Genomic DNA, 138,368 nt, shown 5'->3' with positions numbered 1-138,368 from the left:
AATAGATGTCACAGCTAAACTCTGTAGTAGAGAAGAACTTTTTATAAACACATGAACTATGTTCTTTATACATGTATTCAAAGATGAATTGTTTTTGGTGTTGATTAATGGGGTAGGAGGTTGTTAGATTAAAGTCATTGGAAAATCATACTATTTAAATTACACAAGTTTTATAGTAAGTTGGTCTCAGCTAAGAGTTTCATATGCTAACACATGATCAAGGTGTGTAGAAGCATTATAAAATCAATAGTTAGCTTTATAATTAGAAAAGAACATAAATGCAGTTGTTAAACATGATGATTTTTGTTCTCTTTTGTAGCACAATTCTTCCTTATGGCTGGACCTATTTATGTTTATATCAAAGAGTTGAAAATCCCATTTTTAGTTATTTTCCATTTTATTTTTATTTTGAGACAGGGTCTCACTGTGTGACCCAGGCTGGAGTGCAGTGACACAATCACAGCTCACTGCAGCCTTGACCTCCCAGGCTCAAGTGATCCTCCTGCTTCAGCCTCCCAAGTAGCTGGGACTACAGGCACACACACCATGCTTACATAATTTTTATTTATTTATTTTTTGGTAGAAACAGGGTCCCACTATGTTGCCCAGGCTGGACTCAAACTCCTGAGCTCAAGTGATCCTCCCACCCCACCCTCCCAAAATGATGGGATTACAGGTGTGAGCCCCTGTGTCCAGCCGTTTTGTTTTTGTTTTTGTTTTTGAGACGGAGTCTTGCTCTGTCACCAGGCTGGAGTGCAGTGGCATGATCTCAGCTCACTGCAACCTCCGCCTCCCCGGTTCACACAATTCTCCTGCCTCAGCCTCCCTAGTAGCTGGGATTACAGGTGGGCACCACCATGCCGAGCTGATTTTTGTATTTTTAGTAGAGATGGGGTTTCACCACGTTGGCCAGCCTGATCTTGATCCCTTGACCTTGTGATCTGCCTGCCTCAGCCTCCCAAAGTGCTGGCATTACAGGCGTGAGCCACTGCACCTGGCCCAGCCAATTTTTTTTTTTTGAGAAATAACTTTGTCTATATCTTATTCCAGAAATCTTTGGCTAGTTTTGATAAGTTTTTGAGGTTTTAAATTTAAACTAAAATATGTTACAATAGTGTCATCATTAAGAGGTATAGTCATTCAACCTACCAATTTGTTGGAGTAGAAAAAATTCTACTGGAAAGTCTCCCACTTGTTTATATAAGGGCAGGAGAATTTGCTGGCTTCTCTATATCACTGAGTTTTGTACTTTTGTAGATTATTCGATCTTATAATGTGACCACAGGAAATCAAGTGAGTTTTTCACAGCAATTCATTTTTCTGAGTTATATCTCGAGGACTGAGTAAAGATCCTATTGACCCTTGTTCATACACAAAGTCATGAATTTAGAGACCCTGGTATTTCAGGCTGTTGGGTGACTGCAGCTGTAAATAAATACTTATTAGATCCCAACTTCCTTGTAGCTAGTAGGAGATACATTTTGACCTCTGAGACACTCTACTGAGAGCGTTAATGATTAATATTAAGTATGGCCAGTAGTTGGGAAGGCTATTATAAGCACTACAGTTTTCAGAGGACTTTCAACTTTTTTCTTTTTTTTTGTATTCTACCATGACCAAGCTATTGCAATCACGTATGATAGACATAGAACCTGCAGTCTCTGGAGTGGCATCTTGTTCAGACAGGGAGAAGGAGGGTGGAAGTATGGATGAAGGAAGTTTTGCCCTGAGTTATTTGTTGAAGCGAGGAGATGGGTACAAGGAGGTTGATGTATAGTAAACTTACATCATTGTATTCTGCACAGTTAATCAGTCATATTTAGGTTTTTGTTTGTACTTATTTGGTAATTCTCAGCTGTGTTTTGATGAGTTGGATGGATTTATTTATTGTCTCATAGTGGCTATAGAATGATTGGATGAAGAATATAAATATAAATTGTTTTAGAAAATAAAACAAACTTAAAATTGGAGCAAGTACCCAGCAGATCTGAAATACAAACCAGAGGAAATAAATAATGCCGTTAAAATTACAAGTTCAGTGGATGGATCCAGGAACAGATTAAGCCAGGATTATTGAACAAAATGTAGCTCTGAGGAAAATTTCCAGAATGCAGCTAAGTGACGAAGGAGGAAGTCAAGAGTCATGAAGGCTATAATTAGAAGGTCTAAATATGTCTAATCAGAGTTCCAGAAGAAGACACAAGAGAATAAGAAAACATTCAACAAAATAAAAAGTGAGAATTTTATAGAATTCTTTAAAAAAAACCCAAGTTCTCAGATTAAGGAGACCTAATGAATTCCAGGCAAAAGGAATAAAAATAAATCACTACACACATTGAGGCAGAAAACCAGATAACTACAAGCAGATAGAGAATAAATCACCAACAAAGGAATGGTGGTTAGACTGATGACTGACTCCTCAAAAGCGACAGTGGACACTGGAAATGGAATAGAATCTTCAATGTGCTGGGAGGAAATAACTGCCATTCCGGAATTTTCTGACTCGGTAACATTATATTTGAAGAAGGGTAAAATAAAGCCATTTTCAAGATTAAAAAACTGAATTTGCCATCAACTTCTAAGTTTTCACTAAGAGCAATCTGAAAGAATGTGTTTTAAGCAGAAGGAAGATGATTCCAGATGAAAGTTCTGAGATGCATAAAAGAATGAAAATAATGAACAAATAAAGTGCTAAGCATGCGACCAAATGTGAATGTAAAGACAAGTATTGGCTATAAAATAATATATCTATTGAGAAGAAAAAACAATATGGAATTAAAGTGGATGAGGGCTGGAAGGGGATGAATGGAGTTAAATTGTTCTAAATTGCGGGACTGTTTAGGAAAACAGCAAACATACAGATTGACTTTAGATATTGACAGGTTAAGAATACATATTATATTTTCCACACAGGGACACATGGCGGAGAACAACACACACTGGCACCTGTGGTTGGGGGGAAAGCATCAGGAAGAATAGCTAATGGACGCTAGGCTTAATACCTGGGTGTTGGGATGATCTGTGCAGTAAACCACCGTGGCACATGTTTACCTATGTAACAAAACTGCACATCCTGCACATTTACCCCTGAACTTAAAATAAAAGTTGAAGAAAAAAAGAATGCATATTATGTTTTCTAATTTTATGGTTTTGCCTTTCACATGAGGGCTCTTACATTGATCTGGAAATAAGCCAGTGAATTAGCACAAAAAGCTCAGAAACAGATCTGTTGCCTATAGAAACTAATTTTGTACTGCTTGGGCATTTCAAATCAATGAGGAAAGAAATGGAGTATCCCATATTTAACAAATGGAAGTTGTATTTCTGTCTAAGGCAAAATTTACCTAAAATATATGAAAATGAATTCCAGATTCATTAAAGATGAAAATGTGAAAAGTTAAAAACTATACAACATTTAGAAGAAAACACAGAATAATATCTCTAGGAATTAGAGTAAAGGAGTATTTTTAAACAAGACACAAAAAGTGAAAACTGTGAAGTACAAAATTGATACTTATTTAGCAATTTTTATTCATTAAAATATACCATAATTATAATGAAAAAAGCCTCAAACAGGGAGCAGATATTTAGAAGTCATGTAACTGACAAGAAATTAGTTTCCAGAATATGGAAAATTCCTACAAATCAATAAGACAAAGAAAAGCATCCCAGTGAGAAAGTGGGCAAAATATGAATAGATTTGCAGAGAAGAGGAAAGCTGAATGGCCCATTCCACATCTGCCAATCGGAAAAAGTTAAAAAGTTGGACGATAGCAAGTGTGGCCGAGGGGAATTCCAATCCATTAATGTTAGCTGTATAAGTAGGTACAATCACTTTGTAAAATAGTTTGAGATTATCTTAGAAGGCTGAACATTCATATAGCCATCACTCAGCAAACAATTCCTAGGTGTACACTTCAGAGAAACTCTTGTAAATATTGAACGATAGACATGTACAAGAATATTCACAGAAGCATTGTTCATATTAACAACACACACACGTACTAACATACACACACACAACAGAAAACTGGAAACAACTCAAATGTTAATAGTAGAATGAATAAATGCGTTGATACATGTTCGTACAGTGGGATGCTATGCAACAGCTAAAAATGGATAAATTAGCTGGGCGCTGTGGCTCATGCCTGTAATCCCAGCACTTTGGGAGCCTGAGTTGGGTAGATCACTTGAGGCGAGGAGTTCGAGACCAGCCTGGCCAATATGGTGAAACCCCGTCTTTACTAAAAATACAAAAATTAGCTGGGTATAATGGTGGGCGCCTGTGATCCCAGCTATTCGGGAAGCTGAGGCAGGAGAATCGCTTGAACCCAGGAGGTGGAGTTTGCGGTGAGCCGAGATCATGCTACTGCACTCCAGCCTGGGCAAAAGAGCCAGACTCTGCCTAAAAAAAAAAAAAAAAAGATAAATTACATTATTGACATGGATAAATATTAAAAAACATAATGCTGAAAAAAGACAACAGAGTCCATCCAGATTTTATTGATATATAGTATAAAAACAGGCAAAATGAAATAATGTATGCTTAAGAGATATACATATAGATAATGCAGATTGCAAATGATGGTCACAGATTCCTCCTGTCTCTGATGCACACTCCTTTGCAAGTCCTTTCAGAGTTTGAGGGGCATCTAGACCATTTCCAATTTTTGAAGCTCCTGGTATATGAAACAATTGAAAAAAATTTAAAGTGTTTATATTTCCTTTACATTACCATTTGCAACACAAAATCTCATAATACAATAAACCTGTACCAATCACAAGATTTATTTAAAAAATACTAACTTATTTTAGTGTACTATAGGCTACATGGTCCAGTGTGGAGGCATAGTTTTAACGGATGAGGTGGATATCTTAATCGTGATCCTCCTGCATCAGCTTCCCAAAATGTTGTGAGTACAAGTGTGAGCCACTGTGCCTAGCCAAGATGGATATAATCTTTTCATCCCAGAGGTGACGTCTGAAACCAGATAGGGCTACATTTGGATTTAACATCCTAAATCTCTGACTGGGAAGCCACAGGCTCAACGGTCCTCTTCACCCCTGCAATTGGCTCCGTATCCGTGTTATTTTGCCAATGTCCAGTGTTATGCCAAGGACAAGTGAGTACTTATTTTACACAAGCTTGACTAAGAGAGAGCCCAACTGAATTCCTCCCAAAACAGAAGAATAATTTGTCACCAAGACTAATTCTAGTTCCTACCTCTAGAATCATAGTAAAGAAGTTACTGACAATTTAAAAATAATATTAGCACCTGTTTCTAGCCATCATTAGTTCATGAACGTTGAGGTCCAGTCTCAAACACCTACCTAAAAATGCAAATCTGATTATTTCACTTCTGTGAAAAGCTGACAACAGTATGTAGTCAAGTCCAATATACAGCTCTCAAAGATCTAGCTCCTGCCTACCTTTTTAGACCCCCTGGTCACCCCTCCATGCCTCAGATGGCACACTCCAGTAACACACACCACTGATTCCTCCACTCCATGCTTTTGTATACTCCGTCCCCTTCTCTTCTTCTGCATGTCATCTCTTCCAGGAAGCCATCCCTGTGCTCTCAAATTCCTTCCCTCCAGGATGACCAACTGTCCTGGTTTGCCCAGGACACAGAGCTTTCTGCAATGTGAGACTTTCAGAGTTAAAACTGGGACAGTCAGTCCCAGGACAGTTGGTCACCCCGTTCATCTCTCCTGTGCACGTCTCTCTTTCTTGGGTATAGTGTGTGCATGGGCTTTGGCCCTGATTCCTTTGTGGAATGAGTGGGTGTGGGACATGGGGAATAGGATGAGATGAGAATGACTGGATGGTGATAGTGGTACCCCATGGCAAGGGGGACACTGGGACAGGACTGGGAGATGGTTTGGGAGATGGTTTACTTAACATAATGACCTCCAGTTCCATCCATGTTGTTGCAAATGACAGAATCTCATTGCAAAGGGAAACATGGTGTGTTTGTGGAAATGCCAAGTTTGTAGCACTTGTGTCAGATTTAGGTGGAGGAGACCTGGATGAAGAGGAAGACTGTTGAGTATTCGGATTTGGAGACCAGGCTGGGGGTGCATAATAAGGTATTGATAAGGTACGTAGGAAAGGTTTTCTCTAGTATTGTTGATTTTTTTTTTTTTTTTTTTTTGAGACAGAATCCTGCGCTGTTGCCCAGGCCGGAGTGCAATGGCATGATCTTGGCCCACTGCAACCTCCGCCTCCTGGATTCAAGTGATTCTTCTGCCTCAGCTTCCCAAGTAGCTGGGATTACAGGCACCTGCCACCATGCCCGTCTAAGTTTTGTATTTTTTTTTGAGATGGAGTTTTGCTCTTGTTGCCCAGGCTGGAGTGCAATGGTGCAATCTCGGCTCACTGCAACCTCTGCCTCCCAGGTTCAAGCGATTCTCCTACCTCAGCCTCCTGAGTAGCTGGGATTACAGGTATGTGCCACCATACCTGGCTAATTTTTTGTATATTTAGTAGAGACAGGGTTTCTCCATGGTGGTCAGGCTGGTCTCAAACTCCTGACCTCAGGTGATCTGCCCACCTCCGCCTCCCAAAGTGCTGGGATTACAGGTGTGAGCCACCACACCTGGCCTAATTTTTGTATTTTTTAGTAGAGATGGGGTTTCACCATGTTGGTCAGTCTCGAACTCCTGACCTCAGGTGATCCACCTACCTCGGCCTCCCAAAGTGCTGGTATTACAAGTGTGAGCCACCATGCCCGGTGCCAGTCTTGATGATTCTTATGTTTATCCCTCATATATAAATTACCACCATGATTCTAGTTCACTCAGTCTTCCAAAACTCCAGAGTCAAATCTGCACAGACAGACCACAGGAAACAGCATCTCCTGGGAGAGGCTGCCATCTTGCATAGCCCTTGCTGCTGCCTGGAGGCTTCTTCTCTCTAAACTGCTGCATTATCACATCATTGAGCATTTCATTCATTGTGATAACTGAAGACTGTAGAATTTATGGTGCTTGTGAAAGCTCTAGAAAATATTGCCTAGCTATAGGCTATAATATTGTTAGCTAACTAAATGGTAATAACCAATTAGCATTGAACTTTTTTAGACTATGTTTTAAGGGAGAAATCATCAGTGATTTAATTTTCTGATATGCTTTTATGTTACTTGGACAACCCAAACTTACTATTTTTGAAAACAAGTAAGCAAGTGACAAATCACTCACCATGTGTTTTTATTTTTCATGAGGCTTGTTTCTAAATACAAAGAACCATATAGGCTATCATATCTGAAACAGCCCTTGAAAGTCATGTAGGCCATCCTCATTTTACAAATGAAAAGCTGAGGCATATGCAGATTAATGACTTGCCTATAGCAACGGTACAAATATAGAAAGTTGAGATTAAGCTACATAATATTTGCTCTGCAAATTGATTTTTAGTGCTTTTGCATGACCCAGGAAAACTGTCTTGGCAACAACACCCTGATGTATAAACAAAACTCTCATCAACGAAATTACTGCTTAAAAGGTGAATATAAGGTCTATACTCAATACATTTTTGTTTCTACCTGGGGCTAGAGACCTCCTCTTTCAATGTGGTCCTTCCCGTGCTACTAATCACACAAAATTGAAACAGGTGCTCTAAGATACGGCAGCGATCATTGGCTCCAGAATGCTCCTAGAGCAAGGCACGATGTATATGGATGCATCAGACTAGATGAAGAGATGTATTATTAATTCGTTTTTCAGAATGCAAACGGCAGATGTGTTCACATTTCTGCTCGGTGGGGTATTTCATTACTTTTTAATGTGCACACACTTAAGTAAAAAGGGAAAAACAAACCATACAAAGCATCAGACTGGTTAAAAGAGAAGCTTCATATTGAAAATTTGTTGCAGAGTACAGGATTTAGCTTGAAATGGAGGGATGGAAAGAGAGAGGGAAAGAACGCTTTTCCCAACACCTAATTTTGCAAGGAAGAGTTGTATTAATAAACAGGTTTTAGGAAAACTGCCTGTAAAGATTAACATCTTCTGGGCTGGGCGTGGTGGCTCACACCTGTAATCCCAGCACTTCGGGAGGCTGAGGTGAGCGGATTGCTTGAGCCCAGGAGTTCAAAACCAGCCTGGGCAACATGGTGAAACCCCATCTTTACAAAAAATACAGAATTTAGCCAGGCATGGTAGTGCGTGCCTGTGATCCCATTTACTCGCGAGGCTGAGGTGAGAGGATCCCTTGAGCCTTGCAAATTGAGGCTGCAGTGAGTGGTGATCACGTCACTGCACTCCAGCCTGGGCAACAAGCAAGACACTGTCTCCAAACAAACAAACAAACAAACACAAACAAACAAACAAACGAACATCAACGTCTTCTGAGTCAGGCAGTTGGCAAAAGATGAAATGAAGTTTTGACAACTGGTTTTTAAAAACAGAAATGTATTTGGGCAAATTAAACTATGATTTGCTGAGTGCCTCCTGGGTGGTCAGACACTGCTCTGGAGGAGCTTGTGGTCTGGCAGAGGAAATGCTACCAAGGGCATGTATGAAAGGAGGAAGCAAAAGTCCCTAGAAAGTGCTGTGAAAAATCAGGAGGAGGTGAGGCTGAAAGCTGAAGAAGCCAGGAAGGCTTTCTAGAGGGGTGGCTTTCAGAGCAAGATGTGCAACCTCTCCCTAGGATCTAGAGTCCTAGAGCAGGTGGGGAAGAGCAGGGCACTTATTCACCCCCAGACCTTTCCTGGAGGTGTGATCTGGGCTTGGATGGGAAGCACCGGCATGTGAAAGGCCCTGAGGCAGGGAAATGAGCAGAGGTGGGCTGGAAAGGAACCAGTGAGTAGAGAAGGGAGGAAAGGAGGCTATAAAGGTCACATGCATTCCATCTCTTCGTGTCTTAACTCTGAAAGAGTCAGAGAACTCCAAATAAAGACTGCTCACATTTTAACGTGGGTGGTAAGGAAGATGAGGGGCTGTGGGATGTGGGAGCAGAACAGTGAGAAAACATCTGAAAGCCACCCCACTAGGAAGCCTTCCCCGGTTTCTTCGGCTTTCAGCCTCACTTCCTCCTGATTTTTCACAGCACTTCCCAGGGATTCTTGCTTGCTCCTTTCCTATGGGCCCTTGTTAGTATTTCTTCTGCCGGACCCCAGGGAACTCTGAAGATAAATAATTGCAGGCTGGGTGCAGTGGTTCACGCCTGTAAGCCGAGGTGGGAGGATTGCTTAAATCCAGTTCAAGACCAGCCCTGTAAACATAGTGAGACTCCTTCTCTACAAAACATTAAAAAAAAAAAAAAAAATAGCAGGGTGTGGTGGCACGCACTTGTAGTTCCAGCTACTTTGGAGGCTGAAGTGGGAGGATTGCTTGAGCCCAGAAGGTCGAGGCTGCAGTGAGTGGTGACTGTGTCACTGAACTCCAGTCTGGGGAACAGAGCAAGAACCTGTCTCTAAAAAATCAACAAAAATAATTGCATGAGTCAGGTCAATCTGCAGGCTTAGGGGGCCAGGTGATATGTTCATTGCGTAGTTGGAAAATAGCATGTGATAAGGTAATCAGTCCGGGGATAGTCCAGTTTGGGGTGTCAGAGGGTCGGGAGGAACAGCTCCACTGTGAGGAGCCCCATTTAACCTGATTTAGAAAAGGGAAGGCAGAGAAGCATCAGCGTTGAAACAGGGTTCCCTAGTGACCACAACCGTTGTAGACAGTACACCTTTTTGTGGTTTAGGGTTTTATTCCTGTAAGATGTTTCCTAGCCTTATAAATCCGGGGCTTTACACCTTTCTGGGGACTTACTAGGTGTCAATGGAGATGTGGTTTATTAATTGTATTCTTTTTTAAGAATAAGTTGCTCCTATTTGGCTTTCACAATGCAGCTAATATTTTTGATGCCTCAGGTTCTACGAAGGCCTCATTGTTTGGCGTTTTCTACTTTTTTCAGCAATGAAAAGGTGGAAAAGCCTGGAGCAATTTCTTATGCGTTTGACACATATGTTGAGGGATATTAAATAATTGCTGCCCAGAGTAAAACATAACAGGTTTTTATGGCCAACCCTTATGTTGACAGAGTGTACAGGCTGATAGCTATGTATACTTTTTCAAAATAAATGCATCTCTGTGAAATGAGCTATCATCTGAAAGCATGGAGTAATTAAGGAGCAATATATTTGTTCCAAGGAACTGACATTAATGTTGACACACGATGTTTCTAGGCAATTTGATCTATACCAATAATTCACTTTCTTCCCTACAGCAGGACTCATTTTGTTCCTAAGTCATTGGAGGCTGTATTAGAGATTTATCTGGTGGCTTTTTAAAAGCACATTATTTACTACAGTGTGTGTTGGGCCACCATTTATGTTTATTGATTGTAATAAGTATGGCATTCAACCAGAATTTGGATTCAGGTTTTTAATATCTAATTTAGATTCTTTCCCTTGATTACACTGACATAGGGCCTTAGCATTGTTAAAACTGAAAAACTATAGCAAATTTGACCCTAGATACAATGATCAATCAATCGAAGAGCAAAAATGGAAACCAGTTATTCTGGCTGGTCACAATCTCGTATTAAAATGACTGATCTGGGCCTGGCACAGTGGCTCATGCCTGTAATCCCAGCACTTTGGGAGGCTGAGGTGGGTGAATCACCTGAGGTCAGGAGTTCAAGACCAGCCTGGCCAACATGGCGAAACCCGGTCTTTGCTAAAAATACAAAAATTATCTCGGTGTGATGGCGGGCATCTGTAACCCCAGCTACTCAGGAGGCTGAGGCAGGAGAATCGCTTGAACTTGGGAGGCAGAGGTTGCAGTGAGCCAAGATTGCGCCAGTGCACTCCAGCCTGGGCAAGAAGAGCGAAATTCTGTCTCAAAAAAAAAAAAGAAAAAAGACTGAGCTTTGTTATAATGATTATGATCATTTTGTCTTTGCCTTTTTGTTTCTTAGTATCCCAGAAATTATCCAACCAACATTTTTGATGTGGAAATGTGAATGAAATCTCTTTTGGTAGAACTACAAGAAAGATTTTAAAGGTCGTATTTTTTCAGTTTTATCAACATGGACTTAGTAAGTAGCATAACGTCATCAGACTGATCTGGTTCAACTTTTATGTTACAGAGTTGTGAGTTGTTGTGAGTTGTTTTTCAGTTCCATGGACCCCCCCAGGTTGAAGGTCACATAACCTGAGCATGCCCAGATGAACCAAGTGTGCAGGAACCTAAGTGCTTGGACTAAGGAGTGGGGACTGAATTAAGAAGCGGACACCCCATGGCAGGGTCCAGTCAGATCATGCCTCCCAGCATCACCTCATTGCAGGATCAGATCATCCTCATTACCCTATGGTTATAAAACCCGACCTAGCCTCAAGCTCAGGGAGACAGATTTGAGCATTTCCTTCAGTTTCCTTGTCAGTCTACTCACAATAAACCTTTCTCACTGCCAAAACCCAGTGCTTTGGTGCTTCACTTAACTTTGCCTGAGGGCAAACGGACCTAGTTTGGTTTGGTGACAGTAGTTTGTGTGTTATTTTAAAGCTTTGGTGTTTTAAAATTGTACTGAGATATTAATATACAGAGGTAATAATCCCCAAAGTAAAACTATCATCATAAAACCTTTTTGGGATGGAATAGCTCTTTTTTTTTGAGACAGAATCTCGCTTTTGTTGCCCAGGCTGGAGTGCAGCGGTGTGATCTCGGCTCACTACAGCCTCCACCTCCCAAGTTCAAGTGATTCTTTTGCCTCAGCCTCCCGAGTAGCTGGAATCACAGGTGCGCACCACCATGCCCTGTTAAATTTTGTATTTTTAGTAGAGATGGGGTTTCACTATATTGGCCAGGCTGGTCTTGAACTAACCTCAAGTGATCCACCTGCCTTGGCCTCCCAAAGTGCTGAATTGCAGGTGTGAGCCACTGCACCCAGCCTGGAACAGCTCTTTTAATGAGAAAAGAATAAAGTCAATTAGAAAAAAAAAAAAAAAAAAAGGCTTCAAACCTGAGCCTGATTCAAACATTTTAAATCTGTCTTTTAAAGACCATTCCAAAACTTATGCTTTTATCGTAAAACAATTCACTGGTAATTTATTTTGGATTATTCTTCTGTATTTCTCCTTGTAAGTGTATTTGCCCAGTGTGTTACTCTGACATGCCCCGTGTTAGTAGCTGAACCATTATTAACTATTGATCTATACCAATAATTCGTTTTGTTCCCTACTGCAGGGCTCATTTTGTTACTACATCATGTGAGGCTTTCTTAGAGATGTACCCAGTGGCTTTTTAAAAGCACACATTTTACTACCATGTGCGTCTGGTTATGATTTATGTGTGTGTATGTATGTGTGGGTATATATTACATATATGCAGTGTATGTATATATACACATATATATGTATACATGTGTTCACAACATTCTGATGTAAAGGATATGTCAGATTTCTATGTTCCTTGATTTAGAGAAAAAAGGTTGATGACTTATTTTTTCCATTTTCTAATTTATTGGGAAATATGATATATATACATTTAACAACAGACCAAAGGAAAAAATGAAAGAATGCCTCCATCCTGGTGTGCATATTCATGTGCTATTCAAAACCACCCCACTTCGCTTTTTCCTCTTTTTTCCACTGATGATTCTGAGCACTCTGCTAATGTTATAGATACCCAGGATTGAAAACACAGACTTTAGAGATCTGGACTTGAATCCTATCTCTGCCACTTGCTTGGGCATGGTTCTTAACCTCTCTGAGCCTCACTTTCCTCATATGGAAAGTGGAAGACCATAATAATGGCCAGCATGGTGGTGGTGTGAGGATTAAATGAAATGCCATATCTGAAGTGCAGGTACAGCACCTGGCATGTAGGAAGCACCCAGTGAGGTGTAGCTTCTTAGTGGCAGCCGTGATCATAGTAGAAGTACTGTAATTGTAAACTTGGTGGTGGTGGCAAGGAAAAGGCCACTAACATTTACCCTTCAGTATGCACTGAGCTAGTAGCATTGTGTCATGGATGCTCACTGAGCCCGTGCAGCTAGTACGAGGTAAGCTGAAGGACAACCCGGAGGAAAATATAATTGAGAAAACACGTGACTACTTTCAAACATTTACAGTGACCCAGAAGTATAAGTGGGAGGAGCCATGAATGATTTACATAGAGGATCCACATCTCAGATATTTATGGATTACTTAAGATAATAGACTGTGTACTGGGCATTGAGGACAGAAAGATGAATAAGACAAGGTCCTGTCTTCCAGTCTTTCCCACTCCTCTGTGTGTGTGTGTGTGTGTGTGTGTGTGTGTGTGTGTCTGTATTGGGGTGGTGAGAGCCAGAGAAGAAAACTTGATGGATAAGACTATAAGAGATGAACTCACCTCCCTGGGTGATGTCCAGGGCTGGTTCCGTGCTTTCGCCCCAAGGAGTTCATAATGAAATGGAGAGGATGGATAACTCAAGCTCCACCTGACCTCCTAGAAGAGTGCTGTCCAGTACTGAGCCACATAGGTAATTTTAAATTTTCTACTAGCCAAATTAAAAAAGTAGAAACAGGTGAAGTTAATTTTAATAGTATCCTTTGTTTAACCCAATGTATCTAAAACATAGACTCAATATACAATTCTTAATGGGATATTTATTTTATTTTTTGAATTACATCTTTGAAAAGTGGTGTGCATTTTACACTCAGAGTATATCTCTATTTAGACAAGCCACATTTCAAGGACTCAATAGGTACCCTTAAAGGACAGGGTAGTTCTAGAGCTCTGCTACTCAAAGTGTGGTCCTTGGCCTCACAGTTTCACAGTGTAGATATGCCCTCTGTCCCTTCCACTCCTCCTAAATCGGAATTTGCATTGTAACAAGATCCATGGTGAGCCCTCAGAGTTTGAGAGGGGCTGTCTGATGACTTGAAAATCTCATTTGAGGAAACTACACACCCTCCCTTCTAGTCATATTTGTGCAGTACATTTCCTCATCATAGATTAGGTAAACCATCTTATCATAGACGGACCAAAGGTAGAGTTCAGTTTACCCCTTGTTGGAACCAGTGGGATCTAGTTGGGTTTTTCTTAGTCGGAAGGTTGAGCTATTTGGCAGAAAATGAAGGAGAGACAGGACAAAGATGAGATACGAGTGTTTATTCAACCACAGAACAAATGACATCACCATTGTCATTGGAGCTCTTCTTTTCTGACATATGTTTTGAAAGGGAGAAAGGAGTGAAGAAGGGAAGAGAGTGAGAGCTTCCAAATTCATGGGGTTTTCGTTATGTCAGAGTTCTTCCCCTAGGGTTAGCCTCATGAGCACGTGAGCTTGGAAGGGCCTGGCACTTGGATTAATGCTCTGCTGTTGCAGTGTTGAAATTCTTGACAACTGGGTCCGGCATACCTGCTTTATACCGAGCCCTGAAAATTATGTAGCTTGTCCTGCCTCCCCTAAATGTCCACTTACTATCCACCTGCAGGTGTAAGAGAGTCACACTGGATTAGGTAGGTTTTGGGAGGCATTTTCTCTTTATGTGTGTGTATGTATGTGTGGGTATATATTATATATGTGGTGGGTGTATATATACACATATGTATGTATACATGTGTTCACAACATTACGATATAAAGGATATGTCCTGGGCCAGGTATGGTGGCTCACGTCTGTAATCCCAGCACTTTCGGAGGCTGAGGCGGGCGGATCACGAGGTCAGGAGTTCAAGATCAGCCTGACCAACATGGTGAAACCCCATCTGTACTAAAAATACAAAAATTAGCCAAATGTGGTAGCACGTGCCTGTATTCCCAACTACTTGGAAGGCTGAGGTAGGAGAATTGCTTGAGGTGGAGGTTGCTGTGAGCCAAGATCAAGCCACTGCACTCCAGCCTGGGCAACAGGGAAAGACTCCATCTCAAAAAAAAAAAAAAAGGGATATGTCCTGGATCAGCTGGATCAGGTAGGTTTGGGAGGTGTTTTCTCTTTCACTTCCCCATCACCACAATCTCTTTATAGCTTAAGAAATAAAAAAGAGATAACACAGGCCTTTGGGAGAATTGAGATCAATAATGCATTAGATAATGGTGTTCTGAGGCAGGATTTCAATGAAAGGCTAAGTGCTGTAACTATGTAACAAAACACCAGCACAGGACAAAGAGTAGGTTTCTCAATCAACAAGGATAAACAGCCCCACCCTCCCAACCTTGTCTCCAGGTTTACAATTATCTGCAGTGTTTGAATAGAGCTCAGAGATCTCTGGGCAGTGACAATGAGTCAGCTGGGCCCTTCATGTTGGAAGTTTTATATGGGTGAAAGTTAAAAATGTTAACTGTTTCTATGTTGTGAAAATGTTAAACAAAGAATAAAAGTATATTCTCAAGTTGACTCATGAGGAAAAAAGAAAGTATATTAGTAGTTTCAGAGCTCAGACCTGAATCAAATGCCTGAATCAAATCAAAAACTACTCAAAGCTTTGAGACCTAAGAAAGTCACTTTCTTTTAATACTAATGGACTTGGTATAATTTGTAATGCCTGCAGCTCAGAGTTTAGGCGGAGAGTCAGCCACATTGGCTTCACCTGGGGGCTGATTAGAACCACAGATCTCAGGCCACCCCCACCCCCTACACCCATCGCCACCATTGACCTGCTGAATAAGGATCTGTATTTTATCAAGATCTACAGGTGATCTGTGTGCCTATTAGAGTTTAAGAAGTGCTGTAATGTTGCACTCAGCAGCTACTTATCTTGGCGGTGGTGGGAAGGGAGGAGGGAAATCTAACCCCTTCACAGGTGCATCAACTTAGTGCCTAAGACTTCTTGAAGCATTATGGGAAAGCGAGGGCTCTCAAAGTGTGGGCTTCAGACTGGCAGCATCAGCAGCACCCAGGAGCTTGTGGCAGTGCAAATTCCCAGACTCTGATTATCTGGCTCAGAAACTCTGGGAGTGGGACCCCACAATCTGTGGCTCCATCTTAGCAAGTCTTTCCAGTGCTTCGGATGCATGGTAAAGTTGGAGAACCACGGCTGTAAAGTATCAGTAGTCGAGGAGCGGGAAGATATTTCCACTGGTTGTACATTTTAGTTTAGAATGCTTGATCTTGTCAAGCGGAGCCCCACATTGAATCACATGTTTCACAAGGCAGTAATTCTAACTTTGAAAGAAGTCACGATGCTCTGACTAATTTGAAATTTATTTTTATTTCTGAGGGAGATTTGGACATGGAAAGGGATGGCAAGAAGTGAAATGGTTGAAAAAATAAAGAGTATGACATGATCTGGCAATTATTAACCTGGGGAAGTGAAGAATGAAAGAAGAAGCAATCGAGCCACATGTTATCTCTGTAAATGGTGAAGTGACTCACCCTAGGGCTCACCAGGAACAGGAAGATGTCGTTTCTCTCTTGCCTCCAAGTGGCAAGCAGGGACTATGTGTCCTTCATAGCTGCTTGAGAATCAATTACAATAGGTAGGATGCTGTGATAGACAATAGGGTTCAGAAATCAAAACACAGTCCATGATGCCAAGGAGGCGGCAGCCTAGCTGGAGACGGTGACTAATCGGGAATTATATATAATGTTCGCGAAAAGATTTGTGGATATACAGGAAGGATCCCCAAGTAAAGCTGGGTGAGAGGGAGTCATTGAAGTTTTCCTGAAGGTGCAGAGTTTGAGGGAGAGTCCAAGCTGGAAAAGCACAGGGACATGGAGGTGGTCCACGCATCCCGAAAGTGCAGCGATGAGCAACTGGTGGATAAGTCACAGCCCATAAATCTCAGAATTCATCCATTCACTCCACAAATATTTACTCAGTACCTGCTGAGGGCCCGGCACTGTTCTAGGCCATGAGGATACTTCCGTGAGCAAGACAAACACAAATTCCTGCTGACAAGGCTTCATTCTAGCAAAGGGATATAAACCCCATACAGATAATATATATGTAAATTATAAGACAATGTGATGTAATCACACTGGAAAGGTAGAGAAATGGCAACCGGAGGTGTGAGATGGTGTAAGAATCCTGTGATGCCATCTTCTACAATGGGAATTTAGGTCTTTAATGTCTTTCTTTCTTTCTTTTTATTTTTTTGAGACAGAGTCTCGCTCTGTCACCCAGGCTGGAGTGCAGTGGCGTGATCTCGGCTCACTGCAAGCTCCGCCTCCTGGGTTCACGCCATTCTCCTGCCTCAGCCTCCCGAGTAGCTGGGACTACAGGTGCCCATCACCTCGCCCGGCTAATTTTTTTGTATATTTAGTAGAGACGGGGCTTCACCGTGTTAGCCAGGATGGTCTCGAACTCCTGACCTCGTGATCCGCCCACCTCAGCCTCCCAAAGTGCTGGGATTACAGGCGTGAGCCACCGTGCCCGGCGGTCTTTAATGTCTTAAGTTGATAAAACAAGAAATAGCAGTGTAAGCATATTCCTTAGAGATATGCAGGTTAATACCAGAAACAATAGCTAAAAGATTTCAGAAAGAAACATTCAGGAGTGGGGACACCAGGGGCTATTTTTTACTATGAACGTTGTATAGTATTTGATGTATTCATTCATTCACTCACGCATTCATTCATGAATTCACAAGTCTGTGTGAATATCAGTGTGCGCAAGGTTTTGTTGCAGATGCTGGGAATACAGTAGTTAAAAAAACACAAACGTTTCTGCCCTGGCGGAACTTAGATTCAGGAGTGGGAGCTAGAGGTGAAGAGAGTAGGTCAGAGGAGAAAAAGGAAGGGTGGGGAGGGCTGGGGAAGTTGCCCTTGTGAGTAGAGAGATGAGAATGGGCCTCCCTGTGAGAGTGGTATTTGAATGACAGCAGGAAGAAAAGAGCCATATGGCAGCTCAGGTGCAAAGGTCTATAGCAGTTTAGGTGTGAGTGTGGGTGGAGCAGTGGGGATGTGGGGGTGCTCAGGGATGGAAGGGAGGGTGGTGGAAAGGACCTCAACAATTCGGAGGTGAATGGTGAGGGATGTGGACGCCATCATCCAGCAAGGACCCTGCCTTTTACTCTGTGATATGAGAAGCCACTGAACTTTGGCCATGGAGTAATTCCTTATATCTTTAAAAAGAGGCACAAAGACCACACCTCATAAATACTGACATCATATTAACAGAATAGATAATACACCACTTTTTCAAATGTATCTTTTTTTCTTTTAATCGCTGAGAGGGAAAAGTAGTATCAGTGGCAGCACACACACACACACACACACACACACACACACACACACGGAAGAAATGGAAATAAAAGCTAAAGAACAAACTAGTAATGATTCGGAGTGAGAACCCTAACACCTCCCGAATGGGGGCAAGAAGCTCAGGACTTTGGTAGCCCAGGCAGAGTCTGAGTAACTGGCGTTGCCTCTCTTCATGCATCTACCCGATCCACCTATGCTTCTACCCACCCCTCTGATCCCTAGGAATTCTGAGAGCCTGGTATCACCCAGGTACAAGATGAAGAAGTCTATTGTCCCCTAGAGGGTAAATGGCAAGAGGTGCAGTTTAGGAGGATTCCCAGTCTGGGAGGAGAAGCTAGCTGAGAGCTTGCCACAGTTGTAAGCAGGAACGCCTGGCTGAAGTGGGAATGAGGCAGAGGCTGGAAGACACAGCAGAGTGCTGTGCAACAGATGCCGCCTGGCAGACGTGGTGCTCTCATCACAAGAGACTGTTATTTGGTACTGAAGTAGCCTTCACATTCCATAGAAAAATGTCTTTCTATTTTTTATATTATTCTTTAAGTTCTGGGGTACAGGTGCAGAACATGCATGTTTGTTACATAGGTATAGATGCGCCATGGTGGTGTGCTGCATGCATCAGCCTGTCATCTACATTAGATATTTGTCCTAATGCTGTCCTCCCACAGCCCTCCACCCCCCGACAGTCCCCAGTATGTGATGTGCCTCCCACCCCTCCGTGTCCGTGTGTTCTCACTGTTCAACCCCAACTTATGAGAGAGAACACACGGTGTCTGGTTTTCTGTCCTTGTGTTAGTTTGCTGAGAATGATGCTTTCCAGCATCATCTATGTCCCTGCAAAGGACATGAAGTCATCCTTTTTTATGACGGCATAGTATTCCATTGTGTATCTGTGCCACATTTTCTTTATCTGGTCTATCATTGACGGGCAATTGGGTTGGTTCCAAGTCTTTGTTATTGTGAACAGTGCTGCAATAAACATATGTCTGCATGTGTCTTTATAGCAGAATGATTTATAATCCTTTGAGTATATACCTAGTAATGGGATTGCTGAGTCAAATGGTATTTCTGGTTGTAGATCTTTGAGGAATCGCCACACTGTCTTCCACAATGGTTGAACTAATTTACACTCCCACCAACAGTATAAAAGCGTTCCTAAGAAAAATGCCTTTCAATCCTTTACCTTATTCCATGATCACCAATTTTCTGATACCTAATTCAGTGTGCAGGCACATTGATTCCAAGACAGGTGCATAGTATAATGGCAAAACAACAGCAAGACAACTTCCATTGTAAATGAACGGGGGCCTCTTGTTCCTTGGGTTTAGCTGGCTCCATTCCCTTAGCTCCTGACCAATCTTGGTAAAATAAAATTTCTGAACCTTGAAGCTTGAGGACTGGACCTTTACCAACAAATGTGTGTTGAAGAGTGAGCATGGGAGGTGCAGTGAGTGTAGGGGCTCACCTGGAAATACTCCGCTCCTCCTAAGCATTGCTCCAGCGTGGCACCCACAGCCACAGAAGGAAGCACAGCACAGGAGATCCAGCAGGGTGTCCCATGAAATGCTGCATTTGAAGCATGGGCCAAAATATCTAGACCTCAATGAAGAGCTATAAAGGGGTGTTAGGGGATACAGCGTCTAACATAGAAAGCATGCTGTCTATGGTTATTAAGTGAATGCATGGATGAACAGGAGGAGTCCAAATTATCTGTTTTAAAGAGGAAGACATTTCTTTGTGTTTTTAATCCTTCTTGTTTTTATGGTGTCTACTACCAATTAAAACGTATTGTGCCATGTTCCTTAATTAAAATAAGAAATTTGATTTCATGTTTCTGTCGGTAAATGATCATACAAGAATCATTCATGTCAGCTTTGTTCTGGGAATGAACACAGGATATGGGGTCAAGATACGTGGGGTAACTCTGTTACCAAGACCTTTAAGGAAATAGTATTATTGAATAGAAAATGGAACATTTGGGCTCTGAAGTCTTATTTCATGACATTTAAAGTGTTTATTTAGCTCTGGCGTCCTCTGCTGGAAGATTGACTTTCTTATTTGCTCCTGTAATGGATGGATATGCTGTGTGGCTGTAGAGTTCCCTCCCTCCCTCCCTCCTTTCCTTCCTTCCTTCCTTCCTTCCTTCCTTCCTTCCTTCCTTCCTTCCTTCCTTCCTTCCTCCTTCCCTCCCTCCCTGCCTTTCTCTTTCTCTCTCTCTCTCTCTCTCTTTCTTTCTTCTTCCTTCCCCCCTCCCTCTCTGTCTCTCTTCCCTTTTCTTTTTTCTTTCCTTTCCTTTCCTCTGTTTTCCTTCCTTCCCTCTTTCATTCCTTTCTTTCCATCCCTAGTTTTCTTTTCTTTTCTTTTTTTTTTTTTTGAGGCAGAGTCTCACTCTGTCCCCCAGGCTGGGGTGCAGTGGTGCAATCTCGGCTCACTGCAAGCTCCACCTCCCGGGTTCACGCCATTCTCCTGCCTCAGCCTCCCGAGTAGCTGCGACTACAGGCGCCCGCCACCAGACCCGGCTAATTTTTTGTATTTTTAGTAGAGATGGGGTTTCACCGTGTTAGCCAGGATGGTCTCGATCTCCTGACATCATGATCTGCCCGCCTTAGCCTTCCAAAGTGCTGGGATTACAGGTGTGAGCCACCGTGCCCGGCCTCCATCCCCAGTTTTATATTGAATTATAATTAGATTCAAAAGAAACCTTTCAGCCAGTGGTCCTCATCCTTAAACTGCATATTGGAATCTCCTGGGAGACGTAATGTTGTAGGCTAAGGATATAATTCAGGCTATTACTGAATTATAAAAGCGTGCTGTGTTCATATCCTGGAGGATGGAATTGGGTCACAGTGTTTTCAAGTCTGAAAAATCAGATGCCATAGTTCTTTGTGTTTTTAACTTAGAGTCCATTGCCTTAAGTCCTCACAGGCATTTTAAGAAATAGATCAAAGTATTTGATGAGCTCAGGGTATGGGAACCCATACTTTCTCCTCGCTTTCTCCTTCAAATTAGTCTACTTAGAATTCGCTTTCAAATTTCTGCCTAATTTTAAAAAGACAATTGTGGGACTGAGTTGCCGTCCTACCCTTTTTCTTTAATTGTTATTTGACTTCAGACTCTTCCTATAACTCACGTGTGTGTGGGTGACATTCCTCTGAAAAATGGGCCAACAGAAGGGCTTATTATTTGGGCCACTGTGGTCATGAAACCCAGGTTCACATTGATTTTATTGCAAAACTTAGATACATGCACCAGTCCACACATTAATTTGCTTAGTATTCTTACCTTTTAAAATGTTTTTGCTTCTCAGACCCTTGCAATTTCAAGTCAGAAGTCCCTGACCTCTTAATGCTTGTTTTTTGTTTTTTTTTTTTTGACACAGTCTGCATCTATCCCAGCCTCAGTCCTCAACTTCCACTGCTCTGTGTAGCATAATCCCCATGCAGTCCCACAGTTACAGTCAACAGGGCCTTTCCTCCATCTATTAGCAAACATTCTAGTTCTTAGAGCCTCAGAGAGTGAGGCAATGACAGGATCATGATTTTAACATTTCCCCTTTCCTGAAGCTTCTTTATTGGGACACTGGTGTTAAAAAGGAAAAAAAAACCGCTTAATTAAAAATTTTTGTGTATCATGTGGAGCAGGGTTACCTAAATGAGAAAAAGATACTTGAAATCCCAGCCTCTATTTTCATCAGTCAGAGGAATTCAGAGGAGGCTCAGGAAAATTGTGAGAACAGAGGGCTGTGTCCTGAGTCCCTAGCCTACAATCCCTGTGTCTATCAGTCAAGGAGGGCAGCCTCATCACAGCTGCAGGCTCTCCTGCATATTGTCTCTCTTTGTCAATTGTCGACCGACTAATTCTATTCAGGTTGCCTTTTGTAGGGGTCAGCAGAGTAGGATCCTGGCAATTTCACATGATTAAAACTATTTTGAACAAGACCCTTGGCTAGGATCTGTTTCAAACGATGAAGAAAATTCTTTTTTCATTGTTACAGGAATTGTGTTTAATGAGATGTAGAAGGCTGTAGTGTAAAACTTTTTTTTAAATGGGGTTAGGAGGTTTAAGGGAGATAATTGAAAACCTGGTTATCTCTTGTTTTAGTAGTGGTTCTTTGCTGCTGTACATGTAACACAAACTACTTGAATTTCAAGATGCTACCATCCCTTGGGCACGAATTATGAATGTTTGATATTCCTTGATTCCATCACAGGACTTGTATGGATATTGATCTTTGTCCAACCCGAGCCTTGGATCAGGAAAAAGGATGAGTTCGGGTTTATGTTGCCCTATAGCCAGCAGGGGGTGCTCGTGCCCTTCCTATTCCAAAAGGCCGCAGCAACCTCTCCCAGGCTCCGGGTGAAACGGGTTTGTGAGTCACCATTACCATCCTTCTTTCTCTGTTCAAATTGGCATTTTACCAAGAACAGCATTACTTCTTAGTGAGCAACAGCTGACCAATTATCTTGAAAAATATTTGGGAAGCTATACAATTTTAAAAGTGAAAAGCAAAATATATCTTCTATTTTTAACTTGTTCCCTAAACATGAATTACCTGGGGGGAAAAGTAGATGCTTTTCAATCTTTTAAATGATTGCACCTATTCTAAACCATCCAGGTGTTGTTGAAATGACCCACAGTCATCTTTAATAGCATGCGAAGGGGCCAAGGCCCTCTCAACTTTAGATTTAATAGCCTGCCCCCTTCAATTGTCAGAGATACTGACAGAGATAGGCCTGACTGTTCTGCTGTAATTTCAACTCATTTTCTCCTGCTCTAATATCTATAGTACGGGATGGACTTTTTTTTTTTTCTGTAGAGGCCAGGTCTTAATATTTAGGCTGTGTGGGCTGGAGAGACTGTTGCAACTACTCAACTCTGCTGTCCTTGTGCAAGAGCAGCTGTAGACAATATGCAAACAAACGTTCATGACTGTGTCCTAATAAACTTTATTTGTAATTTTGCCATGCCCTATCTTATTGATAGCCCTCCAAGACAGTCAGTATCTTCCATATATCTGTTATTTTATGTTGTTTATAAACTCAAACTTTTCTCCGATTAAGAGGAAAATAATCGAATCTGAAAGTCCCTCAGGTTCAACTCCTTTCCCAATGCCTGGTCCCCCTTATAACACTCTTGACAAGCATCTTTGCCCACTGCTCGGAACTCTCATGCTTTGTGTCTTCCCTGCAACACAAGCAGTGGCCCTGAAGAGCAGACAGCGTGATACAAATGCACAGAAGTTTTTAAGGAGATAGCACAACAATTTAGAAACTAAGGCTGCTGGAATGGTGAGCTTTTAATCTTTTCATTCATCGCAGGGTTTAATCCATATTTGAAAAGAAAGATGCCACAGTATAAAACTGACAGGCACTGACTGGCCTGAAATATCTCAGGAAAATCTGGTTTCAGATTTTTCTAGGAGTTGATCCAAGAACATTTTTCTTTCTGCCTTTTGATCTGTTGAAAGATCCACAAGATACTTGGATGCCTTGAAGACATAAATGCCAGTACGGAAATAAACTCTGACGAGTTGTCTTGTAAAGGGAGCCAGCTCTTAGAGAAGGGATCATTGTAAGGGTAGGAACTGAAACTTTTTTGTCTACTACCTGACATTCCTACTACCTGACATTCTCAAACCCTTCTTTCCTTTGTACTTTTTCTGTGAACAGATGGTTTCATCCAGCTTGGAGTGGGTTTAGGGGAGACTGAGAAAACAAGACGGCTGCCTGCAGTTTTAGTCTCTCTTTACCCATCTTAAACTTTTTCTTCCCCTCTCCATTTTTGAGAGCGAGAGGTTACATGCTCCTTTTCCTCCTGTAGAAGAAACATTTAGCTGGGGCTGACACAATGGCGAGGACATGAGAAATGACCACAGGAGAAGCCCTGGAGGCAGAAGACTAGGTCTTTGCCCCTTTTACAGTGAGATAGTTTTATATAAATATCAGAGGTTACTGGAGGCACCCAAACAAAATTGAGGACAGGAAGCAAATATCTGAGAGGCTCCCAAACCTCGATGTACTGTGGGACCCAAACGAGCACATGAATCCCTTCTAGATATCCTTTGAATCCTTTAAGAGTAGCACAGGCGGGGCGCGACGTTTCACGGCTGTAATCCCAACACTTTGGGAGGCCGAGGCGGGCGGATCACGGGGTCAAGAGATCGAGACCATCCTGGCCTACGTGGTGAAACCCCGTCTCTACTAAAGATACAAAAATTAGCTGGGCATGGTGTCATGTGCCTGTAGTCCCAGCTACTCAGGAGGCTGAGGCAGGAGAATTGCTTGAGCCTGGGAGGCAGAAGTTGCAGCGAGCCGAGATCGTGCCACTGCACTCCAGCCTGGCGACAGAGTGAAACTCTGTCTCAAACAAATAAATAAATAATAAAGAGTAGCAGATACCACTTATAAAGTTTTATTATAAAGAATTATTGGAGTTGGCTATGAATTCTCCTCCTTACTCACGTCTGGTGGGGCAAAACGGGGAGGATCAGATACTATGAAGATAAAGATACTGGAAATAGATCAAAGCCTTGAATTCCCAGCCCCAGACTCTACCCACCAAGATCCCTACCTGCAGGGGTCTGGGTTCCTCTTGCCCAGCCTGCTCAATCTCTGACCCCCTAGGATGGGTCTCTGGCTTGCTCAGAGGTGCAGGCTCCCAGCTCCCCTTTGCCAGTTGCCTGAAGACTCAGGGGTTCCTCTCTGAAGGATGTAGTTTTAACCTTTGTTTGCTGTAAAAACATATAGCAGGCAAGTGCTTGTCACAAGGGGACTTATTTCTTCCTTCTGCTTCATGTGATGGGGAGGGTCCGGCTGTGGATATCTGCTGTGCTAAGACAGCCACAGTGTGGTCTAAGACAGAGCCTGGTCTTGGCCACTCTGATATCTGGCTGACTGAGAGACAGTGTGGATGGGTGGAAGAGAGCAGTCTTCCGTGCTGTCATCTCCTCCCTAGGGCCCTATTGACCTTTGGTGGATCCACACTTGAGGTGTGGACAGAGGAGAGAGACAGAATGCCTTGTCTCCTGTAGAAAGGCCTCTTCTGGAAACTTCCAAGCACCTAACATTGTAGGAGGAGAATAGGAGACTGAGAGAGAAATATAAAAAGCCATGTTCCCACAGTAAGATCTCCTACCACTGGCTCAGCCTCCTGTCCATTTGGGAATGATTAGAGATGCTACCTCCTTCCTCAGGGCTGCCAACTACAAGTGCGCAGCCTCCCCCAACTCTTAGCACTGTAGCCAGCTGTAGTTATAAATAAACGTTGGGGTGACTTATCCTTGTGTGATGTGTGTAAGTTAGCCCTTTCTTTGATTAACTACAAATACGTCAATTAGATATTCCCTGGTTTCCCCAAACACTGGTAGTAATGAATTTTCTTGGAATGCCCTTCTTTGGTCTGCTGGCTGATTATTATTTTCAGATGACACTAATGACAGCCCAGGTGTGATGTCTACAAAGCCCCACATTAAGGCGCTTGCGTAGCAAACCTGCCATTCAGGTAATGACGGCCGCCCTCTGGAAAAACAAGCTGAGACCATACCGGGGAAGGCCTTGGATACTTGAGAAGGGTGTGAGGCCAGTCACAGGAGTTGACTCGGTGGAACGGGGCATAAGAGTTACGGGTGGCTTTATGAAGCTTTTGTTGAGTGTGTGAGGGTGGAAAGAACTTTACTGAAGAGACATGTTTTCTTTCTGTTTCCCAGTTCAAATCAATTTCCTTGTCATGATACAAGCAAGGGTAATAATTATTAGGATTATTTACCATGATTGTGGGTGACAGGAATTGCAGTTGGGCAAAGGGACTCTTTTGTATATTGTAATTTCCTTCCCTGAAGTTCTAGCTTCCTTATTTTGTCTTCCTAATAGTGACTCACACCGCAGTATGCAGGAAGCAGGTATTTAATGACCACTTCTTCACTGGTTCTTTATTCCAACTCCATTCATTCCAATACAAATTTCTTGAAAACAAAGAATAATGACATCCATAACACAAATGAAAGCAGCCCGTCTAAGCTGATTTAATTTAGTATGGAATAGGACACAATTTCACAGTTAGAGTTATTGTTGTTTATATTCTTTTTGTTTTTTTTTTTTTTTTCTTCAGAGGGAGTCTCTCTCTGTCGTCCAGGCTGGAGTGCAGTGGCGCAATCTTGGCTCACTGCAAGCTCCGCCTCCCGGGTTCACGCCATTCTCCTGCCTCAGCCTCCCGAGTAGCTGGGACTACAGGCACCCGCCACCATGCCTGGCTAATTTTTTGTATTTTTAGTAGAGACGGGGTTTCACCGGGTTAGCCAGGATGGTCTCGATCTCCTGACCTCGTGATCCACCCGCCTCGGCCTCCCAAAGTGCTGGGATTATAGGCGTGAGCCACTGCGTCTGGCTGTTGTTTTTATTCTTAAAACTTCAGCCATCGTTTGGTTCACTGAAGAAAGAAATGGCCCTTGAAGAGAATTTAGAAAGATTTTTATAAGTGAATACTCACTTATACATAAATATAGACGTATATTTTTTAGTGCTAGTTAGCTAACACAACAGACAGTCCTGGACAAGTGTTTTCCATCCTCTCCTGTGAATCTGATCTGTGAACCTCTCATAGCTTTTACTATGCATGGAGTCCAGGAAAAATTTGGGACAGAGTGATCGATCTTAATTTCTAGACTTCATTCTGTCTTCTGTTCTTGGTGAGAACCTAAGAAACATCTTCCTTCCAGGCCTGACTTAGTGCTCTTGCAGGTTTAGCTTGCTTGGAGCAAGACTGTGCTAATGGGATTCTAACGATGCCACCTTTCCTGCTGTGTTGTTTATCCTGTTCAGTTGATAGAGGACCTGTTGAGACTGGTTTATAGACACGACACTCACTGTGGGGAAAGCATCGAATTGCTAATTGATCAAAATCACCCATAATCTTGCGACTCGTGGATCAGCAGCCTCAGCATCCTCTGGGAGCTTGTTAGATGTCCAAAATCTTGGGCCTCAACCCAGAACAATTAGATCAGAATCTGCATTTTAACAAGATCCCCATATGATAAGTATGCACATTAAGATTTCGGAAGTACTGACATATAAGGCTTGGGACTGGGTGGTGACCTGAAACTACCGCTTCCTAGGGTGCTGGGGATGATACATGAACATTTTCACAATATTTTTTTTGTGATGAATCTCTGGATAAAATATTCTCAGCTGATGACTGTTGATGGTATTGGGTGTATCTGTGGCCTATCCATTATTACTACCCTGTCTTTGTCTTTCTTGTCCTATCATATTCTGTGAGTGTGTGGGGAAAGAAAATTTTGATAGAAAACAGGAGTGAGTGTGGAGTCTAACTGGACAGGTTGGGGTCTGAGGTCCTCCAGGTTTGGAACTTGCTAAACTCTCAGGGAAGCAATCATCGTCCCTGATGCTGATTCTTTTTAGGCTAAAACAAGTTAAGAACACACCTCTGTGTGAAAGCAGTGGATGCTTTGAGGTTTGATTAATGAGAAGGTAGCTTTTGGTCATAAAAACCTGTCCTCTGGTCCTGAGTGTCTATTTCTGACTCATGGATCTTGTTCTAGTACCAGGTAAATGATGTCAAACTACCAATTGCCTCTGAAAAATATGAGTTCTGATTTTCAAATAGAAAATCCAGATTTCTCATCCCTGGGCTCTTACCTTAGATAAAAGCCATCAGCAAGGGCTCATCAAAATGTGTTGCCCATATTCAGATTTTACATAACTCTCTAGCAAGCACTTTTGACTTGTGTGGCACAAAAAGTAATATACCGGGTACAAATTCTGTTTCCACCATTTTACAGCTATATGACCACAGGCAAGTTAATGCAGTCCATTTGAGCCTCAGTTTCCCCAATCATAAAATAAAGATAATGATATGCCACAGGGTTTTGATAAATGTTAAATGAGATCGTGAATGTAAAGCTCAGTCAAGGATAGTTGTTATTTAAAAAACTTCTGGTATGTGTGTGTATGTCAATGCATACATGCTATGCTGCTTATGCATACCATGGAATTAGCAAAAATTGACTTGTAGTTTCTATTAGATGACTCATAATTTTATTAGATGAATTCCCATTTAAATTTCAAAGGGAAGTTTGGGTGAGTAGGACAACCCATGTACTGAAATAGTTACACACACACACACAAAGTTCAAGGTAAAACTTCTGAGTATGATTAGATCATCAGATCGTTAGGTGAGAAGCGCTGTCTTTTCCTTTTTGCATGATCTCACCTCCAGTATATTTTAGAAACTCTCTAACCCTCTTCAGAGAGATGGTGACACATAGATGTTGTAATAGAATAGATGAGATGGGAATGAGTCACACATGGGAATGAAAGTAGGCCTGTAGTCATTCGGAAAACCAATGTTGTCACCATAGGGAAATAACCAACAAAATACTTCAGGTGATATGTAAACACCAAAAATCTGAAAAGTATTTATTGATTAAAAGCTGTAGAAAAGTATAGCATTTAGAGTATAGCATTGTGAAGAATCATGGCTAGAATAAATGAATTATACTCTTAATGACTTTTAAATATTATGACTAGAAGCTACGTAATGATTATGATCACCTTAATTTGTAAATGACTTATAGTTTCTTGGTGAAGGAGAACATTGCTTAACTATGTTGAAAAGAGATCTCCTTTCAGTGAAACTGTTGGTTTTTGTGATATTGTAGGCATAAATATTTGTAGAGAAATTGTTAATGTCCCTGGAATGAGGAACTAAAAGAGAGATTCAAAAGGAATTGAAACTCAACGATAAGAAAAAGAATTTCCTTGGGCATCCCAGCATGCTTAAGTGAGGAGCAGGGGATGCCCTGACTCCAGGCTGGAGCTACCCTGCTTGGTCCCACTTGGGAAGGAGCAGAGAGTAGAGCTGTGAACATCATGTGCAATGGCTTTACTCTCTACCATCTCTGAAGAGGGTAGACCTTGGCTCTTCTCTTGAAAGTTTTGATGCTTCATCTATTGTTATTAGACCAGGACTTTCATTAGAGGTCCACGTCAGTGTTAAAATGACTAGTATGCTGGTCAAAAGTTTGGTGGGATGTAAATGAACTAGTTCGCCTTAAATCAGCTATTGTCACTGAGCAAACAGAGTCTTCTGCTTAAAATACTCTGTTTCACTTGCCTATTGCGGCATGAAAAATGACCCCAAAACTTACTGGCTTAAAACAACCACCATTGTATTTGTTCACAATTATTTTGTGGGCCAGAATTTTGGATTCAGAATAGCAGGGATGGCCTGTCTCTGCTCTGTGATGCCTGGGGGCAGTGGCATTGTCTTGAATGGCTGGAAACTGGCTGGAATGGCTTGACTCAGTCATATGCCTGGAGCCCCAGTTAAGGCTGTTGCCTGGAGCCTCAGTTACGGCTGTTGCCTGGATTCGTCAGCTTTCCTTGGTGTGGGCTCTCCAAGAGGCCAGCTTAGACTTCCTCACAGTATGGTGTCTCAGGGTAATTGAACTTCTCACATGGTAGCTGGCTGCCTATAGGGCATTCCAAGAGAATAACCCCCAATGTGAAAGCATTTAGTAAGCCTCTGCTTGTGTCAAGCTTGTTGATGTTCCATTGGCCAAATCAAGTCTCATGACCAAGCCCAGCGTCAATGTGGGAGGCACTAGAGAAAGGCGTGACTGCTGGAGGCATGGATGCATTGGGGCCACCAATATGTACAGCATACCCAGAAAATAAAACCATTATTTAAATGAGAAATTTAAATACACATTTATAAATTTACCATTATAAATAATGATATTATTTACTATCTGTTTTCTGTTGTGCAAGACCAAATAGGTATATGTGAAACTATGGTACAAATTGCTTCATGTCCATGAAAGGTATGCTTAGAAATATGTTATTTTATCCCAAAGAAATGGCATGCTATATTATTTCACACAAAGTAAACTATTCAAAATCTCTAAGCTAGGCCGAGTGTGGTGGCTCATGCCTGTAATCCCAGCACTTTGGGAGGCCAAGGCGGGTGGGTCACTTGAGCCCAGGAGTTCAAGACCAGCCTAGGCAACATGGCGAAACCCTGTCTCTATAAAAAATACAAAAATTAGCCAGGCATGATGGTGTGTGTCTGTAGTCATAGCTACTTGGGAGGGTGAGGTGGGAAGATGGCTTGAGCCTGCAAGGTTGAGGCTGCAGTGAGCTGAGATCATGCCCCTGCCCTCCAGCCTGGGTGACAGAATGAGGGAGGCCCTGTTTAGAAAAAAAAAAAAAAAAGGAAAAGGAGAAGAAGAAGTCTCTTCTTAGCACTAAATATCTAAATGTAGTCTGTGTTAAGTAACCCACTTACAGCTATTTGTAAAGAAAAATCCGATCTTTCGTACATACCTCTGGCTTACTTTTTTCTTATAATTATGGACATTTTTTCATATTGGTTCCAGCTTAGAGACTGCATAAGTTATTTTGGCTTTTCAGTAGTTCACACATTTATAATTGTTATTTTTAATTTGCTATGAATTAAAAAATATGGTATGCTTTCTTCAATTCTGATGTTTTTATATGTTGAAGATGCTGGAATGGATAGGAATGAGACCTGAGTCCCAGGAGGGCTTGGATAACTTTTCTAGTCTTTTGCTTCCTTATCTCTCACATAAGAAGCTTCAATCAGTTGATTTCTATGTTTACTTTTAATGCTGATATTTTTGATTTCAAATTACATGTAATGACCTAATTAACTATTTAGAGAAATATAAAATGTGCATTTGGGAAATACTAAAATAATCTGATATTTCTTTAAGGAAAAAAATTGCTTCTTTATTCCTTAAATTAATTTTCTAGTCACTTGGCTTAGAGATGTTTTCTTGATGGGTCTCTTATTTGCATACATTACTATTTTACTTTGCTTTGACAAAAATCTAAGAGGTAAAAGAAATGAGGAGTCTAAAATAACACGCAAATTTCCATAACAGAAACTTACTACAGGAACCTAACACTTTGGAAAAATATTTGATTAAGTAAAGGAAGAATTTTGCTAGACTTAGGTGGAAGTATGCTTGCAGAATTTTGTAAAATATTTTTCTGATTTTCTTGTCTTTTTTTTCCAGACAGATCTTGCTCTGTTGCTCAGCTGAAGTATGGTGTTGTGATCAAAACTCACTGCAGCCTGGAACTCCTGGGCTCAAGGCATCCTTCTGCCTTGGCTCCCGAGTAGCTGGGACCACAGGTGCAAGCCTCTGCACTGGTGAATTTTTAAACTTTTTATATAGACGAAGTCTCATTATGTTGCCTAGGCTAGTCTCAAACTCCTGGCCTCAGGTGAACCTCCTGCCTCAGCCTCCCAAAGTGCTGGGACCGCAGGTGCATGCCACTGTGCCTGGCCACTAAAATACTTTTCTAAGTGAAGTATTTGTCTCAATTCTAAGTTTTAATTCAGCTGTATTTCCTGGAAGCAGTTCTCTACAATTCTGTAAAATGAAACTCTAATCACGAGTGCTTGGGGATTACGTCCTTTTTTTTTCATTAGTTGTCTTTAATTCCTGTTGGGGGTATTGAAAAATTAGTAATATGGGAAACATACGAACAGATTAAAAAAGCACTCATTTGAAGGTACCAGTGTAAGTTCACAAACTTGGCTGTACATTATAATTATTTGGGACTCTTTAAAACAAATTGATGGCTGGGTCCCAACCTCCGCAAGTACTTTTTTTTTTGAAATACAGAGTCTGGCTCTGTTGCTCAAGCTGGAGTGCAGTGGCACGATCTTGCAATCTCGGCTCACTGCAACCTCTGCCTCCTGGGTTTAAGTGAGTTTCATGCCTCAGCCTCCTAAGTAGCTGGGATTACAGATGCCCACCATCACACCGGGTAATTTTTGTATTTTTGGTGGAGATGGGGTTTCCTATTGGCCAGGCTGGTCTCATGCTCCTGATCTTAAGTGATCCGCCCACTTCAGCCTCCCAAAGTGTTGGGATTACAGGCGTGAGCCACCACGCCCGGCCAAAAGTCTTGATTTAATTATTCTAGAGTGTGGCCTGGCATTAGAATTTTCTCACCCCCTCCAGGTGATCCTGATGTGAGCCAAGTTTGAGAACCCCTGCACTAAAGAAACGTCCTTGGGTCTCCTTCTGTTCCCCACCTTTTGCTGCCAGAATTCGAGTCCTTACTCCTTGCTAGACTTTATGACCTCTTCCCTCCACATACTGTTGCTACATTCCTTTAATAATGAATTTTTATGTTTAGTTCCCGATTTACACATCATCAGCAGGGTAGGTGTGTAAAAATAATAGTGAAGACATGAGTCTATAAAGGTGTGCATTTGATTGGATTAACAATATTAGATGGATCTATCTATCCACTCCACCATTTTATGACACTGTGGGCAAATATGTTAACATAAATCCTAAATTCCAAAGTAATGTATCATACTTCTCCGGATTAGCCATCGGTTTGTTTAGTTGGATTTTGGGTTATAGAATGATAATTGCTGTTTATTCAAAGTGTTTCTGGAATGAAAACAATAGAACTTATTGCCACCTCCTTTATGTGGGTTGGGTGTATGTTGGTCAAATTCAAATACAAACAAAATCTTCTTTGGTTGGTAATTCACCTGAATGCATAGGCATTAATTGGTTTGTAATGGGCATTTTGAAACATTTTTACGCTGATTTAAGTGTGGGGGAAGATTATTCTGTGTTACCTAGAGCCAAAAATCATGCAATTGTCTCTTTATTCAGGCAAATGGTTTCATTTCTCTCTTCTCTCCTCTCCTTAGTGAAACAGAGGCAATTTATTGATAGGGTGATCAGCCACCCCAGTTTGCCTGGGACTAATGAGTTTCTGGGCACACTGGGATGAATTGGTCACCTTAATTGATACAGCGAAAATTAATAAGACTTTAAAGATATTTTAGGTCCTTGCATGAAAAATTATTCATATGTTATGATTTACATTACCAAATCATATATAAACTATGATTGTAAATGGAAGGTTTGTGATTGTTTTCTGGATTTGGTATTACAACTTTCTTTTCAGCTTGTCATATTATTTTTAGATATTCCTCAAAAGATTTTTCTAGCAGTATTAAAAAATTCGCCTTGAGAAAAATATGCGTATTTTATGCACATTTTCTAGATTTCAGGAAAGAGATAATGTCCAAAACAGCAGAATTAGTTGGTGCTAAAATAGAGAAAAAAAATCATTTTTAGATCTGCTTGGAGACTACAATATCTAGTAACATAAAGAAGTTCTCTTAGTAAAATGAAATAGAAAAAGAGAACCTAATGAAGTCTAATATGAATCCATTCTTGACCCAAATAACAACAAAAGTCACCATATACGGCCAGGTGCGGTGGCTGACGCCTGTAATCCCAGCACTTTGGGAGGCCGAGGTGGGTGGATCACCTGAAGTCAGGAGTGCGAGACCAGCCTGACCAACATGGTGAAACCCGGTCTCTACTAAAAAATACAAAAATTAGATGGGCACAGTGGTGGGCGCCTGTAATCCCACCTACTTGGGAGGCTGAGGCAGTAGAATCGCTTCAGCCCGAAAGGCGGAGGTTGCAGTGAACTGAGATGGCGCCATTGCACTCCAGCTTGGGCGACAGAGCAAGACTCCGTCTCAAAAAAAAAGTCACCACATACAAATGCTGCACAAAGAAAACTTAGTGAAGATGTTTGTGTACTGGTTATTTTTGAGTCTCTTTGAAATAGTAAAGATAAATTATTAATTTTACATCAGAGAGTTAATGTATTTTAGTTAAACCAATAGTACACTTTTGCTAGGGTGTGGTTATTCTGTTTTTAGTTTTTTTCTTTTTTTTTTTTTGGCATTAAAGATCAGAAACACCAATTGTTGCCTTAAAGAGAAGATGAATCCAATTTTAACAGATGCTCAGTTCAGGAAATATCAAAAGCTACCCTTTACAAAAAGAGTATTAAACATAGAGACAAAAAATATGCAGGGCATTGCCGATGTATCAGATGACAATGGGACTAAATCACACCCATTTTTGGTTTAACAGCTGTTAAATGAGTCAAGAGACCCGGATCTAGATCCAGCTGCACCGATCCAGTGAGTGTCTGGGTAAATGCCTTCACTGCTCTGGGCCTCTGTTGATTTGTCTGTAAAATGGGAGATTTTGACTATCCTGTGTCTACAGTCTCTTAAATTGTTAATATCCTATAATTCCATGTGCAGTATTCTGACGATGTCTTAGTGGATATGTGGATTTTCCCCTTCCTTTTCTCCAGCAGTGCTCCTCTGCAGCAACCTCAGAACAGTGGCCCACACTCCTAGAATTTGAGAAAATGCCATCTTCTTCGGAGGACAGAGGTTCGTAGTCTCAGTGGTTTATTCACCTGCTACAGCTCAGCATGTGATGTGGTTTTGCTGTGTCCCCACCCAATTGTCATCTTGAATTGCAGCTCCCGTAATTCCTATGTGTTGTGGGAGGGACCTGGTGGGAGGTAATTGAATCATGGGGGTGGGTCTTTCCCGTGTGCTGGTCTCCTGATAGTGAATAAGTCTCACAAGATCTGATGGTTTTTTTTTTTTTTTTTTTTTTTTTGAGACGGAGTCTCACTCTTGTCACCCAGGCTGGAGTGCAGTGGTGCGATCTTGGCTCACTGCAACCTAAGCCTCTTGGGTTCAAGCAATTCTCCTGTCTCAGCCTCCCAAGTAGCTGGCATTACAAGCACCCACCACCATGCCCAGCTAATTTTTCTATTTTAGTAGAGACGGGGTTTCACCATATTGGCCAGGCTGGTCTCGAACTCCTGACCTCAGGTGATCCACCCACCTCGGCCGCCCAAAGTGCTGGGATTACAGGCATGAGCCACTGTGCCTGGCCGAGATCTGATGGTTTTATAAAGGGGAGTTCCCCTGCACAAGCACTCTTGCCTGCTGCCATGTAAGACGTGTCTTGCTTCCCCTTTGCCCTCCATCATGATTGTGAGGCCTCCCCAGCCATGTCCACATGTGAGTCAATTAAACCTCATTCCTTTATAAATTACCCAGTCTCGGGTATGTCTTTATACCTGAGCATGAGAACAGACTAATATGGCATGATACTCTGGATCCTAATATTTGCAATTTGAATTTTGGATGAGTTACTTCCCCTTTTAGAGCCTTAGTATCTGTCTGTAATGAGAATTTTTTTCCCTTAATCTCCTTTTCTAGCTTAGAGTAGCCTAAAAGAGAGTTACTCTTTTAGGCCTTTCAGCTTTTTTCCTTTTTAAAAGTGAGATAGCATACTTTTTGGTCATCTCACACTCCCAGTGAGGCTTTCTGGGCCTCCCTTTCTCTGTTTCCTCCCTTCCCTTCCTACTGGCAGAAGTGTGGATTGTGGAGAGCCTCATGACCCATGACTCATGCCTAGGTTGCCTGGCTACAGGGTGACAATTCTGCCCAGTGTCTGGCTGCCGCGAACATGTCTGATGTCTGGAGATTTCTCTGGATCTTCCATGGACGATGTTCTGAGAACCCCTTGTTAGGATGAAACCCTGAGGTGCTGTCTTGCCTTATGATATTAAAAAAAGACACGATGCAGCTAGTGCGGAGTTTTATTGGCTACAAAATAGATGCACAATGATGAGAATCTGAAGGCTGCAGTAGGAAAGTAGAGCTTTACCCTCATAAACTCGCACTTTGATTAGAAAAGTGCAATATATTAAGAGCATTATGAGAAGTCTGGTGAGACTGTTACAGAAAAAAAAAATAAAAGTTTCTGAGTCTGATAATTCCAAGGGTATCTTTTAGAACTCACTCACTGGTGTCTGTGCAAGGACTTTCCTTGGGGGAAAATAGATTTTACAACAGGCGGAAACTTTCATTGGTCTCATGCGTGCTTTTGGATTTCATTCACTTGACAAAGAACTAATCTTCCGTTGATGGTCTCCTGGGTTATGGCCTTGATCTTTGGAGTTGCAGACGCTGAGAAAAAGAGCATGGAAGATGTCACTGCCATGCTTCTTCCACCATCTGAACTGTACTCATTTTCATTTCTCTGCTGTCAGCCCCTGAAGGCTCTCAGTGCCTTCTAAATGATCACTAAGCAATGAGGCGGGCTCTGCTGCTGGGAAAAGGGATTTCCCAAAGGAGGGATTTTCTCCCACTCTCCAGGAAATGAGGATCTCTGAACAGTGTCACCTTCTGGAGGTGAAGACCTTCATCAAGGTGTGCCTCATATGGAACCTAGTCTCTGACCACAAGCACTTGAGGAGTTCTTTCTCTGCCTGTGGGCTTTGTAGCACTGCACAGATTCCTTGAGCTTACAGAGCACTTAGTGCTATTCAGGGTACCTCATTTTAAAGTCTAGAAAGCATGCCACATGAGGAATGGGTGAGAAGCCAAGGATGCTTACCATGGCTGTTTTCAAATATATAACTTATTTGAATAAGTGCCTGTTGAAACATCAATAAAGCAATTCTAGACCATAGGGAAGAATTGAAATCATTAATAAATTTACAAGGGAGAATTTTGTTAAACTAAAATGTCTCCATTGGGACCATCCCATCAAGTATGGGTTCCCCATCCTAAGACATGTGTGAAGAGAGTCTCAAAGACGCTTGTCTTATTTTGTAGATGGGTAGCAGTTAGACCAGCTGTTCTGTGATGATTACTCCAACTGACTCTTTGAATCTCCAATGCCTTAGAATAGGTTTATCACAAACTAATCAGAAAGTGCCACTTGTCCCAGACTACAGTCTCCTGGAACTTTTCTGTGAGATATTAAAGGTAATCTGAGAAAGCATGTTTCCAGGTCAAAGATGTTTGGGAATACTGGGCTAAACAAAGTTAAACTTTTGTTGTTTATTCCTCTTTCTTGTTCCTTTTCTCCTTCAAAGCAGTACCTGTTCCATCTTTAATACACTGAACTGCAACAGGACTGTCCAAGAAGAGGATCATGGCACACAGTATTTCTAACCTTATCTGGCCATAGAACACAGTGTTCATAATACACTATTCAAATCTCATGGAACACGAGTGTTCAACAGAATCATCTGAGAAATGAAATCATGAAATCATTGCCTCTTAGTTTTCTAGGGGTTTAGTAAACTGACTCCATTACTTAATAGAGACATAATACTATTAATTATCATTTTAATTTTCTTTACTGCTTGCTTTTACATATATTGAGGACAATAATGAGAGCTTACATCGTTTTGTATTAGCTAATTTGTTAATTGAAGATTCCTGACCCAGGACATTTTGAACCCAGGACATTTGGGAGTACATTAAGGATTATGACTACTACAAAATGGATAACCATGCTAATTCCTTAAAAACAGAGATTCAAACAATGAATGAAATTTTTTACCTTTCATGCTCGACTTTGATTCTTCCCGTGTCCTATAAAAGTGATAAAGGTTAAAGCTCACTTTAGTATTAGCAACAATCATAACAACTTCTCAGGATGAACTAACTTCCTTCCCTTGCTTGTAAATCCTCAGCTCTTTAATGAGGATAATTGTCTGAGCTTAGTAGTCTCAAGGTCATGGGTTCATGGGAGAACCAGTCTGGATGCAGAAGGCATTGGGTACCACCTCCTGCTAACCCTGGAGTCAGGGGAAGTCCACCAACCATCCCCTCCTTTCAGCTGCAAGCTTGGTTTTCTCTAGGATCCCTGCCAGGGTATGGGTCTCAAGCCTGAGACCCCTGAGCCTCTCAGGCTGTTCAAAGTTTGGTCTGGTGATGTTTTATTTATGTATTTTTATAAAACTTCTATCCCTTCCTTTCGGATCATAGAATATATATGCCCTTTATATGGCCAGCTGTTATTTCCTGGGGTGGCCAGAAATATCAGATTGAAAGTCTAGACATCTCTATCTCATATGCATCTTTTTTTTTTTTCTTTTGCTGGTGGACTAACACATTCCCCCTGCCTTCTTTTTTTTGGAGCCAAAATTGTGTGCATTCCTACTGGCAAACACAGTGGCCAAATCCTTTTGAATTGTTTCCTTCTGGAGACTTTAACTCTTCTGACTGCAAATCTTAGTGTCCTGTGAGTATTAGTTGATTAATCATACTTGCTGCTTAGTGAAATACAACCAGCTATAGGTATCTTCTGGAGTAGCTCAACACAACTTTTCTTTTGCTAGAGTGACTCTTGCTAACAGAACCCAAAGATGCACACATATACCCACAGGAGCTGGATGTCCCTCGCATGCTCCTCTCGTGCCAGCCTTTGCCTTACCCTTCACTCTCTCCCTCCAGGAGCCGTCGGTATGTGGTGATTTCCTTCTCCAGGTGGGTTTTGATGCCCAGCAGCACTTGGTATTCGTTGTTCTGCCGCTCCAGTTCATGGCGTAGCTGCATCAGTTCCTCCTCATAGTTGGAGATGATCTCTTGCATGTCCTGGAGCTTGCAGGAGTACCGAGACTGGGTCTCGGATAACATGTTTTCCAAAGCAGATTTCTGAAAGAGGAAATGATCTTTTGTTAATTAACTGATGGCTTGATTGAGTCAATAACAGGTGATTGTTGAGTACTTAGCAGATGTCGACCAGTTGTCTAAGTGTCTTGGTAGCTGCTGAGGACACCAAGATGAGAAGTAGGCTGACTTACAGGTTTGGGACTTGGGCAGTCAGGAGTTGAGCAGTGTTAGGACTTTTGAAGTCCATTGCCTTGCTCTGAACTGTTGTTTAACTCCTTTCATTTTATCTTTGACCTGATTGAAAACTCCCAAAGAGCGACAGCAACTGGGACTGCTGTCTCTTTGTATCTTCGGAGAAGGGTCTCAATTAGGGATGCCAGATAAAATAGAGAACATCTAGTTAAATTTGAATTTCAGATGAGTAATGAGTAATTTTTTAGTGTAACTATGTCCAAAATATTGCTCCAGTATTGCATGGGACATGCAAAAAAAAATGGGTTTTTATTTGAAATTCCAACTAAACTGAGTGTTCTATATTTTAATTTGGTAAATCTGGCAACCCTAGTCTCAAGCAATGCTTTTTGATTATGACGATGGTAAAAAAAAAAAATGTCATTTTTTGAGGAAATTCTAACAGCTGCCAAATAAAGTTTCTGGGCTAGAATATGGAGGATTGAGTTCAAGTCCCAGTTCTGTTTGCATGTAACACCTGCTTTTCTGAAGCGCATAATTTTAACCTTAAAGAGAATCTCATAACTGTGCTGGATACTCTCCCTTTATCATGGCTGCTAATTTTCAGGGGGCCATTCATGCTGCCTGGCGGTTAAAGCACATTTCCCTGGTCAGCCAGTCTCCTACTCTCCCAGGAGGTTATTTTGTTCCCTCTCCTCTGTCCTTGCCATCCTTCCTCGGAGTCCATGTCCTCGCTTCCTAATTTTGTTGATGAAATGAAAGCAATCGGGAGAGACTGCCCACTGCTCCCTACATTGCTTCCAGGCACATGCTTGAATCTGCATCCGGGTGCTGGCTTCCCTCTGTTCTTTTGTGTGAGGTGTCTGTGCTCCAGTCATCTCGGCAGTTGCCCGCCTTCTTGCATTATCAATATTCTCTCTGGATTATTCCCACCAGCTTTCAAATAGAATAATTTCTCCTACCTTAAAATGTATCTTTCTTAAACCCACATCTACCTTCAGCTATCATCCAATTTCTCTGCTCTCCTTCAGCTACAGCAAAGCTCCTCAAAGAGTTGTCTATGCCTGCTGTTCCTCTTGAGCCCCCTCCAAGGTAGCCTACAAAGCCCTACACTGTCTGGTTCTGTTGGGACTCTGCGGCCTCACCCTGTCTTCCTCCCTCTTCCCCTCCCTTCCCCTCCTCTTCTCTCCTTTCTTCTTCCCTTCATTCACTCACTGTAGCCACATGGACTTCCCTGCTGCTCCTCCAACTCATCAGACACACTTGTGCCTTGTCGCTTTTGCACTTGCTGTTCCCTCCTCTTGGAACACATCCCATCACCACATCAAGCACCTCCTTACCTCTTTGCTCACTGCCACTCTAACAGGAAAACCTTTCCTGACCACCTTGTTTAAGATAGCAGCTCTTCACCCTGGTGCATCTGTCCTCCTCCTCTGCTTCATCTCTGTAGCAATTTTCTCCATCTAACATATATTTTGATGATTTGCACATTTATTATCTGTCACTCCTACTAGAATATAAACTCCTTCATTAAAAAATCCTCAGTGCTAAGGATTGGTGTCAGATAGTAGAATGCATGAAAATGGGTATACGTGCCTCGCCTGTTTCACAGGGCCATTGTGAAATACTGTATGTTAAAATGTTTTGAAAGTTGCACTATAATTATTTTTGTACTCATGATCTCTACAGTGCACATTTGCAGTGTCTGTTCACCATCACGGATGCATAAAACACAGCAGTCATTTACCCAAGTGCACCTGCAACATAAATGAACAAATCATTGCCTCTCAAGACTGAGGGTAGAATCACACTTGGCAATTATATGGATGAATGATTAGAAGACTCAATAGGGTATACTGGGAATCAAATGATAGACCTTCATAAATTTTGAATGCTTATGACACATGCTAAGCATTTTTCTAAACTGTGAAGATGATAGAAATGACTTGGACGCAAGAACTTAGAGTTTTCTGGGTGATAAGACACATACATAAATGAATAGGGCAGTGCTTTGGAGTTAGCCAGGCCTGGATCTGCCACCTACCATGTTGGCACTGGAATTTCTCTACATTGGGGTTTGAGGGGGGAGCCTGGTTGTAAGTGGAGAGGGCACTGATAGAAATTATGGGGGTCTAGAATCCCCCTTCCTCCAAATAAATCATATGGTTTCATCACCAGTTACTTACTAGCTGTGTGACCTTGGCCAATTTATTTTACTGTTGGAGTTTTGGTTTCCTCATCTCTAAAATGGGGACACTAAGACCTATCTGGAAAGGTTACTGTAAGGATTAATGACATTTAATATCATGAACTACTTAGCACAATGCCTGGCACCATCGGGACACTCAATACATGGTAGCCCTTTATTATGGTTCTCATCATAAACAATTTGGATGGAAAGTGGAAAGTGAGAGTTGTCCCAAGGGAGTTGAGGGTCAGGGCCTGGGAGAGAGGTCTCAGAAGGCTTCATGAAGGAGGTGGTATGGGACTCACGGTTTTCCTAGCCTTGACTCACCGTGCTGTACTGTGCCTGCAGGTCAATCTCCAGGGCCTGGAATGTGCGCTTCAGTTCGTGGATGTCACCTTGTCTGCTCTGCACAGTGGCTGGACTGGCTGCCTCCTGGGACATGGCTGCAGACTGTGGAACCAAGCAAGGCAAAGGCGTCAGCATTGGGACCTCATGGAAATGCAACCTTTGGGAAGTTTGTGCATCTTTCTTTTACCTGTTCTTTATACCAAGTGTCCAAGTCTCGATGCTTCTTCTTTATTATAAGCTCATATTCTTGTCTCATATCCTCCAGGACCTTAATCAGATCTTCCCTGGGACCTGTATCCACCTTCACATTGACACTGAAGTCACTTGGCACATGGTGCTTCTCCATTTCCTATTTAATAACAGAGAAAGGAAATGAACCAGCTTTGACAATCAGAAGGCTGGATTGCTATGTTGATTGGCAGTGGTAAATAGATCTTTTAAACATTCCGATTATGTGGTTGCTCCACTGTCACTGGTTTGGTTTCTTTAATATTACTTACTTGTTGGTGATAAAACATTGTATACTTTTTTCTCTAATAATTTTATAAAATAAAGAATATCTTTGAGACCAACCTGACCAGCATGGAGAAACCCTGTCTCTACTAAAAATACAAAAAGTTAGCTGGGTGTGGTGGTACACACCTGTAATCCCAGCTACTTGGGAGGCTGAGGCAGGAGAATCGCTTGAACCTGGGAGGTGGAGGCTGCAGTGAGCCGAGATTGCGCCATTGCACTCCAGCCTGGGTGACAGAGCGAGACTCTGTCTCCAAAAAAAAAAAAAAAAAAGAATATCATAAGGCAGGTAATCGAATAGCCTCCATGATTACTGACTTGATCCATGGTTGAAAATATTTCAGAAAGAATTACGCTTCCATAGTGTGCAAAGTCCTGTTCAGCAGATGTGGATTGGTGAAGTGACAACATAGTTAAGCAGCTGAACCTTCCAGGCTATAGGCCAAAGCTTTTGGGAAGCAGTTCAAGAGGCAAACAGCAGAAAGAAGGTGTAGAGGCTTTCAAAATCTCATCAATGCCTTGTGACCCTGTAGGGCTGACGCCCATAGGATTTCATGAAAACCAAGCAGCCACAGGAAAGGTTTAATTAACAATCATTGTCTAACCAGCTATTCAGAAACTGGGCTCTTTGATGTTGAGAAGCAATTTTGTTTTCCTAAAATGGGAACTGTTTTTCTATCATTTTATCAGAGTCTCGAGGACTTGTGATGAATGGTAACTCTAAAAGTCAGTTAAATGCTTCTGGAAATTAGGATTCTTTATTTTTGCCCCACATCACACTTATCTTGGTTGGTAGCAGACTCTCTTCATTATATTGTCCCCTAACTTGCTGAACACTGGGCCAGTGATGGAAGTCCAGTCTCACGCAAACATTAACAAGCACATCTAGGTAAACATTGTGTATTAACAAAACTGTTGACCAATTCATCATTAATTATGATTGCATTTTGGTTGTTGTATTTGACATGTGACTAGCTAACCTTGAAATTAGAAACATTAGATATTTATATGTTTTTCTAAAGACTATTTAGGGTGAAGGACAAGGGGATTGGCATCCAGGTGGTGGTTTCTTCTGTAGCTGTCGAATCAGCCTGAGATGTGCAGGCTAAGAGCTGTGCTTATTAGCAGGTGTTCCTGGGGAGTTGTACCTGTTCATGGCGCTTCTTCATGAGAATGAGCTCTTTCCTCATTCCTTCCACCTCCTGTTCTAGGTCTGTTGTGACAATGGTTAGGTTGTCTAAGGTCCTTCGGAGGCCCTCGACTTCAATTTCCAAGTCTTTCTTAAAGGAGTGTTCATTTTCATACCTTTGGTGAGAAGGAAGAGAAGAGTGCACTCATTGTTGGAAGGCCATGGTTTTTGAAAGGATTCATTTTCATTTAGAGGTGAATCTTTTACTTTTTAGGTTTAAAGAGAGCAAATGAATACATATAGGACGTGTTTTTTATGCCAGTTTCATGCTACACTTTTCCATGATGGTGACTCAATGTCAACTTTTAAATTGAGTAGGGAGAATAGGATAATAAACAGTCATATACCCATCACCTATATTTAGCAACCATGAATGTTTTGCCATATTTGCTTCATCTATTTCATTGCTGAAGTATTTTAAAGCAGATTATAGACGTGATGACATTTTAAGACTAAATACTTCAGGATGCATCTTTTAAGAAAAATATATTTTAAAATAAACAGGCCGGGCACGGTGGCTCACACCTGTAATCCCAGTACTTTGGGAGCCTGAGGCGGGCGGATCACGAGGCCAAGAGATTGAGACCATCCTGGCCAACATGGTGAAACCCTGTCGCTACTAAAAATGCAAAAATTAGCTGGGCATGGTGGTGTGCACATATAGTCCCAGCTACTTGGGAGGCTGAGGCAGGAGAATCGCTTGAACCTGGAAGGCAGAGGTTGCAGTGAGCCAAGATCACGCCACTACACTCCAGCCTGGCAACAGAGCGAGACTCCGTCTCAAAAATAAATGAATAAATAAATAAATAAATAAATAAATATAACACTACACCTGAACATTAATAACAACCCTTTAATATCATCTAATTCTTGATTCATATTCAAACTTCCCCATACTATAATGTGCTTTATATCTGATTTGTTTAAACTAAGGTTCATTCAAGTAACACACAGTGCATTTGCCGTTGCTATGCGTTTTCATTATAAGATTTTAGATGCGGGTAATGGCAAGATGAGTTTTCCTGTTTTTTTTTTTGAGATGGAGTCTCACTCTGTTGCCAGGCTGGAGTGTTAGTGGCGTGATCTTGGCTCACTGCAACCTCCACCTCCTGGGTTCAAGTGATTCTCCTGCCTCAGCCTCCCAAGTAGCTGGGACTACAGGCGTGTGCCACCATGTCCAGCTAATTTTTGTATTTTTAGTAGAGATGGGGTTTCACCATGTTGGCCAGGATGGTCTCGATCTCTTGACCTCGTGATCCGCCCGCCTTGGCCTCCCAAAGTGCTGGGATTACGGGTGTGAGCCACCGTGCCCCGCCGAGTTTTCCTTTTGTAAAGCAAACAAACAAAAACCCGAACAACACTGTGAAGAAGGAACTTACTTGAGGTTGAAGTCATCCACTGCCATCCTGGCATTGTCAATGAGAAGAATAATCTGAGCATTGGTCATCTTACCATCCACTATCTGTAAAACATGCACAAAAGGTTATCTCACTTGGACACACCCACACATGACCGCTGCATGTCTGTCCTCTAGCTTCCTGAATATTTGACTTGTTAGTACAGACAACTTCTTGTTCTGGCAGCGGAACAATGAATAATCGAATCAGTAAATGTTTAGTGAGCACATACTAGGTGCAAAGCAGAATGATTTTAAAATAAGAATATGATCTGCAGTCAGTGTTACTGCCTTTTTTCTTTTTGTGTTGAGTTTTGACAGGCTTGGATTGATGCAACTGCTGAAAGAATGATATAGGAAGGGAAGGACAGTAATTGTTCAAAATGCCCTCTAACTTTTTAGGTTATGGACATGTCATAGCATTTTGCTTAATTAAGCTCATCCACAGCTGAAGATGTTAAAAGGACTTTAGGTTGTGATCCTTTTCTTATTGTATTAGGTTGGTGAAAAAGTGATTTTTGCCATTACTTTTAATTAGTTCAGCCCTCCAAAAATACAAAAATTATTATTTCAGGTGAACATAATTCTTACTTGTGATAGCAATCATGTTTCTAATCAGTGTTACTGAGCAACGCTAACACTAATATTCAATGTATTTTGTAATAGTCATCACAGAACACATTTTTTTTTTGCCTGCAGTGACTGTAGCCATACACGTAACTTGTAGGTGTGTTTATGTCATTGCAACTTATTCTGTGATGAGAATGTGCTCATTGTAGCTATTAAAATATTAACTGAAATAATTCCTTACCATCTAAGGAAAATGCTTAAGAAGCTTCAGTAGTGGTAAAGCCTCCAGTTAAAGACTTTCACCAGATGTTCGTATAATTTTTCTTTTTACTTTAAAAAGAAAAATAGTATTGAAAGCACTTACTCGAGCAAGTGTGTATACATTTATGATTTGTAAACACTTGTAGGTATGTTATAGTCAGAGAAATAGCACACATTTGATGTATGTCATTGTCTTTAGGGTAGAAGATGTCTCGTTGTCAAAAGTGTAATAATGCTTTTACACCAAGTGTTGTGCTGGACTAGAAACTTGGAGCTTTTCTTTGGTTCTGGCTCTGTTCTTGACCATCCATGTGGATGCATCAGGCTGCATCACTCTACTCTCCAGGCCTCAGTTTCATCCGTTGTCAAATAAGGAGTCTGTACTAGAGACAGAGGACCTTAGAGGTCTTAGCTCTAAGTTTCTGTAATTTAGTTGGAGTCAGAGAATCCTGGGTAATTCCCATTATATTTACATAGCTCATTCCTTTATTTAGAAAGCATTTTCTTAGGACAAAGCTATACTTCAGTACAAAGGCACCTTTTAAAAGTCTGGTCCTATTTAAAGCTCCACTGATCCCATGGAATTTGGTATCATGAATGCACAATAGCAGGATTTAGAGATGGCATGAATGCTGGGTCTGGAACTCAAAGAGCAGGGCCTGGGATCCTGCTCCGCAGTTACTGGCTGGGTGAGATTGGCTGAGTGAGCTTGGCTGAGTCTCAGTTTATTCATCCATAAAATAGCAATAATAATAGTTACTTCATCAAAGAGTTATGAGAATTAGAAGAGAGTATGTCAAATAATGTCAAATAGCATATTATCGGCATATTATAGACAGTGAAAAATTGGTCGAAACTGAATTAGTTCAGAAAAAAGTAAATAATACACTTTTCTTTTTAAAAATCTAGCACTTTTATAGAGTCAATGACTACACTGTGAACATCCCCAGGTTCTATATGCTGAGATGCCTGCTCAGACTTTTGCTGTTCATGGTGGGACATAGCCAGGCTGGCTGCTCCTGCCTCATTCTTTTTCCCCTTGTGGGATTCCAAATGGTACTATGGCCTCTTCCGTTGCTATAAAAAAGGACACTTTTAGGTATTTCCTTGTCTCCTCTCCACAGTGCTGCTTAGGGGCATTCTTACCAATACTTCTCCCTCCAGACCCCTTATTCTTTGCATTATGTAAGCTCCTGCAAAATGAAAAGTAGCTCTATCCCAAAGAGCCTGGGGACCATTGTGGGGTAACCCTTACTTACTTGTGCACTGAGGTTTTCTATTTGACACACACTATGAGGTGTTAATCTACATCCAGAGAATCAGAAAATCAAAAATACTGTCTATGGGCTTATTTAGCTTTTCTGGGTTAAATTGGTAATTTATCCATTGCAAAGTCCGCCTCAAGTGTCTGATTCCCCCAGCTATCATTCTTATAGCACACAAATGTGAATTCTGAAATGTGCTTGATATAGAGCACGTTTAAAACTATTTCCCATTATTCAGGCTTACTTAGTACAGAATTATGATATAACCATCATTTCTGACACAATCTTCATGGTAATAAGTGGATGAAGATGGGTTGAGAAACGATATATGAGGCATAGGTTTTTTAACTGAGTGTTGTAATTAATCACCCAGATTCTCCTGAAGGCCCTCAGTTCATTCTTTTAAAAGCAAGTTGGCATATTCTTGCAGCACTGTTGCTTCAGGATGTTTGATCTACTAGGGAGAGGAAAACAGAATGTTTGACTGTAAACCAAAATGCCAAATATAGTCCGATTGAGAATCATTCAAGGTGTTTTATTTATGATACTCCTATGACTGTGTCCAATTCTGGATTTCAAAAGGATTGAATTAATTTTTAAGCTCAACTTGTTATCAACCTTTTGAGTGATATTTAATATACCTAAAGTGAGGGTACGGGAGAGCTGTATCCACTCAGAACATTTCACCAAGGTCCAGGAAGGATAAGCCCCAGGTAACTGTGGGACCTCCTTGCACCTCTGTTTTCTCATCTTCAAATGAGGGAGGTTGGGGTAGATAGACAACCTCAACTTTAAAGAGTTGCTTTCTTCAAGTGTAGAGAAAACACAATGTTAGAGGTAAAAATCCAGAAAACAGTGAAATTCAAAGCCAAAGAAGTTTCCTATTCAATCTCAGAACCCAGAATTCCAGGTCATCTGAAGGGTGGGCAGGTTGCTCCCCACACCCCCCATTGCACCTACTCACTTTTCTCAATTCTGTTCCAAAGGATTTAGACAATGATTAGGTCTCAGTCTCCTTATCTGTAAGTTGAGAATACAAATACCTGCTCCACACAGTTGTGAGGATTAAATGAGACAATGTGTATGAAGTATGTGATGTGTGGTTAATGATGCAAGTATAATGCATTATCTTTATTCATACTAAGTGTCACTTTTGTATGAGGTGGGCTAGGCAGCACTACACTGTAGTGAAATTTATGAGGCTACTGGAAACAGACCTGAGTTAGAATCCCACCTCTGCTTCTTGCTGATGGCTTTGGATGGCTATTTCACTTTTTTCCAAGCTTCCATTTCCTTACAGGGTTCTTGCAGAATCAAATAAAATAATATGGAACATTTCCATCATTGCAGAAGACTCTTGGATAGTGTTGACATGTGTATTAAATATCCAGCAGGATGCCTAGGTACATAATAAGTGCTCAGTAAACATTTCCCTCCCTTTCCTCGCTTTCTTTTTTTTAAATCTCTTCCGCTAGCTCATAAATTATTTGACTGGTTCTAACCTTGTATTTCTTTTGGGAGTCATGGTCTCCCTTTGCTCTCCATTTGCAAAAATCTTCAATTCCTCCTTTCTACAACCAAAGCAACTTTATTAAACAGAAAAACATGATGAGGACTGTTGAGTCACCTTGTTTTTTTTTTTTTCATAAAGACAACCATGCACTATATAGTTAAGGTAATTCCAGTCAGTTATTAGGTTGATTATTCAATAATTAGGGTTCATTACAAGGACAGATTTATATTATCTTGACTGGTCCTTCCTACATTCAAGCAAGGATGACTGAGCGTTGTGAAATAATATATATAAATACTGGAAACTTGTGATACCCTTTCTAGGGGAGGTTAAATCATGGTCTTACAGGGAATTTTCTGGGACTGCTTTATATAAGAGGGGAGTTAGATAGCTTTAAAAAATAACCTCTGAGATGATTGGATTCCTTCTACTTCTAGCTAATGTTATGAGACATCCCAGAAGGTATGTGCTTAGCTTTTTTGAGGTTTGGTTAAAGAGTTCGTTTTTTTTTTGAAGAAGGTCTTTATAGCCATCTCAACTCTCAGATTCTAAAAATTATGCTCATTTTATTATTATTGGTTCTAGCAATATGCCATTGTCAGAACTGTGAGCAACTTTACTGCAAGCAACCCACAAACGGAAATATCTAGGGATGTCATGATGACCTATATGCTGGTGTGGTGACAACTTTTAGGCGTAATCTTCAAAATAGTATAACAGCCTTTTGTCGATGGATAACCACATTGTTCAAAAAAGTTTGAGGTGGAGCAGAACTGAGGTAATGAGAAAGTAAACACTCTCTTATGCCTGGTGCACCGAGCATGCAGCATGAATACCAGCCCTTATCATTTCTATGACATCGTTGGGTCATAAGTGACACTAAACAGCAGCTGGTTGCCTCACATTTTAAAGATGTTTTTGGTCTGTGAGAAATCAGTAGTCTCATTTTTGAAACAGTCTGTAGCACTTCTATCATTTTTGCTGCCTTCTTTTTCTACATTATCCATGGACAGAAGACTAATTATACAAAACAGACGTTTCCCACTCCAAATTTAAGGTATGATAAGAAAACATCCCCCAAAACCTTTGTGCACAATTACTTCAAGCGCTGATGCCATTTTCCTGGAAATTGTCTTCTGGACTGATTTTTCCTCCCGAGGGTCCCCTGGCAAAGCAGCCCCATCTGGATCTCCAGGGTCACCCAGCATCTTACCTGCTCCTGCAGGTGTGTGATGTTTTCCTCATACTGGGAATAATCTTTCTTACTGCCAGGATCTCTCTGCTGGTGCCATTTCAGGATGCGGCTTTCCAGCTTCATGTTGGCCTCCTCCAGGGCGCGAACCTTCTCCAGGTAGGAGGCCAGGCGGTCGTTGAGATTCTGCATGGTGGCCTTCCCATTTCCGCCTAGGAGGGGGCTGCTTCTTCCAGAACCCCAAGACCCTCCAGCGGGTGGGCAGCTCCGCGTGGTGAAGGACAGGGAGATGCGGGCTCCCCCCGCACCGCCATGGATGGTGGGAGCCCTGGGGAAGCTCCTGGGCCGGCCCCAGCCACCTCCGGCGCCATGGAAGGAGGCCGAGGGGGTCTGGTTGAAGCTGTGTCCGGAGTTCATGGTCCCATCTGTGTTTGGGACGGGGCTGAGCTCTGCTCCACTCCCTGGCACCGCAGAACTGAGCCGCCCCAGACTGCCCTGGATGGTTTTATGGCCTTTGCTGTGGGAGTTCCCTTCTCTGACAATTGTACCAACAAGATCGTATCATTGTGCAACTTGTGTTTCCTCTTGGTCAATCCCAAAGTGCCCCTGGGCCTTCGCACACTGTTGTTGTTTAGAGCCACATCAATATGACAGTTTGCTTCCTCCCTTCCCCTGGTAACCCGGAGGTGTGGCCCACGACATCAGGCGGGTATTAGGCTCAGGTATCTTTCTAATCTTGCCGTGAAGTTTTTCCATTGTTCATTTACCTGGAAAGGGTTAGGTTAAAGTCCACCCAAAAGAAAGCATATTCGATGTAGTATTGATTTCCTTAAAAAAAACCAAAAACCAAAAACAAAACAAAACAACAACAGCAACAAAAAACCAGACATTAAACAACAGAGATACACACACCTTTTTCCACCCCCAATAAGCCCCACCTCTAAAGGGAGGATGAGCGAGCCTGGAGAAGGGAAAGCCAGCTCAGAACAGGATCTCGGGTCCCAGAATAAAGCTTGCTGTGCTGAGGCAGCCGAGAAGGTGGTGAATATCTGATGCCTTTGTGGCAGTCACTGTTTGAAGGAAAGTACTTTCAAAGGACTCGCTCTTAAGAACAAACCCTCAATTATAGATATAATTAATTAATGAATGACCGAATCTTCCACTTCCAGGGTGCCTTTCATCCCAGCACACCTCAAAACCAAACAACCCTGGCCTGCGCTCAGGATTTCCCTTGGCCCTGGGGGAGGAATGTAGCCGTTGTTAGCAGCCCCGGACCCCGGCTGAGCCTGCCACGGCTGGGCTCTGTGTGTCTGTGACCTGCAGAGGGACGATGGAAAACAGGAAACCTGCCATGGGCTGTCAAATGTGGTTGATGAATCTTATATTTCATCTGCCAAGGTAAAGGTTAGTAATGAATAAAGAAGCAGTCTGGGGGCGGGAGCCACGTGCTAGTTACTGGCAGTTGGATTTAAAGGGGACTGACTTACAAATAAAATATCAGCGCAGGAAGGGCTTCTGGCCTTTCTGGTTCCAAGCCACTAATTGGACAGATGAGGAAAGCTGAGGCCTATGGTGGTGGGGAGGTTAGTGGCAGAGCCAGGGCTAGATTCTTTCTCCACATAGCACTGTTATCTTGGGTTGAATCTTGACAGATCCTGTACCACACTTCTCTTTCACAATAATAGGACTTGCCAATTGGTGTGGCTCTTTTATATTCTTTATTGAATCCTCACAACTCTTTATGTATCCAGGCAAGGGTTGTTGTCTTCATTTTGCAGACAAAGAATCAGGGTCTCATAGGGATGAATGATCCAGAGCTGATTTGCATGTACAGTGTAATTGAGCACATGAATTCATAGGTGACACTGCCTGAGTCTGTGCTGTCCTCCCTGCCTGGAAAGTCATCCACCCCTACCTCCTCTATAGTTCAAGGGCTACCTCCTTCAACAATCATTTTCTGAATTCTCCTGCATGAGTTGGGTGACCCTCTAGGATGAAACTGCCTCTTCTGGATGCCGAGGTCCTCCAGAGGGGCAGACACCTTGGCATCCCACCTCATGGTGGAAGCTGGGAGCCCCTAGCCAGGCGCAGCCACGTCCTGTGCCTGGGATGAAGTCCACTCCGTTCTTTCACCCCATTATACTGCATTTGCCACACCCCTCTGAGACCGCAGGCTTCTTGAAAGCAGAGTTTATGTCTTCCATTTTTGAGCACCAAAGTCTGGTTTCTTGGTGGTATTTTGCAAATGTGTGTTGACTCAATCATAAACTTTTTAGAGTCAGGATTTTAACACAGGTCTCCTGATGCCATCAACTTCTGCTCCTTTTAGGACTGTGAGTTATAGAACTAGAAAGTAGGAAAACGCCTCTCCTGGGTATAGATTAACCATCCACGAAGGCCAATCTTTTCCAATTACTAATAAAGACACCCAAAAGCACACCAGCTCTGCTCCTCCCAGTCTTACAACAAAACCTTATCAGGGAAGAGTCTCTGAATATTTTTTATTTCACTGTGCACGAGCTGGAAAAATGAGCCTCCAAGCCTCAGGGAAGCTTGGAGAGTGCTTAGAAAGAGTGCCAACAGTCACTTACATCTCAGATATGAGAAAAAGACAAAAGAGACAAGTGATAAAAATAGAGCAAATGAGGGAACTAGAGAGACTTGTTTGGCGAGTGGTGGCAACCAGTGTTGTGTGGATGTGGACGGTTCCTGGTCATCAAAGTTATGGTCAGCTCTGGTTCCTGTTCGCCTGGACCCAGACTTACCAAGGAAGAAAACATTTACCTTTAGCATGTGCAAGGGCTGGGCTGCACTGCCTTTCTCTAAATCCTCTCACCAGAATCTACAATGGAATTAATGCTTCTCTAATCATTTCAGGCATGTCTGAGTGGCAGTGACTTATCAACCCCATAGATTTGGCCACTGTCTCATTTTATGTCCATGTGTGGGAGTTTTGATTTATAGGACTTATCCCTGAGCAAAAGATTTCTTGTATCATAGCAGGACCAGGGCCAGGAAAAACTGGTGGTGAGATCTGAGAGCACTGGGGAGAAATGGTCTCTTCCAGTACTGTTATGTGATGGTTTCCCATAACTTCTTTTTTTTTTTTCTCAAGATGGAGTTTTGCTCTGTCACCCAGGCTGGAGTGCAATGGCGCAATCTTGACTCACTGCAACCTCCACCTCCTGGGTTCAAGCTATTCTCCTCCCTCAGCCTCCCGAGTAGCTAGGATTACAGGTGCGCACCACCATGCCTGGCTAATTTTTTGTATTTTTAGTAGAGACGGGGTTTCACCATGTTGGCCAGGCTGGTCTTGAACTCCTGACCTCATGATCTGCCTGCCTTGGCCTCCCAAAGTGCTGGGATTACAGGCATGAGCCACCCTGCCCAGCCAGTTTTCCATAACTTCTTTTTTTTTTTTTGAGACAGAGTCTCGCCCTGTTGCCCAGGTTGGAGTGCAGTGATGCGATCGTGGCTCACTGCAACCTCCACCTCTCGGGTTCAAGTGATTCTTCTGCCTCAGCCTCCCGAGTAGTCGGGACCACAGGTGCGTGCCACCACGCCCGGCTAATCTTTGTAGTTTTTAGTAGAGATGGGGTTTTACCATGTTGGCCAGGCTGATCTTGAACTTCTGACTTCATGATCCACCCACCTCGGCCTCCCAAAGTGCTGGGATTATAGGCGTGAGCCACGGCACCCGGCCCCGGTTTTCCTTAACTTCCAATGTGTAGAGTTCCATTGGATTTTAAAAGAAATGATGCTTTTTTAAAAGCATCATTTTAAAAGCATTAAAAGAAATGATACATGCTTATTATACAAAATCAAGTGATACATGATAGTACAGGAAAAAATATTTAAAAATTCTACCACACACACACAACATTTGGTGACATTTGGTGAACATCCTTTCAGATACTATGTGTATGCATTGGAAGACAAAAGAATGGCTAGAATAATTGGAAAAATGGGCTCCTGTGACTTATTCCATTTTAGAAAAACTTAAGTCAATTAACACATTTTAATTGGCAAATAAGGAACTAAAATGAATTCACTTTAGTGACATAGTTTTTCTAGAATTTAAAAACGTTCATCACATTCTTTTAAATTTTACATTTTTAAGAAGGGTAAAATGGCCTGTAAATGCCAGTATTTTTGGAATCGCAGGACTGGAAAGAAAAGCAACGCTGAGCCACTTGTTGCAGATTTTTGCTTTTAGGGAGGACAACGGCAGAGTGCTGAGCTTGTTTTTGAAGTATTCTTAAAGAACGCGAGGGATGAAGCCTCCAACTGCTTCCTCAGTAAATGGCCGACATTTACTGATCCTTTTGGTTCACAAGCATTTCACTTGCAATATGGTTTCATGATTTCTTTTGGTATTTCTGTAGAGTGCAAATTGTTCAGAATCAAAATCATTCTGCTTTGCATGATTTTCTGGCTGAAACATTTGTAGTTTTCACATTTGATTCATCTTTCTGATTAACTCAGTTGTCGTCTTGAAAGGGAGTGGGTACTTTGTAAGAGAGCTCAGCTGTTGAGTGAATGCATGGGGTTGCATGTGGGTGTGTTGGGGTCAGAAGGGAGCCCTGTCAGAAGGTAGCTGTCATGAACTGGGTACACCGTCTGTTTGTGTGCCTTTTCAAGACAACCATTCCATTAATGAAGCATTTTATAGGCACCCGTTCTTTATAGTAGAGAAAGATGGCCAAAATGACTCGAATACATTTTTACTACACATGACATTTCAGGACAGATGAGTAGTAGGTCTTCAGGCAAAATTGCTATGCTATTATCCTATGAGTTGGAAGGTTACATAAGAAGATTAGACATTTATAGAAATAAAACATGCCCATTAAAAAGTGGGCAAAGGACATGAACAGACACTACATACAGATACTATTTGTAAGCGACTCTTAAGTTGGCTGTTGTTTTCTTCCTCGTTTGAAATACTGTATTGAAGACTTCGTAACTCACATCATCTCTCTGTTGGCCCCTTTTTCCTGGACAAATAGAAATATGAGAAAACGGTCTGAGGATCATGCTGTAACAAAGTGTTTTATATCAGCTTTACTTGACCACTCATGCTTATGCCCTTGTAGCATCTTATCCATTGGGAAAATGTTCCCAGCTGAAAACAATCAATCCAGTGCTTCAATTGCAGCTGCAATTTTAAACATGGAATGCAATAGATAGACTTTAAGAAGTTAGTAAAATCTCTAAAACTATATGCAAAAATTTCTCTGCGTGCTTATATGCTTACTTTTCTGAGGAATAGAAGCTTTTATTAACTGTTGTATTTAAAAATTTCAATTAGGCCGGGCTTGGTGGCTCATGCCTGTAATCCCAGCACTTTAGGGAGGCCAAAGCGGGTGGATTGATCACCTAAGGGTATGAGTTCAAGACCAGCTTGGCCAACATGGTGAAACCCCGTCTCTACTAAAAATACAAAAAATTTGCTGGACATGGTGGCTTGCACCTGTAATCCCAGCTACTCTGGAGGCTGAGGCAGGAGAATTGCTTGAGCCCAGGAGGCAGAGGCTGGAGTGAGCTGAGATCACACCATTGCACTCCAGCCTGGGTGACAAGAGTGAATCTCCATCTCAAAAGAAATTTTTTAAAATTAATTATTATTTGTTGAGACAGGGTCTCACTTTGTTGCCTGAGCTGTGGGCAGTGGTGCAATCATGGTTCACTACAGCCTCAACCTCCTGGCTCAAGTGATCTTCCTGCCTCCACCTCCCCAGTAACTGGGACTTACAGGCGTGCATCACCACACCAGGCAAATTCTTTTTTTAAATGTTTTGTAGAGACGAGGCCTTGCTACGTTGCTCAGGCTAGTCTCAAACTCCTGGGCTCATGCAATTCTCCTATCTTAGCATCTCGAAGTGGTAAGATAAAAGGCATGAGCCACTTCACCTGCCCTCATTAACTTTTCAAAGGAGTATATAAGTTTAAAAAGTCAGGATCCAGTGATGTAAAACTTTAGTTTCCTTCCCTGTTGCCATTGAGCTCCTCCTTCTCCCTTTCTCCTCCCCCTCCTTCTCCTTCTTCTCCTTCTACCTCTTCCTCCTCCACCTCCTCCTCTTCTTCTTCTCCTTCTCCTCCTTCTCCTCTTCCTCCTCTTCTTCCTCCTCCTCCCCCCTCGTCGTCATCTTCTTCTTCCTTTTCTTCTTCTCCTTCCTCCTCTTCTCCTTCTCCCTCCTCCTCCTTCTTCTTCTTCCTTTTCTTCTTCTCCTTCCTCCTCTTCTCCTTCTCCCTCCTCCTCCTTCTTCCTTCTTCCTTCTCTTCTTCTTCTTCTTCTTCTTCTTCTTCTTCTTCTTCTTCTTCTTCTTCTTCTTCTTCTTCTTCTTCTTCTTCTTCTTCTTCTTCTTTCTTCCTTTTTTACTTTGCCATAGAGACAATACTTTAGGTTCACTAAAATTTTTGCAGTTGTGGGGTATTGATTCAAGCACCTGCTCATTTAAGTGGTTGGCTATATTTAAAATGTTTTTATTGCTTTTTATCTCATACCCCCAAACTGTGCATTTCATCTCCAATTTCATTATTGGTTGAATTCCACAGCCACAAATCATACGACTTAAAATCTTCTAACTTAGTTATTAATTTTATTGAAGATTTCCTTTAGGGGTACTCTGGTTTTATAAATAGACTAATATGACACAATTCCTACTTAAAAACTATTTTAAATTTTAATTTTAATAGTTTTTGGGAAACAGGTGGTTTTCAATTACATTAATGAATTTTTTTGTTTGCAGATGATGTGATCTATTTTTTTAAATTATTATATTTTAGGTTCTGGGGTACGTATGCAGGTTTGTTACATAGGTAAACATGTGCCATGGTGGTTTGCTGCACCTATCAACCCATCACTTAGGTATTAAGCCCAGCATGCAATAGGTCTTTTCCCTACTGCTCTCCCCACCCGCCCTCCCCTGAAAGGCCTCTGTGTGTGTTGTTCCCCTCTCTGTGTCCAGATGTTCTCATGGTTCTGCTCCCACTTATAAGTGATAACATGCGGTGTTTGGTTTTCTGTTCCTGTGTTAGTTTGCTGAAGATAATGGCTTCCAGCTTCATCCATGTCCCTGCAAAGGACATGATGTTGTTCCTTTTTATGGCTGTATGGTATTCCATGATGTGTATGTACCACATTTTCTTTATCCAGTGTATTATTGATGGGCATTTGGGTTGATTCCATGTCTTTGCTATTGTGAGTAGTAGCTGCAATGAACATACATGTGCATATATCTTTATAATAGAATGATTTAATATTTTTTTGGCATGCCACCAGGCCTGTTGGGGTGATATCCAATAGCGGGATTGCTGGGTCAAATGGTCTTTCCAGTTCTAAATCTTTGAGGAATTGCCACACTGTCTACCACAATGGTTGAACTAATTTACATTCCCACCAACAATGTAAAAGCATTCCCATTTCTCCACAACCTCACCAGTATCTGTTGTTTCTTGACTTTTTAATAATCACCATTCTGACTGGTGTGAGATGGTATCTTGTGGTTTTGATTTGCATTTACCTAATTATCAGTGATGTTGAGCCTTTTTTCATATGATAGGTTCTTTAGTGGTGATTTCTGAGATTTTGGTGCACGCATCACCGGAGCAGTGTACACTGTACCCAATGTGCAGTCTTTTATCCCTCACTCCCTCCCACTCCTACCTTTAAGGATCCTTTAGCCTCTAGATCCAACAGTTTAGTTTTATTTTGTTTGGCCTTTCAGTATTCTGTCAAATGACACAACCTATTATGTGAGGGTCTGCTCTGGGGTGCTTAGGAGCAGTTACTGATCTTTACCCATTTATACCTGGAATTCAGAGTTGCCAGTGCTCAGGAGACAAAGCAATTTAGGACCATCACCAGTAGAGAAAACCTGGTTGTCAAGGTCTTTTCACATAGCTGCAATGAAGTCATCATCATCTGAGTGACATACTTATCATTCAGTACCTTGGTATAAGCCTGAGAAGAATGGGTTGGCCTAGCCCATCATACTGGTAGTTGACTCTCATTTATCATTATCACCTTCAGAGAAGGAGGGCACCTCCTCCCTCCTTCCAGCTTCCTTCCTTTTCCAGCTGACACCAAACCTTTCTGAGGAGGCAAGTGATGTTTCAGCTAGATAACTTCTTTCAAAGGACTGCCAGAACACTCTGACTTAAGCCTGGTTTTAGAAAGATCCTTAAATCCTTTTGCACTGCCTCTGTGCAAAAGGCCTGTTGCAGTGATTTCATTCCCTTAACACAACAGCAGGAAAAACAGATCCCCACAAATGGGTGGGAAGTGCTGTTGCAAAGCTGAAACGACTTCACTCTTCTTTTTCTCCTTATGATTATCTTAATCTGATGGACATGATAGGTAATCAAATAAATCCTTTACACAAAGACCGTTGTTGTTAGTGATCCTGGAATTAACCTGCGTGTTAGCTTTAGTCCTCGCTGGGCATTACTTTCTTTTGCCTTAGGAGGAGATGTTTTGAGTTAACTGTGGTGTTGGTAGCTGAAACATCATCTCATGCAATTTGCTGAAGTCTTGTCCTTATAGGTTTTACCTTTAGCCCAGTGTGGTTCATGTTGAGGCAGGGCAAGAGTATGCAAGGCTGTTGGAAGGTCCTTGCTCCCAGCATTCTTCCCCACTTGATAGTTGTTGCTGCCTGAAACTCAACCATGTATTTGTTTGGTTCACTCAAATATTGCTTCTTCTTCTTCGTTTTTCTTTCTTTCTTTTTTTTCTTTTTCTTGAGACAGAGTCTTGATCTGTTGCCCAGGCTGGAGTGCACTGGCACCATCTCAGCTCACTGCAGTCTCCACCCCCCAGGTTCAAGCCTCCTGAGCAGCTGGGATGACAGGCGCCCACCACCATGCCCTGCTATTTTTTGTATTTTTAGTAGAGATGGGGTTTCACCATGTTGGCCAGGCTGGTCTCAAACTCCTGACCTCGAATGATCTGCTTGGCTCAGCCTCCCAAATTGTTGAGATTACAGGCGTGAGCCACTGCATCCGGCCAATGTTGCTTCTTATTCAGAAACAAACCATAATACATTGTTCACACAAAAAACCCATTGTTTGCCTTTTCATTCATTGAACAAGTATTTAGTGAATGCCTACCCTGTGTGGAGCAGAGAGGGTGAGGAGGAGGGCAGGGTGAGAGGACGCTGGTGACGCACAGGACACAGGGTCGTTCTGGGCTTTCTCAGCTCTGCTGAGTATTTTGATCTTCAACACAAGAGATGTGGAAAATGAAGATTTTAAGCAGGGGAGTTCTGCACTGTGATCTTCAGAAAGATCACCCTAGCTGTCTCATGGAGAATGAATGAGGGTGAGAGTGAAGTGGTGGGGATGGCCAGGAAGGGACTGCCCCTGTCCAGAAGAGAGACAATGGAAGTTTGCTTGTTAATTTTGATTGACTTAGTAAGATATTCAGGGATATTAGAGTAAGAGCACAGCATTAACTACTTTTCTGCCGTGAGAAAGAAGACATAATAATAGTCAATAATAAATTGACTATTATTATGTCAATAAATTGACCCTGTGGTGTGTATATGCTGCGTTTGTTATTTGAGAGGATTGCATAATAGACACGGTGTCTATTATGGTACCTTAAACTGTATATGTGTGATATGTGTCCTATTCAGTGTGCTTTTAGACAGGGAGTAATCATATGTTTTGCCAAAATATTTTTTTGTTCAAGGCTCTCAACTTGCTTTATGGACAAGTAACTACCATGATGGACTTTTTCTTATGGATGTAAGAACTAAGGCAGTGAAAGGAGGAAGACTTGCCTAAGGTTGTGCAGCGAGTTAATGGCAAAGGGGCCCTAGAGCCCAGTCCCTACATGGCCGCTGGTTTGTATTTCACCCATGTGCTTACAGAGACTTTACCCATGTGTACAGTGTCTTCTCACATTTACTTCTAGGTTTCTCCCTTCTATATGCGTGAATGCTGTTCTCATTACCTATTTTACTGCTTGTAGATTACTAATCACGACTCGATTTTTTGTTTGCGATACAGGTTTTTCTTTCCCCTTCCCTCCTTTCTTTTGGTTTGGAGTATTTGCTTTTCAAAGCTCTGTTATTCTAACTAAAACTTTTTTTTTTTAAATTTTTGAAGATCTTCTTGATGGTGACATTTTCTGCATCTTTGTCGCAGTTTGGACTAGTGGGAAGGATTTTGGGCTAGGGGGTTAAAGTCCACGCTCTGCTGTTAACCCACCCACCTAGCAACATTAACCTCTCTGGTCTCAAAGTTCTTACCATGAAAATGAGACTGCCAATAATTTTCCTTGTAGTTTAGAGGGTTATTGTGGGGAGCAAGTGAGTTAATGTACATACATAAGCTTTGTAATCTACATGTAATATATATACATTAGCTATGTAATAGGTGTGTACTTTACATACATGAGCCACATAATTGGCATGTAACAAACATACTTGAACTATGTAATTTGCAAGCAATGTGCACACATGATACATGGAATCTGTATGTAATATACATACAGAAGCTATGTAATAGGTCTGTAGTGTACACATACAAGCTTTGTAATCTGTAGACTGCTGTGCAGAGATGAGGGCAGAAGAGGAGAATGATTAAAAAACACCCGTATTCCACCCTGAAGTCAGGATCCCACAAGTCTGGACAGAGGGGAGACCGATGAAGTTGTCAGGAAGTCACAAGGGCTAGATGAAAAAGTCTAGCCTAAAAGCTATAGTTCTGTCCCCAGGTGAACTTAAGGAGAAACAGGAACTTCAGGAGTTTACATTTTATAAACTTAGTCCATGTAAAGGTCAGTCTAGATTTATGCTGATGAATACCCTGGTTACCAGCTGTCAGTTCACATCCCAATTCTGCCATTGCTACTGAGTTCTTCAGTCTTTAATTTCCACAGCTGTGAACTGAGATTAATACTCAGCCCTGATTGATGGGGTTATTGTGGAAACGAAAGGAGATAATCTATGCATTATACATTAAAAAGTACTCAGTGGTACTATTATGAAAATGTGTCTGTGTGTGTTTGTGTGTGTATGTGTGAGTGTGTTAGAATACTCTATTTTAGCTAGGTGAAATAAGCCTATATCTATGTTCTGGTTTTGGATACTTTTGCTGAGAAGTCATATATATTTTTATAGAGTGTTCTAAACTTACAGAATTTATTTTAATATGCTTTGTGGCTTTTAAAATCTCACTTTTCTATATAAATTATATCCTAAACGTAATCCCCAATTTTTTGTTTTGCTATATTTTATTCTTACTATTATCATGTTATCTGTTTAAAGTTATCTATATTTTAGGGCGGGCACTCTTTCCACCCTAGCAGTGAACTATGAGTTCACTGCTCCACTCTACCTTAAGCCCCAATTATTATAACTTGATGTGAACAATGTAACATATGGAATGTTCACATCGTGTTATAATAACTGGGGTTTAAGGTAGAGTGGAGCAGTGAACTCATAGTTCTTCCCTAGGAAGGCTTGAGTTTCCAAATACAGGTAAAAGCCATTTCCAAATGCCTTTGGTTAGGTCCCACTCTGGTCTTTTCCTTCTAGCTCTGTCAATTAGGGAATAAATTATTGCAAAGTGTATATTGGTTTAAAAAAAGAAAAGGAGGAAGAGGCAGTTTTTCATCACGGTTAAAAGTGCAGGATTTGGAGTCCCATGGTCCTGGGTGTGAATCCTGGCTGTGGCACTAACTGTGTGACTGGCTATGAACCTCTCGTGCCTCACTTTCTTCATCTGCAAAATGGGTAGTTGTATAGCAAATGCACATAGAGAACACTTAACACTTTGGCACATTGGAAGCACTCAGTAAATGTTAATTGTTATTATTGTTGCTCTAAAGAGATGACCCCACAAGGTTATGGAGTATGTTTACATCTTCAAACTATTAGTTAAGATATAGCCTTAAACATATGCTCTCCTTACGTCAGAATATTCCCTGAGGGTTGAAGTACAGCCGGGAAGCTTGATTGGTTCGTGAATTTAAACACTCGTGACTTTATTGCTTACTCCAGTTTTGGTTTTGGAGTTTTAGAGAGATAATACATGGGCTGTCTCTTTTCCCCTCCCTCTCTCTGTTTCCTTTGGTGTGGGAGGAAGAATAATGGTCCCCGAAGGAGGCCCAGGTCCTAATACCCAGAGCCTGTGAATAGCTGATGTTACTTGGCAAAAAGGTAATTAAAGTCACAAATAGAATTAAGGTTGCTAATCAGCTGGCCTTAAAATAGGGAGAGTATCCTGAATTATTCAGGTGGGCCCAAGACAATCATAATGTCTTTAAAAGTGGAAGAGGGGCTGGGCATGGTGGCTCACGCCTGTAATCCCAGCACTTTAGGAGGCCGAGGTGGGTGGATCACGAGGTCAAGTGTTCCAGACCAGCCTGACCAACATGGTGAAACCCTGTCTCTACTAAATGAACGAACAAACAAACAAACAAACAAACAAAAAACCCCACAAAAATTAGCTGGGCATGGTGGCACATGCCTGCATGCCTGCATGCCTGCACACCTGTAATCCCAGCTACTCCGGAGGCTGAGGCAGGAGAATGGCTTGAACCTGGGAGGCGGAGGTTGCAGTGAGCCAAGATTGCGTCACTGCACTCCAGCCTGGGCGACAGAGCGAGACTCCGTCTCAAAAAAAAAAAAAGGTGGAAGAGGGAAGTAGAAGATTCAGTCAGTGTTGGCGAAGGAGATGTGATGAAGGCAGAGTTAAGGGTGACGAGATGGCTGATGGTGAAGATGGAAGTGGTGGACAAGCCCAGGAATGTGGGCAGCCTCTGAAAGCTGGAAAAGTTTGGCAATAAAACAAATCCCCCCCAGGACCTCCAACACTTTGATTTTAGTACACTGAGTCCCAAGTCAGATTTCTGAAATAGAGAACAGTAAGATAGTAAATTCGTGTTTTGTGTTATTTTGAGCCATGAAATGCATGTTACTTTGTTACAGTGGCAGTAGAACATCGTAGTGTGTGTGTGTTTGTGGGGGAAACATCCAGTAGGAAATCTGGTGATAGATTTTTGCTGAAGATTTGCCAGGTCTGTCCTGCAGACCCTGGCCGAGCGTCGGATGAAGGGAGTACTGACAACACAGGCATGCAGTGTAAGAGCAGCTAGGGGTCTGCCGGCACTTAGGGCCAAAGAAGAGAGCAGCTGCGAACAGCTGAAGCTGCTTGCTTTTATTCAGTACAGACACAATGCCGAAAGCCTGGAGCAAACACAATCTGCGGGTAATTAACATTATTGTTCCCCTTTTCAGGGAGCAGTCATGTGCACAGATTATCAAAGGTCGGTTTCTGGACAACCTAAGTAAACAAGCCTGTTTACGATAAATTCCCCTACACCTCCTTGTACCTACTCCTTGCCCTCTGCCTCAGGATCAGAGAATAGCTGCCTTCAGCTTATTCTCCCCTGAAGCTATGCAGAGCCTTCTGAACTTTCAGAAGGTTTGCATCCTTTCCCTATAGTTTCTCCCACCACTCTGACCAATCTCCTACAAAGATTAAATCAAGGTGAATAGAATATGTTTTCCATGTGATTTATAAAACATATTTTCCATACACATACTTAGTCTAGATCTTTAATTATTAGCATAACAGCAAAGATGGTTATAGTTACTATATTTCATAAACCCTAAAAAGGCAAATTATAGGTGGATTTTTAAATTTTCAAATTAATATATATGATATACCTCAGAAAATTATAGAATTTAAATCACATTTAATTAAACATTTTACAAATAATTTTTACGGAGAAGCATAAAATTACATAAAAGGAAGGCCGTTCCTGAAGATCCACGGCACGTGGGAACCATCATTAGGGCAAATGTGAATATGTGTCTTTTATTTACAACCAAAGCCTATTTCCCTCCTGATCTCACCCTTTGTCCACAGCTCGTCTTTCATCCTTAATTATTATTTACTACATAGTCTTCGTGTCATTACTACAAAGAGACGGTGCTGTAACTGGGACGCTGGACACGGTCCCTGCAATCTTAGTCCCACTGTACATTCTGTTCCATGTAAGTGAGCTCCAAATGATCTCTTGGTTCTTCTTACTCTGCAGCCACAAAAACATATCCATTTTGCTCCTTTCTCTTTCTTATTTTGTCTATTTCTCCCAGTGCCTCTCCTGAATACACCAATATAGCATCTTCTGTTTTTTTCTGAACCCAACACGTTTGATTTCATTTCTGATTACCATCCCCCTAATTATAATTTGTAGCCTTTCTTAAAAGGGACCCTGTGGGGGTGGGGGTGGGGCAGCGGGCGTGGTTGCTCACACCTGTAATCCCAGCACTTTGGGAGGCCAAGGCAGGTGGATCACCTGAGGTCAGGAGTTCGAGACCAGCCTGACCAACGTAGAGAAACTCTGTCTCTACTAAAAAAAAAAAAAAAAAAAAAAAAATACAACAATTGTCTGGGCATGGTGGCGCATGCCTGTAATCCTAGCTACTTGGGAGGCCAAGGCAGGAGAATCACTTGAACCCAGGAGGTGGAGGTTGCGGTGAGCCGAGATCATGCCATTGCACTCCAGCCTGGGCAACACGAGCAAAACTCTGTCTCAAAAAAAAAAAAAAAAAAAAAAAAAATGGAATCTTGGGGGTGGACATTGGATATTTCATCCTATCAGCCTTGTGTCCTGTTACTCTTGGGATGGGTCAAAACCAGGAAGTCCCCTGCAGCTTTGGCAGCCCACAATTGCTGATGAAGCCACAAATTGTTGGAAACATGAATATCCGGCATTCATTGTTTTGAGCCTATGCTCGCCATGAATATGAACTAAGTTAGAAATGAGACCTACACTTTCCCGATGCTTCTCCATTCAAGACCTCTTGGCTTTATATCTAGTAGAGCAGGGCTATACTGTGCCAATCTTCTAGCAATAAACTTCACACAAATCCAACAGCCTAATTGTTGTGGTTAGAATGAGAAGAGATGAAGATGCTGTTGAGTTAGGTCATCTGGTCTCCAAAGCAGAACTTCACAAGGTGATACTTTCTTGTGAAGTCACAGTGGTCTATGTCTGTTCTTAGGCTGGTGGGTTATTAGTGCACCAGAACCAAAGGGATTCTCAGGAGCTGACTCAGAGTAACCTGACTTTTAAGTGCCAGATGAAAGAGACAGAACGCAAACTTATTAATTTAACATTGAAAGATGATCCATTTTGCAACCACAGAGTTCCCAACTGCAAATCAATGCACCTTCTTTGTTGTACCTAAGAATTAGAGAAACCAAATTGTAATATGAAGGCTTTTGTCAAAAATGGAACTAGAAGAGGGATATGGGGTCTTGAGGAATGAGGTTGAAAAACTGCCTCAAGTCCACACGTGCTTAGATGGTGTTCATGAGTTCAGCGTTGCCCCTTCCTGGATTGGGCTGGACACTGTTGAGTTGTGTTTTTAGGGCTCACTTTCTCTTTTTAAAATATTTTCTTAACCACTTGAACCACCAGGGATATGGCTCACCTTCTTTAGACCTCCAAGACAAGCATTATTTCTTTAATTCTTTATAGCTTTCATTAGGCTACATGTATGACATTTTCAAACTTGAGTAATTATTTAATTGATTGGGCATTTGGAATAGAGGATTTGAGTTTGTTCAGATTTTGACTTTAACATTTACTAGCTGTGACACTGAGCAAATTACTTAACTTCTGTAAGCCTTAGTTCACTTGTTAGTAATGTGGTAATAACCATAGTATGGTAGGGCCATTGTGAGAATTGAGTGAGATAATTCATGTAAAGCATGTAGCACAATGTCTAGAGGCATAATATTTAATCAGTTTTTAATTGAATGAAAGAAGCATTGCTCTTTCTACTTTTTGGCCCTAGGAGACACTGTGGCTTCTGTGCATCTGTGATTACTTTTATTATGTGTTGGCGGTGGAGAAGCCTTCCAGCTGTTTTCTCCATTGACACCATAACCTGACTCCAGGAAACATCAGGGCCACAAGAGACAAGGGTAACAGATATTGTACTAGGAGAAGGGCCATCAGTCCTCTCTGAATTGCCCTGTCATTTCAGTTGTCGACAAAAGTGATCCTGTTACAGGGATGACTTCAAACTGTTCTCCCTTCTCCTCCAGGGCTATCTTCTTCCTACTGGCCGCAAAGATTGTGAAGGTTGATACATGATGGAGAGGTCCTTTACAACTGAGCTCCCTAACATTCTGGAAAACAGAAGAGTTGGACCTTTATGTGGTTTTTACTTTGGGTCAGGTGTGACTCAGCTTTCTTTTAAAAAGAAAGGTTCTATCCTTAATACAGCACTTTCATTAGTTATCAGAATGGCTTTGCATGACTATGCCATTGTCATTTGGCTCAAGTGAAATAATTCATTAGCTCTCATGTGATTGTTTTGCCAACTGAAATAAGCTTCACGAAGCAGTATAATGCAATCCTACTGACAAGGTTACTGGGTGCCAGGCATGCTCTAGGAGCTTTGCATGCATTAATTAATGATGTCATCTCAGCCCTATGAAGTAGATGCTATTAATAGCCCCATTTTAAAGATGAGGAAATAGAGAGATTAAGTAACTTGCCCAAGATCTCATGGTATGTGGCAGGGCTGGGAATCAGAGACCCAGCTGGTCTAGATTCAAGTATGTGTTATTAATCAGTACATGATTCTGCTTTTTAAACATAGGTGGCCAAAGTTCTTTTCTAGGTTTTTCTAATACCTTTAAAAGGGTGCTTGTTCTGAGATTTCATCCTAGTCTCCTTTCCCCGCTGAACTTAACAGAGTCCTCTTACATGGGTAGTAATTTTATTTACCTTCCACTGTGAGACTTCTCCCTGCAACCAGAGTCTATGCTGGGAGTGGGGATGGGGGTGTTTCTTAGAAAGTGGCAGTGAAGGAAGAGAACACAGTTATTTTTTTCCGGTCAATGGAAAATGAGCTGACAGTCATTTATCCTCCACAGAAGTGCAGAGAGAAGACCTTTTTACTCTTACATACAGTTGATGGGTAGTTCTTTATGACCAGCTACCCAGGTTTAGAGATGTTCAGCCCAAAGCATGGTCTCTCTCTAGGTCTTCTGGGTCAGTAGAGTTAGGCAGTTTCTTTAAGGGCCACAGATACCAAATGGGTGGATACAACCCTTTCCGGAAACTCTTGAGCACTAGCGTGCCCAGTGGCCCTCCATAACGAGCTGTAATATCGGAAATTTTTGCTTCTGGATTAGCAGAAAGGCCTTTTTGATTCTTTTTTGTTTCTGTTTTTTTTTTTTTTTTTGGAGAAGGAAAAAGAGAAGGGAGTCCCAAACTTGCTCTCCTCCTGAAAAAAGTAAGAGATCTTACTGTCTGAGATGTTTTCTCCAGGTACGACTAGTATGTCTGCCTTGACTATTGGGTTGTTCCAGAGAGAGAGAAAGAAAGGTGGGGCGGGGGGGGGGGGGGAGAGAGAGAAAGAGAGAGAGAGAGGATCAAGAAAACATATTCAGAAATTTTGCTATTGCGATGCCTTCTTAAGATGTTTAGAAACATTGATATACATATTTTTCCCATGTGCATGTAAGTGGTAGCCTGTGGCTTAAAAGCATCACCTAGGAAAGCTCTCCAAATATGATGTTTAACCTGAAAGGATAATTACAGCAAACCTTTCAATGTTGCCAAACAGGGTTGTTCCCATTTGAACTGGGTGCGTGGGTTGTTCCCATGAAACTTGTGAATCATTCATGAACACACTGATCAGATATTTCTAGCCAGCCCAATACCCAGAGGATTCATTTCCTATAAAAGACATTTGATCACAGTGTTGAAACAATGTATTCAAGGTTTGCTTGCCCTGAGACTAACCCAAGTCTGTGTCACGGATGCTGATTGCCTCAGCCTAGAAATTCTTCCTAACATAATAATGACCTATTCTCTTCTCTTTGGGGACACTTTCCTTTTCTCTTGAATTTTAATGTTTCCCCCCTTCTCTCATTTAAAGTGGATGTTTGCTTTTAAAATGTGTTTTTATTATAAAAACTTTAATTTTAAATCAAAATGGACAGAAATAGGATAAACTTACTCAGGTAAGGGATCCGTTTCTGTCTAGAGTAAGATACTTTTCTTCATTGTTTGAAAAATGGAAATTATGGGAATTAATAACAACATAGAGCCATTATCTTCTAAAGACATGAAGATCTCACTGATACCATCCAATTGCCTTTAAAAGACACTGGCAAAGTGGGGTGGGGGCGGGTTGGAAGACATTTTTTTGGTGTCAATTCTTATTTACAGAGGTAGAAAGCTAGACATGATAAGTAATGTCAGAGCTTGTAAGAGAAACTAAGGACGTAAGCTTTGAAGAGTCCATGGTGACTGCCCAGAGTCTAAGCACAGAGAAGCCAAATGGTACTTCTGAGAGTTAGAGCCTGAGGTCACTGTCTTGGGGTCCAGTGTTCTTCACATTAGGCCTCAGTCCACACCTGTTCATTAGAGATGTGCCTGGGAACAAGGAGAGCGAGGAGCAGAAGACGGGGAACAAGGAGAGTGAGGAGCAGAAGAAAGAGCACTGGTCCTCTTGTTGACCCGCGTACCATGGACCAGTTACTGTTCTTTCTGTGCCCCAGATTCTCCATCTCTGGCATTAAAAATGCTATTAGCTGCCATCCAATATCTTCCGCATTCAAAAATCCACATATTCTGTGCATTTGTGTGTGAGGGGTAAAGACTCCTTGGATGATTCTCACTGGAAACTGTGATGAGCAAGCTGGAGAAGGGTGCTTTGAAGAGTTGAAAAGCAAGCTGTTGCTACTACAGATTATTTCTGTTCTTGTATCAGGTGCTATTTGACCTTTCTAAGGAAATAAAAGTACTGATAATTCAATCCCATTATTGTGTGGCATGGATGAGTCAGTTAAATTTTCTGCCCAGCAGTTTCCTCATCTGTGAAATGGGGCTATTAATGATATCTACTTCATGATGGGGTTGTGAGGATTAAATGAGTTGATGATATTTATTAAATTATTGGTCATTATTGATTAACTCCATTTTATAAACAGGCGAATAGACACGAAGGGGGGGAATCTGCATGTGTGGTTGTCTATCAAGCTATGCCCAAATCTAAAAGCCTCAAATAAGTGATCAAGTCATTCAGATCTTTAAGCCAAAAGCCCCCTGTCAGTGATAAAGCAGTGGCTTTTAATTCAGTGCACACACTTCAGCTGAGACTTTTGTTAAAATTTGGATTCCCAGGTCCCACACCTGGAGATGCAGATACAGGAGGTCTGGGGTAAGGCCCAGGAATCTGAATGATACAGACTCCCCTATTAATGCAATTGCAGGCGGCTTCTGGGTCACACTGGAGAAATTTTGGTGGGACGTCAGGTAAGGGGTTACCACTAACTGAACTCTGGAGGAAAAGTTTCTGGGTAGTCTCTTCTGAGCAGCAATTGCTGGAATTGGCTCTGGGAAGTAAGGATGCAAAGGGTGTGGGCTGTGTGATGGGGGCAGGTGATGGGGGACAGTTAAGGGGTGAGAGGCAAGGAGAAAGGGGGAAGCGTGGTTACTTACCTCTGCATTTGGAAGAGTTTAAACTAGCTATGACACGAAGTGGAGTCAACAAGAAGAAAGGAAAAAAATCTAGAAAAAATATATCTAAAATATCTCCCTTTTTAAGAAATATAATTATGGACCCTCAGAGTGAGAAGCAGAGATATAGGATTTGACCTCAGGCTCTGGACACCATGCTGTGTTTCCTGATTCATGGTTGTCTTTCGAACTGTGCTAAAATTACACTTTCCCTCCCCACGAGCCCCTTTTCTGCTCTAGCTGCTGACTTATGCTGAACTGTCATAAAACCTTAAATTTCCTCCTGTGGCTGTGTAGGATACTTATTTAGCCTCCTAGTAAAAATCCAGACTCCTTATTGCCTTTAAAAGTTTTGACCACATGCATACAACCAGCAAATGGTTTTACATTCTCTTATACGAAGAAGACACTTAAAAAAAAAAAAAACAAAACTGCAAGCCTTCGAGTGGCTAACTCCCCTGTTTACTGTGCAGCTTATAATCATATATTTTTTAAAACCATGAATGGCATGGGGGATATTTTGCTCTCCGTAGGAGGAAGGCATCCTACTTCTAGGATAAACTGAAAATGGCACTGCTGCATCAGTTCAATCTTAGCTTGAGTCCAACGAGATTCCTCAACCCTAATTTTGTAGCTCGGAGCAGATTTTAGTGTGGATGATATATATCAAGGTCCACCTGGGCCCAGCACTGAACCAGAAAGAAAGGAAGAAGGTGTTGATGGAAACGACATGTGTCTAGGTTTCAATATAGGGAATAGGAATGCCCTTCTGCAAAGCACCTTACAGTTTATGAGACCCTTTCACCATTATTATTCCATTTTATCCTTGCAGCTGTGTGGTAGGCAGGGCTTATATTGTTATATCCTATTTACTCGAGGTCATACATGCCCAGGCTGGATTGAGACTCCGTCCCAAGGTTTCTGAATCCCAGTTCCATGCTCTTTCCACATTTTCATCCCGCAGCGTGAGATAGTACGCAGTTAACTACTGACCGGAGGTACTCTGCCCACTCAGATGAGAGAGAAATTATTGATTTAAAAGAGGTCATTCTGGGAGTTCTGCATTCCACTTGCCTAGTGTAACTTGCTACTTGTCTGGAGGAAGTAAATCATCGAGCTGTAAGTTACACAATGCATGTGTCTTTGATGTGGGCATCAGGCATTATTGACTCATTGATATGCAATACATACCCTAAGAACTGAAAAATGCTTTATTGAGTAGAATTGTGGGCCTGATCACAGGAAATCATGTTTTTTTTTTCCTCCTAAAAGTTAAACACTACTAAAACTCCAAAATCATGACTGGATAACTAAATTCATGAAGAAAGAATTTTAAAATGAGATAATTACAAAAATAGGTCTAGGGCTGTAGCTAAAAGCAAAACTTACATAAAAATTACCTTGGGTGGTGCTTTTCAGCATTCAAAGCAGTGTCACATAAACAATTTCATTTGATCTTCACAACAACCCTGTGAAGTAGGCATGATCCTCATTTAACAAACACAGAAATTAAATTTGATGAAGTCTAAATGTTTTCCCCAAGGTCACAGCTGGGAAATGCAGGTGTAGGACTTCAGGCCTTTTGACTACCCATCTGTGTTTGATTTTGAATTATTTCTTAAAACCTCTGGCAATGTCCAATAATTATTGTCAGGAATGACTTACATATTCTGAGACTATCCTGTAAGAAGCTGTGATGATGGCTGGTATATAAATGATGCCTTCTCACTTTGGGACTCCCTTGCACTTACAAGCAGCAATTATTCACTATTGCTTTTCTGCAAAATGTGTGGATATTATGTCCATTTACTCTGATGGATAGATTGAAGCAGGAATTTAAGCTATGTTTTTCTTTGTCACTCTTCACAGGGAGGGGAAGAAGGGTTATTTCTTGAGAATTCCAGCTAAATGTTCCTTGTCAAACAATCAGAACAAACTCCCATTCCCTAAAGAATAGAAAGAGAAATAGCAAATGTTTAATGAAAAGACCCATGCTATTTCTTCAAAATGTTCTAGATTCACTCCCCACAACTTATCTGATTCTCAAATAAAATATTTGGAGAGCCTAATAGGTCACAAAGTTTTGGAGACCATGGACATTTAAAAAAATATCTTTGGAAAGGTAAAGTATGTTAGTATAGATAAATCATAATTAAGACAGCAGAGTTTAATAGGATCCATACTCGTGACTATCTACACAAGTGAATTAAATATTAAAGATCTTTTCCCCTATTTATACTGTTCCCACGTATGTTTCTTTCTGTATCCAAAGACATTTAGAAGGGAAGGTTGTAGCTTTTCACCTTCAGGTGCCAGTGGCCAAAAACAACCCTAAACTTGTCTGACTGGCTCTAAGGAGGAATGTCAGTAAACAAGGCCTGAGTAAACAAGAGAGAGACCTGCCCATCAATCACCTGTGTAGTCAAGCAATGTAGGCCATCTTCCTGGGTGCTTACAAATCAGTTCCCATCCCTCAGATAAATGCAAAACGTCCTTCCAGAGAAATGTAATTTATTATCATGTTAGCAGTGGTGAGTTAGGGAAGGGGCAGAATAAAAGATATTCTACCTAGCAATGGGGACCCGCTGTAGTAGTAAGAAACTAAGTACCTTAAGGGACTGGGGAGTTTTCTTAAACCTCTCTGGCAGGAGCATGTATTGGCCTCTGTTTCATAAATGTGGGTCATTTTCATCACCTTGGGATGTTAGACTTTGGCAGGTCTGATGATGAAACAAGGCTGCACATGCTCGTAAGAAGAAATGACCTTCCCATCCTTAATCTCCTTGGTGATGGTGCAAATTTTAACCAGTATCCGGGACAGGGGTCCACAGGCACTGCAGTGCTCCTTTAAGCTGCAGGGGGATGAGGATGTGCAAGCTGGGGCCGTGCTTTCTATGGCTCCGGACTTACAAGATGTCCAAGGGGAAGGCTCACATTTGGTGGCACGTGAGTAACAGGGACGCCTAAGGAAAAAAAACACAATTTTAGCTGTGATTGAGGGAAGGCGATGATGGTCATGGAGAAAAATGGTCGTGGCTAATTTTTTTAACACTTGTTGCTCAAGACAAGTACATACTTCTAAATGCTTATTCATTCATTTTGTACTGTAGTTACTGGAAGAAAAAGAATCAGATCAAATCCATTGGAAATCAGCATCCTAGGTTTAGAAGTATTAGATTATGTAAGTTTCCATTAGTCAATACCGTCACATTGTGGAAAGAATACTGCACTAGCAGTCAAAAGACTGAGGCAGAGACCAGCTCTGTCCTTTACCAGCTGGTGACCTCAGCTAAGTCATTTAACGCACTCAACCTTTAGTTTTTCATCTGCAGAATGGATATAATGGAAACTAAACCCACAGGATCAACAGTGATAAGGAACAAGTTGAGGGCATTATTATCCGAGGAATGGAAATTAACCAGATATTTTTCTCATTGAGGAGTTAGTCATACTAATAGTGGTGGCCTGAACCCCAGCTATGAAAGAGTCCTCACTGTGTCATCAGGAAGCTTCAAAGTGCCTTCTGGCTGTCTATGCATAGTTTTTAGAGAACTGAAGTAAAAAGCAGTTCATAGTAAACGCTCTTTTTATAAACATAATCTTTCTTTGATGATTCGAGGTATTCTGGTATATGATCACGGCTCCTAAAGGTGACAGCATTGATGACCATTGTGCTCATATAATGTGGTCATGCCAATTAAAAGAATGCTGTGAAGAGTTCACTGATTATTTTCGGGAAGTAGGTCTCCTTTGCAATTGTAACTAAGTCTCTGGGGTTTTAGTTTGGACTGAGTTGCTTCAAAGAACTCATCCTCCGGATATGTTTACTTATGGGTTGGTTAGCTTCTTATTGCTTACAAAAATTATAACTTTTATTTTTTAAAAAAGATGCTAAAACATACATGTGTACATGCTTCTGTTGGCCTCAAGGACTAGTGGCTAGATAGGGTTAGGGGTTTCAGCCTGAGCAGAATGTTCCTCCAAAGGAGCCTGGTTGTTTTGTACAAGCTCATGAAAATCAGACGTTCATCTCAGTGGGGAAACATCTGTAATGGTCACCAGGAATATTCATCTATGGGGAAATCATTTTTTCTCTAGTAATTTTTAAAACTCTAAGAAGGTAAGCAACCTATAAGAAATTAACCTGGCCCATGGGCTCTTCAGAACAGCTCAGGTCAGCCAATGCCTCAAATTTGGATAAGGTTAGAATTGCAAGTCTTCCTCATGGCACAGCTTGAGAGGGTGTGTGGATGCCTCTGTCCCAGCTCCCCATCACTGGCAAGAAGGTCAAACAAAGCACTTGACCCCTGTTGCCAGTGGCAGTACATATATCTGCGTTCATTTGCACTTCTTTGTCATAGAAGTTGCTGTTATTTTACGTACTTGCCATCCGAGCTCTCCAGAAGGCTGCGGTATGTGGTAATCTCACACTCCAGCCGGGACTTGGTGTCCAGCAGGATCTTGTATTCTTGGTTCTGTCTTTCCAGGGCACACCGGATCTCTGCCAGCTGAGCCTCCAGGTTATCAATCAGACTCTGGATCTGGGTCAGCAAGGCCGTGTAGCGAGCCTCTGTCTCCGTTAGGATGCACTCTTGGGAATCTCTCTACCATGGAGAAGGATAGTAGGATTTATAATGATGACTCCTTTAAGCCCAGGTCACCTGTCACCTGTATCATTTTAAAAAAATGGTTTCTTTGTGACACTACTGATAGATCTCCAAGCACTTTATTTATTGTTTCCTAATCAAATAAATCCAAAACCCAAATGATCAACTATGCTAAAATCTGCTTTCCTTTATCTCTTCCCTCTTTCTCTCTTTCTCTTTTTGCTTCTCTGTAAGTATTTGTTTCACTTTCTCTTTCTTGACCAACCAATAATCTCTCACCACACTTTCCTAATTTGGAGAGAAAAAAAATAATGCACACCCAGGCATTGAAAATGCATTACTGGCTGGGCGCAGTGGCTCATGCCTATAATCCCAGCACTTTGGGAGGCCAAGGTGGGTGGATCACAAGGTCAGGAGTTCAAGACCAGCCTGGCCAAGATGGTGAAACCCCGTCTCTACTAAAAATACAAAAAATTAACTGGGTGTTGTGGTGGGCACCTGTAATCCCAGCTACTTGGGAGGCTAAGGCAGAGAATTGCTTGAACCCGGGAGGTGGAGGTTGCAGTGACCCGAGATCGTGCCACTGCTCTCCAGTCTGGGCGACAGAGTGAGACTCCATCTCAAAAAGAAAAAAAAAAAAAAGCATTACCATGGCACTTCATTCAGTGAGTGTTCGTGTCTTAAAAAAGGAAGCAAGCAATGTTTTACCATATACAATTTATCCACCAGATCAATTCCTTTATATGTAAAATATGAAAGTTGAAACTGATGAGTAAATTTCATTCCTGCTCTATCATTCTGTAAGTCTATGGATAATGATGGGATTTTAGGTTTTAATAGCCTATTATTTGCATGATTATCCCAATTTTTATAGATGAGAAAACTGAGGTTCAAGTGGTTCAATATGTTGTCCAAGGTCACATGACTAGCTGGTGACAAAACCAGTGTGGGGCAAGGTCTTCCCAAAACCCTTCACATCAGAGCATGTAAGCAATTCTCTACTTCAGAGAGGCATTATCATGAGACAGAATGATACTGGCTTTGGAATCTAAACTCTGGCTCAGACTCTTATTTCTTTTGTGACTTTGGATGAGTTTCTTAATGTCTCAGGATCTCAGTGTCTCTATAAAATAGGTGGGCTGAAACTTACCTTGGATTTGCTTGGGAAAATCACTTTAGCTCTTGGAGCCTCATCTGTAACATTCGTTAATAATTATGCCACCCCCACTCTTAGGATTGCTTTATAAATCTCATGTGATAGCTTGTAAAAATGCTTTGCATATAATAAAATGCTCTCCCAGTGTTTCCCAAAGTGTACTTCATGAATCATTAATACCATGAGATGTTCTAAAAAAAGTGGGGGGATCCACAGTCAAATAAGTTTTGGAATGCTGAATACCATATACCCCCTTCTTGGAGATTCATGGTGTATATTAGCTTATTAATGGCTCACAGGAAGGCACCCTGTTTAACCTTGGTTTAGTCCAGCATTTTGTAGACTTATTTGGCCACAAAGCTCTTTTTCAGCCATAGACGCTTTAACAAATGAGGAACTATTGTTCTGAAAGACACAGTTTGGGAAATACTGCAACACACAGGTGTAAGGGACTGTTTCCATCTTTGCTGAGCTAGGCTTGGTCAGCTTGCTCAGTACCATTCGATGCTGGGCCTGCAGTTCAACCTCCAGAGTGTTCACACTGCGTCTCAGTTCTATGATCTCCTTTTGGCAGCATTGCTGCTGTTGAGAGCTGGTCACCACTTGTTGATTCAGCTTCTCTATCTGAAACACACAGCCAGAGACTGAGAATATTACGAGAGGAAAACATGACTTTGATTAAAGGGCCCTAGAAATGCAGCATCAGCTTATTGTTTTTGACTTTTCTATATCCCCCACCTGCGTGTTGAACCACTGTTCCACATCTTTGCGGTTTGTCTCCATGATGGACTCATATTGACATCTCATTTCTTGTAGAACCTGGTTTAGGTCAGCAGAAGGGGCAGCAGTCACTTCAATGTCAAGTCTCTCCCCAAGCTGACACTGTAAAGAATTGATTTCCTAAGGAAAGAAAAAGACTGTGAAGTAACTTGGTGAACAGATAACCCCTTTGTGTTCTTGTTTCACTCTAACTGCTATGATTTAGCTTAATTGTGTCTAAAATATAGCCCACAACAAAGGAATACATGATTTACAGGTGTTATTGAGATGCTATAAAATGATTTAAGACTCTTTCAGGTAGGACTGTATGTTTAAATGTGTGCAAAATTAAAAAAAAATGAGTAGCAAGACCAGAGTTCCAAAAAATTTAGATCATTTCCAGGGCTGGATAATGGGTGAAACAGGATAAAGGTGGAATTGATCATGAGAGATTATAGTCTCTATGGTGCAAATACGGGATTGTGCCAATATTGACTTGCACCAATATTGACTTGTACCAATGGGAGGTGGCAGAAGCCTGTGTAGGGATGCCTACAAACATGGGAAGACTGTAAGGACAGAAAAATTGGGTTCCTTCTTGTAGAAAAGCTGGAGGGGATGTTGGAGGCCTTTCTTCCCCTTATGGCTCCAGATATTGTGTTGGAGCCAGTGGATTTGAAATACTACCTTGAACCAGTGCTAGTAGCAGTAGGTATTTTCAGGGCTAAACCAGAGTAGTACGTAGCAGTGGTTTGGCTCTGCATCCCCACCCAAATCTCATCTCGAATTGTAATTCCCATAATTCCCATGTGTCAAGGGAGGGACCTAGTGGGAGGTGATTGGATCATGGGGGTGGTGTCCCCCATGCTGTTCTTAGGATAGTGAGTGAGTTCTCACAAGATCTGATAGTTTTATAAAGGGCTCTTCCCCCTTTGGTCTCTCTCTGTCTCCTGCTGCCAAGTGAGATGTGCCTGCTTCCCCTTAAGCCATGGTTGTAAGTTTCCTGAGGCCTCCCCAGCCATGTGGAACTGTGACTCAGTTACACTTCTTTCCTTTATAAATTACCTACTCTCAGTTATTTCTTTATAGCAGTGTGAGAACGAACTAATACAAGCGGGCACACCCTTTGTCAGGTGCAACTCAAAGGAACTGATGCTACTTTTAGGGACTTAGCTTGTGATTACTCTGTTGGTCTTTCTCTCACCTCTTTGTGGTTGTTCTTGAGGCAAAGGAGCTCCTCTTTCAGAGACTGGACTTGTGCTTCTAGGTCGGCCTTGCCCAGGGTCAGCACATTCAGGATCTGCTTGAGGCCATTGGCATCTGACTCTACCAGCTGGCGTAGAGACACCTCAGCTTCATATCTTTAAAAACCAGATGGGAAAAGAGAGACATCTGAAAGGAGATGATGCAAACCAAGCCAAGCAGAACTCTCATCTGCATTTTGCTCTGGGCACCTCACTTAGTGTATTTCTATTAGAAGTTTTATTCTCTTTGGAGGTGAAACCATTTGATATAGATCATAACTTAATTATTATTCCCAAATTAGTTTGCTAGGGGGATCTACATTGCTGTCCTTTGAGATATGGAAATTTATTGTCCTTCCTCTGCCCCTAGTGGCAATGCAATGTAAGTGAAGAAAGCACTGGATTAGGGCTCAGAAAACGTGTGTCCAAGTTTCGGTTTTGACTTGTGCTAGTTATGCTTACCTTTGGGTGAGTAACTTAGCCTCACTAAGCCACAGATTTCTCACCTTAAAGAGGGTAACAATATATTAGTCCTATCTATTTTACTGAACTATTGTGTAGGTAATCAGATGGGTTCACAAGTTAGAAACTATAGGTACTGTATACATGTGAGCAGTTATTAATCTTAATCATTCATTGAATTTGAAAGTCTTTTCTGGGCTTGTGCCAACATCATCTGGGGCAAGAGGGTTAGTAGACATGGGGACAATTTTGTTGAGGGCATCTCGGTCAGACTCAGGATGAGCTCTGTCATTGATGACGGTGTTGGGTGGGCTTACTTGGCTCTCAAGTCATCTGCAGTCAGTTTGGTGTTGTCAATTTGCGAGACCAGTCTGGAATTCTCGGCCTTGGTACACAAGATCTAGAATTAAGAGATTGTACACACAAATGAAGCAAACACCAAGATTTCCTTCTTTAAGAACCAAGGGGCTTGTGTGTGTGTCAAGTAACAGGGGAAGGCTAGGTAGACTTTTTATTAATCTTCGTAGCTATGCTCACGAAGCTTGGAAAACTTCAGAAAGTCAGATTTCCTGTTATTTTCCTAAAAGATCAGCAAAAAGTACTTAACTAGAAACTTTTAAGTATTTTTTTTGTTGTTGTTAAAATATAAAATCCAGGCTGAATGCAGTGGCTCACCCATGTAATATCGGCACTTGGGAGGCTGAGGTGGGCGGATCACGAGGTCAAGAGATCAAGACCATCCTGGCCAACATGGTGAAACCCTGTCTCTACTAAAAAATACAAAAATTGGCCAGGCGCAGTGGCTCACGCCTGTAATCCCAGCACTTTGGGAGGCCGAGGCGGGTGGATCACGAGGTCAGGAGATCAAGACCACCCTGGCTAACACGGTGAAACCCCGTCTCTACTAAAAATATATATAAAAAAAAAATTAGCCGGGCGTGGTGGCGGGCGCCTGTAGTCCCAGCTACTCGGGAGGCTGAGGCAGGAGAATGGCATGAACCCAGGAGGCGGAGCTAGCAGTGAGCCGAGATCGCGCCACCGCACTGCAGCCTGGGAGACAGAGCGAGACTCCGTCTCAAAAAAAAAACAAAACAAAAATTATCTGGGTGTGATGGTGCGTGCCTGTAGACCCAGCTACTCGAGAGGCAGAGGAGGGAGAATCGCTTGAACCCGGGAGCTGGAGGTTGCAGTGAGCAGAGATCGCGCCATTGCACTCCAGCCTGGTGACAGAGTGAGACTCCATCTCAATAAATACATAAATAAATGAATATAAAATAAAATAAAATCCATCCTAAATTTATATAAATACCATGATCCACTAGAATGTCAACTCCATGAGGGCAGGGACTTTTTAAAGGTCACCAATATTTTCCCAGAATCTAGAACAATGTTTGGCCCAATGTTGTTGCTGCTCAGTAAACATTTGTTGAATGAATAAAACTGAATAAATCCAGATATGTAGTAGCAGAATACGTCTGTACATAACAAACTTAGGTTTGGTGTAGAAACAAACCAAGCAATGTGGAGATGATAACATAAGCATAAAAGGAGAAAAAGGTGGTGATGGTTGAAAAATGGATAAAAACTAAATTGCTTAGAAACTCATTAAAGCGAAATTTATTTTCTCTGATCTCTGTTTCCCTATTTTTATTTAAAAAATGGCAACAACTTGCTGTTAACATCTTTTGGTCCTGAGTCATCTAGTTATAATGGTAGAGTGTATTTCTGGAGAAAGGAAACACCGTGAGACTCTTCTTTTTGTTTTTGATTTTTAAAGACAGAGTCTCACTTTTGTCTGGGCTGGAGTGCAGTGGCAGGATCTTGGCTCATGGCAGCCTCGACCTCTTGGGCTCAAGTGATCCTCCCACCTCAGCCTCCCAAGTAGCTGGGACCACAGGCATGTGCCACCACGCCCATCTAATTTTTTTGTGTGTGTGTATGTGTGTGTGTGTGTGTGTAAGGATGGAATTTCATCATGTTGCCCAGGATGGTCTAGAACTCCTGGGCTCAAGTGATCTGTCTGCCTCAGCCTCCCAAAGTGTTAGGATTACAGGTGTACATCACTGTGCCTGACCAGAAATACTATCAGACTCTGAATGCTGCCTCAAGATGACAATTTCACTCAAGAAATTTTTCTATTCTTCAAAAAATTTTTCAGCATCAACTGAACAAAAAATATTAAAGTTTAGCAAATAACTGTTGCTTGGAAACCATTAATTCACAACACAATTAAACAGGTTCTTAGGAATCTTACCTTCTGCTGGAGCACCTCAATGGTAGTGTAGTAAGACAGGTAATCAGGACATAGAACAGGGAGCTCTTTGTTACTTTCTTCCTGGATTTTAGATTCCAGTTCAGCATTCTCTCGTTCTAGCATTCGCACCTTTTGCAGGTAGTTAGCAAGGCGCTCATTCAAGATTTGCATGGTCTCCTTCTCATTACTGTTGATGCCTTCACCATACCAGCTGCAGTCATCCAGAGAAAAATGGGCATTGAAGTTGTTCATTAGGTAGATGGGCTTGCGACAAAAGCGAGGAGTGGGTTGGCAGCCCTGGTCCCAGGGAATTCTGAGAACGTGGCCAGCTGGTTGACATTTGTTGACTGTAAGGCCACCAGGATGGCAGCCGTTGTTAGAAGAGATGGTACTAACATTTGTAATCCTAGAGCAGTTTTGACATGGGGTCGAAGGAGAATTGGTTGTTGTACAGCCCTTGGTGTCCATAGTATGTGTCCGGCTTTAGTTTGTTTCCAGGTCTGTGGTCACCAGGATGAAAAGCTCAAGCCACCTCCACAGAGTCTGAATTCCAAGGCTCTTGGTGTTTTCCTCTTTGAAGTGCTTATATAGCCTCTCTTCTACGTGGTGTCACACAGGTGGGATGTTTTCCTTTCTCAGGTTTATATCAAATCCTGTAGGAACATCTTATTAGTCTGCTTTTTACTTGCTTAAGAAGAGTTATTTGTCTCATAAAAATGTGCATTTACGCTGTTAGTAAGTTATTACCCATCATAACTACTACTTGTCTATTGGACCCAGAGCTTCAAATTATGTCTTCAAAAGGAACTGTCCTAACAGCATCCATTATTAAGCAGGTGTGAGTATACTAAGTTCATTACATTCTTGTTGACCTCTCCACTTGGCACTGAGCTTAACCAGGAATGAGTTCATCCTTCTTTTCCTTTCTTCTCTAGAAAAGGGAAACTATTAATGTCTAATAATTATTGGTAAACTTAGAAATCAGAAGTCAATATTTTAGTTTGTCCTGCCCAAATGGTTTCCCCATTTTCAGTGTCAGGACAATGTGAGTATTAATTAAAATGTTAGTCTTTTAAAAGTCTTGTTTTAAAGATAATTTCTAGATTTATGTTTTAGCTTTCCATAAAATGTAATAACATAAAATAAAATATAAATAAAATATGAAATAAAATAAAAGCCATGGGGAAAAGGTAGGGTTTGATTGCTAATAAGAAATTTCTTGGAAAAGAGACTAGCTCTCTTTTGGTTTTCCAAAGTCCACATTTTATAACATTTTTAGTGCTTGATGTTTGCTTGTGGTATTACATTAGATAAAAATGTATCACAGTGTTGGTTTATACTGGATGTTTAAATAGGATTCATTGAAAGGGGTGTGTTTTCTTTCTGAGGAATACTTACTCAGCATTTTCTTCAGAAAGTTACTTGCTGCTAATCCTTTATGGAGGCTCTAGGGGAACATCATTTTCTTGCCTTTTCCAGCTTCTACAGACTGTCCACATCCTCAGCTAGTGGCCCCTTTTCATCCTTTTTTTTTTCTTGAATTATGAGATTTTTTTGTACTTTGAGTTCTGGGATACATGTGCAGAACGTGCAGGTTTGCTACATAGGTATACAAGTGCCATGGTGGTTTGCTGCACCCATCAACCTGTCATCTACATTAGGTATTTCTCCTAATGCTATCCCACCCCTAGCCCCTCACCCCCTCACAGTCCCCGGTGTGATGTTCCCCTCCCTGTGTCCACGTGTGCTCATTGTTCAACTCCCACTTATGAGTGAGAACATGTGGTGTTTGGTTTTCTGTTCCTGTGTGAGTTTGCTGAGAATGATGGTTTCCAGCTTTATTCATGTCCCTGCAAAGGACATGAACTAATCCTTTATTATGGCTGTATAGTATTCCATGGTGTGTATGTGCCACATTTTCTTTATCCAGTCCATCATTGATGGGCATTTGGGTTGGTTCCAAGTCTTTGCTATTGTGAATAGTGCTGCAATAAACATACATGTGCATGTGTCTTTATAGTAGAATGATTTATAATCCTTTAGGTATGTATCAAGTAATAGGATTGCTGGGTCAAACCGTATTTATGGTTCTTGATCCTTGAGAAATTGCCACACTGTCTTCCGCATTGGTTGAACTAATTTACACTCCCACCAACTGTGTAAAAGTGTTCCTATTTCTCTCCATCCTCTCCAGCATCTGTTGTTTCCTGACTTTTTAATGATCGTCATTCTAACTGGTGTGAGATGGTATTTCATTGTGGTTTGATTTGCATTTCTCTAATGACCAGTGATGATGAGCTTTTTTCATGTTTGTTGGCCACATAAATGTCTTCCTTTGAGAAGTGTCTTTCTATATCCTTAGCCCATTTTTTTGATGGGGTTGTTTGTTTTTTCTTGTAAATTTGTTTAAGTTCCTTGTAGATTCTGTATATTAGCCCTTTGTCAGATGGCAAAAATTTTCTCCCATTCTGTAGGAGGCTGATGCAGAAGAATTACTTGAACCCAGGAGTTCAAGTTCAGGTGGGCAACACAGTGCGATTTCATTTTTAATAAAATAAAATAAAATACAAAATAAAAGCCATGGGGAAAAGGTAGACCGTTATATGTACTTTGGGGACAATTTTGTATTCCCTTTGGTGTGGGGGCAGGGAATGTTGAAACCATACTTCATCCTTTACAGTGGGACAAATTACAAGTAGATCAAAGATTGAGATATGAAAAATAAATAATAAATATGCCCGAAAGGATAATTATTTTATAAATTTGGAGTCAGAAGACTTTTCCAATGATGACTCAAAATTAAGAAGCCATAAAAAACTGTTAGATTTGACTCCATAAAATAACAGTGTTTGAACTTGTGCTTGGATGAAAAATACAACCTGTAAAACCAGAAGACAAGATGACAAACTGGGAAACAATATTACAATTACACTCTAGACAGTGACCAAAAGGAAAATACAAAAGGCACTTAAAATAAGAAAAAATGCTCAATGTCACTCATGAAAAGAGAAATGTAAATTTAAATTATACTGAGATATTTTAGTTTTCCACCTATCAAACTGAAAAAAATCAAAGTTTGATAACAGATACATTCACTGCCTATAGCACTCTCATTGCTTGTGGCAATGAAATGTAAATTCATGCAAGTTACTATAATGCTACTATAATTAAAACAGTGTGATATTGGCATAAGGGTTGGAAAGTAGATCAATGAGAAAGAATATAGAGTTTAGAAATAGACTCACATATATGTGGTCAATTGATTTCTGACAAAGATCCCAAAGCAAGTCAATGAGAAAAGGAAAGCTTTTTCAATACTGTTTTTCAATACTGTTCAATACTTGTTGCTGAATCAAGTGGATACTTGTATAGCCAAAATGAATACATCTTGATCTCTACCTCACGCTACGTATAAAACTTAATTCAGGTTGGATTAAACACTTAATTGTGAAGATTTCAAGTCTAAAGTTTTTAGAAGAAAACTCAGAAGATTATATTCATAACCTTCTGCCATGCGAAGACTTCTAAGCTCATGGAGGACACTGTAATAAATAGATTAGACTTCATCAAAATGAAAACCTTTTGTTGATCAAATAAATAGCTAAGAAAGTGAAAAGGCAAGCTACAGCCTGGGTTAAAATATTCTCTCTCTCTCTTCATACACCCACCCCCCCCCCCACACACATTAGAACATATACATACACAACGTCATATCTTTTGTAACAATGGGAATATATTCTGAGAAATTCACCTTTAGTGATTTTGTTGTTGTGTAAACATCACAGTGGACTTCATGAACCTGGATGGTATAGCCTATAACACACTTAGGCTATATGGTATAGTCTATTGCTCATAGGCTGTAAACCTGCACAGCATGTTACTGTACTGAATACAGTAGGCAACTGTAACACAATGGTAAGTATTTGTTATCTGGAAACACATTTAAGCATAGAAAAGGTACAATAAAAATATGACATTATAGTTTTTTGGGACAGCTTTTGTACGTGTATGTTCCATCATTGTTGACTGAAATGTCATTATGTGGTACATGACTCTATAAATAAATATGTGTATAAAAATAAATAAACACATATTTATTTATACAGTAATGTAATATCTCTCTCTCTCTCTCTCTCTCTCTCTCTCTCTCTCTCTGACAAAGGACCTCCCCCAAGGACCTAGCAATTTCATGGTTAGGTATATGTCCAAGAGAGATGAATGTATATATTTTATATACACAATAATATTTACACAAGAATGCTTATAGCAGCTATATTCTTAATAGCACTAAAATAAAAATAACTGCTCATAAACAGAATAATGGACAACAAACTGTGACATGTTTATGTAATGGAGTAGTATGCAACAACAATAAAGAATGAACTGCTGGTACTCATGACACCATGGAAAAATCTCAAAAACATATTGAGATGAAGAAGTCAGGCACAAAACAGTACAAACAGTATGACTACATTTATATTGACTTCAAGAACAGGCAAAACTCATCTTTGACATCGTTAGAGATAAGAATAGTGGTTGTCTCTGTCGGAGAGATGTACTGGCTGGAAAGCAACAAGAAAGAATTTCTAAGGTTGATGTTCTACATTTTGAAATGCTATTCTGTATCTTGATCTGGGTGTTGATTACACAAATTCATGTGCTTTCAAACTCCATGAAGCTGCCTACTTTTATTTTTATTTTTAGACACAGGGTCTCACTCTATTGCCCAGGCTGGAGTTTAGTAGCATGATTATAGCTCACTGCAGCCTTGAATTACTGGGCTCAAGTGGTCTTCCTGCCTCAGCTTCCCAAGTAGCTGGGACTACAGGCACATGCCACCATGCCTGGCTAATTTAAAAAAATTTTTTTAGAGATGGGGCCTCATTATGTTACCCAGGCTGGCATAAACTCCTAACCTCAACTGATCCTCCCACCTTGGCCTCCCAAAGTGCTGGGATTACAAGCGTGAGCCACTGTGCCCAGCCTGACCTGCGCACTTTCAATTGATGCATCTTATTGTCTGAAAATTATATCTCAATAAAGTGGAGTTAACATAAAAAGTTAAGATTTGATACAACTGTGCAGCTGCATGAATGTTCACTACTTTATCTATATACTTAAATTACAAATGGATCAAAGATTCAAATGTGAAAAGTGAAAATCATAAATGTACTAAAAGAAAATATAGGAGAATACTTTTACAAATTCAGATGAGGAGGGCCTTTGTAACAGTGACTTGAAATTAAGAACCTGTAAAAAATTCGATAAATTCGACTCCATAAAATAGCAGTGTTTGAAATAGTCCATTAGTTTGAAAATGTATGAAAAATACTGAAAGTAAATAAATCAAGAGGTTAGCAGTGAAATTCTTTGCATTTTATAGTTATTGATTGTGGGGAAAAGCAAGAGAGATCAGATTGTTGCTGTGTCTGTATAGAAAGAAGTAGACATAGGAGACTCCATTTTGTTCTGTACTAAGAAAAATTCCTCTGCCTTGAGATTCTGTTAATCTATAACCTTACCCCCAACCCCCTGCTCTCTGAAACATGTGCTGTGTCAACTCAGAGTTAAATGGATTAAGGGCGGTGCAAGATGTGCTTTGTTAAACAGATGCTTGAAGGCAGCATGCTCCTTAAGAGTCATCACCACTCCCTAATCTCAAGTACCCAGGGACACAAAAACTGCGGAAGGCCGCAGGGACCTCTGCCTAGGAAAGCCAGGTACTGTCCAAGGTTTCTCCCCATGTGATAGTCTGAAATATGGCCTCGTGGGAAGGGAAAGACCTGACCGTCCCCCAGCCCGACACCCATAAAGGGTCTGTGCTGAGGAGGATTAGTATAAGAGGAAGGCATGCCTCTTGCAGTTGAGACAAGAGGAAGGCATCTGTCTCCTGCCTGTCCCTGGGCAATGGAATGTCTCGGTATAAAACCCGATTGTATGCTCCATCTACTGAGATAGGGAAAAACCGCCTTAGGGCTGGAGGTGGGACCTGCGGGCAGCAATACTGCTTTGTAAAGCATTGAGATGTTTATGTGTATGCATATCTAAAAGCACAGCACTTAATCCTTTACATTGTCTATGATGCAAAGACCTTTGTTCACGTGTTTGTCTGCTGACCCTCTCCCCACTATTGTCTTGTGACCCTGACACAACCCCCTTTTTTTTAAGCACCCACGAATGACCAATAAATACTAAGGGAACTCAGAGGCTGGCGGGATCCTCCATATGCTGAACGCTGGTCCCCCGGGTCCCCTTATTTCTTTCTCTATACTTTGTCTCTGTGTCTTTTTCTTTCCTAAGTCTCTCGTTCCACCTTACGAGAAAGACCCACAGGTGTGTAGGGGCAACCCACCCCTACAATTGATGAATATTATTTTCTTGTTTTTATTCCACAAATTCCACAAATTGAATGTGTCCCTTTTAGAATCATTAGAAAAATTGTCCGCAAAACTGTTTCTGCTTCGTTAGTTTCTTAGACTTTTTTTCTGCCTCCATACCTTTCTAATAATTTTTATTCTTTTCCTCTTGTGTCTCACATGCAGAGTTGTTCCTTCCTTGGCTGATTCCCTTTTGATTTCTTCAGGGCCACATTTCATCCATTATGCTCCCCCTTTTCTTGCCTCTTTCATGTCTTCTTTACTACTGGATCATTTTTTCTTTCCCTATAAGCACGTCTGTTAACTGATCCTACAATGTCTGATCCGTAACCATGAGGCACCTCTTCCATGAAGGTGGCTTCTGCCTTCTTTTCATTACCAAACCTTTTGACAGAATAGTGGGTACTTATTGTCTTTATTTTTCTACCACCAGGTCATTTGTTAACTTTTGTCAATCTGGCTAGCCTGTAAATTACTTTACCACATACTCCACTTTGGAGATCTTCTTTATCTACCTTCATATAGCTCCATTGCCGGTGCAGAAATGTTCAACCTTCCTACAGACAGAGCAAGGCTCAAATTCTTGTTTGCCTGGCAACCAAGACCCTCCACAATCTTGACCCAGCTGACTTTACCTCATATTCCAGGACCCCCGACCCACTCTATACATTCTAGCCCAACTGCATCCTTTGCTATTCCCCAAGCTCTTCCTGCCCCGTCCCCCCACTGCACATTTATTGTGGGGGTTCCCTCTACCTTTCCTCATCTGTGTGTTTCAAGGCTGTTCTGGAAGAGACTCGGGCTCACGCATATCTGGTTCTCCTCTCCTTTTGGGCACATGGGAGGCTTACCCTCTCTTGCCCCTTTGCAGTTAGGCAGGGTATTATCAAGGCTTTGTTTTCTGGTTCAAGATCTTTGGGCTGTCTCTTCCCTGCCCCAGGCACTGAGAAGGCAGCTGTTCTAGAAGTGCTTCTCTCTTCTCTTTTCTTTTTTTGAGTGTCATTTTGGAGAATCTCAGCTGTAAAAACTCAAGTCCACACTGTCTGGAAGATCGAATCTGGAAGTGATAGAAAGTTCTCTTGACAGCTTTGCCCATGTCTTTCTGAGAAAGGGGTTGTGCACAACATAGGAAGAATGGGCACTGGGGCCAGCCTGAGACCAGTAGCTGAGTGATAGGAAGGCCTTATCTGCCTCTGTAGAGCCAGTGAGGAATCCATGAATTGTAAATATTAAATTTACATAGATTAAATATTTAAAATATTAAATCTAGTATTGTAAATATTAGATTTCTGAATCGTGGGCACTTTTTTTTTTTTTTTTTTTTTGAGACAGAGTCTCACTCTGTCGCCCAGGCTGGAGTGCAGTGGCGCGATCTCGGCTCACTGCAACCTCCACCTCCTGGGTTCAAGCAATTCTCCTGCCTCAGCCTCCCAAGTAGCTGGGATTACATGCGTGCACCACTATGCCTGGTTAATTTTTGTATTTTTAGTGGAGACGGGGTTTCACCATGTTGGCCAGGCTGGTCTCAAACTCCTGACCTTGTGATCTGCCTGCCTCAGCCTCCCAAAGTGCTGGGGTTAGAGGAGTGTGCCACCGCACCCGGCCACATGTATGTTTTCTTCACATGGGTGGTGCAATCAAAATATGGAACTATTCAATCACCACAGAGCTTTCCTTTGTCCTATGCCTAATTTGTTCTCCATTCTTATAATTGTGTCATTTCAAGAACGTTATATACATAGAATTATCAAATATATGGCCCTTTGAATTGCCCTTTTTCACTCGGCATGATGGCCTTGAGATCTTTAGGACATTTCTGTGATCTCTAGTTTTTGGCTATTACAAACAAAGCTGCTATGAACAATTGTGCATCTCTTCAATCCTTTTACTTTCAACCTACCTATATTGTTATATTTAGCTTTTTGCAGAATGTATCGTACAGTTGGATCATGCTTTTTTTATCCACTCTGCCAAGATCTGTCTTTTTTCTATGTCTTTAGACTCTTTCCATTTGCTGTAATTTTCTATATTTAGCCTGTATTGTATTTACTGTATTCTGTTTGTTCATTCTGTTTTTTGTTTGTTTCTCTGTATTCTTTTTCCTGCCTTTCTGTGGGTTACTTGAATATGCTTTAGAGTTCCATTTTGATTTATCTATAGTGTTTTTTAGTATACCTATTGGCATAGCTTTTTAAATAGTTGCTCTGGGTATTTCATGCTGTATGCATAGCTTACCATAGTCTACCAGTGTTAACGTTTTATCAGTTTAAGTGAAGTGTGGAAAACTCACCTTTGTTTATATTCCTTTACTCGCCTCCATTTTAATATAATTGTCTTAAATATTTTCTACACATATATTGAGAACCACATCAGACAGTGTTATACTTCTTGCCTCAACCATGGAACATAATTTAGAAAACTCAGGAAGAGAAAGAAATTTATTTAAATTAATCATATATTAATTTTTTTAATATTTTTTCCTGTCTGATCTTCCAAGTTTCCTTATTTTATAGTTTCGTTTGTGTTTAGGGAATTTTCCTTAGTCATTGTTTTAGGTTGGTTTGCTGGCCACATCTTTTAAGTTTCCTTCATCTGAGAATGTCTTGATTTCTCTTTGGTTTTCTGAACGATATTTTCAAAGGGTATATAAATCTGGGTTGACAGTTTCTTTCTCTCTCTCTTTCTTTCTTTCTTTCTTCCTTCCTTCCTTCCTTCCTTCCTTTCCTTCTTCTTTTCCTTCCTTCCTTCCTTCCCTCCCTCCCTTCCTTCATTCCTTCCTTCCTTTCCTTCTTCTTTTCCTTCCTTCCTTCCCTTCCTCCCTCCCTCCCTCCTTCCTTCGTTCCATCCCTCCCTCCCTCCTTTCTTTTCTTCTTTTCTTTTCTCTTTTCTTTTTCCTTCTTTCCTTCCTTCCTTCCTTCTCTTCTCTTCTTTCTCTTTCTTTCTTTCTTTCTTTCTCTCTCTCTCTCTCTGTTTCTCTTTCCTTTCCTTCCCTCCCTCCCTCTCTCCCTCCCTCTCTCCCTCCCTCTCTCCCTCCCTTCCTTCCTTCCTTTTTTCTTTTTTTGTCTTGCTCTGTCACCCAGGCTGGAGTGCAGTGGCAGGATCTCTGCTCACTGCAACCTCCGCCTCCCAGGTTCAAGCAATTCTCCTGCCTCAGTCTCCCGAGTAGCTGGGATTACAGGTGCCCGCCACCGCACCCAGCTAATTTTTGTATTTTTAGTAGAGATGGGGTTTCACCATGTTGGCCAGGATGGTCTCGATCTCTTGACCTTGTAATCCGTCCTCCTTGGCCTCCCAAAGTGCTGGGATTACAGGTGTGAGTCACCACGCCTGGCCGACAGTTTTTTTTTTTTCTTTTAGCATTTGAAAACTATTGTACTACTTCATATTGGCTTCCATGGTTTATGGTGACATACCTGCCATCAATTAAATTGTTTTCTTCTATTGGTAAGGTGTCATTTGTCTCTCACTGCTTTCATAATTTTTTTTGTCTTTAGCTTTCAAAAGTTTGAATATGATATTTCCTGGTGTAGATTTCTTAGGGTTTATCATTTTTGGGGTTTGCTTGGTTTCTGGAATCTGTAGGTTTTTGTCTTTTGCCATATTTGTAAATTTTCAGTGTTTATTCCTTCAAATGTTTTTGGCTTCACTTTTTCTCCTCCCTTACAGAACTCCGCTGACATGAATGTTAGATCGTTTGATATAGCCCCAAAATTCCCTGAGACTCTATCTTTTTAACACTATTTTTTTTTCTGTTTTTCAGGTCCGATGATGTCTATTATTGTATCATCAAATTCCCTGATGTTTTCCTCTCTGGCCTGCATTCTGCTGTTAAGCCCATCTCCATTGAGGTTTCTATTTTGGTTCTATGGTATGTTTCAGTTCTGAAATTTCCACTGGAGTCTTTCCATCTTCTTCTTCATTGAGTCTTCTCTATTTTTGCATTTGTTGTAAGAGTTTATTGAAGCATTGCTTACTGAAGCATTTTTATGATGACTGTTTAAAAATCATTGTCAATAAGTAAAATAGTGTAACTGGATGTTTGTAACACCAAAGATACATGCTTGAGGGGATGGACACCCCATTCTCCATGTGATTATTACACATTGCATGCCTGTGTCAAATCATCTCATGTACCCCATAAATATATACATCTATGTACCCAGAAAAATAACAAATAAAAAGTTAAAAACCCTTGTCAGTTAATTCTAACATCTTTTTCCTCCTGATGTTTGAATTTGTTGATCATCTTTTTTCATGTAAGTTGAGATTTTATGATCCTTGGTATAAAGAGCAATTGTTGATTGAAACCTGGGCATTGGGGCATTATGTTATGAGATTCAGGATACTATTTAATCTTATGTTCTAGCAGGTCTCCTCTGACACTGTTTTGGTAGGGGAAGGGGGACACTGCTTCATTCCTACCAGGTGGGAGTAGAAATACAGGTTCTCTCCACTTTGCCCCTATTGACACCCAAGGGGAGAGCCCCCCTCATCACTGCTGGGAGGGAGGATTTTAGACTCCTTACCTGGCCTCTGCTGATACCACCCTGGCCAGGAGGGGCAGGAATATCTTGTTATTGCTCCCATGCAGCTTCCACTGACACTGCATGGGGGTGGCCTTGGTACTGCTGGAGGAGGGAAAGAGTTCTGACTGTCCAGTAGGACTCTTGTGACACTAACCCCAGAGGAGAAAAGAAGAGCCTCACTGCAGCCTGTAGAGTTAAGTCCAGGCTTCCCGTGTGGTCTCCACTGACACCATGATGGTGGGACAGGGAGTGCTTCCATGTCTCATAGTAGGAATGAAAGTCCTGGATCTCTCACTTAGCCTTCCCTGATTCCACCCCAGTGGTGAAGTTTGAGTGCCTTATTACAGCCTGGGAAGGATAGAAGTCTGGACTCCCCACCTGGCCTTTCCTTGTGTGGATATGGGTGGGTGAAGTGATATTTTCTGTGGTGTTTGGCTGAGTTGAGTGGTTATTGTCTAAAGGTTTTCCGCCTTTCTAGGCTGCCTCTTTTCTGGTTCTTTAAGCAGAGCGAGCTCTTTCTGTTTGTTTGTTTGTTTGTTTGTTTTGTCTGCACCTGTTGGTGTTTCTGGTTGTTGGTTTCTCCAGCTCCCCCTCTGGGATATATGAGATAAAAAGCTAATCCAGGGAGCCCACCACAGTGTCACTCCTGGAGTCTCAACATCTTTAGGTGGTTTGGCTTCTTCTTCTACCTTTCAGAGTCCTCTTATGTTTATTTGATATGTAATTTCCAGGGTTTTTAGGAGGAGGAATATGGAAATATACATCATTCTGGAAGTTCTCTACCTTGTTTTTTAAATATATGAGAATAATTATTCTTATAACCTAAATGTCCAATAACAGATCAATGTACCTTATGGTACATTATGCAACCAGTAAAATGATGGCTACAGGCTGGGTGCAGTGGCTCACACCTGTAATCCCAGCACTTTGGGAGGCTGAAGCTGGTGGATCACAAGGTCAAGAGATTGAGACCATCCTGGCTAACACGGTGAAACCCTGTCTCTACTAAAAAAAAAAAAAAATTAGCCTGGTGTGGTGGCACACACCTGTAGTCCCAGCTACTTGGGAGGCTGAGGCAGGAGAATCGCTTGAACCCAGGAGGCGGAGGTTGCAGTGAGCCCAGATAGTGTGACTGCACTCCAGCCTGGGTGACACAGCGAGAGTCTGTCTCAAAAAAAAAAAAAAAAAAAAGGGATGGCTACAATACAATCTTATGTTTTTATTAGAATTAAAAATGCTTAGATGACATAAATGAAAGAAAGATTACACAAGTGTGTGCATATGTTAGTATGATTATAGCTGTGTGGAAAAATCTATCATAAGAAAGAAAACTGGAAGAAAGTACCCCAAAACATTGACTATGGCTGTTTGGAAGATGAAATCATAAGTGACCTTTTCCCTTTTAATGAGCCAAATTTAAAAAAAGAGAATCTAGTACTTTTATAATCAAAAAATACATTTTATCATATTTTATTCCTAATATTTTTCCTCAGAAAGATACACACAACTATTTTCTAAGATATATGACATTTCTCATGGGTTCATTAATTTATTTGTATTTGAGGAGTTAAAAAATATTTTCAGCCTGGGTTTATGTACATTGAAACTATGGTTATGGGTTTAGATGATTTCCTTGCCATAAAATGAATATTCTATCAACAGTAATCAGCCATAGAGCTATATTTACCATGCTAAAGGAATAAAACACGTTTTATTTGGAGATGAGCAAGAATGCTTTATGGGCTTCCAGTATACCACAAATAAGCCGGAAGGAGAGGAAATAGTAAAGCAGAAAGATTGAGGATACCTGGAGGGCAATTCCAGGATATGAGAGCCTCCTGGATTTGTGCTTCCGGTTTGGATGTCCCTGGTTGAAGCCCCATCTCCTTTCTAGGATGCTGCTGGCTTTGATTCCTCTACCTGCTGTCCTTAACATTCACAAACAGCAGTTTTCAACAGTGCAGATGACATAGGCTGAGCATGGCTCACAAGTGTTGCTCGAGGTGCATGTGGTCGAACATGGGCTACAGGAAAGCCTGGGGAAAAATCGAGTTTCAACCAAGCTTAACAAGGGAATCTTGATAAAATGGCAACTCAGAAAAACCGTGTCAAAATTTGCCCTACAAATTATGTTCTGAAAAAACCTCTGCACAATAGCATTGACTGAAGCCTGTTTCTTCTCTGCACCCCGACTTGCCACTTCATGTTCACTGTAGCAGTGGCAGTTGAATAGTATTTTATATTTTTTCTTGATTTTGCAAATGTTATCTTAGGCCTATTCCTGATTTTCCTTTAGTGGAAAACAGGAACAAAGGGAGATGCCAGCATGAAATGTTACACTAATAATTAATATGCCTTTAGAATATTTTTAAAATATCTCTAGTGTCATGTTCTTAACCTCAGCCACTTTTCAGCACTCTTTTAAGAAGATCCCTAAACACACTGGGGAGGTCTGAACTTGTCCAGACTTTGGGGAAACAGGATTCTTTTACATCAGCCTCTTTGTGACTCTGGGGGATTTCATGAGTAACTGTGGAACTTGCCTGCTGTCCTCGCTGTCCAGCAGGCCCTGGTACGTGTTGATCTCACCCTCCAGCCGGGCCTTCACATCCAGGAGCACCTGGTACTCCTGGTTCTGTCGCTCCAGGTCGTAGCGGATCTCGGCCAGCTGGTTCTCCACGTTATCGATCAGGCACTGAATCTGGGCCAGCTGGGAGCTGTACTGGGCCTCGGTTTCTGCCACGGTGCATTCCAGATATTCTGTCTGCGGGAGGAAACATTGTCCAAAGGACCACGAAGTGCAGTCTCTTGGGCCAGAGTGCCTACTTTCAAATTCCTGCTTACCCTTTTCTAGCTATGTGACCACTGGCAAATTATTTAGCTTCTGTGAGTCTCAGTTTTATTCTCTGTATAGTGGAGAATACAAAGTATCTGTTTCATTAGACGGTTGTGAAGATTAAGAGTTAATATGCGGGCTGGGCGCGGTGGCTCACGCCTGTAATCCCAGCACTTTGGGAGGCCGAGGCGGGCGGATCGCAAGGTCGGAAGATTGAGACCATCCTGGCTAACACGGTGAAACCCCGTCTCTACTAAAAATATAACAAATTAGCTGGGTACGGTGGTGGGCGCCTGTAGTCCCAGCTACTCAGGAGAATGGTGTGAACCCGGGAGGCAAAGCTTGCAGTGAGTCAAGATCATGCCACTGCACTCCAGCCTGGGTGACAGAGCGAGTCTCCGTCCAAAAAAAAAAAGAGTTAATGTGTGTAAAGCATTTAGAACAGTGCCAGCCATACTGCCACTGTTCTACGTGTCAACTATCACTACCACCACTATGACTACAGCAATACATGACATATTTGTGAAGTTTAAGGACTATCCACAACATATGAGAGGAAAGATTGAGTTTGGGCTCTTGGCAGGGAGGGGTAGTATAGTGCTGTTAAGAGAAGAGTCTCTGGATACCAGAGGCTGGGACGGGCATATGTGTGGTAAGGGGATGAAGAGAGGTTGGTTAATGGGTGCAAACATACAGTTAGACAGAAGGAATACGTTTTCATGTTGGACAGCAGAGAAGGGTGACTACAGTTAACAACAATACACTGTGCATTTCAAAATAGCTACATGAGAGGACTTGAAATGCTCCCAACACATAGAAATGATAAATACTTGAGGTGATGGATGCTCTAAATATCCTGACTTGATCATTACACATTCTATGCATGTAACAAAATATCACATCTACGTAAAAAAAATTTACGCATATTATATATCAATAAAAATAAATTTAAAAAGAGAGAGAGAAGAGACTCTGGGATTCAACTGGCTGAACTCAGCTTCCAAGTTTGCCTCTTAGAATTGCATCCTTTGCAAGTTACTTAATCTGAGTCTCAGTTTTCCTTATCTGTGTCATGGGATAAAGGTATCTATCCGGTAAAGTTACTGTGAGCCTTAAGTGAGCATAGTGCCTCTCACAGGATGAATGCTCAGCTATCGTTCTTCTAGGTGTTCTCCGCAGGGCCTAATGACATGCACACAGTGGTGCTTGACCAGAACTGGTTCATGTCATCTTGAACGCATGGTGTTCCTGTTGCTTGAGTCGGGGGTGGTGCAGTGAAGGATAAGGTTGAAGTGTAGATCCTGGGAAACTGTAGGATGAAATGTTGAAAATGGTTCTTTGTTTTAGATATAACAGTGAGCCTGGAAAACTGGCCTGAATCAAATGAGAATTAAAACCTGCCGGAATGCTTAAGCGACCATGGCCCAGAGGTTTCTCTCCAGCTCTGCTTCTCCCTCCCTGTCTCTGGAGGCTGCTGCAGCATCAGACTCAAGCCCAGGAGTGAAGGTAAGGCATCTTAGAGGACAAGCTGTGGACCTGTCACTTCTGCTTCTATTAATAGCTGGGTAAACGGCAGTACTCGGGAAAGGCAAGGAAATGTGATCCTCCGATATGGAAGAGGGCTTAACATCTCAGGGCCTGACTTATCAGTGACACAACGGACACTGCCTTTGTCTCACGCACCAGGCTTTGCTGTGCTTGGAGTTCAATTTCCAGAGCACTGGCTGTGCGTTTCAGTTCCAAGATCTCCGTCTGGCAGCCCTGCAGCTGCTCCGCGCTGGACAGTTGCTGCTGATTCAGCTCTTCTGTCTGAAACACAGACACCATTAGAGAATTCAAAAAAGGCAGAAGTCTGTAAGCCTGACATTTTTTCAATCTGGGTACTGACCTGAACAGCCAACCATTCTTCAGCTTCTCTGCGATTGTTGGCAAGCACCGTTTCATACTGACAGCGCATCTCATCCAGGACCCTGTTGAGGTCAAGGGTGGGGGCAGTGTCCAGCTCCACACTGAGGCGGTCGCCAAGCTGTCCACGAAGCAAGTTGACTTCCTGAAAGTGGGATGGTGTAAAGAATGTCACAGAATGGTGGGGAAAAATCCATTTGACATCCAATGGCATTCTACTTCTGTTTTTTGGAGCAGTGGGTAAAAGTGTGAGATTTTGATTCAGGTTGCCTGGGCTGAATCTCTTTTCACCACTTAGAAGGGCCTCAGTTTCTTCATCTGTAAAATGGACATAATAATTGGACATTTTTCCAGAAAGTTATTGTGAGATCTAGAAGAGTCAATCTACACATAATTAACTTATAAAAGTTAATTATGACACATAGTAAGGTGTCAATAAATGTTAGCTATGATTGTCATCAACAAATGTTCAAAGAGCAAATGTACTTTGTTACATCATTCAGCTTTTCATTTTCTAGCTTTATCAATATATCAGTCGCTGTATATTTTATGATTTTTAGAAGTTTATAAATACGGAATATTTAAAAACACTGGTCCAGATAGTGCACAGTCTTTATCCCTTTTTTGAAATGGACTTCACAGTCTGTTCCTCAGCCTGATTTTCATACCCTGTGGACTGGAGCTAGGGGTGGCATAAAGCCTCCAAAGGAAGCCATTTGTGAAGTTACCTCCTCCACAAAGGCAAGGGCAGGAGAAGAGTTTGATTCCTTCATCTGGCACTGTCTAGGGGTTATTTCACACCTTAAATCAGAGACACACTGGAATGATCAGGTTGAATAGTAATAATGCCTCGAGTAGTTTTTGTTTGTTTGTTTGTTTGTTTGTTTGTTTTTTGAGATGGAGTCTCGCCCTGTCACCCAAGCTGGAGTGCGTGGTAAGATCTCGGCTCACTGCAACCTCCGCCTCCTGAGTTCAAGTGATTCTCCTGCCTCAGCCTCCCGAGTAGCTAGGACTACAGGCGCCTGCCACCATGCCCAGCTAATTTTTGTATTTTTAGTAGAGATGAAGTTTCATCATATTGGTCAGGCTGGTCTCGAACTCCTGTCCTTGTGATCCTCCTGCCTCAGCCTCCCAAAGTGCTCGGATTACATGCGTGAGCCACCATGCCTGGCCCTGCCTTGAGTAGTTTTATTCCAGCTTAAACAACATCTGCCCAAATTCGATTTACAAACATCAACAGATCATCTGTCAATGTAAGTACATTACTCTCGGAGTCCTTCAGCGGAGTTGCCACTTTCCTTACCTCTTCATGGTTTTTCTTAAGGCAAAGGAGATCTTCCTTCAGAGACTCCACATGGGCCTCCAGATCAGATTTGCACAGGGTCAGTTCCTCCAGGATCCCATGCAGGCTGCTGATGTCAGCCTCTAACAGCTGGCGAAGGGACAGTTCACTCTCGTACCTTTCACAGCAAAAGAGAATTCCAACGCTTACTTTGCTGAACGCTGTGCAAAGTGTGGGGATACGTGGAGGATTGACACACGGACTTCAGGAAGCCATGTGCATAATTTCTCTTAATTCCTAAGTAATGATAAATTCAAGCTTTTAAAACATTCTTAACTTTAAAATATTTTATAGAGAATATTTGTGTGTGTGTGTGTGTGTGTGTGTGTGAGAGAAAGAGAGAGAGAGAGAGATTGAGAGAGAGAGAGAGCCATAAATTATTTTCAAATTAAAATTAAAGCCGGGCGTGGTGGCTCATGCCTGTAATCCCAGCACTTTGGGAGGCCAAGGCGGGCAGATCACCTGAGGTCAGGAGTTCGAGACCAGCCTGGCCCACATGGTGAAACCCTGTCTCTACTAAAAATACAAAAATTAGCTAGGTGTGGCGGTGCACGCCTGCCTGTAATCCGGGCTACTCAGGAGGCTGAGGCAGGAGAACCACTTGAACCCAGGAGGCAGAGGTTGCAGTGAGCCGAGATAGCACCATTGCGCTCTAGCCCGGGTGACAAGAGTGAAACTCCTTCTCAAAATAAATAAATTAAATTAAATTAAATTAAACTTACTTTGACTTAAATTCATCAGTGGCCAGTTTGCAGTTGTCAAGCTGTACAGCAAGTCTAGAATTCTCTGCTTTCGTGCATAAGATCTGGGAAGCAAGTCATTATGTGATAAATGATTCTTTGAGAGAAACCTAAATAAACTTCTATCCAACAGCTATGCCATTAGCTATCTTTTGAAAGTCTTTATAAGAAAGTATAAAATCACCCTCAGCCTGCTTTTTTTATTAACCTTGGCACTTCATGAAGAAAAAAAGCAGAGCCAATTTAGAAACAAAATAATGAAATAAAAACGTTTAGTTTTTTAATAACATAAGACATTTGGCAACATTCCCAGGCAGTTGAACACCATTAATGTTTTCTCCATCAGTAGTTTGTATTATGAGTATATCCTCTCCCATAATAATAGAAATTCGTGAAGGAGAGAAGAAAATGATTACTAGGTAGTTAAAAAGATGGCATTTCATGATCTGTGTTCAGATAATGTAAATGTTCAGTGTCACGTACAAAAGCGATTTTGGATACAATACAGTTTTTCTGCATTCTATAGATGATGAAGGAAAAGTCTACAGGCAAGTTACTTTATTATAGTCACTCAGTAATCGGGGTAGCTCTGGGGCTGATGCTGAGGTTTTCTGACTTTCAGTCCGTTGCTCTCCCCTATGTATCATTAACTCTTAGAATTTTCCTTTCCCTTGGTTTCCTTCTGCAAAACAGCCCCTTCTAGTAGAAAGATAAAGCAAACCACAGATCAGGAAGGTGGAGCACTAGGGCAACAGGACACAGACCTTTTGTTGGAGATCTTCAATGGTGTTGAAGTAACGCTGATAATCCGGGCACACCATTGGGATATCCTGTTCACATTGTTCTTGGATCCTGGATTCCAGCTCTGCGTTGGTCTCCTCCAGGCTGCGCACCTTCTCCAGATAGTTGGCAAGTCTGTCATTCAGGAACTGCATCGTCTCCTTCTCATTGCTGGTGAACACCCCATCCTCACACCAGGCACAGTTCCCCACCAAGCAGGGACTATTACGACTCCCAGTAAAGTAGCATGGCAGGAGGCAACCAGTCAGCCCGCGAGACCTGGATAGGAAGCCTGGAGTCTGACATCGGGATGTAGCACAGGCACCGGGGAGACAAGCTGTTTCCACGGAACAGCTTGAGGCAGGTGCACAACCGGAAGCCGTGCCACAGGACTCAGGAGAGCAGTGTGTGGAGGAGCAGTCAGAAGTCATCCTTCCAGAAGCAAAGACAGAGACTGGCTGCAAAACTTCAGTTGCCTTGACTCCAAAACTCTCCTCTCCTGAGAGTTTTATAACCCCCCAAAATGGGTGTTTACAGACTGCACCGGATGTTTTCTTTATCACTGATGGTGCCAGTTTTCGTACAAACATCTCATTAGAGTTGTTTATTTACTGAGGAAGAGTTTTACGCCTCATAAAATAGGGATAACTTTAGGTTACCAAAGCAGGACCCACACCATTTCCATGTGCAAGACAAAACACTTATTTCAGAAAATCGTCATAGGAAGCATTGTCCTTTTGACAGAATAATAAAATAAATAGAAAATTTGGCCAATGAATAATTATAGATACAACTCATTACAAATCAAGAAAACAATATGTCCACAGATTTTGATTCTGTGGATTGATTGCTTGTGTCCCCTTTTAAAATTAGTATTACAGCTCACAAAATGACAATTATCTGTTTGTGCCACCACCATAAAAATGGTCAGTGTGATTAGTAATCTTTCAATGCTTTTTGTGATCTCAGAGCATGTGCTGATAAAGACTGGAGGAGTGAGCTATATATTGGGTTTAAAGTGTGTGTGTGTGTTTGTGTGTGTGCAAACCATGTCTACCTGCGTACAAATGGAAAAGTCACTTTACATAACTGATAGGAATAACTTGTTTTTCTGCAGGCTAAAATATAAATTGGTTAGAGCTGGAATTATGATCTTTGATTTCCTGAAACTTGCCTTCTCCACATTTCTCATTTCTTATTGTTAGATAAGTTATACTATTTGACCTGTATTCCTAATAAGAGTGAAATATAAATTCTAAGTTATAACCTTTTAGTCTCTTGGGAATTCCTTAATGATTATACTTCAGAGTAGCGGCAAGGAACCCACAGGAATCTTTTCTTCTGAGATGTAGAGCCTGTTTTCTCCTATTTATTTATTTATGAAGGCCTGAATTTCATGAAAATTAAAAATACTGGAACTTGGAAAATAAAATTCTATTTAGGTTCCAAATCAGTAATTCCACTGGATGAAATCTCTGGTGCCAAATCTGACAGACAGGAACTTGAGATACGTAATTTTTTTGAATTATCTCTTGGATTTCACCTCCATTGTGAAGGATAATCTATTTCACTTTGCTTGGTTTTAGTCGTTACCTTTATTTCATTTTCAAAGGTGCATAGAGAAAATTGTCTCTAGAATTTTTAAGAACATTATAGGAAAAAAACACATTAATCTGAAAAAGTTAAAAAATTTTTGATCCAGAATAAACTTATTTTTTCTCCTAATCTTGAGTGCTACTTCCTAGGTAGCTGATAGTAGAAACCAAACCAAACCAAACCAAACCAGAAGAACATGTGTAAGTGAGTTAAAATAGTCTCTTAGGATTTATTACTCCCTGGGCAGAGTTGGGTTTGAATTATTGATTCTCTTTACACATCAACACTTATGCAAAAAGTTCTTAGAGTGTCTCATGGTATATTGACGCTGCTCTGCAACAAATATGAGTTCAAGGATTCAAAAACACTTCTGAGAAATTACAAATCTCTGAAAGAAAATCATCTTTTCACAGTAACCTAATGAGTCAAAAGAAAAATATCTGTGAAGAAAACCCATGTTTTGGTTGTCCATCACAGGTTCCAGTTAGCTAAAATGCAGTCATGTAAGTGCAGGTAAAATAAGAAATATTTCCTTCTGTCTGGAACTAATTTCTAATTGTAAATTATTTGTTACTGGTTATTGTCCTGCAGGTAGGACTATTTATTTTGGTCTTGATTAATTAGGTAGTGTTGTATAATGATCTATAGCTATAGTCTCCATCGTAGAATATAGAAATCACCCAGAATTCATTTCTGTGGAGTCCTCCTTAGGGAAAAGAAGTCAGGCTGGCAGGACCAGAGGAAAGCAAGTTAGTGGGTGCAGCGCACCAGCATGGCACATGTATGCATATGTAACTAACCTGCACAATGTGATAAATAAATAAAAAAACAAAAAACAAAAAACAAAGAAAGAAAGCAGGTAACGTATAAGACTCACCTTCTTCATGGTCCAGGACACATAGCCCTCCTGCACAATATTCCTGCACCCAGCTATCAACAGACCTTCAGCTGATAGAAAAATGTAACTTAGCTCACTGCAAACTTAGTGTTATCAGTACCACACAAACCCTCTTCAGCACACAGTACAAGCACCATCCTGTAAAATCTCCAGCACACCTTTGTCTCCTTGCAGACAGCCCCTTCTCTGCTGTGCTGCCCATTGCTTCCTTGCAACGTATTTGCATACGTTCTCTAATATATCTGCCTTTCTTTACCTACAACTATCTTGATAAATTCTTCTTACCCCCATGCCACCAGCCCCAGATAGTTGCTAATCACCCGTGACAATTTCTATAGCATATCATCACCAGAAGAAAGGAACACTGGGAATAGAGAAAAAGAAATAGACGTCATGAAAGGCCATGATAAAAAAAAAAAACCGACAACCACACGGTAGTTTATTTTGCATAATACTATGCTCTTACCTTACAACATCCACCTAGGCTGCCAGAATCATTTTCCTAAAATACAAACCTGCTTTTTGTCGCCCTCCACTTGTGGAATGCAAACTTTCTACCTTGGCAAATATGACCTTCCCTAACCTGGTGCCAATTTACCTTTCTGGGCTCACTTCCTGATGTTCTCTCTCACAAACCCTAAGCTCCAGCCATCCTTCAAGCTTCGTAGGTACGATTTTCTTGGTCAAATGCTCTTCTGCTATTCCTTTCCTGGATGAACTCACATGTCAAGACTCAGCTGAAACGTCGTTCAACTGCCTCATGTGGAGAAGTGGCTCCTCCCAGAGCACTTTGCAAGCATCTCTGCTATAGCAGTTGTCTTGTTGCTTTTAACATTTGTGCGACAGGTTATAAGAGTTTACATGAGGCCTTAAGAAATTTGGCTCAGGGCCAGAGCTACTATCCACGTGCAGCAACTTGGTTGATTTTCACTGTTTTGGGCAACAACCTAAATAACTTTTAACAGTGCCTGGGAATGTTCAAGGGTTAGCTCGGGTTCAAGCTGCAGGGGAAACACACAGCTGGCTGGGCCACAGGGTGGTCAAGGTAATCTGTTTCCCAAGGCAAAGAAGGAAGTGGAGGGATTATCTGGGTGACCCTACAATATGATCAATCATATTGAATAACTTGGTCACTCTACATTATCCTTCATGTAAATTGTTTTATTCAGTTAGTTGATAGGATTAGCAAATGGATTTCCACCCCCATCTATGTTCTTGAGAAATATTTCCTGTAAATTTCTTTTCTTCTAATGATCTTGTTAGGTTTTGGTATCAAGTTACATACTGGGTTCACAATATGACTTAGCTCTGCGTCCCCACCCAAACTTCATCTCAAATTGTAAACCCCAAATCCCCACGTGTTAGGGGAGGGACCTGGATGATTGGATCATGGCGGCAGTTTCCCGTATACTGTTCTTGTGATAGTGAGTTCGTTCTCAGGAAATCTAATGGTTTTGTAAGTGTGTGACAGTTCCTCCTTCCCACGCTCTCTCTCACCTGCCCCCATGTAAGAAGTGCCTGCTTCCCCTTCCACCATTATTGTAAGTTTCCTGAGGCCTCCCCAGCCATGTGGAACTGGGACTCAATTACACCTCCTTCCTTTATAAATTATCCAGTCTCAGATATTTCTTTATAACAGTGTGAGAATGGAGTAATACTGTTCATAAATTAAACTGGGAAATGTTTCCTCTTTATTTCATGAAATTCGGTAAGATTAGTGTTATTTATTCCTTAAATGTTTGATGGAGTCCAGTGAGGCCACCTCTTCCAGGAGTCTCCCATGTGAAAAAGTTGTGTTTTGTTTTTAACTAGGAAAAAAAATGTCTGGGCGCGGTGGCTCATGCCTGTAATCCCAGCACTTTGGGAGGCCCAGGCAGGCAGATCACTTAAGGACAGGAGTTTGAGACCAGCCTGGCTAATATGCTGAAGCCTTGTCTCTACTAAAAATACAAAAATTAGTTGGGCATAGTGGCGAACACCTGTAGTCCTAGCTTTTCGGGAGGCTGAAGCATGAGAATTGCTGAAACCTGGAAGGCAGATGCTGCGGTGAGCCGAGATCACACCATTGCACTCCAGCTTGGGTGAGAGTGAGACTCCATTTCAAACACACACACACACACACACACACACACGCACACACACACACAAATATATATATATTTGCTGACCTCTACATCAAATTGCTTACCTCTACTTATAGAAACCTCACAATGCTATTCAGTTGTTCTATTTCATTTTGTGTGAAAGTTGCATTTTTCAAGGAGTTTGTTCACTTCACCTAAGTTGCAAAAATACTGAAATAAAGTTGTTCATAATAATCCTTATCATGAATTTTAGTATCTGCAGTGTCTATAAATTCTCACTATTTAATTCCAGATATTGGTAATTTGTGTTTTATCTCATGCTTCCCCCATCAATCTGGCTTGATGTTCATCAGATTAATACTAATGTATTGTTTATTTCAAGGTTGCTGAAAGAGTAGATTTTTGATGTTCTCACCATAAAACAATGATCAGGTGCTTAGGTGATGGATATGTTACTTAGCTTGATTTATCTTTCCACGATGCATACATAAATCAAAACACCACATTGTACCCCACAAATATACATATACACAATTATTATTTGCCAACTAAAAAATAACTAAATAGAAGTACTTTATGAATCCTTTCAACGAATCAAATTTTAGCTTCATTAATTTCCTCATTGTTTTCTATTCATTGATTTCTGATATTATGTTTATTATTTATTTCTTTCTCCTTACTTTGAATTTTAATTGTTCTTTTTCTATTTAGTTGAAATGAAAACTTAAGTGATTGATGAAGAGGTAAATGAAGGTGATAAAGATGTAAATCTTATTTTCTAATATAATCATTTGCTGTATATTTTCTACTAATCCAATGCTGTATGTATCCCATAAATTTTTAAAATCTTTTGTTTTCATTATCATTCAGCTCATAATATTTCTTAAGCTGTATTGGTATTTATTATTTGATCCATAGGTTATTAGAACTGTGTTGTTTGATTTTCAAATATTTGGTGATTTTTCTAAGTATCTGATTGATTTCTCATTTAATTCCATTGTGGTCAGATAACATATTTTGTTAGATTTTGGAATTTATGGAGACAAATTTAATGGCCTAAAATATAGTCTATTTTGGTGAGAGTTCCTTATGCATTTGAAAAGAATGTATATTCTGCAATTGTAGGGGGTAACATTCTGTAAATGTAACTGAGTAAAATTGTTTGATACTATTATTCAAATCTTCTTTATCCTTGGTAATTTTCTTATCTGTTTGTTCTCTCAGATCCTGACAGGGGATATTAAAATCACCAAATGTGATTTTGGATTCATCTATTTCTCTCTTGACTTCTGTGATTTTTTGCCTTATTTATTTTGAAGCTCTGTTATTGGGTCATATTTTTAAGGATTATAGGACCACCTGATGAATTTTCCCTTTTTCATTATGAAATATCACCTTAAAATTATCTAATATTTAAGTGACCAAACTTCTTTCTTATCATTACTATTTGCGTGGTATGTCTTTTTTTCAGACTACAGAATTCAATTTTCTTATGCTTTTATATTTAAAGTGAATCACTTTTAAACAGCATAGTGCTGGGTTTTCTTTTTAAATCCAATCTGACATCCTCTGACTTTTTATCTGAGTGCTTACTTTATATTTAATGTAATTATTGATATGGTTGGTTTAAAATCTACCATCTTGCTATTTGTTTTTTATTTCCATGTGTTTTTTGCTTCCTTTCCCTTTTATTTCTCATCTTATTTTGGGCCAATCAAACATTCTACTTTATTTTCTATACTAGCTTTATAAGTGTATATCTTTTAATGGTTTTTCCAAAGGGTGGGGTAGTTCTCCCAGGATTATGATATGCATCTTTACATTTTTGTACTCCACTTGGAATTAATACTGTAGCACTTTATGTAAAATACGAGAACCTTACCACAGTAGGGTTCTTTTTGCCCCTTTCTGTTCTTTGTGCTATTATCGTCAAATTGCTTACTTCTACATATAGAAACCCTACAATGTCATTGTTTTTGCTTTAAATCATTGTCTTTTAGAATACTGAGAAAAGGAAAAAGAGAAAGTCTCATATTTTATCCATGTATTTACCATTTTCAGTGTTTTTTTTCCTTCCTGAAGGTCTGAGACTTCATTTTGTATAATTACTCTTAAAATTTTTTTATTGTGGCAAAATACAAGTAACATACAATTTACTATCTTAACTATTTTTAAGTGTACAATCCAGTGGTATTAAGTACATTCAAATGTTGTGTGCGCATCACCACCGTCCTTCTCCATAACTCTTTTCACCTTTTAAAACTGAAACTCTGTTCCCTTTAAACAACTGCCCATGAAGCCCGCCCTTGTGTCCTGGCAACCATTGTTCTGCTTTTCATCTCTATGATTTTTTTTACTACTTTTAACTACCTCATATAAGTGAAAGCATATAAGTTAATAGTATCTTTCTGTGACTGGCTTACTTCACTTAGCACAACGTCTTCAAGGTTAATTCATGTTGTGGCATGTGTCAGAAAGTCCTTCCCTTTTAGGGCTGAATAATATTCCATTGTATGGATGTACCATATTTTGATTATCCATCCATCTATCAATGAGCACTTGTTTGTTTTCATATTTTAGCTATTGCGATTATTGCTGCTATGAACACAAGTATACAAATGTCTTTTAACGACCCTGCTTTCAATTCATTTGGGTATATACCCAGAAGTGGAAGCGCAGGATCATAAGGCAATTCTACATTTAATTTTTTGAGGAACTGCTATATTGTTTTTCACAGTCACTGTACAATTTTACCTTCCTACCAGCAATGCTTGAGGGTTCCAATTTCTCTCTCTCTCTCTCTCTCTCTCTCTATATATATATATAAAATGTATATATTATATATTTTACATATGTATGTGTGTGTATATATATATGGGGTTTTGTTTTGTTTTGTGTTTTGTTTTTTGAGACAGAATCTTGCTCCATCACCCAGGCTGTAGTGCAGTGGTGCCATATTGGCCCAGTGCAGCCTCTGCCTCCCGGGTTCAAGTGATTCTCTTGCTTCAGCCTCCCAAGTAGCTGGGATTACAGGAGCCCACCACCACGCCCGGCTAATTTTTGTATTTTTAGTAGAGACAGGATTTCACCATGTTGGCTGGGCTGGTCTCAAACTCCTGACCTCAAGTGATCCACCTGCCTTGGCCTCCCAAAGTGCTGGGATTACAGGCATAAGCCACCACACCTGGCCGTTTTGTTTTTTGTATTTATTTATTTATTTATTTTATGGCAGCCTTCCTAATGGGTGGGAGGTAGTATCTCATTGTAGTTTTGATTTGCACTTTGCTAATGATTAGTGATGTGATGCTGAGTACCTTTGCCTGTGCTGATTGGCTATTTGTATATCTTCTTTGAAGAAAGTCTATTCAAGTTCTCTGTCCATTTCTGAACTGGTTTGTTTGTTTTTTGTCCTTGAGGTAAAATTACTCTTAAACCAAAAGGACTTCCTTAGTGTTTCTTATAGTGTAGATCTTCAGGCACTTAAAAAAGAAGTCAGCTTTATTCACCTATAAGTGTTTTTATTTTTTCTTTAAGTTTGAAGGTTGTTTTTGCAGACTGTAGTGTTCACAATTTTTTTTCCTTTAGGACCTTTTAAATGAGGTTTGATTTTCCTCTGACATCCATTTTATCTGAAAAGAAGTCAGACATCCATTTTTTCTTTGCTGCCTTCTATTTGATTTGTTTTTTTTTCTTAATTGGTATTCAGCAGTTTGACTATGATATGTGTAGGTGGTGTGTGTGTGTGTGTGTGTGTATTGCAATTATCCTGCTAAGAGTTTGTTGAGATTCTTGAATATATGGGTTAATATGTCACCAAATTTTGAAAACTTTTGCTTTTATTCCCTCCCAAATTTTTATTTCCTATTCTTTAACTCCTCTCATTCTGAGACTCCAATTTCATCCTTGTTTCACCACTTGGTACTTTCCCACAGGCTTCTTAGTTTCTTTAATTTCTTTTTCAATCCTTTTTTCTACCCTGGCCAGGCTGGAACCTCAAAGTCTGTTAATAGTGAATGACCTCTGGTATCTCCATTCAGCTTCTAATCACCCAGCAGCCACTCTTTGCTATGCCTGATGGAATTTCAGCCAGCGTATTTGCAACTGCGCCTTCTGTAAGTACTTGATAACTTTTACACAGTCTTCTTTACTTACCTACGTATATCTTCTTCCTCTCCGGAATAAGTTTCCAAACCCCATTTAGATATAGCTACTCGTGTTGCAAACATGACCTGTCTAGAGCAAGAAGAACAGAGTATTTCCATCTTGAACTCTCTTCTCCTTCTTGGCTCCTAGGCTCAATTGGTGACATAACTCCACTGTCTAGTCTTTCTTTGATATTTTCTTTTCCTCCGTATCCCTTTGATGACTAGCTGCAGTCAATTCCTCTTTGACTATGTCTTTCCCACTTTACCCCCATGACAACAGTCTTCATTGTTCTCAATTTTATGATCCCACAGCACTTTACTAATACTGCTGGTAGAACACATCTTTTTTCATTATAACACAGCAACTGGCATTCGATAATTATTAACTGTAGGAAGAAACAAATGGATGATGTGTTTGTATTTGCTTCACCTGCCAGATGGTTAGCTTATTTTCAGCAGAGACAATAAAACACAGGACACACAATAGACATTTAATAAATCTTAGTTGAATAAATAATGACATTATTATATTTTTTTCATAAATAGATCATGTCACCTGGATTAGTTTATATATTTTGTCATATTTGGTGTTTGGGTAATGTTCAGTATTTCTCAACCTGTCTGAAACCATTTTTTGGGAGGACAAGTCAGGAAAAGTCTACTTTCAAATATGCCGATGTACTAGACCATCTTACATGCAAGGATGTTTAATTTTCTTAAAACAGCAAGAACAGCAAAATTAAGAAATTTTTGTCCATACTGCCACCATTTTCAGTTTCACTAATGTTTCCAGTTTTTCTTTAAATGCCAGTGTTCAGAGTTAAGAGACACATTTAATGAATGAACAGAAATAAACAGAAGTAATTGTAGACACTTGTGCTATGCCAGAGATGTAAAATTTATTAAGATAATCATGAAGAACTTCCTTAATTTCCAGAAAGATACCACCCAAGACTGAAAACAGATTTCCCAAACCACCCACAGAAAGAGACACTTTAATATGAAGGAATCGAACAGCTTCAGGAAGCTATAGGCATCCACCGATTCAAACTGCAGTTGGTTATAGCTGAATGGTCATTGAAAGTTTCTTGGTCTCTTTTTTTTTGCAGGGGGTGATTGTGATAGTACCATCCTTGTTCCAATTTCTAAAGCAGAGTACATTAGTTGTAGGTACTGAGATAGGTGAACGCTAAAGCTTCTATGTTGACTTTTTCAATCTCAGGCACTGAGCAAAGTAGCCTTCCATTAGCAGCCTCTTGGGAGGCAGGGCTCACAGCAGGGCTGAGTGAAGGTGGTGAGGTTGAGGGTCTCCAGCCCTGGAGTTGGCTGGCAGGAGTTGAGCAGGAAGCAGGTGGGCACGCAGGGCTGAGGAATGTAGCAGGGTGGGGGACAGTTGTCACAGCAGGTGGGCTCCAGTAACCAAACTGTGTGTGGGCAGGTGCTGGGCAGGCAGACTCCACAGCGGCAGGATTTGTCGGAGGAGCAGATGGTGGTGGCGGGCCCGGTGGGGACACTGCAGCCGCGAGAGGCACAGCAATCCATGGCTATCGGAATCTGTGGTATTTGTGGGTTTGATTGAAAAGAAGGATAAGGCTTCTGAGGTGTGAATATCTCTCCTTTCTCTGGGGCTCTTATATACCCTCTCCACTGGGAGTTGGTCCAGCCAAGAGGCTTCTTTCCTGGTTCTCGTTTATGTTAGTGTACCCATTATTCTTTAATTTGTTTGACATTTAGACTCTGTAAAGAGTCCCCATTTTCCTAATTAACTTTTATTTGAGTTCATTGCTAAATCTGAACTGATTACCCTTGCTATTTGTCACTGGAACACGAGCTTTATGAGGTATCACCAAAGCCTTCTGTTATTATATTTTCAACACCAGCCCTGCTGGGGAATATTGCATGATAGTGAGTCTGTAATATGTGGGCCTGCTCTCCAGTGCTGCTTTATTTTTAATCTGTCACTTTATCTATACCAATTTGTCTGATAAAGTATTCTTGTTTTAAAGAGTTGAACTTAATTTTACTTTCTTTTAGCTTTGAGGCTTTTGAAGATCAAAATTACATTAACATGAAGAAATATGCCATTGAGAAATATGGAAAAACTTTGAAAAACACTTATTATTCTAGTTTTTTACTATAAAATATTTTGTATACATTGTTTATCATTACATTACTAGAATCCTATTGTGCATAGGTTCTGAAACTTGCCTTTGTGTGTGTGTATATATATTTTATATATATATATATAATTATCTTATATGTTAAAGGATATTTGATAGTGTTACTTTTAATATTTCTTAGCATTTATTATATAATTGCACTTCTATGTTACTTTAAAATTTTATATTATTATGCATTGAGGTTATTTTCAACTTTACAATAATTTTGGCAACAGAGCACCTCTGTATATAAATCTTTGTGCATATTTTTGATTATTTCAGAAACAGAATTAATTATTTGGTAGAATTATAGGGGCAAATGTTAATTTCCAGTATTTTTAAGGCCTTTCATGTCATTGCCATACTGTTTTTCAGAATGGTTCTATTTACCTACTTTTTTTTTCAAATTATCTATTTCCACCAGATGTGTTTGATTAAGAATTCCCATTTCCTATACCTTTGACAGATACTTTATTTTAAAGGTGTTTTCCAATTTCATGGGTGAAAAACACAATTTTATGATTGTCATGTCTGTATTTCTTTTATAACCAGCTAGGTTGAAATATTCCTTCATATGCATATTGGCCATCTGTCTTCTATTGAGAGTTGGCTTGCTTTGTTTCCTTCACTGCTAATTGTGGGCAAATTGAATTTTTAGCTTCTGTCTATATAGAATAAATAAAATAATAACTTAAGAATACAAAACTAAAATTCAAGTAAAATTGTTACCAAAGGAAACTTATGAGCCTCAGCTAGATTAATCTGTTGACATTTGATTTCATTCTCTCTCTCTCTTTTTTTTCTTTTTTTTTTTTTTTAACAAGGTATTGCATTTTTTCCTGAAATCAAATGTAGCTGTGGTAGGAAAGACCTGGTTCTAGTACCAGTACGCTATTTAGACTGCAGACATAGTTCAGTGTTTAAGAGGGAGCACAAGGTGGGCTTGTGGCCAATATCATTTATACACCTCAAACCATTTCTGCTCAGCTTGGTCTCATGCGTCCTGCAAGCCATGGTTCTTCTCACATTCTTCTTACCTCCTCTTTTAGGCACACCTGTTGAGTGGTGCATGGTGGTGTGCATGTTTGTATGTTTTGGGAATGGGGACGTGTAGTCAAGAGGACCACCTGAGAAGTCAGAATAGCTCTTGACTGTTCCCAGTGCTGCTGGTTATCTTCCTTTTTATGGTAAGTAATTCACTTTTAGGAGCTTCATTCTTTTTCTCTGCGAAATCAGGATAATAACATGCATATTCCTCCACTCGGAAGATTATTGTGAGGTTCACATGTGATAAAAAGGGTGAAAGCTCATGGACAACCATATAGTGCTATGCAAAAATAAATTATTATCATTTTTGAAACAAATTACAGATCAAATTCAAGGCAAGGTAAAGATAAAAGAAACATAGTCAAAAGAAGAAAAGAAAATGAGATGAAGGTAAGTAAGAGAGCAACCTTACAGGAAAGAGCAAACATTTATATTAGTTTATACAAATAAATAAATAAATAATCACATCTACGATTAGAAAAAGTGGTTGGCATATAAATTAACAAACTTAAAAATTTGAAAAGCTCTCTATGGCTCTGCTTGAAAGAGAGAATTCATGATATCTTCTGGTTCCTGGACTTTCCCCAGATTTATCTTTGTATGAATACCTGCCAAAGTGTGCACCCTTTTACTTAGGACTGATTAGTATTTCACTTATTATTTAAAAAGTAATTCAACAGACATTTACTGAGCAGTTACTATGTGCCAGTCACTGTGATAAATGTTGGATTTATAGCAATAAAGAAAATAGGCACCATCCTTGCCCTCATGAAGTTTTCAGTTTGGTGGAAGAATTTTTCATACACATAACATATAATTATAAGCTGCTGCTATTATACATTATAATAGGAAAGAAAAAGAGTAAAAGACAAAAAATAAAAGAAAAAAATTATTTTGAGGGAAACATTACAAAGGAAACATGGCTTGCAGACCCTCAGGATTAGAATTTCATGGCAGAAAGCTATCAGCTTCTTACCTGGGATACAATATTACTTTGAGTTCACCATAAAAGCCTAGAGCAACTATTACTGTTTATGCAGCACATTGTGTTTCTCTAATCATAAATAAGACAAGGTTACAGATTACAAACAGTTGTAATCCAACAAGTTTATTATAATAAGCTCTTCTCTTTTATTGACAGGACTTGCAGCACTTTATTAAAATGTATTTTCTCTGCAGTGGTCTAAGAGACCTGAGAATTACTCTCCTTTGTTTATAAATGATGACAGTGATTCATAGAGAGGTGAGATGATTTGCCTTAGATGGTTCGGGAGCCAGTGTGTTAAAAACTAAATATAGGACCTATTGGGATTGAGCTACCTTTTATGTGGTTAGAAATGGAAGTTTAAACTATGTGTCAGAGATACTAAGCATTTTATTTTTAAAAACAACGCGTATCTTTTTTATTTAAGCGAATGTAGGAAAAACATGGTGATTCTTGATGAGATGGTAGATTTTCGGGGTGCTAAAAATCTAGACACACACGCACATACGCACATGCACACGCACACATCCAAGAAGTCCAGTTTTAATTATATCTTTCTATAGTCAATGGAGGGATCTGGGACAGTGCAGACGTAAATCAAAGATTAGCAATGAAAAGAGACAGAAGCAAAACACGATTATATTGGTCTCTTGCTTGAAATCTTTCATTGCTTCAAAGTTTCAGTCCAAACCCCTTTGCTTTGAGGAGCCCCTTATGTCTGGGTCTTTGTATTTCTGTCTTCTCTGCCTCACCCTCTTCAATGCATTGTTCATCCAGTCATTCCCAACTACCTCCTGTGGCTTAAAGACACCAACCTCTCCGCTGCCTCCATGATTTATTAAGCTGCTGTTCTGTCTGGAACAACTGTTCCCTACCTCTCCTGCTGCCTGTTCATCTTTTAAAGCTTAGACTGGATAGCTCAGAGGCTTTCCGTAACTATTTCTCACCTTTGACACTGAATCACCAAATCTGGGTTTTAGTTATTCTTTCTGCATGCTTGCATGCCATGCTGCTCACCTCCCAGTCACAGCAGAATCCCTCAGCATTGCAATTATTATTATGATAACTTGTCTTTCTCCTTCACCAGATTTGGGAGAGACTTGAGGGCACTTGAGACTTGAGGTAATAGCATTTCTTTTATCTTTTTACTCCTGGCATCAATATGATGCCTGACATAGGGCAAACACTCAGGAAATATGGACAAATGAATGAGTGAATGGACTAGATCTCTTGTTGACAGTATCCTCTGTAGTGTCCCATAGACTCCATGGCTGCTAAGTTCTGTTCATTTAAGGTTGAGCTGTAAAAAGCCTATGGAATCCCGTGAGAAATTTCTCTCTGAAGAGACTAACAGGTATATTGAGGACATTTTAAAACAAGTTTGTTAAAAAGCATTTGCTTCTCCCCTTCTTTGTCCTACTCTTTTTCTTGCATGTCTTCTTGTGGTTTTATTTCAATGCATTTTCAGATTTTGACTTGTGTCTTTATATATGTATTGTGTATAGATGTACATACACACATAGATTTATATGTGTTACATAAATGTATTGGATGTATTATATATATAATATATATACTTGTTCTCTCTAGGCTTGGAAAAGAAAAATCTTCATGAGATAAAATTAAGTAGGTTGATAAAATTAAGTAACGAATTAAAGCATATTTAATCAGGGTTTTAGCTCTCAACCTGAGACACCTGAAAAGTATTGGCATTCTATTGATTACTGTGGTAGAACATCTGTGCTGAGTATGGTGGCAAATAGAGGTATGTTCCTGGTGCCTTGTTACTAGAGTTGACCACTTTGAGTTCTCTCTAACAGAAAATGAAGTTGAAATAGGTACACCTCCAAAATACCCAGATTTTAGAATTGAATACTTGCCAATTTTAATCTATGAACCAATGTACTCTTTTTCTATTATAATCCGATGTGGATTTTGTTAAAGAATCTTACATGTTTTATTTCTCTTTCATATTTTGGGTTTATTTCATAACTGTGCTCATTAAGCTTCTGGTTTCATTAGTATTGAAGGTTCTATGATGTGGTAGGAAAAATTGGGCTTTAGAGTCAGACATACAAGAGGCTGAATTCTGATTTTCTAAGTAATTAACTTTATGACTTTGAGAATGCTGAATAACTCTTAAAACTTCATTTTTTCTTATCCATTAGTGCTGTTTTAAGGACTAAATCAATAATTTACTGGTGAAGAGTAGATAAATAAATGTTGGTTCACACCAAAATTGCGTTTGTCTGAGGAAGAAGAGAGAAGAGAAGGCAAACATGAAAGAGAACCTGTTAAAAGTTAGCAAGCCATGTTAGTAGTGGCAAGAATGTTAGTCATTCTGCCAATAGAGTCTTCTTTAAAAGATTAAAATAATCATCCTGTTTTTACCTTTTTAAAATGGAAGAAATATACCCCAAACTAACATAAACAAATGACACATCTTGCCAGAGAAATATAGTTTATTGGAAAACCCACCAAGAAATTTTCTTCTATGAAAATACCCAGTACAAGAAACAAGAGCCAGGAAGCAATATGACCAAGGACATGTAATCTGAGGTCTTAAAGATTGAAACAGTATTTTGCTAATAAAACACATTCACCTGCCCACAGGAACCAAATGGTTATTCAGCTAAATAACCATAAAAAATACTTTTCTTTTTTCCCCCCATTAAAACCAAAGGTAAGTTCTTCATATCTGGGTCATCTGGTCTACCTTAACATCTGGCAAACTACTGAGGCAAGTGAATACTGAAGAGACAGCTTCTGGATTCTTCGTTGTCGGGCACTAAGCAAAGTAGCCATCATCCATCAGCAGCCTCTTGGGAGGCAGGGCTCACAGCAGGGCTGAGTGAAGGTGGTGAGGTTGAGGGTCTCCAGCCCTGGAGTTGGCTGGCAGGAGTTGAGCAGGAAGCAGGTGGGCACGCAGGGCTGAGGAATGTAGCAGGGTGGGGGACAGTTGTCACAGCAGGTGGGGTCCAGTAACCAAACTGTGTGTGGGCAGGTGCTGGGCAGGCAGACTCCACAGCGGCAGGATTTGTCGGAGGAGCAGATGGTGGTGGCGGGCCCGGTGGGGACACTGCAGCCGCGAGAGACACAGCAATCCATGGCAATGGGCATCTGGTTAGCTTTCAGTTTCTTAGATGAGGATTCTGAGGTACAAATGTCTCCTCTCTTGTTAGGGCTCTTATATACCCTCCCAAGTGGGCATTGGTCCAACTGGAAGGCTTCCTGTTTTGTTTATGGCACCCTTTTTCACTGAGATTCTCTAATCAGTTTGGCATTTACATGTCCATTAAGAGTTCCCGCTCTTATTAAGTTAATCATATTTTTGACTCATTGACTTGTCATTTTTGTCACAAGATCATCACATTTTGTCTTCACAGGTTTCTGGCATGCCAAACCTTATATGACTTTTATGGGTAATCAATCCAAGTGACAATTCAGCTGTAATTTTGGAGGCCAAACTCTTCTTGTTTTTCCCTCTTAATTTAAAATACTGTGGATAATGTGATTTCTAATGACTAATTTCAGAATGAGTAACTCAAATGATGAACTGGACCATTTTCAACTCAATAAAGTCAACAAGAATATGGCTATTTACAGATGAATGTTTCACGTGACTACAGGCATCTTGGACATGTTTGCATTATTTAGTGATATTATAATTCAGGTTCTATTGAGCAAGCAAAGTGGTAGAATGGCACAGGATGAAGAAACTCCTTTTTATTATTTTTAATAAATCTGTAGTGAATTTCTCAAGGTTGTATTATTCTATGGATTTTTTTTCTAAAATAGTCTCTATTCTCAAAGTTATGCCAATCGTGTGGTGAATCAAAGTATAAATTCATTGGAAGGAAGGATCCACACAGTGGCCATTCTTTGTTGAATATACCACTAAAAGAAAACCACCTCAGCCTTGATTCATTTTCACGTGAATGGTGTACATACTTTAAAATAAGATGAAATAAGAATTAAAAGGAGAAACCACAAGAGTCACAGAACAATCATGGATTTTGGCAGGGAATCTGACTCAATGCAATTTAGAACCATGGCATTCATAAAAATCACTTTTTCACTGACTTACTCCCTACTTTGCATGTTTATTCGTTTTCATACCTTGGATCTTGAACTAGATTGAAATTCCTTTGAGGTATGCCTTAAACAACATTATTTACTTAAGTCAGCCAGAGATTGAACTAGATAATATCAAATGTGTAATATTCTAGATTCCAACATCTTCCTACACCTGTCCATGATCAGCACAAATCCTTTCAGATAATATTGTATAATTTAAATTACATACTCGTTATGTGGCAATTTGTTGACTAAACAGAAAGCAAAGATTCCGGGTAGGTTGTTTCTGAGGGGACATTACCAAAAACCAGTACGATCTACTTAAAAGAGAAGAAAGCTGGCTAAAATCAGTGGAAAATATCAAATGTCATTGGTAGATAAGCCTTATACGTTATACGTTAAAACAACCAGTTTATCTTTTTCTTTAACAACAAAAATATGTGGTACATATATGCCATAGAATACTATGCAGCCATAAAAAATAAGGAGCTCCTATCCTTTGAAGAAACATGGATGGAGCTGGAGGCTATTATCTTTAGTAACTAATGCAGAAACAGAAAACCAAATACTGCATGTTCTCACTTATAAGTGGTAGCTAAATGATGAGAACACATGGACACATAGAGGGGAATAACAGATGCTGGAACCTATCAGAGGGTGGAAGGTGGGAGGAGGGACAGGATCAGAAAAAATAACTGGTAGGTACTAGGCTTAATACCTGGGTGATGAGATAATCTGTACAACAAACCCCCATGACACCAGCTTACCTATGTAACAAACCTGCACAGGTAGCCCTGAACTTAAAAGTTAAAAACAAAAAAAAACAGAAAACAGCTTCAAATCATTTTTATTAGCAGGAATTTACAACAAATGCCAAGGGTGTCGAACATCATACTGTTACCAGATGGTGCCATGCAGTTCCAGGCTTTTGGTGTCCCAAACAAAGAATTGGACGAGACACCCACAGCAAAACAAAGAAACAAAAGTGTATTAAGCACAGTATTACACTCTAAGAGGGGGAGAGCAAACCGACCTCTGTGAGATGAGATCAGCTCTCAGCTTGGTGCAGTTTGCGTCTGTGTGTGTGTGTGTGTGTGTGTGTGTGTGTGTCCCTTCCCAAGGCTGCCTAATCTCTAGCCAGTGTCTGCCTCTTTGATTGACAGGTGTGTTGCTTAGTTACTTTGGCCCCTGTGTGCTTGCGCACCACCTCCAGCCCATAATTTTAAGTACATACATGATATGCAGTCCATATGCATAAGCCTGAATGAACTGATTTTCATACAAGGTCATGTTAAGGATACGTTTTCTCTTTAATGCACATGCTTATCCATGAAGAGTTGCCCCTTACTGGTTTGGTCCTTATCTTGCCGGCCATGGGGGCCTTGCTTTCTTCTCTATCTTACTTTTTGTTTTGGCTGGAGTGCAGTGGCATTCTCTGCTCACTGCAGCCTCTACTTTCTGGGTTCAAGTGATTCTCCTACCTCAGACTCCCAAGTAGCAGCTGGGATTACAGGTGCCTGCCACCACACCCAGCTAAGTTTTGTATTTTTTGTAGAGAGGGGTGTTTCTCCATGTTGGCCAGGCTGGTCTTGAACTCCTGATCTCAAGTGATCCACCTGCTTTGGCCTCCCAAAATGCCAGGATTACAGGATGAGCCACCGTGCCTGGTCTAACTTCTGCTTCTTATCTTGCTTCTTGCTTACCTGCCCCTTCACCTTGCTTCTGGTCTCTGCTTTTCACTCCACCCTTTATCCAAGTTTTAATTCCCTTTGCTAGTCTCCTGCCTCAATATCTGCACTTTACCACTGAAGAACAGAGAAGCAAATTCAAGTGGCTTTCCCAGTATATTATAAAATTCAAAGTTAATGAACTAGTATTGAAATCATCAAGGAAATGTTTAATGTTTACTTACTCTTGACTTACCAGTCTCTCTCATCTAGAAGCCAGTGGCTTGGCAAGTAGAATATATGAAGAAGACCCTCTCCCATTCTCTGTGTTCTCTCTGACTTCTCTTTTAAAATCGATTTTGAAATATTATATAGATTCAGGAGATCTACTGTACAACATGGTGACTATAGTGAATAACCACATATTGCATTTTTGAAAAACGCTGAGAGAATGGATTAAGTGTTCTCATCACAAAAATGATAACTATGTGAGTCACGCATATGTTAATCATACAGCACATTACATAAAGTGAAGGCGGGAGTCTCCTAGGTACTTTACCCTCTGTGACCTCGTTCATACTGTTTCTGTAGCTTAAAGTGACCTTTCCCAATTCTCTAGTTTCCAAATCCTGTTGATCCCTTAAGATTCAGCCAAACATCCCCTTCATAAAGAAACTCTAGGTGATTCTTCTAGATGTTTGCATCCTTTTCTCTGCTCTCACAAAATGGGCTGCCTATTCTTCCCTTTCAACCTCATTTCTTTCTGCTATATTTTGTAGTTTGTCACTTAAATTTGTTTTCCTCACTCCAATGCAAGGTTCTTGGAAGTGGTAATCGTATGTTAGTTTTATTTGTCTTTTTCAAGCACCTAGGACAATGCCTGTAACAGGGTAGGCATTTGATAAATATTTGTTGAATTGGATTACATTTCAGATTAGAATTAAAAAGGTATTTATTTATTTTTATAATGGCCTCTTATAACAGTAACACTTTATATAAACAGAGTGATTCATTTTTTGTGTGAATTGCTTTACAGTTGTCAAAACATTTTTTTTTTTTTTGAGATGGAGTTTTGCTCTTGTTGCCCAGGCTGGAGTGCAATGGCACGATCTTGGCTCACAGCAACCCCTGCCTCCCGGGTTCAAGCCATTCTCCTGCCTCAGCCTGCGGAATAGATGGGATTACATTCATGCTCTACCATGCCCGGCTAATTTTGTATTTTTAGTAGAGATGGGCTTTCACCATGTTGGTCAGGCTGGTCTTGAACTCCGGACCTCAGGTGATCCGTCCGCCTCAGCCTCCCAAAGTGCTGGGATTAGAGGCGTGAGCCACCATGCCTGGCCAACATTTTTAAATTCAAAGATTTACCTAAATGAGACGGTGAAAAAAATGGGCTTGGCTCAATCTTTGAGGTCCTTTCTGTGAGCATGTTGATCTCAAATTGCTAGCTTCACTGCCTCTTTAAGGACACATGAGTTTATTTAGAGGCAGGGAAAAAATAAAAATCAAAGGTAGATGCTGACCTTGGCATTTAAAACGATTCTAAGCTTAGAGCCTAATGCATTTCACTATCCTCACAGTTTTCTTCAGGTATCTACGTATGCCTGTGAGGCCTCTTTTTGGCTATGAAATTTATGTTGATGTCATCAGAAAGTGTAATTCTGCTGGATGTATTTATAAGTTCATGATGCATGTGTCAAGAGTCGTTGGGTAATTATAGCATTAAATGTTGAGGCAGTATGTGGTTTGGGGAGTAGTGGTGTTTATTTAGTTTTGAAGTAAGGGGATCCATGGTAGCATTTTTTTTCCCGTTTCTCATTTGAAATCATTGTTCAAAACAGGAAAAGAAAACTTCTGTAAAACTGAGGGCACAGTGCTATATTTTCTTCCAAATGGCCTCATTAAAGGCCATTTGCTGAGCAGCGCTTAATGACTACTGAAGGTCCTCAGGGTAATGTGGGCAAGCTCTTTGGCTAGCAGCAAGGTGGTTCACACTCTGGATGCAGGTGGTGACAGAGAGCCCGCTCAGGGCTGGAGCTGGGTGGCATTTGTTGAGCAGTCAACAGGACGGCACATAGGAGTCAGGCACGCAGCCGGGCAGGGGCCAGGTTCACAGCAGGTGGGCTGAAGGAGGCTGATCTCATGAGGACAGGTGCTGGGTACGCAGACTTCACATTGACAGCTTATGTCAGAGGGGCAGATAGTGGTGGCCAGGCCAGTGGGGACGCTGCAGCATCCTTGGAGATAGGAATCACAGCAAGACATAGTGACAGTGGACCAGGACAATGTTTTGTGGCAAAAGAAGGCTTTCTTCTACAAGGTTGTCCTCTATGGGTCTTTTATATCCACCTATCTCAGGGAACACGGCTTCTGTCCATCAGAATGTTGGACGGAACATCTTTGTTGCTGTTTACCTAATTCTGTAAAAATAACTCACTAACTTCTTATGTATCAGACAGGGGATGAGCTCTCCTTCAGTTTTATTTAGTTGTGTTGCTGCATTCAAACTTGCTTTCTGTTGTAGTTTCAAAATGGCGTCAGTGTAGTTTTCCACTTACTCACATGTAGACACATCCATACTGTATTAGTCTGTTCTCACGCTGCTACATACCCGAGATTGGGTAATTTATAAAGGAAAGAAGTTTAATGGACTCACAGTAGACCCACCTCAGCCTCCCAAAGTGCTGGGATTACAGTCACGAGTCGCTGTGCCTGGCCTCAATAACAATTTGAAGGAAAAATGAAATATCTTGTTTTTTTATTATATTATCAAGGATAAACAATTATTAATGTTAAGGGCAGTTGTTTTACCTTGATTATTGATGCTGAAGTTGAACTGAAAATGTGTTTGAGTTGCCAAACATTCTGCATTTCAATTCAAAGTTAATGATCCAGCCAATATTTCTTCTCTGCTGACACTGCTAATCAGTAAAGTCTGACTTTTTAAAAAAGGTTTGTTCTTACCTTAGAAACATGGATACCTTTTTTAATACTCATTGTATACACTCATTTTATTTTAGACTATAATCACCACAGAGAAAACAGAGCTGCTGTGTACAACAAAAGATACAATTGACAGGGATAGTAGAGAATATATTGTCAAGTGTCATATACTTTCTCCTGAATAAAGAGAGCCACCTATAATCACATTTCTCTTTGACATATTGCTGTCTGTGGGGAAGGTGAGTGCTTTGGTGTAGTGGAAAGAGAAGGGACTTCGGACGTAGTTTGGGGTTTAAGTCCTTCTCTCTCACTTATGATTTATGTAACTTTTGCAAGTAATTTAGTCTTTCTCAGCCTGAGTTTCTGCACCTGTTAGTGGCCTTTCTTCACCTGTTAGTGATGCAGGGCAGGGGAGCCCCAAAGTGGGGCTTAGCCTGCAAGGGTTCTTGGCTTTGCCTAGGGAAGAATTCAAGGGCAAGCCAGAGGTAGAAAACAGCTTTATTGAAGCAGCAGTGTTACAGCTCCGTGACTGCTCCTGCAGAACAGGGCTACCTCTGTAGGCAGAGAGTAGCAGCTCAGGGCAGTTTTGCATATTTCTACCTACTTTTAATTAGATGTAGATTAAAGAGTGGTTTGTGCAGAAATTTCTAAGAAGGAGTAGTAAGTTTTAGGTCATTGGGTCATTGCCATGGAAAGGGGTGGTAACTCAGGTGTTGCCATGGCAATGGTAAATTGACACAGCATGCTGGTGGGCATGTCTGATTGGAAAGCTGTTTCTGTCCCCATCCTGTTTTAGCTAGCCCTCAATTTGGTCCAGTATCTGAGCCCCGCCTCTGGAGTAGAGTCCCACCTTCTACCTCATTAGTATGTCCAGTAGATACTCACTCAATGTGAGCTATTCCTAATGAAAGCAGTAAAAGTAATAAGGTAGAATGGGCTTGGTTAGTTGCATGGGGTATTTGTTACTTAGAATGCTTCTGGATGATCTAGAATCATAGAATGTTAAAACAAAAAGCAACCTTAGAGATGGTGTGATCAACCAACCCATTTTACTGCTTTAACACCTGAGACCCCAAGAACTTAATTGACTTGCTTAGGGCCACAGAGGCAGCTCAAGGCAGAGCCAGGACTAAAACAACACATCTTCTGGTTTCCAGTTGGGGATTTATAACTAGACCAGGGCCCGTGAATGCTAAAGACCATGGTAGTAGTAATAGGAACTTCGAGTTATTTTAGGTATTAAAAACAAACTCTAATTTTTATCCCTTACTAGCATGTATGAAAACATGAGAATTCTTTGTTTTTGACTAGAAAAAAGGTAACTTGGCATGGTAACAAGAGTTATTCTATGATAATCCTAAACATTTCATTGATATTTATAAATGTATTTATGAACACAAATGAAGTAATTAATAAACTTTTTTAAGAAAGCCATTTGGGAAAAATACATACTTCAAGAAATAAAAAGATGCCCAACCTAAGTATCCATCATCCAATGAGTGGATAGAGAAACTGTGGTATATACACACCATGGAATACTACTCAGCTGTTAAAGGGAATGAAACAATGTCTTTTGTAGCAACTTGGATGGAGCTGGAGGCCATTATTCTGAGTGAAATGGAGTGGGAAATCACAGGAATGGAAAACAAAAAACCATGTTTTCACTTATAAGTGGGAGCTAAACTAAGTATGCAGATGCATATGGAGTGATATAATGGACTTTAGAGACTCAAAAATTGGAGGGTGGGAGGGAGGCCAGGGATAAAACAATACACATTAGCTACCATGTATCCTCCTTGGGTACGGGTGCACTAAAATCTCAGAATTCACCACCACTATATAATTCATCCATGTAACCAAAAACCACTTGTAACCCAAAAGCTATGGAAATAAATAAATAAATAAATATTTTTAAAAGATGTCTTTTGGTGAGAAAGTTGGGAACTTCCATATGGCAGTAATGGTGAGAGTCTCTCATGTGTAACAGGTTGATGCTGTGGACACGGTGGTTTCTACACTTCAGGGCATCTGGTCCTCACAATAATCCTGAGACAAAAGCAAGGCAGAGAGTAATAACAAGCTAACTGAGCCTGTAGGAAACCAAGCTGTAAGTAGGAAACCATGCTATAGGTAGGAAACCATGCTATAGGTAGGAAACCACTTTAATAACAGGGAAATTGAGACTGAGAGGGAAGCAATTGGCCCAAAGGCCAAAGGCAAGTCCAAAAGTGTGTGTGTGTGTGTATATATATATGTATATATAATCACGATACCTTTATTTTTTGCAAAGACCTAATTGCACCTAGATTTTTCTAAGATAAATAAGGACATGAATTAGTGGTTATCATAGTAGTTTTGTTCTAATAGAAACTGTGTGTTTTTGCTCTCAGAATTGTGTGACTATTTCTGGTGTATAGAAAATACTACACTGTGGTCTGATATTTTAAGCATATTTCAATGTCATGATATTATATGTCACTTAGACTAGCAAACCTCTAATCATAGTCATGACTAATGTAAACCAATGTAAGCCCCATTTGAGGAATCAATGAATACTCGATAAATGCTAACATTAATTAAAAATGGATTGTTTTGGAAGACAGCATATATGAAGAAATGGATATATACACTTCTCAAAATTGCTTTGCATTTTGAGCTCAGAATTTCAGATGACTGTGAGGACTAGGATAATCAAATTATTTATACACACCAGCACAGTGATCAATTCATTTAGTCAATTAAGGAAGAAAGAAAAATCAATGTCAGAATCAATGGAAACTAAAATCAAGTATTTTTAAAACATTCTGTTAATCTCTAGACTCTAGCATAGTGCTTGCACAGTGGATGTCTTCCAATAATATCTATTAAATAAATATCTGTTAAATAAAAAGCTTCTATAAAATGAACTACCACATTTTTTACTTTTTAACCTATCACAAATAACCAGTATCTATTTTTTCGATAAATTCCACTATGAGAGCTCTTATTCTGTTGGGGTAAATCTTGGATAGTGTGATAACCTACTGTTCAGGTTTAGGTAGGCATTCCACTTTCCCTAATGGGAAACATGAAAATAAATCATCACAAGGTCATATTTGCTAAGCCAGAATAAAGTTTATTAACAAATAGTCAAAATGGTTATTTCTCAAAGAGTGATAAAATAGCCTAAAAGACAGAAAGGAGGTCTCCAACTGTACCCAAAGGTGCAAAGAATTAAGAAGATTCATCAAGACTTGGCCCCGGGGATTGGGATGGCCTTAGCCTTGATGTAGGCAGTAGTGAGTGCTGAAGCCCAGATGGTGCAGAGGACATTGGGCAGCCACCTCACGGAACCTGTGCAGACTCGGCTGGTTAACAGCGGGGCTCACAGGGACTCTCACAGCCAGGCTGAACATAGGTGGTCAGGTTGATCCCACTCAGTCCGGGAGTCGGGTGACAGTTGTTGAGCAGCCAGCAAGTTGGCACATAGGTATCAGGCTTGCAGCAGGGTGGGGGGCAGGTGTCACAGCAGATGGGCTGAAGGAGGCTGATCTCATGTGGGCAGGTGCTGGGTAGGCAGACTCCACAGCGGCAGCTTTTATCAAAGGAGCAGAAGGTGGTGGCAGGGCCGGTGGGGACACTGCAGGAGCGGAGAGCACAGCAATCCATGGCAATGGGAGGTGGGTTTTTGTTGAGTTGAGAGAAGTCTGTTGGTGTCTCGATGCTCCTCTCTTCTGCCCTGGCTCTTATATACCCATCTCCCTGGGCGTCAGCCTATTACTGAGGGTTTTTTCCCCATGTTTCAGTTTATAGCTATTTCCATAAAAACTGCCTAATTACTTAAGTGTTTATTACCTAAGATACACTGCTCACCTCATAAAAGAGATTTAGGTTGTTTTGTTGTCAAATTAGGACTATTCACATTGCCAGTGTGTCACTACACAGAAATCTTCATTCCAGTCTTCAAAGGTACCGGGCCATTATCTTCTAATCATTATACCCTCACTAATAATGGCTCGGTATGCTAGGCATCTGCAAACCTTTCCCACTTCTTTTGCTTACTTTTCAGATGAAGAGGACAAGTAAGCTTTTTGTTTGCTGTTCTACCAGTGACCAAAGATTCTATGTGATCCTTTAGGCCCTCAGGCTGAAAAAGTGATATAACATTTTAGATTTATTATTTGTGGCTCCAATAAACTGAATGAAGATGAATGGATAGAATCTATAGAGAAATAGATTTTGGTTTTGTGTAAAGAGGCACTTTCTAACAGAGCTATAACAAATCGTTTGTTCCGCATTCCTTTCAAATATGCTCTGAATGATAACTTGGTAAGAACATGCAGGTGGGAATGAAGACCTGCATGGGTGACAAAGATGGGCGTCCTTTAAGCTCCATCCAACTGTGTTATAAATGGAGATTATTTATAACCAAAAGGCTGGTTGTATTGGGCCATTCAGAAGCTCAGTATTTACCAGACTGAGTTCCATGAACAGTGGTTCCAAGGGACTTGAAAGTGTTTTCTGGTAAGTAAGTTTGGGAAATGCTGAGTTCATTGTTGGGCCTCTTGGAGCCTTTAATGTGCTAAAATGCTCTATGACTTTTCAATACAGAGATATAGCATATATTTTTCTCCAAACTTACTTGACCATGGACTGCTTTTTGTTTGTTTTCAGAGATTAGCTCTATAGGTCAGTGCTTTATGAAACATACTTGGGGAGATTTAGCAACATCTTACAGCAAGCTTGTTCAACCTGTGGCCCAGAAAGGCATTGAATGCAGCAGAACACAAATTCATAAACTTTCTTAAAACATTATGAGATTTTTTTGTGATTTCTTTTTCTTTTTTTGCTCAACAGCTGTCATTAGTGTTAGTGTGTTTTATGTGTGGCCCAAGACAATTCTTCTTTCAATGTGGCCCAGGGAAGCCAAAACATTGAACACCCCTGTCTTACTTCCAGGCTCTGTGGTCCAGAATAGAGACATTTCCGAGTTTCATCTAAACCACTAAAACTCTAAAAATAAAGTTTTAAAAGTAGATACAGGTAGAAAATTTAGTATGATGATTTAGAATTACTTTAGAATATGAAAAATACTAAACTGGTAAAACCTTTAGAAATGGCTTACTTAGAAAGGCTTAAAAACATGTACATATTTTCTTGACCCATTTTTTCAGATAAGATGGCTCAAGTTCTAAAGTAGAAAATTGCACAATGCAGAGGAATCAGAAGCCAAATGAGATGCAAATCAACAAGATGCTGGATTAAAAAAATGCTTAGCATGAAGCTGCTTTCTTTTTAGCCATTTTCTTATTGGAATGATTTTGCAGTTTTGGATTCCTATGCTAGAATTTACATCTCTCTTAGATATTTACATATCAAAATTAGAATTTACATATAAAATGCTCATTGATTGAACACCTGTTGTATGTTGGGCATCATGCAAAAAGTCGCAATAGGCTCCTGCCCTTACAGGGATCATAGAGAAGAAGACAGACACAGAGAAGTAAACCAGCAAACAATAACAAAGGATTGTACATTTAGATTTTCCAGGTTATGATATGAGAGTTTAGAGGTAGAAGCCACAGACTTCTCCTAGAAAACTTAGGAAGCCCTTCACAAAAAGAGAACATCTGTTTGGATCTTGAAGGGTGAAAAGGAGCTGAGCAGATAGAAATAAATGGGAAGGAGATTTCAGCCATTGAAACAAAATGCCACAGGGCCCCCATGGTGTGACAAAAAGTGTTGCCTGGTTGAAGCATAGGTTCTGAATCTGTAGGAATGAAGACGGAAAGGTGGGTTAGTGCCACAGTATGAAGAATTTGTACTGTGCTTAGCATTCTACACTTAGGATTTTGAACTTTATCTTGTAGGCAATAGGCATTATGTAAAGGTTGCTGAACAGGCATGTGACATGACTAGATTTTGGAAAGATACTGTAGTTTTTGAGGGAAGGCTCATCATGGTTATCATTGCCACTTACTAAGTATTAGGTAATGTGCTGAGTGCTTTGCATGCATTATCTCATACAGTTCTTACAACAACCTTATGATGATGTATGCAATGATATTATCCTTGCCCTTTGACAGACGAGGAACCTGTGGCATAGAGAGGCTAAGTAGCTAGTGAGTAGCTGGCATTTGAAGCCAAGCAGTATGGCTTCAGACTCCATGGTCTTAATCACTGTGCCAGATTCCCTCTTGCTTTAGGGGTATTGTCTGACTACAGTGCAGAAGACCCTCAAGATTAGTTGAGTGTAAGATTGGTAGGAAGGATGAGGCCAGGTCATTGAAGGTCTTGGGACCACAAGGGGAGTTGAGTTTAGAGCTATTTTCTTAATCAAAAGACTATGCTGTAGAAAGGAGGAAATTTGAAGACAAGGACAATAATTAGGAAACTATTTGGGTGTTCTAGGGGAGTAAGGAGTGTCTCAGAAGATATCATAGTTTTGTGGGAATAGAGAAGAGGGAGTTACCGGAGATTTCTTATCACATCATTCAGTTTTTAGGGACCACCATCTGGGTGGTACAGCAGTTTCCACAATAAAATTAATATTTTTGTTTTTAAGGTAATGGGAACACTAATCCTCTGCTAACACTTTTCATGGATTGGATGTATACCATGTGTCAGGCATGGTGCTAAGTATTATTGTGCATCTTCTTCCTTACATCTTACAACTCTTTAAGATCACTATTGGGTACACTATTACTGTACCCATTTCCCAGATGATGAAACCAAGAGTAAGGATATTAAGTAATGATTCTAAAGTCACACTACTAGTGAACGATGGCTCACCTAATAGCAATAGTTTGCACAAAATCAACATTTTTGTGGAATTAAATTTTATATAATTGTAGATTATGCTCATGTACTTTTTAAATTTATTAATACCCTCAACAAAATGTCTAAGACTATGCTAGGTGCTAAGCATAGAGCAATAAACAGGTCAGATAAGGTCCTTGTTGTCAAGTGGGAGAGACAGACAATAAGAAAACTAACAAATGAATAAATAAGAACTCCAGAGAAGTGCCAGGGAGTGTATTACCTTAGTTAGTGGTCAGAGTGGCTGGACTACAGTGAAGAGAAGGAGTGTAATAGGAAATGAGGTTACAGAAGGTGGCAGGTGGCAGGCCATGTAGGATTCTGAAGGAGTACAATAGGAAATAAGGTTACAGAAGGTGGCAGGTGGCAGGTGGCAGGCCGTGTAGGATTTTGAAGGAGTATAATAGGAAATAAGGTTACAGAAGGTGGCAGGTGGCAGGTGGCAGGCCGTGTAGGATTTTGAAGGAGTATAATAGGAAATAAGGTTACAGAAGATGGCAGGTGGCAGGCCATGTAGAATTTTTTAGTTGTTCTACACAGTTTAGATTTTACTCTAAGGGTGTTGAAATCCACTGAATGACTTAAAGAAGGGAGTGATAACATTTTCCTTATGTTCAAAGGAAAATGAACTACAGCAGAGCAAAGTGGAAACTGGCACGACTAGAAAGTGAGGATAGACAGTTGATGCTAGTTTTTGATGAACTGTTAAGAAGTGGTAGAGTTTGGAAGCCCTTTTGAAAGTGGAGATGATAGGTCATGCTGATTGAGAGGATGTGTGTAGCCAAGGATCATGTCTAGGTGTCAGATTTACTCGTAGAAACAGCTGCTGTCTGGGGTGATAGGAAAGGGATTGGAGATGAGTTTAGTTTGGGACCTACAGACAAATCATCCTGAAGCCGTGAGAGGGAGCAGAGCTGGAGGTGCAGATTTGGGAGCCTCCAACATACAGGAAAAATTTTGCTTACAATGATGTGCCTGGACTGAGAATGAGATAGTCACTTTTATGTTCGTTAGTCATGTTTTGCTGTGAGCCACTTTGTGCCTTACCAATATCCATCTCCCAACAACTCAGTGAATTTCTGGGTGGCTGTTGGGAAACGCCTTCCACAGTGTCACCTCCTGAGTCAGCAGGGATGTTAGGAAGCTTCACACTTTAGGGCCACTCAATTTTCCTAAAGCCTGTTGGAATTCTTCATCCCTTCACAAAAGCAGGATATAGAAACCTTTAAAGTTTGTCATCCTAATAAAAATATCTAGTAAATAAAAACATTTGGTCTTCATTTCCTGAATTGCATGATCTTTGAAACTGCCAGTGCATTCCTTTATAGTATAGATTGAAAGAAAGAATGGCTGGTATCAGGGCTGCCATTGACATCAATTTATTCTTTGTTTACTTTGCTATATGCTGAAAATTCACGCAAAGGATTCTGGGCTTGGGTTAAATGGTGAACTTTGGGAGTGTTTTCCAGTTGCATCAGATTTTTTTTTTTTCCAGTTTGTGGTTATAGTCAAGCCTGATATATCTCATCACCTTATTAGCTTGCACTGAAAATTACCCCCAAATTGAATTTCTTTTAAATGGAAGTAGTGGTGTTTTCCACTTGAGGACATCTGATAGTCTCTATAGTTGTCATCTGGCAACATGCAGAGCTGATCTCATAGCTTTCAGTCACGTGGCACATGCAACATTCTTGCAAGTGGTTGCTTAGCCAGCTGGCTGGAAGTGTTACCTATTTTTCCTGGGAACCCTAGGCTTTCAGTTTAATTCTTATGTATTATTGTAGGCTGTGGAGTATACAGATAGTAACAGATAATTCTTTATGATTAACTAATATATAAAAATATGTGTTAACTAAAATTAATATGTTTAGGAAAATAGACACTCCATAAAATTTGAGTACCTACTATATGCCAGGCACTGGCAAAATAAAATTTTCAGCTGCCTACTATGTGAAGTATTGAGATATTTAAACTTACAATTATTCTAGAGTAAGCTTTGGAATTTTCATCCTTGGAATTATTTTCTAACAATAATAGTTGTACTTTATAAATTTATTTTGAATCAGAGACTTTTTTCTCCATTGATTAGATAAGTCTGACTACTGTATTGAATTGAATGACCACTGATTTTCCAAAGAGCTCCTGCAGTACTTGAAATTTTTTGAAATTAAGAGACTTAATTGTTATGTATTTAAATATTAGCTGACACTATGGTTTTAAAATATACTTTGAGTTTTTAGCTTATTTTACTAAACATATAGTTGGCTATATGGTAAGGGCAAATTCTCATACAGAATTTTCTGTGTGACAGATTGTTTTAAAAGTGCACTACACGTATCATGTCATTTAATTCTTACCACAGCCCTATGAGGTTGGTATTAAAGCTATCCTCTCTTTCATAGCTGAAGGAAACTGAGGCATAGAGCAGTTAAGTAAGTTGCTCAAAGTCAATAGCTGGTAAGTGATGGAATTAAAATCTGAACCAAGGCCACCTGGCCCCAGAGTCTGCGTTCTTAGTCACTATACATTAGTTTATAATTTCTCTATTATTGATTACTGCATTTTTCAAGAGAAAATATATAACTTGGTTTATTTCAACCTATCTCTGTTGAGCACCTGCTATTTGCTTTGTACTGTGCTAGGAGATTTAAGACATTCAAGGACAAGCAGGACATGGTGCACTCTTAAATATCTGAGAATTTACTGGGATTCACAGGGTACACAGGGCTTGAATGCAAGGCAGAGGAGTAGGAAGGCATTCCAGCTGTAGGGAACAGCAGCAGTAAATGCATAGAAGTGGAAAAGAAAAAAATGGTTGTTAGGAAGCCATGAATAGTGCACTGTGTCTAGAGAACAATTGTGTGAGATAAAAGCAAGATGTAGAGTGTTGACCCCAGGATGAGGTGTTTGAACTTGAATTAAGTAGACCCATGGAGAACCACTGGTATATATTTTTCTAAGGCAGGAAGTTACCTCTTTAACTCTTTCATTTGTAAATATGGCTAATGTTACTATCACATTGATAGGATGTTTAAAGAACAAATTAAAGAAAGCATTAAAATGTGCAATGCAGTGCCTGGAACATAGTAAGTCCTCAATAAATGATTCTAATAGGTGTGATTGTTGTTACTAAATAAGCAGAGGGAGGCTGGAGCTTTTTTCTTCCCCGTCATTTTCAGGTATTCTTTCTCTCCGACGACAGGGAATCTAGGGCTAAATTTGGGAGTTTAGCTTTTAGGTTTCCCACGCCTGGAAAGCCTGCCTGTTGATAGTCTTCATTATAGTTTTTGTAACCAGTGAAGACCCCGCCTCCACAAAGGAAACTGTGCCCCTCGACCTTGCTTTGCTGGAACCCTGTGAGATCACTGGGAAGCAGTGTGCACTCCTCATGTCCCCTCTACCACGTTGCCTTTTTCAGGAGGCAGTCATCACAAACGCCTAGCAGGATTTATTACTCAGAGGGGACTGAAGAAATGCTCTAGCTGCTTGAGCGTGACTTCTTCCTCATTCTTTCTCATTACTATCTGTGATTTACATGAAGTGACACAATTTATATTTTGATACAGTTAAAAATTTCCTCTGTAGAATAAGATGTATTGCAACAGCTTGTAATTATAGCCGGTCTGTTTTCCTGAGTGGAAATTTGACATCTGAGTTCATTGGGATGAAAAGAGCAGAAAGGAGGAAGATAACATGAGAAAAACGTTCCCACTAATATTGTGTGTTTTGATTTTCAAGAGTACACCATGCTCAGTGCTGGAGGTGAAGATTTGGAAGGCTCCAACATATAGATGAAAATTGTGCTTACTATGAAGCACTTGGACTGAGAATGAGATGACCATTTTTATGTGATCCATTTTATTCAAATGGAATACAACATCACCGTGAGCAATGCTCTTCCTATTTTTAAAGCTATTTTCCACACATGACTATCTGGCTCATGCTATCCTCTCCATAGCCAAAAGGGCTTTCTGCTCCTGAAGACATACACTTGAGTGGAGAAGAGGAATAGAAAATAAAATTTCTTGAGCACCTACTATATGCCAGGCATATTACTATTAATAACCTTATTTGTTATTCACAGCAATACTGTGACATATTAGAACCCCCATTTGATATACAAGACAAAAACTGAGCTTCTGAGAAGACTTGTCTAAGGTCACAGTCAGTTAGTGAGTAGATTTGGGATTTTAAACTCAGGTCTTCTGATTCCTTTCTCATCCCACTCTCTGTCCCTTCCTACAGTTAAAAACATCTTTAGAGTGATTAAAGTGTCAACCTATACTCAAATACAATAGCAGTCCCCAGTCTTTTTGACACCAGGGACCGGTTTCATGGAGGACAATTTTTCCATGGACTGTGGGTGGGATGAGGGTGGGATGGTTTTGGGATGAAACTGTCCCACCTCAGACAGATTCTCACAAGGAACGTGCAACCTTGATCCCTCGCACGTGTGGTTCACAATAGGCTTTGCGCTTCTGTGAGAATCTAATGCCACCGCCGATCTGCTGATCTGACAGGAGGCGAAGCTCGGGCGGGAATACTTGCTCCTCGGCTGCTCACCTCCTGCCATGTGATCCAGTTCCTAACAGGCCAGGGACAGGTATCGCTCTGCAGCCCGGGGCTTGGGGACCCCTGAGAAACAACATAACAAGTTTGTTTTGCTTAGTACATGTTAACACACAAAACAAGTGTTTCGTATGACTTCTAGTCTCAGCTTCTGGTTCCCTCTAACTTCTGTCCCTGGCTTTTGTGCAGTTCTCTTTCTGTTTGGTCCCTTCTGATCACTAAACCAACAAGCGTTGGAGTAAAGGGCAAAAATGTTAACCTCAGAGTTTCCTGAATTCTATCTCTAGGATTCTATTGTTTTGTCTCCCTCAACCTCTCCTGAATACAGAACGTTGAATTTCCTTCTGTTCAGAGTTTTTTGTGGCTGTTGCTGTCAACCTCTGCCATCTCTAATTCTTCTCAAACTTCCTCATGCTTCCTGGCTTCAGTTGCTCTGAAAATCCTGAGTTCTTTCCCTTCTTCCTACCGTAAGGTTATCAGCCCACTAGGATCTTTTTTTTTCCAGGGTCACAGGTGTCATCTTTTGAACAAGTCAGTACTGTCTTAGAGATAACATAATTGTAGTTCTTTACTCTGGCCCCATTTGGACCAAGATTTCTCTGATCCTTTTGGGAAAATATTTCGTGTGTTTCATTCATGCAACTAAAATAAATAAGATATTAAAAAATTGAGAAAATAAAAGTCGAAATTTTGTATGTTAAATATTAACCCATTAAAAGCCAGGAATTTTGATTTTCGTGTTGTGTACTCTACCACTCCTGTTTCTCTATCCCATATTTGTAATGCAAGAACAAAGAAGAAAAAATAGAACGTGCTTAGAAATGAATAGGCCCAACATAGGCTCATAATACTTGGTGCTTTGGATTAGTCTCTCTCAACCTCACAAAACAATTTTACTAAACTCTCAAATCTCCAGTCTTACCCAAGGCTTTCATGCTTTAGTTGATGTGATGATTCAACATTTTCTCCCTTCAAGTTTCTCAACATCCCTTTGTGTCTTTGAGCTTTTAAAACTAATTCTGTCTAATCGCATTTAACAGAATAATCATGATGGAGAATAGGTTTCTTAAGTCAGAGTTATGATTTTGGGGATAAGTCAGTCATTAACAAAGGGCCATCTGCAGTCAGGTCTCTGGGCACATCCCACTTTTCATGGAAGGCTTTTGATAGAAAAGGTGGAACTTTCTTAACTACAGAGCTTAATGTTGTTGAGTAATCTTTCTAGTTTCTCAATTGGATTCTAACAGGTCTAAAATGCTGTAATTCTCTGACTGCCATCTCCAAAGCTCAGATATATTTTTTTTCTCATAATCCACTATGGTGATTAATGAAAGGGAGTAAGTGAACATTCTGTACAAATGGCTCACTAAATAATCTAATTTTTCAAAGGCAGTAAGAGTATAACAGTTAGGGTCCCACAGAAGATGAGAACCAAACCTTTTCTTTTTCTATTGAATAAAATTCATACGAATAATTTTTAAGCTGTTCACTAGGTAAAAAAAGAGGACCCTAAAATACCACAAATGTGGAAACTGCAGAAAGCCCTAGTTTTCCAGGGAAGCTTTAAAGGCCTAGCTTTAAATGCAAGAGGCAAGGAATTAAACGTTAGAGAGGGAGATGTCCTGTAGAGCTGAAACTGTTGTTTTAAGAGAGGACTGGTTGGTCCTGGTGACCCTGGAAAGGAGACAATGAAGCTGGTTCTTCAAGTGTTGAGAAAACTGCAAACTGAATTCGTGTGCTGCCATGGGCAGGATCTGCACCTGCTGGAGTGAGAAGTGTGACTTGGGGCGATTATCCTGGGATCTGCTTAGCATACAGGAAGCCCCAGATGGAGCAGAAGGAAGGAACAAATCCTGCCTTCCTATTCCAGCTTTGCAGTTTTCCTCTGTCACCCCCTAGTGGAAAAGCCTAACAGAACTGCGGTCAAAGCCACAGTGTGTGTTGCAGAGTACAGAAGGGAGGCCTTGAAGCCGAGAAATAGGAACGTAATGGGCACAAAGAGGAACTTATTCTGAAGCCCACAGCTGCCCAAGGAGATATCCTTGGATCTACTGAATCTCCCAACACCAATCTTTACTTCCAATTCCTTAACTTCATGGTCTCATCATGAATTTTGGGGTCAGAGTTGGGTTTGTATTTCTGTTTTTTACTTATGAATAAACTATTGAACCGCCTTTAGGTTTGATTTCCTCATCTACAAAGGTAAGGTAACAGTATCTATTTTACAGGATTGATGTAAGTATTCAATGAAATTAGGTTAATATGAAGCTTACTTAGCTTGGGGTATAGCATACGGCAGTAGCCCCCAACCTTTTTGGCACGAGGGACTGGCTTCATGGAAGACAATTTTTCCATGGACCAGGGAGGTGGGTAGGATGGTTCAGGATGATTCAAGGGCATTACATTTATTGTGCACCTTATTTCTATTATTATTATAGTGTAATATATAATGAAATAATTATACAACTCACCATAATGTAGAATCAATGGGAGCCCTGAGCTTGTTTTCCTGCAACTAGATGGTCCCAACTGCAGGTGATAGGAGATAGTGACAGATCATCAGGCATTAGAGTCTCATAAGGAGCCCACAACCTAGATCCCTCACATGCGCGGTTCACAATAGGGTTTGCGCTTCTATGAGAATCTAATGCCACAGCTGATCTGACAGGAGACAGAGCTCAAGCAGTAACGCTTCTGGCCGGTGGCTCACATCCTGCTGTGCTGCCTGGTTCCTAATAGGCCACAACTGGTACCGGTCCACTGCCCAGGGGTTGGGGGCCCCTGCCTTAATAGATTGTTCCTGTGCACATCCAGCCTTATAGTTTGGTGGGTAGATAACACCCAGCTAAGCATGAGAAGCTCAGGTTGCACAGTCATTCCATTTTTTCCAGTTCTTGCCCACTAGCAAGCCGGAAGTAGTTTATCAAAAGGACAGCAGTTATTTTCAGAGGAGGGCATGGATTTTCTCCAAAACCTTATAAGTCTGATCTGTAATTCTTCTATTGATGCTTGCCAGAGGCTATATACAGTGAGCATGTGTTTTCCATAGACACTTCAAATATGGTTGGATGTGCTGGATTATAAGGCTCAAATGAAATAGCAGCTTGAATTGTAGCTGGGACTTTTCTTTCTTTCTTCTTCTTCTTTTTTTTTTTTTAAATGGAGTCTTGCTCTGTCACCCAGGCTGGAGTGCAGTGGCGTGATCCAGGCTCACTGCAAGCTCTGTCTCCCAGGTTCAAGCAATTCTCCTGCCTCAGCCTCTCAAGTAGCTGGGATTACAGGTGCGTGCCACCACGCCCATAGCTGGGACTTTTCTTTAGAGCCTTCTCTTGCTCTTGCCCTAAAACCTAGCAGCATTTTGAGTTATTCATTAAGTGGGTTGAAATAACACACTCAAATATGGCATATGTTGACCCCAAAATACAAAAATGCCCACCAAGAGTTGTGCCTTTTTAGCTGAAGTTAGCTTAAAATACAGCAGTTTTTCTTTCACCTTGGAAAGGATATGTCAGTGTGTTCCAGACAATTGGACTTCAAGAAACTTCATTGAGGCTGTGAGCTTTTAAATTTTTGTAGAGTTTGTTTCTTGCCCTGGAGTTCATTAATGTTTTACCAAGTCCTCTAAGGTACTTGTTACTTCCTGCTCATCAAATGTAACCAGCAAGATGTCATTGATGTAGTGGACTATTATGATGTTGTATGGAAAGTCAAGATGATTAATAGCATGAGTATATTAGGACAGAGAGCAGGATAGTTGACATAGCCCTGAGGCAATGCTTGGAAGGTTACTGTTGGCCATGCCAGGTCAAAGAAAAGTACTTCTGGCTGCCCTGATACGGAGAAAAATGCATTTTCTTGTCAATAGCTGCATACCAGGTGCCAGGGGCTGTCTTAATTTGCTCCATTCAAGATACAACATTTGGGACATCATCTCCAGTTGAGGTCATCACCTGAATTCATTTAAAATAATAATACATAATTGTTCTATTATACTCCAGGGTTTATCTGCTTTGTCCACGGGATAAACAAGCTCAATGGGGAGATGGTAGGTATCACAACCCAGCTTTTTCCAAGTCTCTGATAATGGCACCCATCTTCAAAATTTTCCCATCAATATAGTATTATTTTTTATTTACTATTCTTGTATCAAGGAAACTTCTGGGGGCTTCAACTTGGCCCTTTTTTACCAAATGAGCTTTATTCCTCAGTGCCAATGTGGGGATTCTACCAGTTGTCAAGCATGATTATTCCAATTACACATTCACAAATTGGGGAATTGTTCTGCAGGCCCACTGGGTCCACTGTGATTCAAACGTAGACCAAGATTCTAACTATCATCTGGCCACCAAAAGTCACCACTTTTTTTTGGAGGACCAGTGGCATTTGGGTCTCTAGAAATTAGTGTCAACTTAGTGTCTAATAGTTCCTGTGATTGGCAGAATTTCAGCCTCCAAGGCCTCTGAGCCCTTGTGTCATGACCCAAGGTCATGTACCTTCAACCCTAGGGTCAGTAGCTGCTTCCTGTGGTTGCTACTTCCATGTTCAAATAATTGGCATGGATTTTGTCTCCTCACTAGATGCTGACTGATAGAAAAGTTGTTACCAGGAATGGTCCTGGAAAGTAGACCTTCATAGATGGGACTTGGGGATGTTATGTAGCATGTCTGCTACATAACAAAAGGGACATTTCAAATGTAATTAAGGTTACTAATCAGTGGACTTCAAGATAGTGACAATAGCCTGAATTATCCAGGTGTGTCCAATGTAATTATATGTGCCGTTAAAAGCAGAACATTTTTTTCCCAGCTGAGAGCAGAAGAGGACATTGGAGAGGGAAGTGGGGGTAGGGTAGGAAATCAGAGATTCAAAGTATAACATGAACTTGACCTACCACTGCTGGTTTGAAGATGGAGGGGACTATATGAAAACATGAGAAAGAAATGAATCCTGCCAACAAAACAATTCCTGGAAGAAGACTGAGCCTCAGATGAGAACCAGCTGATACTTTGGTTTTATTCCTATAAGACCAAGAGCAAAGAATCTCACCGTGCCCTACTGTACTCCTGACCCACAAAATCTGTGAGATAATACATTTGTGTTGTTTTAGGTTGCCAATTTTATGGTAATTTGTTAGAGGAGCATTTGGAAACTAATACAATCCCCTGAACATCTGAGTATAGATATCAACCAACATTTTAATAGGCTTCCCCTTAATTTCATTCCAAGGATACCATAATAAACTAACTACTGACAGATCCCTGTGGGTCAAAGCATTCTGGCTACCATTATATCTCTGTTTCTCTTTACAGTGAATGTACAGTTGTCTCTCAGTGTACTGGGTGGGGGGGATTGGTTCTAGGCCTCCTGCATACACAAAATCTGCACATATTCAAGTCTCACACTCAGCCCTGTGGAGTGTTTATGAAAAGTTGGCCCTCCATATATGCAAGTTTTGCATCTTGAGAATACTGTGTTTCAATCAGTGTTTGGTTGAAAAAAATCTGCGTATAAGTGGACCCATGCAATTCAAACAGGCCAACTGCACTTACTTTTACTTTGGTAGTCAAGTTTTGTGACTTAGCTTTCAGTGCTCTGAGATCCTATTATCTCCACTGAAATCAAAGAGAGGGAGTATCTCCACCATCATATCTAGGCTACTGCAAGAGTCCCCCATGAATATAAAAGCCTTGAGCGAAGGCAGTTTTCTCTGGGACTTTTGGGAAGTTACTTGGTGATGCGTATGTGTGCAGTGTAACATGATAAATCTTCTCCAAAATTCCTATCTCCTTAAGTCTTTGATTCCTTTCCTTTATGTTATGTCAAAAAAGTCCTGACATCTGAGCATCAGTAAACATAGGCCATGGTTGATTTCAAGTTTAAACCAACAAATCAAATAATTCTTTGTACAAAAAATTTACATCCAGAATCTTTAAGTGTAATCACATCATTTAGGCATTCCTTATAAGCAACTTCCCCAAGTGGGATTATTAGAGTGTCATATTCCATCTTCTTTGGTTTACTACCCCAAAAATACACTTACACATATTCCTCAGGTTTCTGCTAATATATAATAATACAATACTGTTTTTTAAAAATACACTTTATTTCCAGAGTAGTTTTGAGTTCACAGCAAAATCGAGCACACAGGTTTCCTATATACCCCATTTTCACACATGTGTAGCTTCCCCCATTATCAACATCCCCCACTAGAGTGATACATTTTTTACAACTGATAAATCTACATTGACACATAATCACCCAGAGTCCATAGTTTTCATTTGGGTTCACTTTTGTTGTTGTTCATTTTATGGGTTTGGATAAATACGTAATTTGTACCCACCTTATAGTATCATACAGAATAGTTTCACTGCGCTAAAATCCTTTTTTTGTTGTTCCTATTCCACCCCTTTTACCCCTAACCCCTGGCAACCACTCATTTTTTTAGTCTCCATAGTTTTACTTTTTTCAGAATGTCATATACTTGGAGTCATACAGTATTTAGCCTTTTCAAATGGCTTCTTCCATTTAGTCATATGCATTTAAATCTCATCTATGTCTTTTCATGACTTGATAACTCATTTCTTTTCAGCACTAAATAGTATTTCATTGTCTGGATATACCACAGTTTATCCATCCTCCTACTGAAGGGCATCTTGATTGTTTTCAAGTTTGGGCAATTACGAATAAAGCTACTTTAAACATCCATATGCAGGTTTTTGAGTGGACATATGTTTTCAACTTTTTAAGGTATATACCAAGTTGTATGCTTGCTGGATTGTATGGTAAGAATATGTTTAGTTTTGTAAGAAAACATCAGACTGTCTTCCAAAGTGGCTGTACCATTTTCCATTCCCACCAGCAATGAATGAGAGCTCCTGTTGCTCCATATTCTTGTCAGCATTTGGTGTTGTCAGTATTCTGGATTTTGGCCTATTGCATGTTTTTTCATGTATGAGCTATTTTTCCTGGATCATACGTTGTATTTGCCCTGTGGAACATCTGAAATGTGATCAGAAATACAGGACTAGTAGGAAAAAGTTATAGTTATGGTGGCTATTCAGCACAATAGGCATTCCATATAAGTACATTTCCCAAGTGAGGTTATTAGAGGATTTTCCAGCAGTGGACAGCTGTTCTCATCAGACTCAGGAGGGAAATCCATTTTTACTGGTAAAGGAGGCTCAGAATGACTTGGAGATTCAAGATCCTCAGTCCCCTTTGAGTTCAGACAGAAATCCTTATGCCAGGTTTCAATTCTAAAACTTCTTCCTTATCAATTCCCTAACTTTCATATGACAGTCTTGTTGAAGCTGTGAATTCAGCTTAACTTTCAATTATGCAACTCACCCAATTAAATTTAGTTAGTGTTTAATATGGGGCAGTATCAGTCCTGTGGCGATAACAAACAAGTGATTATTTTAGGGCTGCTGCTGAATCTTTTCTGGATCTCTGATTATGACCTGACCTGAGATATTAAGGTCTTGAATTTGCCATTTTTCTTTCTGAAAGCACACAGTACACTCAGAAGACATCCTCCACAACAATGCTTATAATCATCATGACTGTCTTAATAGTCAAGAGCAGCAGCAACTCGCGCCCCCAAGCCACTTATTTCAATAGGTGCTTTATTTAAACAACCAAAGTAATAATGGTGATGTTATTGCATGCAATGCATTTCATTTTTTATTGGCAAGGAGTTTAACACTGGGTTCAAGCTCAGGGACTTTACCAAAGCAATCCCCAAGTCCCATCTATGAAGGTCTACTTTCCAGGGCCACTCCTGGTAACAACTTTTCTATCAGTCAGCATCTAGTGAGGAGACAAAA

General features: G+C 40.6%; 6 protein-coding genes and 1 long non-coding RNA gene across 11 annotated transcripts; 1 reads left to right on the top strand and 6 right to left on the bottom strand.

Annotated features, from left to right (window-relative positions):
* The first annotated feature begins 31,181 nt into the window (after positions 1-31,181).
* On the top strand, positions 31,182-95,565 carry LOC134758528 (uncharacterized). The gene is made up of 6 exons (XR_010133807.1): positions 31,182-31,318; positions 34,098-34,147; positions 34,327-34,408; positions 41,178-41,343; positions 89,206-89,313; positions 94,155-95,565. It is a non-coding gene; the product is annotated as an uncharacterized lncRNA (long non-coding RNA).
* KRT23 (keratin 23) lies at positions 35,624-50,517 on the bottom strand. Of its 3 annotated transcripts, XM_055388167.2 has the most exons (9): positions 50,015-50,500; positions 49,098-49,843; positions 44,259-44,341; positions 42,839-42,995; positions 41,365-41,526; positions 41,157-41,279; positions 38,271-38,491; positions 37,395-37,426; positions 35,624-36,007 (listed from the first exon to the last, which is right to left on the bottom strand). In XM_055388167.2, the coding sequence occupies exons 2-9, from the start codon at positions 49,491-49,493 to the stop codon at positions 35,913-35,915; spliced, it is 1,269 nt and encodes a 422-aa protein (XP_055244142.1). In that variant the 5' UTR covers positions 49,494-49,843; positions 50,015-50,500; the 3' UTR covers positions 35,624-35,912. The 3 variants fall into 3 exon arrangements, with proteins under 3 accessions (XP_055244142.1, XP_018882206.3, XP_018882207.1); XM_019026661.4 differs by having other exon boundaries at positions 49,098-50,517; XM_019026662.4 differs by lacking the exon at positions 49,098-49,843 and having other exon boundaries at positions 49,989-50,494.
* On the bottom strand, positions 70,347-79,699 carry KRT39 (keratin 39). Of its 3 annotated transcripts, none has more exons than XR_008680136.1 (8): positions 79,069-79,699; positions 77,132-77,214; positions 76,313-76,469; positions 75,088-75,249; positions 74,848-74,973; positions 72,970-73,190; positions 71,196-71,549; positions 70,347-70,532 (listed from the first exon to the last, which is right to left on the bottom strand). XR_008680136.1 is itself a non-coding variant. In XM_055388166.1 (8 exons), the coding sequence occupies exons 1-7, from the start codon at positions 79,534-79,536 to the stop codon at positions 71,291-71,293; spliced, it is 1,476 nt and encodes a 491-aa protein (XP_055244141.1). In that variant the 5' UTR covers positions 79,537-79,699; the 3' UTR covers positions 70,347-70,532; positions 71,282-71,290. The 3 variants fall into 3 exon arrangements, 2 of the variants coding, with proteins under 2 accessions (XP_055244141.1, XP_004041837.2); XM_055388166.1 differs by having other exon boundaries at positions 71,282-71,549; XM_004041789.5 differs by lacking the exon at positions 70,347-70,532 and having other exon boundaries at positions 71,107-71,549.
* KRT40 (keratin 40) lies at positions 91,426-98,086 on the bottom strand. Its single transcript, XM_004041788.5, has 7 exons — positions 97,559-98,086; positions 96,777-96,859; positions 96,016-96,172; positions 94,696-94,857; positions 94,491-94,616; positions 92,515-92,735; positions 91,426-92,007 (listed from the first exon to the last, which is right to left on the bottom strand). Exons 1-7 carry the CDS (start codon positions 98,003-98,005, stop codon positions 91,908-91,910), a joined length of 1,296 nt encoding a protein of 431 aa, XP_004041836.2. The 5' UTR covers positions 98,006-98,086; the 3' UTR covers positions 91,426-91,907.
* Positions 98,087-107,447: 9,361 nt separating this feature from the next.
* Positions 107,448-107,917, bottom strand: LOC101127726 (keratin-associated protein 3-3). The gene has a single exon (XM_004041790.5). It carries the CDS (start codon positions 107,837-107,839, stop codon positions 107,543-107,545), a length of 297 nt encoding a protein of 98 aa, XP_004041838.2. The 5' UTR covers positions 107,840-107,917; the 3' UTR covers positions 107,448-107,542.
* Positions 107,918-112,932: 5,015 nt separating this feature from the next.
* Positions 112,933-113,663, bottom strand: LOC101128089 (keratin-associated protein 3-3). Its single transcript, XM_004041791.4, has one exon. It carries the CDS (start codon positions 113,606-113,608, stop codon positions 113,300-113,302), a length of 309 nt encoding a protein of 102 aa, XP_004041839.3. The 5' UTR covers positions 113,609-113,663; the 3' UTR covers positions 112,933-113,299.
* An 8,606-nt stretch (positions 113,664-122,269) lies between these two features.
* KRTAP3-1 (keratin associated protein 3-1) lies at positions 122,270-122,889 on the bottom strand. Its single transcript, XM_004041792.3, has one exon. The coding sequence runs from the start codon at positions 122,821-122,823 to the stop codon at positions 122,527-122,529; it is 297 nt and encodes a 98-aa protein (XP_004041840.1). The 5' UTR covers positions 122,824-122,889; the 3' UTR covers positions 122,270-122,526.
* Positions 122,890-138,368: the final 15,479 nt, after the last annotated feature.

This window comes from Gorilla gorilla, chromosome 4 (assembly GCF_029281585.2).
Source record: "Gorilla gorilla gorilla isolate KB3781 chromosome 4, NHGRI_mGorGor1-v2.1_pri, whole genome shotgun sequence".
Taxonomy (NCBI): domain Eukaryota; kingdom Metazoa; phylum Chordata; class Mammalia; order Primates; family Hominidae; genus Gorilla; species Gorilla gorilla.
Note: the sequence above shows the minus strand (reverse complement) of the source record. Positions and strands in the feature narration are given on the sequence as shown.

Coding starts and splice junctions, on each gene's coding strand:
- LOC101127726 (XM_004041790.5), bottom strand. CDS start 107,839: ATGGATTGCTGTGCCTCTCGCGGCTGCAGTGTCCCCACCGGGCCCGCC.
- KRT23 (XM_019026661.4), bottom strand. CDS start 49,493: ATGAACTCCGGACACAGCTTCAACCAGACCCCCTCGGCCTCCTTCCAT. Junction 42,996..44,258: donor GTGGATGACTTCAACCTCAA/GTAAGTTCCTTC, acceptor TTCTCACCAAAG/GTATGAAAATGAACACTCCT. Junction 36,008..37,394: donor ATCAAAGTCGAGCATGAAAG/GTAAAAAATTTC, acceptor TCTTTTTCTCAG/CGTCTGCAACTCCAAAGATC.
- KRTAP3-1 (XM_004041792.3), bottom strand. CDS start 122,823: ATGGATTGCTGTGCTCTCCGCTCCTGCAGTGTCCCCACCGGCCCTGCC.
- KRT39 (XM_055388166.1), bottom strand. CDS start 79,536: ATGGACACCAAGGGCTGTACAACAACCAATTCTCCTTCGACCCCATGT. Junction 77,215..79,068: donor TTGAGGTGCTCCAGCAGAAG/GTAAGATTCCTA, acceptor TCTTAATTCTAG/ATCTTGTGTACCAAGGCCGA. Junction 76,470..77,131: donor GCAGATGACTTGAGAGCCAA/GTAAGCCCACCC, acceptor TGGTTTTTAAAG/ATATGAAGCTGAGGTGTCTC.
- KRT40 (XM_004041788.5), bottom strand. CDS start 98,005: ATGACTTCTGACTGCTCCTCCACACACTGCTCTCCTGAGTCCTGTGGC. Junction 94,858..96,015: donor TTAAGAAAAACCATGAAGAG/GTAAGGAAAGTG, acceptor TCCCACTTTCAG/GAAGTCAACTTGCTTCGTGG. Junction 94,617..94,695: donor AAGAATGGTTGGCTGTTCAG/GTCAGTACCCAG, acceptor TCTGTGTTTCAG/ACAGAAGAGCTGAATCAGCA.
- LOC101128089 (XM_004041791.4), bottom strand. CDS start 113,608: ATGCCCATTGCCATGGATTGCTGTGTCTCTCGCGGCTGCAGTGTCCCC.